Source organism: Mesoplodon bidens, assembly GCF_964165515.1.
Source record: "Mesoplodon bidens genome assembly, chromosome: 3".
In the NCBI taxonomy this organism is placed as follows: Eukaryota; Metazoa; Chordata; class Mammalia; order Artiodactyla; family Ziphiidae; genus Mesoplodon; species Mesoplodon bidens.
Window position 1 is genome coordinate 94541616 of NC_138178.1, and position 144179 is coordinate 94685794.

General features: G+C 39.7%; 4 protein-coding genes across 9 annotated transcripts in view; 1 reads left to right on the forward strand and 3 right to left on the reverse strand.

The window, feature by feature from the left end:
• RAD51 (RAD51 recombinase) overlaps positions 1-18566 on the reverse strand; it is a 37186-nt gene extending 18620 nt beyond the window's left edge. The window contains exons 1-4 of one of the 2 annotated variants that reach the window (XM_081229045.1): positions 18416-18566; positions 14350-14452; positions 9749-9886; positions 1598-1715 (exon numbers count right to left, since the gene is read on the reverse strand). In XM_081229045.1, coding sequence (XP_081085171.1) covers positions 1598-1715; positions 9749-9886; positions 14350-14436 — 343 coding nt within the window. In that variant the 5' untranslated portion in view covers positions 14437-14452; positions 18416-18566. Of the gene's footprint in view, positions 1-1597; positions 1716-9748; positions 9887-14349; positions 14453-18314 lie in introns of both variants that reach the window. The other variant, XM_081229044.1, reaches the window with a different exon arrangement.
• A 27862-nt stretch (positions 18567-46428) lies between these two features.
• On the reverse strand, positions 46429-113357 carry KNL1 (kinetochore scaffold 1). 4 transcript variants are annotated; one of them, XM_081228593.1, is made up of 26 exons: positions 113248-113357; positions 106318-106371; positions 105157-105196; positions 103109-103174; positions 97961-98022; positions 89881-89933; positions 89604-89637; positions 87555-87592; positions 81431-81483; positions 75509-80599; positions 72313-72451; positions 71851-71918; positions 71352-71450; positions 63823-63938; positions 61594-61684; positions 60888-61004; positions 59719-59806; positions 55532-55609; positions 55328-55367; positions 54251-54352; positions 53692-53792; positions 50874-50942; positions 50092-50201; positions 49771-49889; positions 48931-49053; positions 46429-48221 (listed from the first exon to the last, which is right to left on the reverse strand). In XM_081228593.1, the coding sequence occupies exons 2-26, from the start codon at positions 106350-106352 to the stop codon at positions 48122-48124; spliced, it is 7032 nt and encodes a 2343-aa protein (XP_081084719.1). In that variant the 5' UTR covers positions 106353-106371; positions 113248-113357; the 3' UTR covers positions 46429-48121. The 4 variants fall into 4 exon arrangements, with proteins under 4 accessions (XP_081084719.1, XP_081084718.1, XP_081084720.1 ...); XM_081228592.1 differs by having other exon boundaries at positions 113125-113357; XM_081228594.1 differs by lacking the exons at positions 97961-98022; positions 106318-106371; positions 113248-113357 and having other exon boundaries at positions 105157-105197.
• A 12642-nt stretch (positions 113358-125999) lies between these two features.
• On the reverse strand, positions 126000-129830 carry RPUSD2 (RNA pseudouridine synthase domain containing 2). The gene is made up of 3 exons (XM_081227800.1): positions 129203-129830; positions 127634-127930; positions 126000-126942 (listed from the first exon to the last, which is right to left on the reverse strand). The coding sequence occupies exons 1-3, from the start codon at positions 129827-129829 to the stop codon at positions 126208-126210; spliced, it is 1659 nt and encodes a 552-aa protein (XP_081083926.1). The 5' UTR covers position 129830; the 3' UTR covers positions 126000-126207.
• Positions 129831-133432: 3602 nt separating this feature from the next.
• Positions 133433-142175, forward strand: CCDC32 (coiled-coil domain containing 32). Of its 2 annotated transcripts, none has more exons than XM_081226853.1 (4): positions 133433-133537; positions 135354-135612; positions 138312-138468; positions 141522-142175. In XM_081226853.1, exons 2-4 carry the CDS (start codon positions 135366-135368, stop codon positions 141658-141660), a joined length of 543 nt encoding a protein of 180 aa, XP_081082979.1. In that variant the 5' UTR covers positions 133433-133537; positions 135354-135365; the 3' UTR covers positions 141661-142175. The 2 variants fall into 2 exon arrangements, with proteins under 2 accessions (XP_081082979.1, XP_081082980.1); XM_081226854.1 differs by having other exon boundaries at positions 133448-133537; positions 135359-135612.
• The last annotated feature ends 2004 nt before the right edge of the window (positions 142176-144179 follow it).

The window sequence follows — 144179 nt, forward strand, 5'->3', positions numbered from 1 at the left end:
CAGTGGTTGGGAGTCCGCCTGCCGATGCAGGGGACACGGGTTCGTGCCCCGGTCCGGGAAGATCCCACATGCTGCGGAGCAGCTGGGCCCGTGAGCCTGCGCGTCTAGAGCCTGTGTTCCACAACGGGAGAGGCCACAACAGTGAGAGGCCCGCGTACCGCAAAAAAAAAAAAGAAAGAAAGAAAATAATTCTAGATTCATAAAAAATTTCAAAGAAATGTACAGAGAGGGCCCGTGAATTCTTCACCCAGCCTCCCCTAGTGTTAACGTTTTACATAACTATAATACAGTATCAATATCAGAAAACTGACATGGATAGAATCCACAGAGCTTATTCAGATTTCTCCAGGTATATATGCACTCATTTGTGTGTGTGTAGTTCTATGCAATTTTATCACATCTGTAGCTTCATTTCACTATCACCACAAATCAATATACAGAACTATGCCATCACAAGTCAATAAGCAATCATTAAAAAAAATAAATTATAAATAATATCTAATGTTTACGAATGTCTCTTGTGTATCTGGCATTGTGCTATGTATTTATATATATATATCAATTCATTTAATTGCAATAACTTATAAGGTAGGAAGTCTTTTTTTTTTTTTTAAATAAATTTATTTATTTATGGCTGTATGGGTCTTCGTTGCTGCGCGTGGGCTTTCTCTAGTTGTGGCGAGCGGGGGCTACTCTTTGTTGTGGTGCATGGGCTTTTCATTGCAGTAGCTTCTCTTGTTGTGGAACACGGGATCTAGGCGTGCGGGCTCAGTAGTTGTGGCTCATGGGCTCTAGAGCGCAGGCTCAGTAGTTGTGGCCCATGGGCTTAGTTGCTCCGCGGCATGTGGGATCTTCCTGGACCAGGGTTTGAACCCATGTCTGCTACATTGGCAGGCGGATTCTTAACCACTGCGCCACCAGGGAAGTCCCGGTAGGGAGTCTTTTTGTCCTCATTATGAAGATAAGAAAACCGAGGCATAGAACACAATAAGTAGTTTGCACCATGTAATACAGCCAGTAAATGCTGAGAGGGGGAACAGGAGAGAAAGCAAACGCTCAAATTTGAGTGTGATTCCTGAACCCATGCTATTTTGTGCTCTAAGAAAAAGGAAACTTCAATGATCGAATATCTGGGGAAGCAACAAGGACCAAATCTAACTCTGCAAAAATTTAGGACAGCAGTGCTTTCAAAAGTTCAAAAACTTTACAGCTTTCCATAAAGTCCTGAAGATTAGTGTGCACTACAATGTATTGATACTACAATGTAGTATTCAAGCATGGAGTGTTTTAACCAGTCATCAGATTTTCTACCTTGTGGTAGATAAAAGTTTATAATTATTTCTTTAGGCAGAGGGAGCTTACTCTCAGAATGCAATATTAAATAGAGATTAAATTATTTAACTGGCAGATAATTTTAGTATTTTTTAAGTCAAGTACCACCCTCCAGCAGTCTTCCTTCTTCAATGTGAATACTTCTCTTTCTTTCTTAATTCTATCTAACACATAAACCCAACCCAAATATTTTATTTAGTTATATTCTATAACCTGCATGCTTTGCTAACCACAGTTCACAGCACAGGATAAGGGATTACTATACCTTGAAGTAGTTTGTCAAGCTCTTTGGAGCCAGTAGTAATCTGTATGATCTCAGACCGCCTTTGGTGGAACTCAGTTGCAGTGGTGAAACCCATTGGAACTAATTTAGCTGCCTCAGTCTGGGGAAAAATAAATGCCAAATCAATGAAATATGCTTAGTAAAAACCAGGCATACGGTGGGAAGAGATAACATCTAACAAAATTTCCAGAATGATCTCTCTTTAAAAAGTTATCAGGCTTCTCTGGTGGTGCAGTGGTTAAGGATCCGCCTGCCAATGCAGGGGACACGGGTTCAAGTGCTGGTCTGGGAAGATCCCACATGCTGTGGAGCAACTAAGCCCGTGCGCCACAACTACTGAGTCTGTGCTCTAGAGCCTGCGAGCCACAACTACTGAGCCCACGAGCCACAAATGCCGAAGCCCGGGCGACTAGAGCCCATGCTCCACAACAAGAGGAACCACTGCAATGAAGAGTAGCCCCCACTCGCCACAACTACAGGAAGGCTGCGCAAAGCAATGAAGACCCAATGCAGCCAAAAATAAATAAATAAATAAATTTATAAAAAATAATAATAAAAAATAAAAATAAATGCATTCACAAATACATGGAAATTAAACATTAAATTCCTAAATAACCAATGAATCACAGAAATCACAAGGGAATTTAGTAAATTCATTGAGATGAATGAAAATGAAAACAAAACATACCAAAACTTATGGGATGCAGCAAAAGCAGTGCTTAAAGGGAGATTTATAGCTGTAAATGCCTATATTAGAGAGCTCTTAAATCAATAACCTAACCTTCCCACCTTAAGTTACTGAAGAAAGAGCAAACTAAACATAAAGCAAGAAGGAAGAAGATAAAATTTGAGTAGAAACTAGTAAAATAGAGAATAGAAATACAATAGAGAAAAATCATCGAAACCTGAAGTCGGTTCCTTGAAAAAATAAGCAAAATTGATTAAAAAAAACTCAAATCACTAAAATCAGAAATGAAAGAGGGGACATTACTATCAACATTACAAAAATAAATATATGCCAACAGATTAGATAACTTATAAGAAAAACAGAAACCCCTAGAAAGACACAAACTATCAAAACTCACTGAAGTAGAAAAAGGATCCAAGTCCAGGCCCCAGATGATTAGCTGAGCTTGAATCTAAATTCAGTAAAATAAACTGAGTTGAAGGAAGGAAGGAAGGGAGGGAGGGAGGGAGGAGAAAATCTGGATAGATCTATATATAGCAAGTAGAGATTAAACTTGTAATTTAAAAACTTTCCACAAAGGGAGAAAACCAATAAATAGCTGAATCGTGGGTTTGCATTATTCTCTAAACTTCTCTATATGCTTAATACTTCACTTGAAAACTCCTTACAATGTTTATATTATAGTTATTGCAGAACCAAATGGTGTGCTAGAAGTACAATTCTTTCACTAAGGTTCCAATGTTAACAACTGATGTCTCTCAAAGGTTTCTGTCAAATTCAAATGAATTCTTTTTTATATGCCGCTAGTTTCAAAATCATGCTCCATTTTACCTTGATTTTATATCTGAGGCATGTCTTTCTCTAGTATTCTCTGACTTTACCATTTCTCAAATTTTCCAACCTCTCAATCTTACTATGTATTCTGCTAATCCTTTTTCCCCCTGAAGATATCCTTTCCTTCTGCAAATGGGGCTTATCTGCTCTCTAGGCTATCTACTGTCCTGGGCTTTCCTTCACTGACGAGTCTCTCCAACCTAGATCCTATGTTTCCTGCCCTCATTTTAGTAAAGTATATCCTCAAGTAACTTCCTAAGAAAGAATAGGATGAGAGAAAAATGTTCTGAATTCTTGTATTTCTGAAAATGTTGTATTCTGCCCTAACACTGGGTGAATAATATTGCTACAAATAGAATTCTAGGTTTAAAATTATTTACCCTCAGAATTTTGAAGGCACTGCTCTACTAGCTTCTACCATCCAGATTTCTAATAAGAAATGTGCTATCTTTTTGATTTTTGTTCCTTTAGAGGTCACTTACATTTTTCTCTCTGAAATCTTTCAGAATCTTCTCCTTATAACTGGTACACTGAAAATTTCACACTGAGTAGTCTAGGTGTGCATCTTTGACACTCTGTGGGGCCTTAGACTTCTGCTTCCCTTTAGCTCTGGGAAATTTTGTATTATTTCTTTGAGAATTTTCTTTCCTTCTTTTTTCCTATAACTTTTACTAATCTTCAGGACGAATGAAAATTAGAAAATAAAAATTCTAAAGAGAGGGGAGAAGAACTATAAACCAATATTTAACTCTAGTTAATATATGCTAAAATATTTAGGGGGAACTGTACTGACATCTACAACTGTCTTCGAAAAGCATAAAAAAAAATCCCAGATGGATTGATGGCTGGATAGAGAGATAAACAGATGATAAAGCAAGTATATTAAATGTTAATAGCAGTGTCTAGGTGGTGGATAAATAAGTGTTCACTGTAACATTCTTTCAAATTTGTAGTAAGTTCAAAAATTTTAATAAAAAATGTGAAGGAGGGCTTCCCTGGTGGCGCAGTGGTTGGGAGTCCGCCTGCCGACGTGGAGAACGTGGGTTCGTGCCCCGGTCCGGGAGGATCCCACATGCCACGGAGCAGCTGGGCCCTTGAGCCATGGCCGCTGAGCCTGCGCGTCCGGAGCCTGTGCTCCGCAACGGGAGAGGGCACGGAAGTGAGAGGCCCGCGTACCGCAAAAAAAAAAAAAAAAAAAAAAAAAAAATGTGAAGGAAAAAAAACCAAACTCATAGGAGATGTTTTCCCTTCTTGTCATTTTAACCTCGACATTTTCTAGTCTATGAGCTCTTAAGGGAACAGATTATAACCAAAGTGAAATTTGAAGTAAAAACCATGCCAACTGCCTAATCTGGCAGAACTTGACTTCTATTCTTTTGTTTATATGATAAGCTTGCTTTCATCTGTCTTAAATCTGTAGGAGTTTTCAATGTCTGATAAGGAGTTTTTTATGTCTGACAAGGCATAAGCAGAGGTCAGGATTTGTTCAGTCACAAAAACTGATGCCCAGAAATCAACAACATACAGACTTTAGGGACACCTACTGGCTTAATATCACAATCTTTCAAAGAGGTATTAGGTATTCAGAATTCTTACTTATTCAATTCAGTCACCACTTCAACAAATTTATTTATTTGAGCAATCCAATAAATGACAACTTCATACTTCATGGATGGCAACATCTTTAAGGGTTTAAATTAAGAATTACTTATAATTTTTGAGCCCACTGAATTAATACTATAAAATAACAGTGCTTAAAAATTCAAAGCTCTTAGTATAATACACAGTAAAACAGAATTTACTGGGTTGTATATAAATTATTGTATGAGATATTAAATAAATCTTAGATATTGTCCATCTGACTAGGTTATGTGGCAGAACTACATGCACTGAAGCTGTAGGATGCATTTTTTGAAGATTCTTTAGCGTCTGAAGATTATTTTTCATAGAAAATTTCTGTATAACAGTAGTCAACACAAACTATAAATATATAATTTTATAAATTAAATACTTGCTTTACACTACAGAAAACTCCAAGAGTAAAGATAATCAAACTCTGTAACATACAAGCGTACTTCATTTTATTGCCCTTCATTTTACTGTGCTTCACAGATACTGCGTTTTACAAATTGGAGGCTGTGGCAACCCTGTGTTGAGCAAGTCTATATGCACCATTTTTCCAAAAGCATTTGCTCTCTTCATGTCTCTGTGTCACATTTTGGTAATTCTCACAGTATTTCAAACTTTTTCATTATTATTACATTTGTAATGGTGATCTGTGGTCAGTGGTCTTTGATGTTACTATAATTGTTTTGGGGTGCCAAAAAACATGCCTATATAAGACTGTGAACTTAATTGATAAATGTTTTGTGTGTTCTGACTGCTCCACCCACTGGCAATTCCCCCATCTCTCCCTCTCCTCAGGCCTCCCTATTCCTTGAGACACAACAATATTGAAATTAGGCCAATTAATAACCCAACAGTGGCCTCTAAGTGAGGAAAGGAGTGAAGTTGCACATCTCTCACTTTAAATAAAAAACTAGAAATGATTAAGCTTGGTGAGGAAGGCATGTCGAAAGCTGAAATAGGCCGAAAGCAAGGCATCTTGTGCCAAACCGTTAGCCAAGTTGTGAATGCAAAGGAAGTTCTTGCAGGAAATTAAAAGTGCTACTCCAGTGAACACATGAATGGTAAGAAAGAGAAACAGCGTTACTGCTGACATGGAAAAAATTTTAGTAGTTTGGGTAGAAGATCAAAGCAGCCACAACATTCCCTTTAGCCGAAGCCTAATCCAGAGCAAGGCCCTGCTCTCTTCAATTCAGTGAAGGCTGAGGGAGGTGAAGAAGCCGCAGAAGAGAAGTGTGAAGCTAGCAGAGGTTGGTTCATGAGGTTTAAGGAAAGAAGCCATCTCCGTAACATTCAAGAGCAAGGTGAAGCAGCAAGTGCTGATGTAGAAGCTGCAGCAAGTTATTCACAAGATCTAGCTAAGATAATGAATGAATCTGGCTATGCTCAACAACAGACTTTCAATGTAGACGAAATGGTCTTATATTGGAAGAAGCCACTGAGGACTTTCATAGCTACAGAAGAGAAGTCAATGCCTGGCTTCAAAGTTTCAATGGACCAGTTGACTCTCTTTTTAGGGGCTAATGCCACTGGTGACTTTAAGTTGAAGTCAATGTTCATTTACCATCCTGAAAATCCTAGGGCCCTTAAGAATTATGCTAAATCTATTCTGCTTGTGCTCTATAAATGCAATGACAAAGTCTGGATGATGGCACATCGGTTTACAACATGGTTTACTGAATATCTTAAACCCACTTTGAGACCTACTGCTTAGAAAAAAGATTCCTTTCAAATTTTATTGCTCACTGACAATGTACCACGTCACCCAAGAGCTCTGATGGAGATGTACAATGAGATTTAATGTTGTTTTCATGCCTGTTAACACAACATCCATTCTGCACCCTGTGGATCAAGGAGTAATTTCACCTTTCAAGTCTTACTATTTAAGAAATACACCTTGTAAGGCTATAGTAGCCATAGACAGTGATTCCTCTGATGGATCTGGGCAAAGTCAGCTGAAAACCTTTTGAAAAGGATTCACTATTCTAGATGCCATTAAGAACATTCGTTTTAAAAAAAAGTATATATATAAACAACAACAACATTCGTGGTTCATGGGAAAAGATCAAAATATCATTAAACAGGAGTCTTGAAGAAGTTGATTCTCACCCTCATGGTGTCTCTAACAGGTTCAAGACCTCAACAGAGGAAGTAAATACAGATGTGGTGGAAATAACAAAAGTGAGACAGGCTGGGACCTGGGACCCTTTGCTGCAGTGCTGCAATGCTTGCACCTGGACACACCTCTCCTTGAGCAACAAAATACAAAGAAACTGTATGGGACAAAAAATAACTGTCTGAATGCGCAATTAGGGCAAATTCTGGACAAAACATACAAAGAGACCAAAAAACCCAACTGTCACTTTTGAAGAGCCTGGAGCAAAAGGAGGGTACTGCTATGCCCCCTACACAAAACACGGACTAAGGGATGGGCAAACCACCTAAGCTACCCCTCCAGCCCGACGCCTGGACACACCCCTACCCTTGCCCCACGTAAAGAACAAGCTCACCCCCACTCAGGGAGCGAGCAAGCAAAGGAACCTGTTGTTTGTTCTCGCTCCCCCCTGCTGCAGCAGGGGCCCCAATAAAGCCTTGCCTGAATTTCTTGTCTGACCTCTGATCAATTTCCATTGACTAAGAAGGCCAAGAACCCTGGTTGGTAACAGAAGAATGAGAAGTAGAGCCTGAAGGTGTGGCTGAAATGCTGCAATGTCATGATAAAACTTTCATGCATGAGGAGTTTCTTCTTATGGATAAGCAAAGAGAGGTTTCTTAAGATAGAATCTACTCCTGGTAAAGATGTTGTGAAGACACTGGTGAAATGACAACAAAAGATTTAGAACATGACATAAACTTGGTTGATAAAGCAGTGCCAGGGTCTGAGAGGATTGATACCAATTTTGGAAAAATTTCTATGTGGGTAAATTGCTATCAAATAGCGCTGCATATTACAGAGAAATCATTCATGAAAGGAAGAGTCAATCTACGTGGCAAACTTCACTGCTGTCTTATTTTAAGAAATTGCTGCAGCGCCCCCAGCCTTCAGCAACCACCACCCGGATCAGTCAGCAGCCATTGACATGGAGGCAAGACCCTCACCAGCAGAAAGACTACAAATCACTGAAGGCTCAGATGATGGTTAGCATTTTCTAGTAATGAAGTATTTTTAAATTAAGGTATGTACAGTGTTTTTGTAGACACAATACTATTGTATACTTAATAGACTACAGAACAGTATAAACACAACTTATATGCACTGGGAAACAACAAAATTCATGGCGCTTTACTGTAATATTTGCTTTATTATGGTGGTCTGGAACCTAACCTGCTATTATCTCCAAGGTATAGCCTGTAAATACCAAAGGATAAGTGCATAAAATAAAATGTAATCACAGGGTGTGAGTGCTAAAGGAATATATGAAGCAAGAAAAATGAATAGTAGCTGTAAGACTTTGGAGGGAAATGAGAAAGGATCACAGTATATCAGGATGAAAATAATTGGATTCTAGTCTTAGTTCTGTGATTAACTGCATGACTTTGGATAAATAATTGAATCACTGTGCCTAAGTTTCCTTATCTGTAAGACATAGATAATACTGGTCCTATCTTTCCCAGTGTCATTATGAAGGCTAAGTGAGAATACTGTATATATGAAAGGGATGGGATTTCAAAGTTAAAGTGCTATAAGGGAACTCTACTCAATATTCTATAATAACCTATATGGAAAAAGAATATGAAAAAGAGTGTATATATGTATATGTATATGAATCACTTAGCTGTACACCTGAAACACAACATTGTAAATCAACTATACGCCAATATAAAATAAAAATTCAATTAAAAAAATGTTTAAAAAAAGTTAAAGTGCTATATAATATAAAGGGTTATTAAGTTACTACCTCATTTAGGTTAAGCCAGTGAAATCACTTTTATGTCATTTATTTAGGTTAAAAAAACAAGCGCATGATTCATAATCACATTTTTTCTTATTATTGAAGAATCTTGCTTATGACTAGTTGACTAACAGATTATACACCCTGAGAGTCTAATTAACATGACTTTAATATTCAAGCAATAAAAACAGCTTTTCTATTTAAATTAATATGTTTATCATAGAAACTTCAGAAAATTGAGGCAAAAATAAAAATTGCTCACATTCTCACCATCCAGAAACAATGTTAATATTTTAGTGTATCTATCCCCAGTGTATGTGCTATACATATATAAGAACACACATTTTTAACAACAAAAACATATATGCACACAAACATGTTTTGTTAACCTGCTTTCTTTCTTTTTTTTTTTTTAAATTTTTATTTATTTATTTATTTATGGCTGTGTTGGCTCTTCGTTTCTGTGCGAGGGCTTTCTCTAGTTGCGGCAAGTGGGGGCCACTCCTCATCGCGGTGCAGGGGCCTCTCACTATCGCGGCCTCTCGTTGCGGAGCACAGGCTCCAGACGCACAGGCTCAGTATTTGTGGCTCACGGGGCTAGTTGCTCCGCGGCATGTGGGATCTTCCCAGACCAGGGCGCGAACCCCTGTCCCCTGCATTGGCAGGCAGATTCTCAACCACTGCGCCACCAGGGAAGCCCCAACCTGCTTTCTTATATCAGTAATATTTTCCTATGTCAATGGATATTCTTCGAAATTATTTTTTGTGGCTGCATACTAATGAGTATATTTCTAAGGCATGAAATCATAATATCCAGAACGACAAGGTACATACCACTCACTGCTGATGGGAGTGCAAGCTGGTAGTCAACTTAGCAATATTTATGTCATAACCCATAATACTGCAATTCCCTAAGAAAAATCCCAATTTATGCAAGGAGGCACATACAGAGATAATCAACTGGTAATGCAGTCACTTCTGGAAAGGGGAAGAGGGTGACACAGGAGGGGTGGAAGGAGGAAGACCGCAGCCTTTCACTATACACCCTTTCGTACCACTACTGCCTCCCTCGATCACACAAACAGTACTTACCAGAATTTTATCAGCTTTGGCTTCACTAATCCCCTTAATATTTATTAGCTCCTTCTTTGGTGCATAGGCAACAGCCTCCACAGTATGGAATCCAGCTTCTTCCAGTTTCTTCACGTCATTGGCATGTATGCCACATTGCTGCAAGTGAAGAACACCATGGATAAATTTAAGTTTCGGTTCCCTCAGCTGTCTAATGTGGTTATTTGTCCTACCTACTTCACAGAGCTCTTTTTAACTGTGATATTATATGCAAAAGCTTTGAAAAGTATGACCTATAATGTGAGGCATTTAATAACAAATTATCAACCTATTCATTATCAAAACCAGTGGGGTTTTTTTGGAATTTTTGAATTTTATTTATTTTTTATACAGCAGGTTCTTATTAGTTATCTACTTTATACATATTAGTGTATATATGCCAATCCCAATCTCCCAATTCATCCCACCACCACCACCACCACCACCACTTTCCCCCCTTGGTGTCCATGTTTGTTCTCTACACCTGTATGACAGTCTCTAGGATCCATCCATGTCTCTACAAATGACCCAATTTCGTTCCTTTTTATGGCTGAGTAATATTCCATTGTATATACGCACCACATCTTCTTTTTAAATTAAAAAAATCTTTTAATTTTTTTTTAAAGGTGTCACATTTTATTTATTTATTTATTATCTTTGGCTGTGTTGGGTCTTCGTTTCTGTGTGAGGGCTTTCTCTAGTTGTGGCGAGTGGGGTCCACTCTTCATCGCAGTGCGCAGGCCTCTCACTGTTGTGGCCTCTCCTGTTGCGGAGCACAGGCTCCAGACGCGCAGGCTCAGTAGTTGTGGCTCACGGGTCCAGTTGCTCCGTGGCACGTGGGATCTTCCCAGACCAGGGCTCAAACCCACGTCCCCTGCATTAGCAGGCAGACGCTCAACCACTGCGCCACCAGTGAAGCCCCAAAATTCTTTTAATTTTACCTTTGGCTGCATTGGGTCTTCATTGCTGTGTGTGGGCTTTTCTCTGGTTGCGGCGAGCGGGGGCTACTCTTCGTTGTGGTGTGCAGGCTCCTCATTGCAGTGGCTTCTCGTTGTGGAGCACGGGCTCTAGGCACGCAGGCTTTAGTAGTTGTGGCTCGTGGGCTCTAGAGCGCAGGCTCAGTAGTTGTGGCGCGTGGGCTCAGCTGCTCCATGACAGTGTGGGATCTTCCTGGACCAGGGCTTGAATCTGTGTCCCCTGCATTGGCAGGCGGATTCCTAACCACTGTACCACGAGGGAAGCTCCCACATCTTTATCCATTCATCTGTCAATGAGCATTTAGGGTGCTTCCATGACCTGGCTATTGTAAATAGTGCTGCAATGAACTTTGGGGTGCATGTGTCTTTTTGAATTATGGTTTTCTCTGGGTATATGCCCAGTAGTGGGATTGCTGGGTCATATGGTAATCCTATTCTTACTTTTTTAAGGAACCTCCATACTGTTCTCCATAGTGGCTGTATCAATTTACATTCCCAACAACAGTGTAAGAGGGTTCCCTTTTCTCCACACCCTCTCCAGCATTTCTTTTTTTTTTTTGCGGTACGCGGGCCTCTCACTGTTGTGGTCTCTCCCCTTGCGGAGCACAGGCTCCGGACGCGCAGGCTCAGCGGCCATGGCTCACGGGCCCAGCCGCTCCGCAGCACGTGGGATCCTCCCGGACCGGGGCACGAACCCGTGTCCCCTGCATCGGCAGGCGGACTCTCAACCACTGCGCCACCAGGGAAGCCCCAGCATTTCTTTGTAGATTTTCTGATGATGCCTATTCTAACCAGTGTGAGGTGATGCCTCATTGTAGTTTTGGTTTGCATTTTTCTAATAATTAGTGATGTTGAGCAGCTTTTCATGTGCTTCTTGGCCATCTGCATGTCTTCTTTGGAGAAATGTCTATTTAGGTCTTCTGCCCATTTTGGGGTTGGGTTGTTTGTTTGTTTTTAATATTGAGCTGCATGAGCTGTTTATATATTTTGGAGATTAATCCTTTGTCTGTTGATTCATTTGCAAACATTTTCTCCCATTTTGAGGGTTGTCTTTTCGTCTTCTTTGTAGCTTCCTTTGCTTTGCAAAAGCTTTTAAGTCTCATTAGGTCCCATTTGTTTATTTTTGTTTTTATTTCCATTACTCTAGGAGGTGGATCAAAAAAGATCTTAATGTGATTTATGTCAAAGAGTGTTCTTCCTATGTTTTCCTCTGAGTTTTTTTATAGTGTCCGGTCTTATATTTAGGTCTCTAATCCATTTTGAATTTATTTTTGTGTATGGTGTTAGGGAGTGTTCTAATTTCATTCTTTTACATGTAGCTGTCCAGTTTTCCCAGCACCACTTACTGAAAAGACTGTCTTTCCTCCACTGTATATCCTTGCCTCCTTTGTCATAGATTAGTTGACCATAGGTGTGGGGGTTTATCTCTGGGCTTTCTAGCCTGTTCCATTGATCTATATTTCTGTTTTTGTGCCAGTACCATATTGTCTTGATTACTGTAGCTTTGTAGTATAGTCTGAAGTCAGGGAGTCTGATTCTTCCAGCTCTGTTTTTTTCCCTCAAGATTGTTTTGGCTATTCGGGGTCTTTTGTGTCTCCATACAAATTTTAAGATTTTTTGTTCTAGTTCTGTAAAAAATGCCATTGGTAATTTGATAGGAAATGCATTGAATCTGTAGATTACTTTGGGTAGTATAGTCATTTTCATAATATTGATTCTTCCAATCCAAGAACATGGTATGTCTCTCAATCTGTTTGTGTCATCTTTGATTTCTTTCATCAGTGTCTTATAGTTTTCTGAGTAGAGGTCTTTTAGCTCCTTAGGTAGGTTTATTCCTAGGTATTCTATTCTTTATGTTGCAATGGTGAATGGGACTGTTTCCTTAATTTCTCTTTTTGATCTTTCATTGTTAGTGTAGAGGAATGCAAGAGATTTCTGTGCATAACTTTTGTATCCTGCAACTTTACCAAATTCATTGATTAGCTCTAGTAGTTTTCTGGTGGCATCTTTAGGATTCTCTATGTATAGTATCATGTCACCTGCAAACAGTGACAGTTTTACTTCTTTTTTTCCAATTTGTATTCCTTTTATTTCTTTTTCTTCTCTGACTGCCGTGGCTAGGACTTCCAAAACTATGTTGAATAATAGTGGCAAGAGTGGACATCCTTGTCTTGTTCCTGATCTTAGAGGAAATGCTTTCAGTTTTTCACCATTGAGAATGATGTTTGCTGTGGGTTTGTCGTATATGGCCTTTATTATGTTGAGGTAGGTTCCCTCTATGCCCACTTTCTGGAGAGCAAAACCAGTAGTTTTAAACTAGCACTATGTATATTAAAATAGACTCTTGTCAGAATTGGATTAAACCTGTAACTCTAGACCTTTGATGACTAGGATTCTAAATGAACTTTGAGACCCTGGGCCCTAAAAGCCCACTTTAAACATTTTCCAATGTTTTCCACATCAAGCACACATAAAAAAATATGTTTTACACTAAGCTGGGGTAAACAGCTAAGACTGCCCCAGAGCTCAGGGAAGCATATCTTAGCATAACCTTTTTGTAGCACAATGACTGGAAAGCTCTGTTTTAACAACTGATATTAAAGATAGAGAAAACTACTTTTGGTCAGGGATTTATATACCACTTCTCAAAAACAAACCACCCAAAGGCACTTCTTTCTCCCTATACACAAAGTCAGCTTTAATTTTATTAGCCACCAAAACCATGACTTCTAGGACAGCATGAATTATTAGGGGGATGTGTATGTATCTAGGAGTCAGGGAAGGTTTGGGAGAGGGGAGAGAATAGTATCTGGCCGTAGAAACCGGTCTGTTATTAATATTTAAGCAAAAAGCAATACACATGTGTGGGTATAAGGATGTTCACTGAAACCAAAAGTTATGACTCTGAATTTTCCAATGTTTATCACAAACCCGTTTAAATTAAGTAACTTCCAGATAGTGGAAGCTTAGGGGGCAATGGGAAGAATATGCATAAAGAGACAGAAGAATGAAGGCTTTCTCAGCATTTTCTCCTGCTTCTTTCAGCCCAAGTCAACTGCACACACTCTGGGGCCTCTGAACAATGCACAGAAATAGTGCAAGGCCCCAGCTCTGGTGCTTGATGTTCTTGTGCAGTGTCTTGAACTCTCACAACGTAACCCCAAGCCCTTCTCTCTGCCTATGACAGCTGTCTTCCTAGTAACTTCAGCATAGATCGAGGTCAGTGGAGACATTGTTCCTCTCCCCTTCCTGCATAGGTGGCCCAGGCCATTGTAATTCCCTGGACAGTAATTTCATACCTAGTACAAACAGCAGAGACTCTACCATGGGATCATAGGGCTTCTTAGTTTCTGACATCCAGCACTAAGAAAGAAAAGTGATAATGTAGTAGAAGAATTCTTGACAAAAAAAGAGATCTGGCCAGATGTGTTTAGCAACTGTCTTAAGCCTTTCCACAGAATCCTTGACAACTCTCCTGAAAACTCTAATTTGGATTTTGACCTTAGGTAGTAAACCAATGGTTTATGTAAAGGTTGTGATTTCTCCCAATAGGTAGAACAATCTTGTCCAGCATTATAATTCTAAAATTAGCAACCAAGCACATACCTCTAATCGAGAAATAGGTTGTGGGCCAAAGCTCTCTTCTTCCACTGAAGTATCTGCATTTGCTTCAAGCTGTAGCTGCATAGCCATTACTTAGTGTTCAATACTGAAAAGTACAGATGGCCATCAGGAAGAACACTAGAGAAAGTACAGAGCTGCAAACATAGTTTTACAATAAATCTCTTTAAGAATTACTTGCTAGGCTTTTGGCTTAATCACTGACATACCCATGGCAGGAAAAAGAAAAAAAATCTCTCACCAGCCTTCCCTTCCACCTGGATAGCTGTATCAGAAAGACTTTAGGAGGAGCCAGCACTATCTTGCTTCTTAAAGTAGAACAGCTTGGACTCCCCTGGTGGTGCAGTGGTTAAGAATCCGCCTGCCAATGCAGAGGACACGGGTTCCATCCCTGGTCCGGGAACATCCCACACGCCGTGGAGCAACTAAGCCTGTCACCACAACTGCTGTAGCCCGGGTGCCCTAGAGCCCATGCGCCGCAACTACTGAAGGCCACGCACCTAGAGCCTGTGCTCCGCAACAAGAGAAGCCTGCGCTCCACACAAGAGAAGCCCGCGTGCAGCAACGAAGACCCAACGCAGCCAAAAAAAAAAAAAAAAAAAAAGACGAACAGCTTAACTAGATCAACTATATCCCTCTGTTCCCCTGCTTCATATTCCTTAAGGATAGGGGCCAAGTCTCATTTATCTGTATACACCTCATGATACATTATAAATCTTAGGTACATCTTAGGTGTTTGGTAAATATTTGGCAAGTGAATGCAGACTTTCTAGAACTCTACTTTAAAAAAAAAAAAAAAATCAAAGGTTAAACTGTTTCAGTTCCATTGTTCCCTTCCAGAAAGCAGGGTTTTGGGGTGGTGGGACAGGAGTGAAACGAAGGTACAGAATAATTGCCATAAGCCTCCATTCCTGATAGAGAAACAATGGACTGCGATGAGAGAAGTATCCCCACCTTAGGCAAGGACGGCTTGTAGTCACACCGTTTGCTTCTAATAGAAGTGTATGAAATTTAAAGATCACCATTTTTTTGGCGGGGGCACTGTGCGGCATGTGGGATCTTAGTTCCCCAACGAGGGATCAACCCCGCACTCCCTGCATTAAAAGCGCGGAGTCTTAACCACTGGACCACCAGGGAAGTACCATAAAGATCACCATTTTAATCAATTCCAGACCTCACTGAATGCACAAATGAATAAATAACATGGAATTACCTTGCTCAGTTTGAAATCTTCCATATAAATATAAGGCCTATACCAAAAGTCAGATTATTTTGATAGAGTTAAGACTGCTCAGGTTGAAAAGAATGAAGAACAGAAAGATTTCTATTATGAGGTACTAGTAAAAGCAAACAAGTCTTGATGGCCACAAGAATAAATGTACTTAAATCACACCAAAACAATCTGGACAATTTAACAAGCAAGATAAATTTAACTCAAAAGACATCAGATAAGGGCTTCCCTGGTGGCACAGTGGTTAAGAATCTGCCTGCCAATGCAGGGGACACGGGTTCGAGTCCTGGTCTGGGAAGATCCCACATGCCACAGAGCAACGAAGCACGTGTGCCACAACTACTGAGCCTGCATGCCACAACTACTGAAGCCTGCACACCTAGAGCCCGTGCTCTGCAACAAGAAGCCACCACAGTGAGAAGCCCACGCACTACAATGAAGAGTAGCCCCCGCTCGCCACAACTAGAGAAAGGCTGTGCGCGGCAACAAAGACCCAATGCAGCCAAAAATAAATAAATAAAATTAACAACAACAAAAAAGAAATCTTCATTCTTAGAGACTTGACAGAAGATAACCATTTGTTCTTGACTGGTTCAGGTGTAGCTCTTAGATGGCATGTTTAGCATAATGTGAGTTTATAATTCCAAATATCAGAATCACCTGAATGCAGCTTTAAGTGTCTTCCTTCATAATTCATGAAAAAGATGGCTTGAACTGTATTCATATAGCAATAACCAAAAAGCAAAAGACTGAAAAACTAGACTGTATTTAAATTTAGAACTTCTATTCATCAAAAGACACCACTGTGAGAATGAAGTCAAATGATAGTGAGGGGAAAAAATATTAACCACAAATATAACTGGTAACCAGAATATATAAAGAATTCCTTCAAATCAGCAAGACAGACAGACAACCCAATAGAAAAACAGGCAAGAGATTTGAACAAGCACTGCACAACAGAAGATACCCAAATGGCTAATAAACATATCAACAGACGCTCAACTTCATTAATGATCAGGAAAATTAAAATTAAAACCACAAGGTAGGGCTTCCCTGGTGGCGCAGTGGTTGAGAGTCTGCTTGCCAGTACAGGGGACACGGGTTCGAGCCCTGGTCTGGGAAGATCCCGCATGCCTTGGAGCAACTAGGCCCGTGAGCCACAACTACTGATCCTGCGCGTCTGGAGCTTGTGCTCCGCAACAAGAGAGGCCGCGATAGTGAGAGGCCCGCGCATTGCGATGAAGAGTGGCCCCCGCTTGCTGCAACTAGAGAAAGCCCTCGTGCAGAAACGCAGACCCAACACAGCCAAAAATTAAAAAAAAAAAAAAAAACCCACCACAAGGTAATAGCTAAAATTTAAAAGACTGACCATACTAAGTATTAGCAAACGTGTGGAACAACTAAACACTCGTTCACTGCTGGTTTGAGTGTAAATTGGACTTTAGAAAACTGGTATTAAATATGGAAAGTGAAGATAGGCAAATGCTATGACCCAGGAATTTCACTACTCTGTATTATTAACCCACTGAAAAGCATACACGTGTGCACCAAAATGTATGCAGGAATATTCTTTCTCAGCAGCCTTTCTCATACAAGTTAAAACTAGAAACAATTCCGATATCCGCCACAGGTATAATGAATAAGGAATACAACATAGGAAGAAAGAACTGCTAAATGCAAAGACATTTACAAACCTGCAGACAAAATGCTGAGCAAAGGCAGACACAAAAATATATAGTCTTCTTTTATACAAAATTCAACAACAGGCAAAATTAGACAATGGTGTTAGTAAGTCAACACTGTGGTTACCTCTGGGGAAAAGGGAGAGTATTAGAGAAGGGGGCACAAGGGAGGCTTCTTGGGTGCTGACAGCATTCTATTTCCTGACCTGAGTGGTGATTACACAGATATATTCATTTTGTAATGATTCATGGAGCTGTAAACACTTTTGATCTGTGCATTTTTCTATTTGTATATTACACTTCACTTCAGAAGTTTAAGAAAAAACAACAAATCTCACTAGAGATCATTCCCTAGGCATCACCTGAACGGTCTTCCGCATTAAAAAACGCAAATACCTTACTGGCAACTGGAGGTGGGTACTTTGTAAGCCAAACTTTGTGTAATGGAAAGGGCACTGACCAGAAATCCGGAAACCCTGGCTCTGGCTTAAGGGCTGTGACTTCTTTTTTTTTTTTTTTTGCGGTACGCGGGCCTCTCACTGTTCTGGCCTCTCTCGTTGCGGCGCACAGGCTCCGGACGCGCAGGCCCAGCGGCCATGGCTCACGGGCCCAGCCGCTCCGCGGCATGCGGGACCCTCCCGGACCGGGGCACGAACCCGCGTCCCCTACATCGGCAGGCGGACTCCCAACCACTGCACCACCAGGGAAGCCCAAGAGCTGTGACTTTTAAGTCACTACACCTCTCTGGATCTTGGGCTTCCTCGCCCACGCCCATAAAGTGGATGTTGCAAGTGAAGGCCAGTAAGGTTCCTCCCAGCTCTAGAATGCGCTTCTATTTTCGCCACAATGAGCTCCAAGGGTCGGACGAGCCCGGGCACAACCCTGCTCCGCCCCGCCCCGCCCCGCCATATCCGAGTTTCTCAATTGGCAGGGAGGGGCCCCTAAGCCCGATGAGGGAGCTGGGGCCCAAGTCTGGGTCTGGGTACGGGTCCGGCTTAACGCGGTAGGAAGAGGCCGGGTCTGCGCCTCACACTCACCTCCGCCTGCTGCGTAACTCGCCCGGGCGGGCTGCGCGCTCCGACTACAGTCCGCCGGACCCGCGCACGCCCGACCCCGGACTGACTGCAGACCCCCTCACCTGCGCCCCACTTCTCTACGCCCTTACTCCGGCCTTCTGCACGAAACCCAGGCGAGTTTCAGCTCCTAACTGCGCTCCTGGGGCGCGTCTCAGCTCTCTTCAGGCCTCGGTCTCAGGCGGCAGCACCCACTCCGTCTACCGCCTTCGGAAATCCCGCCAAATCCTATTGGGCAGGGTCACGCCTGCGTCAACGTAACGTCTCCCCGCCCTTCTCGGGTCCGCCTCCCCGCCACTTCGGCTACTCGTGAGACCGAGTTAGGCCGAAAGAACTTGACTTCGCAGGATGTTTTGGGTTCCCCTCTTGTTTTTCTCCCTTAGGACTAATTCAAAATTTGGAAGTTGCGTCCTTCTTCCCTTTACCAGATCGGGGACTACAACTCCCAAGAGGTAGTGGGCCGGCCCGAGACTACATCTCCCAGTATGCACCGCGGTAGGGCGACGCAGCTTTAGCTCCTCACCACCTGTAGAGAATAGGTAGGCTTTTCGGAACCCTTGATCTGTTTCTTAAGCATCTAAACTGCGGTATTTGGCCCTTCAGGTTGCTTTGAACTCCAACTCAGTCAAATTCTGGAGCCAGGGGCTTTCTAGGCCCTTGTAGGTGGTGGAGCTGAGGATGCTCGAGTAGATGGATGAGGCTGGAACATAGAGCTGATGGAGGAGAGGAAGAAAGGACTGAAATATTAGTAAAGCTGTGGTACTTTACTGGAGATTTGCGGGACTCCAGAGGAAGGAGACATTGATTTTGAGAATGTAAATCTTATCGTGGTTAAAAGTTGATTACGGGTTTAAAGGTTGGGTAGGGTTTCCTGGGCGAAGAAGAGGAGATGGAAAACATTATAAGTGGATAGAGCAGCTTGGGTATGGAAATTAACAGTGTGGTCAAGGAATACTGTTGTCTGATGAGGCAGGAGAAGTGTAGTAACAGGTGCTGAGACTTAAATTACGTTTATTTCAGCCTATGAAGAGGCTTAAGATCATTATAGAGCTTTGGCCTTTATTCTTTAGGTAATAGGGAAATCACTGAAAGTTTTTAACCTGATGAGTCATGTGCTTAGACCTGTTTTTTGTTCCCTTTATATTTGTGGGGTGCCTTAAAATTCGTGAAGTTTTTATTTAATCCTCACACTGTTACCTTGTGGCATTGAAGGATAGATTTCAGGAGAGTGAGAGTAAAGACTACAAAAACTGTTAGGAAGCTCTTGCAATATTTCAGGCAAGAAAGGAAGGCCTGAGCTAGAGTAGTGAGAGAGAGAACAGATTCAGGAAGCATTCTGACGGTAGAATCAACCTTAGTGGTTATAGATGATACCTGGGGATAATAGTGAACTGCTTTCCATACCAGAGATACGCACCTTCACCTCCTATTCTTCACATACCTTCCTCCTGAGAGCATCTGCAAACCCACAGCCCCTCTTGGCTGAGTGAAGATACGTGACTTTGACCTTTCATTAAAATGGAATTCCTTTGGCTGTGTGGATGTCAAACCAGAGAAACCCCATCTTCAGAAAGATTAAGTTTAGAGACTAAGAAAGTGGGAGAGAGTCATACAGAAAAAAACAGTTTTGAATTCTGACTGCTTTCCAGATCTTTCCAGTTTCTCAGGGGCCCAGCAGCACTTAATGCTCTTGAGGTCCGTGAGATACCCCTATGTTCCAATGATCTCCCATTTTTTTCTGCTTAAACAAATATGTCTTTTCCTCCAAGACAACCCACGAAGAAGTCGGAAATGAGACAGAATAGATTTCTTGTTTTGTTTTGGTTTTTGTGGTACGCAGGCCTCTCACTGTTGTGGCCTCTCCCGTTGCGGAGCACAGGCTCCGGACATGCAGGCTCAGCGGCCATAGCTCACGGGCCCAGCCACTCCGCGGCATGTGGGATCTTCCCGGACCGGGGCACGAACCCGTGTCCCCTGCATCGGCAGGCAAAATAGATTTCTTGAAAACAGTTAAATTAACAATCCATGAGAATATTTATAAATGTGTAATTGAAAAGTTTTGAATATATCCTAAGTTACAATGTAAGTGACCTATCTGACATCTCAAGGAGGCAACTTCTAATAAGACCAAAACTTAATCAGCAGAAATTTGATAATTTGTCTCAAGAAAAAGTGATCTCATCAGTATAGTCACCCTGGAGTATAGAAAGGGAAATCCAGAAAGAGAAACCCCATGTCACATCCAAATGATCTATTTGAGTAGTGCAAGGATGATTCAATATTAGGAAGTCAGTTATAATTGGCTGTATGAATAGGTCAAGGAGAAAAACCAAATGGTTAGTTTCATCATATTGGAAAAGCATCTGTCAGGGAGAAAGAAATTTTCCTCTACCCTCCTAAGTTCTTCTGGCTGATCTAAGAATTAAATTGATGTAAGACAAGAAAATCAAACAAAATTTTAATAACATGTATACCTGGGAGTGACCCAGGAAACCTGAGTTATTCCTCAAAACAGCAGAAATCCTCACCTTAAATACTGTCTTTAGTAAGGACAAAAGAGGATGTTGGGGGTAGTGGCTTAGGACTTCAAAAGAGAGGAAGGCAATTCACAAGCAGATGGAAAAGCAAACGTTTGGCAAATAAATGTTTGTTTGGCCATGCAGAGACAATGGAACACAGAGTGGACTTGTTTTAGGCAATTAGGGGGAAGGTCAAAGTTATTTCCTGACCTTGATTGGGCCTTGATTGTTTTCAACTCGAAATAACCCACAAACCAAAGACATTTTGGTGTGCCAAGTTTTGCTCCCCTACATATCCAATAAAATTCAACATAAATTCCTGATTAAGGGGAAAAAACGGTAAAAAGGAATTAGATATTTGCTTAACATGATCAGTAATATATAGATACAGATATCCCACAAGCTGCCATCATCTCTTTGCTAATGAAATGTTAGAAACACTTTCATTAAAATCAAGAACAAAATTATCTATTGCCACTATTATTTACTATTGTGCAAAAAGTGCTACTAAGTGCAATAACAAAAGAATGAAATAATAAAAGATAAATAATAAAAGATGCAAATCTTGGAAAAGATTTACAGATATGATTATATGCCTGGATAGTTTAAAGGACAATAAGAGAGTACATTAGTGTAGCTAATTACGAAATATAAAAAGATCAGAGCTTTATTAATTGCTAACAATAACTAGATAATGTAATAGAAAAAAAGATCCCATTCAAAGTAGCAACAAAACCCATAAATGTCTAGGAATAAACTTTAAGAAATGTTCAGGACCTGCATGGAGAGATTTCTAAAACTATGTTCACAGAAGAGCTCAATGTTATAAAGTTGAAAATTCTCCCAAATCAGTGAATTCCTAATAGAAATCCCAATGGGATTTGTGGCAATCACTGTGGGTTGCCTACCCAACAGACACTGCCCTTCTTTATGGCTAAGAGAAACTAGTATGTGGAAGGATGCTCTCTAGTAAGATTTTTGGATGACTTTGTCTTCATCTGCATTTTTTTGCGTATGGTTTGAACTTTTTGTACAAATTTGTTTTGACTTTATGATGATAGTTTTAAATTGTAACAAAAATATAAAATATCTCAGAATAAACTTAATGATAAAAGTATACATGAAAGGAAACTTTAAGATATTAAAGAAAGGCCTTCCTTGGTGGCACAGTGGTTAAGAATCTGCCTACCAATACAGGGGACACAGGTTTGAGCCCTGGCCCAGGAAGATCCCACATGATGCGGAGCAACTAAGCCCGTGCGCCACAACTACTGAGCCTGTGCTCTAGAGCTCGTGTGCCACATCTACTGAGCCCACGTGCCACAACTACTGAAGCCTGCGCACCTAGAGCCTGTGCTCCGCAACAAGAGAAGCCGCTGCAATGAGAAGGCTGCGCACCACAACGAAGAGTAGCCCCTGCTCACCTCAACCAGAGAAAGCCTGTGCACAGCAACAAAGACCCAACGCAGCCAATAATAAAAAAAAATTTTTTAATAAATTTAAAAAAAAGATATTAAAGAAGGACACAAAACAGAAAAGCATACTATCTACTTGTAATGGAAGACAACATCTTTCTTTTTTAATTAATTAATTAATTAATTAATTAATTAATTATTTGGCTGCACTGGGTCTTCATTGCTGTGCACGGGCTTTCTCTAGTTGTGGCGAGTGGGGGCTACTCTTGGTTGCAGTGCACAGGCTTCTCATTGCAGTGGCTTCTCGTTGCGGAGCACAGGCTCTAGGCACGCAGGCTTCAGTAGTTGTGGCACGCGGGCTCAGTAGTTGTGGCTCGTGGACTCTAGAGCACAGGCTCAGTAGTTGTGGTGCACAGGCTTAGTTGTTCCACTGAATGTGGGATCTTCCCGGAGCAGGGCTTGAACTTGTGTCCTCTGCATAGGCAGGGGGATTCTTAACCACTGAACACCAGGGAAGTCCAAGACTCAACATCTTAAAGATAGCAGTCCTCCATTAGTTGATCTTTAAATTTAATACAACATGATCTCAGTAAAAATACCAAAAAGGTTTTTATTTTGGAACTGAACAAGCTAGTTCTCACGTTTATATGGTAAAATAAAAAGCAAGAAGAGCCATGAAAATCCTGAAATAAAAGGACCTGAACTGACCAGCTATTAAAACAAATTATAAAACTACAATAATTAAAATGTACTTGTGCTAAAAAGATAGGTCAATGGCACAGACTAGTTATCCCAGTGTCATAGTTTCCTATCACTGCTAGTAACAAATTACCACAAATTTAGTGGCTTTAAACAACAAAGATGTATTATCTTACAATTCTGGAAGTCAGAAATCCTAAATTCTGAGTTTCACTGGGCTAAAATCAAGGTGTTGGCAGAATTGTGTTCCTTCTGGAGGTCCTAGGAGAGAGTCTATTTCCTTGCTTTTTCCAGTTTTTAGAGGCATCTGCATTCTTTGCCTTAAGGCCCCTTCCTCCATCTTCAAAGCCAACAATCACTTTGACCTTGGCTTCCCTCATCACATCTCCTTCTCTGACTCTGACATCCTGACTCCCTCTTATAAGGATCCTGTGATTACACTGGTCCACCCAGCTAATCCAGGATACTCTCCCCATGTCAAGATCCTTCAAAACATCTGCAAAGTCCCTACTGCCATGTAAGGTAACATCCACAGGTTTCAGGAATTAGGATGTGGATATCTTGGGACTTCCCTGGCGGTCCAGTTGTTACGATTCCATGCTCCCAATGCAGTGGGCCCGGGTTCAATCCCTGGACAGGGAACTAGATCCCGCATGCCACAACTAAAAGATCCCGCATGCCACAACGAAGACCCAGTGCAGCCAAATAAATAAATAATTTTTTAAAAAAAAAGGATATGGACATCTTTGGGGGGCTATTGTTCTGCCTACCACAATCAGTTATATATACGAATATACAGAGAAATTTAGTATATGATAAAAGAGGAATTTTGAATCAGAGGGAAAAAATATAGAGGGTTTATTAAATGGTGTTGGGGTAAACACATAGCCATCTGAAAAAATTAATTTTGATCCTTATCTCATACTTTATGTTAGGATAAATTTCTAAATGGATCAAAGATATAAAGTGTCAAACCATAAAAGTTCTAAGAGAAACCATGGGCCTTAGAAAAGCTATAAAGGAAAATATTGAAACATTTGACTATTGTCAATGGAAAATTAATCAATATTCAGTCTAAGAAAGAAACAGAAAACTTTATTTGAGCTAAGCTGAAGATTATAACCCAGGAGACAGTCTTTCAGAAGCTCTGAGGACTGTTCCTAAGAAGTAAAGGGGGAGGCCAGTATGTATGTGATTTTAACAAAGGGGTATGTGCAAGCAAGCACACATCTTGGTAGAAGGTTACTGCTATTTGAAAGGAATGGATATCTTAGTTAATGGTGTTAGTGCTTTTCTAAGTATGGGAAGATGCAAGAAACTGGGTTCATAAAATTTTCTCCTGAAAATATCTATCTGAGGGCCAGTTCTGCCAGTTTTCCCAGAGCAGGAAATGCCTCGTCCTGCTCTTCGCCCTGAATTCCTTTCTCGGGTGTACTGTAGGTCAGTGACTGCACTGCTAACGACTGGAATCTTATAGAACTGGATGGTGGCCAACATTCTTTTTTTTAAAAAAAATATTTATTTATTTATTTATTTTTTGGCTGCATCAGTTCTTAGTTGTGGCACACAAGATCTTTCATTGTGGAGCGTGGGCTCTTTATTGAGGTGCACAGGCTTCTCTCTAGTTGTGGCCTGTGGGCTCCAGAGAGCATGTGGGCTCTGTAGTTGCAGCACTTGGGCTCTCTAGTTGTGGTGCGCAGGCTTAGTTGCCCTGCGGCATGTGGGAGCTTAGTTCCCCGACCAGGGCTCCAACCAGTATACCCTGCATTGCAAGACAGATTCTTAACCATTGGACCACCAGGGAAGACCCTGGCCACCATTCTTTATCTTACAAAACCCTCCCTTTTTGTCTTACTTTCGACCAAGGATGGGAGGCATTTCATGACCAATTTGTCCCACAGCGCTAGGAATACTCATTCTCAGGTCAGGCGAGGATTTCATTGATAGGCCACTCATTGTGCTATTACTGGACTCAGCCGTATTAACAGTAGCCCAAAGCCTCTGGACTGCCTGTCTTACTAGTCTGTTATGGTCCAGGAAATGGCTTCTTCCCATATCTAGAGTTAACACTATTACAATCATTGCTCTTATAGACCTATATATTTGGTTAATCGTTTCAAGTTCCCTAGTCATTATTATTTTACTGAAGGCTTAGTCACACATTTGGTAGTGCAAAAAACAATAATCTTGTAAAATAGGCAGAATACAAGTAATATAGCTAGTAACATTAATAAAGTAAGTAAATATTTAAGCTAAGAATTTCCATTAGTATCTCCCAGTGTCTTCCCAGGTCATCTGACCCAGTCTGTTATGGACCAATCTCTATTCATTAAGCTCACCAAAGACATCTACACATACAATGTGGGTAGTGGTTCATCATGATCCCTTACAGGATTGAGAAAGGAATGATTTCTTCTAAGGATTATATGGCTGGTGCCAGAAAAAGAAAAATTGATCTTTATGGTTAAGCAGGTATTTCTGTTGTTGGGGAGGTCTGGTTAATACATAATACAGATGCACAATGCACACTGGAGGGGAAGGAGGAGGCCCGAAAGGGCAGAGAAAAATTTTATGTTTAAATTTTTGTCTTGCCTTAAAATATGAATTTTATTTCATTACTATATATCTTTAAATTTCTAAATGGCAAAACCCATCATAAATAAAGTCATATAAACCAATAAACTGGGGGGAAATTTGGCAACCTATATCACAAAGAGTTCTTTTATATTTGAAGACATTCTACAAGTCAATGAGAAAGATAACTCAGAAAAGTGGGCAAAGATTATCAACAGTACCCAGAAAAGGACATAAAAATTTCTCTAAAGCATATATAAAGAAGCTCAACCTCATACATAACGAGAGAAATATAAATTAAAACCATACTGAGATACCACTAAAAAGTTTGGAATGTACTGTATTAGCAAGTTTGTGTCACTCATTGCTAGTAGGATTGATTTGACTATTTTAAAAGGCAATTTGGTGACATCTATTAAGTTTACAAATGCAACTAGACTTTGACCCAACAGCTCCATTTCTAGGAAAATATCCTGCAGATAAACTTACACATATGCAAAGTTTCAGCATAGTTTGCAGTAGCAAAAGGTGATAAACAACCTACTTGTTTATCAATAGAGATATCGTACATCCATCCAGTGGATTATGATTTTAATAAAAAGGAAAAATATGGGTTGGAAGCTCTTTATGTATTGATCTGAACCTATCAAGATATGTTGTGAAGTGAAAAAGGCCAAGTGAAAGACAGTGTGTATTGCTGTGCTATTTGTGTAAAAAGAAGGAGAGAAGAAATATATATTTACACACTCATTCCTACTTGCATACATGTTTGCTTTTGTATTCAAGATAGCTTTGATGGGCTTCCCTGGTGGTGCAGTGGTTGAGAGTCCTGCCGATGCAGGGGAAGTGGGTTCGTGCCCCGGTCCGGGAGGATCCCACATGCCGAGGAGTGGCTGGGCCCGTGAGCCGTGGCCGCTGAGCCTGCGCATCTGGAGCCTGTGCTCCGCAGTGGGAGGGGCCACAACAGTGAGAGGCCAGCGTACCGCAAAAAAAAAAAAAAAAAGATAGCTTTGAAATGATGGACAAGAATCTGGTAACATTAGTTGTCTCCAAGAAGGGAAACTGGGTGTCTGGGGGCAGACTAAAAGAGACATGTTTACTTTCCTTTCAGTACTTTTTGAATTTTGGGCCATATGAATGTATTACCCACTCAAAAACTAAAAATAATACAGATTTAAGTCTGATTTTTAAAAATGAACACAATACAATTTTTCATTTGGGAAAAATTTTAAAGGATGGGGAAACATCACCAGCAAGAATTTGGCACAGTCTGGGGAGGAAAGAAACAAAATTTGGCATCAGAAACAGTTGCAGGAAGATATACTTCCTTATGGGACAAAAGCGATTCATCAGGCTTCCCTAAAGCCTGGATGAAACCTCTCTCAGGACTATACTACCGCTAGTTACTTGGCCACCAAGCAAACCTCTTTTCGTTTGCAATTTTTCATTTTGAAAAAATTAAAGCCTGGGAAGGGACTTCCCTGGTGGTCCAGTGTTTAAGACTCCGAGCTCCCAAAGCAGGGGGCATGGGTTCAATCACTGGTGGAGAACTAGGATCCTGCATGCAGCACAGTGTGGCCAAAAAATAAATAAATAAATGAAAAACACAGTGGCTATGTAAATCAACCATACTTCAAAAAAGAAATAAAAATAAAAATAAATTAAAGCCCGGGTATTCCCTGGCGGTCCAGTGGTTAAGACTCCTGCAGTTCCACTACAGGGGCAGGCTTGGATCCCCGGTTGGGGAATTAAGATCTCCCTTGCCGCTTGGCGGCCAAAAAAAAAAAAAGCCTACAGAAATGTTGAAAGAACGGTACATTTAAACACCTATGCACATGTTGCTGTATTTGTTTTCTGTTTTCTCTCACATGCATATATACACATACCCACATATATATATATTTTTAAAAAATTTGGCCGCACCGCACGGCATGCGGGATCTTACTTCGAAGACCAGGGATGGAACCTGCGCCCCCTACAGTGGAAGCGGGGAGTATTAACCGCTTGACTGCCAGGGAAGTCGCGCCCACATATATACTTTTAAAAAGCCATTTGAAAGTAAGTTGCAGACATGTATTTCCTAATAAGGACATTCTCCTACATAATACTATTATCACAGTCAAGATTTCACATTAATAAAAGAATATTATCTAATATATAGTTAATAATCAAATTTCCAAGTGTCCCCAAAATATCCTTTATGAATTTTTTTTTTTAATACAGAATTCAATCAGGGATCAGGCTTGTCTTTCCAAAGGCTCTTTAGTCTCCTATGTTCTAGGAGAATTCCCTTGCCTTTTTGTTTTGTTTTGATTTCATGACATTTAAAAAAATTAATAAACAGAAAACTCAGTTAAGTAGAGTCAGGAGACCAGAAGGGGGAGCTCTCAAACCTTGCATTGATAGCAGAGCCCAGCAAAAAGCGGAAGACTCCTCTTCTTTCCTGGCAAGGACTCAGCCAACAAAAAGCCATGAACTCCTTGTTTACTGCAGCCCTCGCAGCTTCCTTTTCCTCGCTATAAATGTGTTCTCCTTCCCTTATAGTGTGGGGACTTGCATGTGGCCCACCATGGTTGCAAATCTTGAACTGCAATTCTCTGCTGATCCAGAATAAACCCATTTTTGCTGGAAAAATATCTGGCAATGTGTTTTAGGTCAACAACACTGACACTTTTAAAGAGTTAAAGCTGGTTGTCCAGAGAATCCGGATTTGGTTATTTACTTCCTCATGATTAGATTCAGGTTAAGCATTTTTTAAAAATCAGAATACTATGTACGTGATGTGTATCAAGCAATCTCATTTGTTCCTTACTAATTCAATTTCCTAGTACTCTGACAAAATGGAAAGAGTCCTTGGGCAGCAGACATGCGTTGTAAATAAAAAACACCTCTACAAGTATATTTCCCCAAGATTCAGCTGAATACAGTTTTGCTATGATTCCTTAAGATTCAATCAGATGTAAATTTCAATCAATGTCACTGCCAGTAAACTCACAGGCATCCAGTTTTCCCATGAAAACAGCCCAGCTGAACCTTGGTTAACACACCTATGAATTTAAAATGTATGTATCCGTTTATATGAGGTACTATTGTTACCAGACCAAACTAGGGTCCACTTGCCTACTGTGCAGCAAAGTCAATTTACTGACACTGGGGTGTGGTGAAGGAAGGAACAGTGTTTATCGCAAGGCACCAAGGAAGGAGAACGGGTAACTCATGCTCAAAAGACCCAAACAGGGAAGTGTGGGTTTTTTTGTTTTTTGGTTTTTTTGGCATGTGGGATCTTAGTTCCCCAACTAGGGATCGAACTCACACCCCCTGCACTGGAAGGGCAGAGTCTTAACCACTGGACCACCAGGGAAGTCCCTCAGGAAAGTGCTTCTAAAGGCAACACTTGGGGTAAGGGTTGCAGCATGCATGATCAGGTCATAGACTTTCTTCTGACTGGTTGGTGGTAAGGTAACAAGGTGGTGTTTCAGAAATCTCAATCATCAACCTGGTTCTAATCAGTCTGGGGTCTATACACTTGTGTTCAGCACATAGTCACCATTTTCCACCTGGGCAGGGAGCCTTAGTTTCTGCATAACAACTCAAATATATTCAACATATTGTTATCCCTTGAGGAGGAACTAGGACTCTGTTTTATCACTGAACTATTGTTTCTCGAATGCTTTTCCTGTGCTTCTGCATTCCCCTAATTAGTAACTGCTTGAGTCTACTGTTTGGGATTCAGAGAAGGCCTAATCTTTTTCTACAAATAAGAAATGGGGGACTCCAGGGGCTTTTGTACCTAGGAGGGCCTCACAGGGTCCTGCTCAGTATTTTTTGTTTTGTTTTTTGTTTTTTGTTTTTGAGAGTTCTGAGTTTAAGTTTTATTCAGGGTGTTATTGTGGACTATAGCTTGAGAGACAGCCACTCAGTACCTCTGAGTAAACTGCCCAGAAGAGGTAGGGGAGAAGCCTATATATATATATGGATTTTTTTTCACACACACACACCGTATTTTATTTTTACAAGAGATAAATAGACTGACACCAAGCATTGTAAATGGATGACCACAACAAAAGCAACAATGATTGCAATTACCAAACATGAAACACACTCATACTATGTCATAACCTGCTCAGCTTTAATCCCCCCATTTCTTTGATACTCCTCAATCCTGAGGGTAACAGGGGCATGACAAAAAAGGGAATAGTTTTGGATAGAGAGGTTAATCATAAACTTAGCAGTGGAACTCAGTTTTAGGGGGACTCAGTTTCAACCTCCACTCCTGTTTTAACTTTCCCCAAATCTTTGAGGGAATGGGGCAATAACCACTCTGGATACTTCCTACTAAAATGGGGTGCAGTCCTGCCTCAGCTGGGGAATGGACACCAAGATGGAAATATTTCCAAGTTTCAGGTCTTGGAACCTAGTCTTGCATGGTGAAGATATTAGTTCCTTGGTCCACCATTTTAGTGTAATTGTCCCAGTTAGAAGTAGGAGGAGGAGTGACAACCTGAACTTTAATAAACCTTGAAAAGTAGATCTCATTCTCTGAGGAATTCAGGAGAATAAGCCTGAAAACCAGTCTGTACCTGTCACTTCTGGGCAGACTTGTTGTAGGCAGGTAACCAGTTGCCTAATGTTATTTAAGGAGGTTTTAACTTCTGATGTGTTATTAACATACACATAACAGGAGCTATTGGCCACTACACATATGTCTCCTTTTTCTGTTAAAATCTAATCTAAAGCAATTTTATTGTCCAGTACTACTCTGGCTAAAGAATCTAGTGTCTTCTGCTGGGAGGCTATGGCTTGAACTGTCTCATTTGTTACTATTTCCAAAATAAGAAAAAATTTAATAGTTACAAGAGGAGACCACAAGGATGGTCTCCAGCTGGCAACTGCCAGCAGACACTGCCTTGAGAACCAGTGAGTGTCCTTGACACAGTTCAGAAAATATAGCAATACAGGAATGTGTCTAAAAATCACATCCAAAAAACAAAAACAAACAAACAAAAATGAATAAAAATGGGTGACTTCCCTGATGGTCCAGTGGTTAAGACTCCCACTGCAGGGGGCACAGGTTCAATCCCTGGTTGGGGGACTAAGATCCCACATGCCATGTGGCAAGGCAAAAAATAAAGAATAAAAATCACATTCACAATGGCCATCCAGCTCCACCTTGGATGCCTGAACTACAGCCACTCCATTTGGATTTTCAAATGATTCCCCTCCTTAGTGGTCAAAGCAGTTATACGATACATGTTTGATAGGTCACAAAGCAGGCGGTTCTGGTCAACATAAAGTTCAGGTTAATTATGTATTAACCAGAATGACTTACCCATACTTCAGTGTGAAGATTTCTTCTATCATTTCCCATTTTGTTTGCAAATCTTTGTCTAGATCAAAATATTTGTCCTTCAGTGCCAGTGAGGTTGCTGCCTCACCCTGGTCCATCATGTTACTCAGTGCTAGGTCTCCTTTTTTTTTTTTTTTTTTTTTTTGCGGTACGCGGGCCTCTCACTGCTGTGGCCTCTCCCGTTGCAGAGCACAGGCTCCGGACGCGCAGGCTCAGCAGCCATGGCTCACGGGCTCAGCCGCTCCGTGGCATGTGGGATCTTCCCGGACCGGGGCACGAACCCGCGTCCCCTGCATCGGCAGGTGGACTCTCAACCACTGCGCCACCAGGGAAGCCCCTAGGTCTCCTTTTTGTTTATACAGATATTTGCTAGTTATCCACTTTTGGGGAAAACTAATCAGACCACAGAGAACAAGCTCAGAGGTATGCTAATGGGAAAACTTTTTATAGGCTATACATTTATAAATTATACCAAATTGTTACACAAACATTGTACATGTGGGGTTTTTTTTGTTTTTTTTTGTGGTACGCGGGCCTCTCACTGTTGTGGCCTCTCCCACTGCGGAGCACAGGCTCCGGATGCGCAGGCTCAGCGGCCATGGCTCACGGGCCCAGCCGCTCCGCGGCATGTGGGATCTTCCCGGACCGGGGCACGAACCCATGTCCCCTGCATCAGCAGGCGGACTCTCAACCACTGTGCCACCAGGGAAGCCCTGTACATGTGCTTTTAACAGTAGACTTAAAGCAAGCAATGATACATGTCATGAGTAGTTAGGCTCTGTGACAACTTCACTAGAGAATTTTCTTTCCATTCTATACATTGGGGCCACCAGTATGGTTAGAAATAAAAGAATAACTTTCAATATTAATAGGCAGTTACAAACATTTGTTAAAGAGTTCGATTAAATTAGTAGGATGGGTCTTACAGGCCTAGTCCAGATTCTTGGGTCAGCTGCCTACCATTGTTGCTGTCTTCTTGTCATCCTGGTGTGGATGTTGTTTGGAGTCAGCAGTTCTTTCTATAGACCAGTCCAGTGCAGAGGCCTTTCTTAAGTGGGAAATATGAACTCAAGAGTCAGTTCCCTTCAGTTTCACTGCACATGAGCTAGTTAAGGGTACATGGTCAGGGTCCTTTTATCTAGATTGGAGACAGATGCCTAATCTCCTGGTTGCAGGTCATAGGGCATCTGATCTTCATCTAAAGATAGATTGCTGTGATAAGCTTTAGAAACAAACTTAGAGTGTACTTTTAATAATTTAATTAAACTTTACAGTTGGGAACCCTCCTACATTCAGTGGGAATGTAAGTTGGTACAGCCACTATGGAAAACAGTATAGCCAAATTAAGACTAATTTGTTTGCTACATAAGTCTAATTTCAATAAACTTGGCCTGATTATTTACATAAGTTTAACTGATCATAAAGGGTCTTTCAATTAGCTGTGCTGGAACTTTTCATAAGGAATCTCAGACTGAATCTTTAAAAGGCCTCTCAAGGCCAGAAAAGCCACGTCAAGAGCTTGCCACAGATTCTGCCTATGATATCTACAGATTTGGATGAATTCCGCTCTTCTTGAAGTCACAAAATACCTTGAGATTTCTGCACCTGTTGGGAAGCGACCTTCCTTGTTCACCTGACAGGCTGCTGGGAACCTAAGAGTTTCCAGTTTCTGGAGGGATTAGGTAGAAAGAAAAGTGTTTCAATTCTGCTTACATAGGTATAATTTACCAAGTTGCTGTCAATCACAATTAGCTTAAGTGGAAATGTTTCCTTATATCTGGAAAACACAGATTAAAAGCCAGTAATATTTCAGACAAAAAACATAAATATTACAACCATATTCACCAGTTCACTCAGTCCTATGTAACTCATCCTTGATTGCCTCAGGCTTAAGGGGATACTGCTTTCCTCGAGGATATTGATCAGAATTCCTTAAGGTGATCCTAATCAGCTGTATGTTTTTAGCTCTTCCGACTCAACCCTGAGCCCATAGATCTGGGTTCACCTTCTCTAAGATATGGGCAGGTACGTTCTCAGACTTTCTTATATCCTCTCCCAGGGCTAGTAAAAGCTGTTTTTCCCCACTGAGAGATATGCCTTTCCATTAGGTCAACACTTACAGAGGCTTTTAACTTTGAGAGCAGGTCCCATCCCTCTGTTGGGGACACTCTGGGACATATAGGAAGGAGTCCAGTAGTGTGGAGGGTCCTATTTTGCATGTTAATTGTTCTAAAAATAACCTCCTAGTAAAGTTGCCTAATACCTCTTTAATAGTACACTCCTGTTTGGACAGTCTACCTCTCAGGGTGGTCCAGACTGAGTAAGTGACTCCAGTATCTATTAAAAATTCTACTTTCTCCCCCTCTAGTTCTAAGACAACTTGGTGCTCCTTTGGGGAGGTTGGGATTATATATTATCAGGTTTATAAGGCCCTGTCAGTCCTCCTCTACTTGGGGTATCATGAGCTTTGGGATTTCTGTGGCCCTCCTGCTCTGAGGATGGTCAGGACATTCCCTTTTCAAATGCCCTTCCTTCTTATAGAAAGCACATTGATTGGGCCCCAACTTCACTGGTGGCCCCACTTTGGTCCCTCGGTAGGGGCCAGGGTTACTCACCCACATTGGTCCATCCGATGCCTGTGGCTTACCTGAGGTGAACTGGAGGGCAACAGCCAGGAGGGTGCCTTGCCTTTTCAGCTTCTTGTCCCCCTTTTCTTCGTCAGCCATATCTCGGTTGTTGAACACCCCAAAAGCAATATCTACCAGCGGGAGTTTGGGGTGTTTGGGCCCATTGCTACTTTCTGTAGCTTCCTTCGTATGTTGGGGGCACTCTGAGATATAATATGTATTGACCACTGGGTTACTCTCAGGGGCGTCTAGATCAAGAGTTGTATACTGTTGGAGACATTTTCTAGTCCTCTCTAGGAATGCTGATGGGTTTTCAGCCTCTTGCTGAATATTTGACTTTTCCCCAATTAATGGGTCTCCGGCAAGAAGCCTTTATCCCCTTAAGTGGGAGACTTCAGTAATTCTCAAGCCAGGCCCTATTCACTGAAACACAGGATCCCATGTAGGGTCAATGGAAGGGACTGCTTCCGCTGCTGGTCTCCAGATCTGGTGGTTGGCTGAGTTAAGTGCTGCTTATCTGACTCTTCCCCAGCCTTCGACAGGACACTGGTCTTCCTCAGCTGTAAGGAGGTTGAGAGGGACTGAAGATCTGCCCAATTAGAGTTATGAGTCGTAAATATTCCACTCAAATCTATGAATCTCTCTGGATCCTCTCTCAGGCTTCTAGTATGTTCTTTCCAATTATAGAGGTCTGAGGTAGAGAAGGGGACATAGATGGTTGTAAGCCCCCCTCACCATTAAGGACCTGCCTGAGGTGGCAAACAGAAACCTCAGGTTGATAATTAGCCCCACTTCAGGTGTTTCCCCCTGAAACAGAGGGCCCAGGAGGAAGGGGCAGGCAAAAATCTTGAGAGGGAACGGTCAGGTCCTTCTTCACTTCTGCAGGAGGTGGTGCTGACAGGGAAGGCAGAACAGGGTCAGGGGTTGGTACCTGGTAAGAGGTACCCGGTAGGGAATTCTGTGGCAGTCCAGTGGTTAGGACTTGGCACTTCCACTGCAGGGGGCATGGGTTTGATCCCTGGTCAGGGAAATAGGATCCCACAAGCCGCATGGTGGCGTGGCCAAAAGAAAAAAAAAAAGAGGTGCCGGGTAAGGGGGTGTACAAGAGGTTGGGCCCTTCCCATGGGAAGTCCTGGATCTACAGGGCCCTCTGATATATAGGCCCTCTATGATTGGCAGAATCGGTTTCCCGGGCCATAAAGCACTGTATATGTGGCACCTCGACCCATTTTTCTAACCTTCTGCAGTGAAGAACTAACTATGGGATGATATTGTGATTTGGAGATCCATTCTCTGGTCATTTGTCTTGGCTTCCTAATGAGCATTGGGGCCAGACAACATTACAGAAGATCACTATCTGTTTCTTTGTCATGGGTTGTTACCCAAAAGATTTACAATTACTTATAATACATCTCAACAGACTACAATCGGGAACAGAAATGTTTCCCATTCTGATGTACCACAGGGAAGCAGCCATTCTCAGGGGCTGACTGATAAATTTACAGACATCAGAGTCTGTTCCTCCTGAGTCTGAAAATAGTTTCCCACCTCTCATCCTCCTGATTGAAAAACCTGGGACTTCCCTGGTGGCACAGTGGTTAAGAATCCGCCTGCCAAGGCAGGGGACACGGGTTCGATCCCTGGTCTGGGAAGATCCCACATGCCACAGAGCAACTAAGCCTGTGAGCCACAACTATTGAGCCTGTGCTCTAGAGCCTACGAGCCACAACTACTGAGCCCACATGCCACAACTACTGAAGCCCATGCACCTAGAGCCCATGCTCCACAACAAGAGAAGCCACCGCAATGAGAAGCCCGGGCACCGCAACGAAGAGTAGCCCCTGCTCACCGCAACTAAAGAAAGCCCGCACGCATCAACTAGAGAAAGACCCAACGCAACCAAAAAAAAAAAGAAAAGAAAAGAAAAAAAAAAAAACCTGATGTGGGGGACTTCCCTGGTGGTGCAGTGGTTAAGAATCTGCCTGCCAATGCGGGGGACACGGGTTCGAGCCCTAGTCCAGGAGGATCCCACATGCCGCGAAGCAACTAAGCCCGTGCACCACAACTACTGAGCCTGTGCTCTAGAGCCCGCGAGCCACAACTACTGAGCCCGTGTGCCACAGCTACTGAAGACTGCGTGCCCTAGAGCCCGTGCTCCGCAACAAGAGAAGCCACCGCAATGAGAAGCCCGCACACCGCAACGAAGAGTAGCCCCCGCTCCCTGCAACTAGAGAAAGTCCACGCGCAGCAACGAAGACACAACGCAGCCAAAAATAAATAAATTAAAAAAAAAAAAAACCTGATGTGGTTGAGTATCTGGCCTAACTGACCTCAAGTGGGAGCTCCTAAGTCGTGCCAAGTTTTCTGTTGATCCCCAAAAAACTGCGACGACAAGTTGCCCAGTCTCCAGTGTCCCAGAAACTTGATAGGGATCCTATCCAGGTCTGCATTCCCTGAACCCAGAGGTCGCTTGTTTCTTATTAAAAAATGAACTTAACCTCCCCAAGTCACAGAAAACATGGCTTCTAAACCCAGAGGTCTCTAGTCTCCCACAGGAGGAATGCAACACCCCAGAGCAGTAGGAATGAAGTTCTCACTCACAGAGGTTTCTGGTTCCTTACCAGGAAGAACACAACCTCCCAGAGTTACAGAAACCCAAGGTTTAATTTGTCCCACCTGAAACCCCAATTGCACGTTCCTGAAATTCTGCTTTAATCAAAAGTGAAATTATCCCACCACTTGCACTTAATTATAGCACCGGTTCTGAATTCTACTCACCCTCTGAAGTCTGCTGGCACTGAACAAAGTTGTTCAGGTGGGCAATCCACCCACAGATATCAGCCTGTGAGCAGTCTCTGAGCTGGTAGATACCAAGCAGACCTCTGACCGACCAAGAGACCCCAGACGGCCTGATCAGTAGCGGAGGTGAGTAAGCCCTGGAGGAGTTGCCCCCACCAACTGCTTCACCCCAGTGTGGCCGGCCAACCTAGTCCCTGATCAGGACCCACCAGCGTCGCCAGGAATTGTTACCAGACTCAATGGGTCTGTGGCTTGGGGGTGCATAGCCAATGAACACGCCAAGTACTTTTGATCAAATCAGAGGTGTTTTTTTACTTGTGACAAGTAAGGAGACAGGGAGATAGCTCTCAAAACACTGTCTCCCAGCACAGCAAGATCAGGGAAGTGTTAAGCTAAGGGTGCATGCATATTCATGAAAGGCTGAGTGTGATCTTCCACGTAGAGGTGGAGTTCTAGTTGAGCAGCACAACATGTTCAAACATACTTGCATGTTAAAAAATGGTAGCAATCCCTGCCCTTGGGGTGGACATTTTAGTCTTAAAATGAGGCAAAGTTTACTCTAGGTTAACAAAATCCAGGCACCTAGTTGAGTGAAGTCAAGAGGGTCAGCAAAGGTCAGCGTAGTCAATCCTTAAGCTCCAGTTAGTTTAGTGGTTAAGTGTTCAAGGGGGTTTAGATTCTGCAAAAACAGCTCAAGGATGTGCTTATGGCTGGTCTTTACCTTTTTTTTTTTTTTTGTGGTACGTGGGCCTCTCACTGTTGTGGCCTCTCCCATTGCGGAGCACAGGCTCTGGATGCGCAGGCCCAGCGGCCATGGCTCACGGGCCCAGCCGCTCCACGGCATGTGGGATCTTCCCGGACCGGGGCACAAACCCGTGTCCCCTGCATCGGCAGGCGGACTCTCAACCACTGCTCCAGCAGGGAAGCCCTGGTATTTACCTTTGATATGGAACTGGGAGATTTTGTGACTGATTTATTGTGTCTGCTATGATTACTTCTCTTGCCCAATAATAATTTCTGCATTCTTTGATTTTTTAAAAATAAATTTATTTATTTTATTTTATTATTTATTTTTGGCCCCATTGGGTCTTTGTTGCCGTGCACGGGCTTTCTCTAATTGCGGCGAGCCGGGGCTACTCCTCATTGTGGTGCGCAGGCTTCTCATTGCGGTGGCTTCTCTTGTTGTGGATCATGGGCTCTAGGTGTATGGGCTTCAGTAGTTGTGGCATGTGGGCTCAGTAGTTGTGGCTTGTGGGCTCTGGAGCACAGGCTCAGTAGTTGTGGCGCACAGGTTTAGTTGTTCCGTGGCATGTGGGATCTTCCGGGACCAGGGCTCAAACCTGTGTCCCCTGCAGGTTTCTTAACCACTGCACCACCATGGAAGCCCTCTTTGATCTTTTAAAATCATTAATTAGTGAGACCTGTTCTTTGTTCCACATGAACACCTAGGAGGCCATAGTTCTCCTTCCTCCCAATCATCAGTAAAGAGAACACAAAGAGGTTTCTGAAATTCACACTCTGGTTCTTAACTTAAGCTTGTCCAGCACATGTTACAATTTCTGTTATTGCCTGGTATGGTATTCTACTTCTGCAAGGTATGACATACTCTGGTTTAACCCCAACCCTTCCTTATTACTGTCTTGCTAACAAACCTAGCAGGGTAGAGAAAAAAATTTTCCTCCTCAGCAGTTTACACTGAAGTATATGGATACATAAACTTAACATTTTGTTGATAACCATTAAGATCTTCTGGGATGGTGTATATTACACTGGATAATAGCTACTATGAAAAAAATCTCTTGTGAATTTGGTTAGTGTGAGTCTAAATATCTTGCTGAGTTCCAGTAAAGGTAATTCGTGTACTTGCAAATCTGAGCATCAGACTGGATTGTGATGTTCTTTCCAAGGAAATGATACCGTGATGATTAAAATTTTCTACCTCATTACTTTTTTGCCCTTGTTAAATATTTCTAGTGAATTTTATTTTTTGTTTTTTTGGTGGCTGCACCATGGCATGTGGGATCTCAGTTCCCTGACGAGGGATCCAACTCATGCCCCCTGCACTGGAAGTGCAGAGTCTTAACCACTGGACCGCCAGGGAATTCCCTCTAGTGAAATATTTTAAAAGGGTTGGAATATATATATATATATATATATATATATATATATGCCACTTGGGATTTATACCATTTTCAGTCTAAACATCTTGATTTTCTTCAGCTGTGAGTGTAATTACTCTCAGCTATATAGGTCCTACCTGGGCTCAGTCTGATGTGTTATTCATTGTTCATTTTCATAAACTTTGAAACTGAAGATATGAACATTTTAAGAGCAAATATATCAGTATTGCAAGTCAATCTCTTGCCCCTCAGGTATTCTTCATTTGTGGAAACACTCCCCTTCAAAATTTCATCTGTTTTCCAAGTCCAATCGGTAACCTTGGGACTGAGTTCTGTTATGAAGTACAATAATGATCTCTTTTTCTTATGGACCACAAAAGAAAGAAGACAAATATATGGTATATATTAATATGATATAAACATAATATATATCTGAAACATCATGTAGAAGAGCTAAGTGATAACAAAAATATTACTTAGAAATAAGTATATACGGACTTCCCTGGCGGTCCAGTGGCTAAGACTCCGTGCTCCCAATGCAGGGGGCCTGGATTTGATCCCTGGTCAGGGAACTAGATCCCACATGCCACAACTAAGAGTTCGCATGCCGCAATTAAAAGATCCGGCATGCCACAACAAAGATCCCGCAAGCAGCAACGAAGATCCTGTGCGCTGCAACTAAGACCCAGTACAGCCAAACAAACAAACAAACAAATAAATAAATAAATAAAGGAAATATGTAGCCTTAAGTACATAGTAGAAAAGAAGACTAAAAATTGAGCTAGATATCTACCATCGCAAGAAGTTGGAAAGAGAACAGCAAAATAAACCTAAAAATAGTAGGACAGACAAAATAAAGATATAATCAAGGATTAGTAAACTGGAAAACTGCAAAGCCAAAATTTGATGTTTTATTTTAAAATGCTAATAATCTCCTGGCTAAACTGATCCAAGGAAAAAAAAGAATAAGTTCAAATAGCCAAAGTCAGGATCAATAAAAGGAACATATCCTCACATTGTAGAAAAAATAATAAGCATATATAATAGTATTATGAACTATTTTATGCCAATACATTTTAAAACCTAGATTAAATGGATGAATTCCTAGAATTCACCACACTAACGGATAGAAGTGTAAATCACACGATCATCATGATAAATAAAATAAACTGTGATAAAACTTTAGTATCCACTCATGTTAAATTTCTTAGAAACTAAGAGTAAAAGGGAATTTTTCTTAACTGGATAAAGGGTATATCAACAGCAACAGTGACATCACAAAACCTTCAGTAAACATCACACTTAATCGTGAAACTTTAAAGCTTTACTTTGAGATAACAAGACAAAGTTGCCTGCCTATCACCATCTCTAATAAACACTGTACTGGAGGTTTAATCATGCATTAAGGCACAAAAAAGAAAGAAAAAGGATAATTATTGTAAAGGCAGAAATAAAACTCAGTTTCACAGATGATATGATTATGTATATAAAAACTAAGAAGAAATTTCATAAACTTAGAATTATTAAGAGTTTTAGAAAGGTGCCTTTACAAAAATCAACATACAAAAATTGTATTTTATATAATAGCAAAAATAATGACATTTGAAAAAGATATCTTTTATAATAATATCAAAAAGTAACAAGAAACAAAATATATACACAATCTCTATTGGGAAACGTATAAAACTTTATCAGAAGGCTTTGACTTGAAGACTACATAAATGAAGAGACATTTATGGATTGGAGACTCAAAATTGTAAATATGCCAATTTCTCTCAAATTGGTCTATTGATTCAATGTTATCAATAAAAATCCCAACAAGTCTCCCTTTCCCCTGTGCATCTTTACAATCTGATTCTAAATTTTATGTGGAAATGCAAAAGGCTAAGACTAGCCAAGGTGATACTGAAGAAAAATAAAATGACAGGACTTTCCTCTCCAGATATTAAAATTTATCTTGAAGCTATAGTAATTAAGACAGTGTTTTATCGGCTTGGCTATAAACAAATAGGTCAGTGGAACAAAATAAAGAACCCATACATATATGGATTCTTCATTTATGACAGAGGTATCACATGTCATTTCTCAGTAGGGAAAGAATGGTCTTTTCAATAAATGATGCTCAGACGATTGGGTATGCACTTATGGAAAAAAAAACAAATTTCTACCTCACATCATATGTAGAACCAGCTTCAGGTTTATTAAAGATCTGACTGTGAATAGAAAAATTATGAGTTTTAGAAGATAAAATAAAGGACTATCTTCATGACTGGGTTTGGGAAAGATTGATATACTTGTGAAAACAATTTGGCTTTATCTAGTAAAGCTTAAGATTCACATATCTTTTGACTTAGAAACTTCTCTCTTTAGAATGTGCCCTACACTCTAGGGCCTAGAGAAACATTTGCATCAGAAACAACTAGAATGTCTATCACTGAATTGTACACTTATGGTTAAAATCATCAATAATATGTATTTTACCACAATAAAAACTATTGCACACCAAAAAAGTTAATTGAAAAAAGTAATTCAATAGAAGGATAGGCTTTTTAAAAAATATTTATTTATTTTTGGCTGCTTTGGTTCTTCGCTGCAGTGCGCAGCTTTCTCTAGTTGTGGCGAGTGGGGTCTACTTTCGTTGTGGTGCACAGGCTTCTCATTGCAGTGGCTTCTCTTGTTGCGGAGCACGGGCTCTAGGGTGCCCGGGCTTCAGTAGTTGTGGCACGCGGGCTCTAGAGCGCAGGCTCAGTAGTTGTGGTGCACGGGCTTAGTTGCTCCGTGGCATGTGGGATCTTCCTGGACCAGGGCTCAAACCCGTGTCCCCTGCATTGGCAGGCGTATTCTTAACCACTGCGCCACCAGGGAAGCCTGAAAAATAGGCTTTTAAAAAATGTGCTGAAGCAATTCTACGGGCATAGGAAAAAAATGAACCTCAATCTAAACCTTTTACAAAAATTAATTCAAAATGGATAAAAGATTTAAATGTAAAGCATAAAGCTATAAAACTTTTAGAAGTACATGGAGGAGAAAAATCTTCAGGCACTAGGACTAAGTGAATAGTTCTTAGATATGCCACCAAAAACAGAATCCATAAAAGAAAAATCGTTAGTTGGATTTCACCAAAATTTTAAGTTTGTTCTGCAAAAGACCCTGTTAAGAGGATGAAAAGACAAGCTCTAGACTGGGAAAAAAACATTTGCAACCCCCATATCTGACAAGGGAGTTGTATCTATAATACATAAAGAATTTTCAAAACTCAGCAGTAAAAAAAAAAAAAACAAATAAAAAAACAATCCAATTTGTTTAGACTGTCAGAAAACGGGCAGAAGACATGAACAGACATTTAATCAAAGAAGACATACAGATGTCAAATAAACACACAAAAAGATGTTAGCCATTAGGGAAATGCAAATTTAAACCACAATCATATTATTATACCTCTGTTGGAATGGCGAATGTAAAAATTGTGCTAATAATACTAAATGCTGATGAAGATATAGAGAAACTGGATCTCTCATGCATTGTTGGTGGGAATGTAAAATGGTGTACCCACTCTGAAAAATAGTATGGTACTTTCTTATAAAACTAAATATACACTTGTCTTATGACCCAGCAAACTCTTGGGCATTTATCCCAAGGCAATAAAAATGTATGATAATACAAAATATGTTCATGAATATTCATAGCAGCTTCATTTATTATAGCCAAAAACTGGAAACAGCCCAGTATTTTTCAATGGGGGAATGATTAAAAAAACTGTGATATATCCTTACAGTGGGAATAACCCTCTACAATAGCAAGGAACAGACTATTTATACACATGGCAACTTGGGTGGATCTCACGGGCATTATGCTGAGTGAAAAAAAGCCAGTATCAAAAAGTCACATACCTTATAATTCCATTTATATAACATTCTAAAATTGATAAAATTGTAGAGATGGAAAACAGGTTAGTGGTTGCCAGAGATAATGATGCAGGTGTGGCTATGACTATAAAGTGGAAGCAAAAGGGAGTCATAACTCTGTGGTGATGAATCAGTTCTGTATCCTGATTGTGGTGGTTGTTACACAAATCTATACATGGAACAAAATTGCATAAAACTATACACACACACACAAATGAGTTGCATATAAAAACTAGTGGAACTGAATAAGGTCTGTATTTACCTCATATAAGTGGAATCATACAATATTTATCCTTTTGTGTCTAGCTTATTTCACTAAGCATAATATTTTCAAGGTCCATTCTTATTGTATCAAAATTTTATTCCTTTTTATGGCTGAATAATATTCCATTGTATGTATATACCACATTTTGTTTACCCATTCATCTGTTGATATACACTTGAATTGTTTCCACCTTTTGGCTAATGCGAATTATGCTGCTATGAACATTAATGTACAAATATCTTTCTGAGTTCCTACTTTCGGTTCCTTCGGATATACACCTAGGATTGGAATTGCTCAGTTATTTGGTAGTTCTATGTTTAAACTTTTCAGAAACTGATAAATTGTTTTCCATAGTGGCTGCATCATTTTACATTCATAGTGGCTGCATTATTTTACAGCAGTCACAATGTTCCAAATTCTCCACATCCTATCCAACACTTATTTTCAATTTTTAAAAACTTATATAACCCATCCTAGAAGTTTAAGGTGGTATCTCAATGTGGTTTGAATTTTCATTTCCCTAATGACTAATGATGTCAAGCATCTTTTTCATGTACTTTTTGGCCATTTGTAGATCTTTAGAGAAATGTCTATTCAAGTCCTTTGTCCATTTAAAAAATAGAGTTATCTATTTATTGTTAGGTTGTAAGAATTCTTTACATATTGTGGATACTTGATCCTTCTCAGATATATGATTCGTAATTATCTTTTCTCATTCTTTAGATTGTCTTTTCACCTTCCAACATTATGCTAAAGAAACCAGTCATAAAATATCACATATTGGGCTTTCCTGGTGGCGCAGTGGTTGAGAGTCTGCCTGCCGATGCAGGGGACACGGGTTCGAGCCCCGGCCCGGGAAGATCCCACATGCCGCGGAGCGGCTGGGCTCATGAGCCATGGCTGCTGAGCCTGCGTGTCCGGAGCCTGTGCTCCGCAACGGGAGAGGCCACAACAGTGAGAGGCCCGCGTACCGCAAAAAATAAATAAATAAATAAATAAAAATCACATATTATATGCTTCCATTAATATGAAAGGTCTAGAATAGGCAAAGTCATAGTAATAAAAAGTAGATTATATGGTGCTTTACAATGACCTAGAGGGGTGGGATAGGGAAGATGAAAGGGAGGTTTAAGAGGGAGGGGATATGAAAACATGTGTATGCATATGGCTGATTCACTTTGTTGTACAACAGAAACTAACAAAGTATTGTGAAGCAATTATACTCCAATAAAGAGCTATTTTTTTAAAAAAGTAGATTACTAGTTGCTTTAGGGGTAAGGTGGGTCGGGGTGATGTGAAAACAGGGGGCAATACCTAAAGGCTATGGGTTTTGCTTTTTGTTTTGCACGCAGGAACTCAGCATTTATACATGTGGGGCTGAAGGGGTTCACTCACTCCAGTGGTGGCCAAAGTGTGGGGCCCTGCACAGGTAGTGCCAATTCATGGCGTCCTCAGCCCTGGCTCTGTGCGACTGGAAGAACACTGCCTCCTTGTGGCCGCACTTTTGGCAGCGGTAGTGCTCGGTTCCCGGCAGTTATTTTGCTTACGTAGATGATGCCCCGTTTTTCTTCTTCGGCTGGTAATCACAATTCTAGCATGCGCAGAGAAGAATGCGGTTCTCTTTGTCCCCCTTGGGTAAAACATGTTACACTCCTGGCAGAATATAATAACCATGAAGCCTGGTTCCTAGGTCCTGTCTGTTTCCATAGCAACACCTATGGATTTTAAAAAAAATTGTGGTAAAATACACAAAAATTGACATCTTAACCAATTTTAAGTGTACATTTCAGTAGTGTTAAGTACATCCACATTGTTGTGCAATCTCTAGAACTATTTTTCATCCTACAAAAGTGAAACTCTATACATATTAAACAAGAATTCCTCATTCCCCGCCCCCTTCCACTGTGTCTATGAATTTGACCACACTCAGCATCTCATGTAAGTGGAATCATGCAGTATTATCTTTTTGTGACTGGCTCATTTCACTTTGCATACTATCCTCAGGATTCATATATGTTGTAGCATGTGTCAGAATTTTTTTTTCCTTCTTAAGGCTAAATAACATTCCATTTTATGTATATAACATTTAATTTATCCATTCATCAAATGATAGACACTGAAATCGCCTATCAGTGAATATGCTGTGAACGTGAGTGTACAAATATCTGTTATAGTTCCTGCTTTCACATCTTTTGGGTATATACCCAGAAGTAGAATTGCTACATCGCATGGTTAATTCTTTTAATTTTTGAGTAACTACCGTGCTGTTTTCCATAGCAGCTGCATCATTTTACATTCCCATCACTTCAACAGTGCACAAGGGTTCCGACTTTTCTGCATCCTTGCCAACACTTGTTATCTTGTCTTTTTCCCTTTTTGGGGCCGCACTGCGTGGGCGTGCAGCATCTTAGTTCCCCGACCAGGGATCGAACTGGTGCCCCTTGCAGTGGGGACTCAGAGTCTTAACCCCTGGACCACCAGGGAAGTCCCCATCTTCGTTTTGATTACAGTCATTGTAGTAGGTATGAGTGGTATCTCATTTTGGTTTCAATTTGCATTTCTCTAATACAAATAATGCGCATCTTTTCATGTGCTTGTTGGCCATTTGTGTATCATCTTTGGAGAAATGTCTATTCAAGTCCTTTGCCTATTTTTAAATTGGGTGATACGGGTTTTTTTGTTTCTGTTATTGAAGTTCTTTGAGTATTCTGGATATTAAGCCCTTATCAGATACATTATTTGCAACTATTTTCTCCCATTCTATACATTACCTTTCCACTCTGTCGATTATGTCCCTTGATGCACAAGTTTTAAATTTTGATAGTTCTATTTATCTATTTTTTTTGTTGCCTGCGCTTTTGGTGTCGTATCTAAGAAATCATTTCCAAATCCAATGTTTTGAAGCTTTTCCCCTGTTTTCTTCCAAGTTTTAGTTTTAGCTCTTACATTTATATCTTTGATCCACTATGAGTTAATTTTTGCATATGGTGTAAGAGTCCAACTTCATTCTTTTGTATGTATATATCCAATTTTCCCAGTACCATTTGTTGAAAAGTGGGGGGGGGGGGTTGAGGTGATGAAAATGTTCTAAAATTGTGATGGTTGCACATATCTGTGAATATACTAAAAACCATTCATTTGGGCACTTTAAATGATGAGTCAGGGACTTCACCAGTGGCGCAGTGGTTAAGAGTCCGCCTGCCAATACAGGGGACATGGGTTCGAGCCCTGGTCCAGGAAGATCCCACATGCTGTAGAGCAACTAAGCCTGTGCACCACAACTACTGAGCCTGCGCTCCAGAACCTGCGTGCCACAACTACTGAAGCCTGAGTGCCTAGAGCCTGTGCTCCGCAACAAGGTAAGTCACAGCAACAAGAAGCCTGCACACTGCAACGAAGAGTAGCTCCTGCTCGCCGCCACTAGAGAAAGCCCACACACAGCAACGAAGACTCAACGTAGCCAAAAATAAAAATAAATTAATTTAAAAAAATGATGAATCATATGTAAATTATATTTCAAAAAAGTTGTTTTGAAAAAAGGAAAGCAAAAAAACTCCAACAACCCAGATTGCTGGTCCCCTCCCTCAGCGTTTCTAATTCAGCAGCTTTGGGGTGAGGCTGCTGCTGCTGATCTAGGGACAATGCTTTGAGAACCACTCCGTTAACTCATAAGAAGTGATAGTTTCCTAAGGAACTTCAAAATAGCTTTCTTTTACTGTCCGTTAGAGACATAAGTATAACTATGGTTTGTACCTGGTTCTTTCATTAAGGTCCTGACATACTTTTATCTGAGTTTTCAAATAGGTGGGTGTTCCTAAATGGAGCTTTCTTTGGCATGTCATCAAAGATGTATTGGATACATGGTTAAAAAAAAAAAAAACTTCATAAAGAGACACTGCTTTTAAAATATTTCATATAATAAGCTTACTTTAATAGCACAAAAACTAATCTGCTTCCAATCAGTAGAGGAAAAACTTCCAAAGAATTTTATAAAAATAACCAATACTTTGAACAAATACAAAAGCAAAAAACTAGGTAAATATTACAATTATGTACTCCAAGCCCAAGAAAGCAGAGACCATCATTACAAGCCAAATCATTCTGGGAACTGGTCATTCCAGGTTACCAAAATGCACAAAACAAAACTTCTATTTTTTAGCTTTACAGAAAAGAAATAACTCCAGTAAGAAAATTAAGTTTCATGAGAAATAGACCATATTGGTGACTTTAAAAGTTTTTCAAGGAGTTCACAGAAATAGGGAACATCTACATCTTGATTTCTATGGCAAATGAGTTTTATGTTGACTTTTGAAGCTTAAAAGACCAGTTGCTCTTTTGACAAAGTAGCTCCGAAGTAAAAGCCAATCAAAAGAGCAGATAACATCTGTGGGACCCATAGGTCTTTAACCCCATCCTAAAGTATAAAGCAAAATATTAAGACAAACTAGTTTAAAAATGCAAATATATTTTAGTTTAGGCTTCAATATAAGAGAAACAAAAATTATCATGATTAGGATTTGACTAAAGATTGGGTGAAGTTTTTTCATATTTGTCTATCTTACAGATAATACTGATCATTCAATGTCAATGACGTGCTTATTTTTGTGTATGAGAAACGTATGGCTTCAGAATCCAATACTTACATTAAGTTCATTACTATTGCCAAAACTTGACAAACCTGTATTTTGTGTGTGATATTGTTTGAAGCTGGTTATTAAATAAAAGGAGACTGAGAATCTTGCTGTAAAGCATCCTTCAGAAAGATAGAAACTGCCCAGGCAGAAGGGTGTCTATACATCTTTTTGTATTTCTATATACATCTCCTTACTACCTCACAAACACAAGAACAATATTAATGTATTTACATATATGTATTGGACGAAAGATGAATTAACCTTCCCTACAAAATTATATTTATTAGGAAAATACTAATAGACACTATTTAAAAGAAGGCAACGTCTTCGAGAAAAGATGGCAACCATTCCAATAGCTGAGTGCTATTGCTTTCTCTTAATAACATCTCTGGAATGGAGCAAAAGGAGGATGAGTGGTTGGTAGATAGACATGACTACCCCAGAAATACCTGGTAGGCAGAAGCCAGCAACTAAAAATCACAGCCCTATATATGGAAAATGGCTAATGTTTTTGTCGGTGGTGACACCTCTTCTTATACTTAAAAGTTACTCCTTAGGGCTTGTACTAAAGCGGAGAGCACAACTTTAGTTAGGAGAAATTTTCCCTAAGTGTTCTACTACTTAAACCTTTGGTAGAAAGGTGAGTAAGTTGACAGCAGGCTATTTGAGGCCTTTCATTATTCCTGACTGTAGAAATTTAAAAACCATACAAATTAACTATAACATCATCCGAAGAAATTTTAGGCTTCTATGACCTAAAGATGAAGATTAAACAGCAATGGAGACTCTGACATAATATTGTTATTTAGTGTACTGTGCTTGATTTGTTACAACTGTAGTCCATGGGTCTACTGGTAGAAATGGCAGTCAGTCCTGAAGCAGATCTTGGTAAATTTGCTTGACTACATTCTTTAGGTAGTTGTCTTCCAGTGGCACTTTAGATAGGATGGCAGCAATTTCATTTTGGCTGGAAAGAACAAAAGGTTACTTAATTTTTCTGGAAACTTGTCTTAATTTCAGTGGAATTCATATTTTTGAGTACTGTTTCTGAGCCTTCTAGGAAGCACAAATAGTTATTTCTGGAAATAACTAGATTGTCCAGTTTAAACTGAGATTCCAAAAATAAGGCCTAAGGACCAATTCTGTATATAATTGTGAGGTATCTTGCCTTAGCTGCTTTCTCTGGCTATAAGTATCTGTTGGTGTTTGCTGATGGATTTGAGGTGGGCATATTCTAAACTCCTGTCACTTTATAATCTGTCAGCAGTGTGTCCAAAAAGTCACAAAATATACAGTAGAAATGAAATATTTTTAGGTCTGTTTCCACAGACTAATTGAGAAAAGCCACTATGACTGCACCATAAAAGTTGTTCAAATATGATCTGGGCTAAGCTTATGCAGGATTTTTATCCTTCTTGATTCCTGTTTAGGTAGGGGTGTTCAAAAAGTGGAGCAAGTATAAAAAAATAGACCAGCTGTCTCCAGCATCCACTGGAGATAGCAATGAAGGTCGCTGACTTTAAAAGAACAAATTCTTCAAAATGAAGTCAGATAGAGGTGACATTTGGCTTTCACTATGGTCTATCCATTTTCTGACCACTTTGAGAGATCTTTCAAAAGATATAACAAAGGTAAAAAAGTAGTTGGGGGCCCTTTCCTGCTGGCCTTTTACTCACCCAATGTTTCCAAGGTGATTTTGAATAGAGAAAGGTAATGGGACAGATGGGTAATGGGCTGAGAGAGACAAAGTTATCTCAAACTTTGCAAATGCTGCTGAGCTGCAGAATAAAAGCCTCAATCTGTAAAAGACAAGATCCTCAATTAAAAATACAAAACAAAAATAGAGTGAAACACAAATACATTTTCCTTTTATACTGGCATGAGAAACTTTGGTATACATCATTTCTTGTCCTTATCAAACAAACAGAGTAAAACAACTGCAACAATGTATGATTATGGCTGTATTTTCATTAGTCATGAAACTCAATAAAATAAATTGTCTTAATAAGTTTTCAACTAATTACTTACTGTTGTAGATTGAGTTGTGTCCCCTAAAAATTCATGTGTTGAAGCCCTAATCCCCAGTATATCAGAATATGAACTAATTTGTAAATAGTCATTGCAGATTTAATTAATTAAGATGAGGTCCTCCTGGAGTAGGGTGGGGACCCTTAATCCAAAATGACTGGTGTCCTAATCAAGAGGGGACATTTGGACACAGACATACACACAGGAAAAATGTCATGTGAAAATGAAAGGAGCTATTGGGATTACATATTTACAACCAAGGAATGCCAAAAGACTGCCAACAAATCACCAGAAGTTAGGAGGGAAGCATGGAAAAGATTCTCTTTCACAGCCATCAGAAGGAACTGACCCTGCTGACACCTCAATCTTAGACTTTCAGCCTCCAGAGCTGTGAGACAATAAATTTCTGTTGTTTAAGCTGTGAGACAATAAATTTCTGTTGTTTGTAGTACTTTGTTATGGCAGCCCTAGGGAACTAACACACTTACTCAGTATTATTCACAGCTATGTTCATTACGTTATAATTTGGTCCCCATCGCTTTAAAAACTCAATCTCCTCTCCAAGAAGTTTGCAATGGCTCACTACCAGTGAGATTTCTTGAAGCATCTGGGAAAAATAGGAAAAAAAAAAAAATTTAGAGTATGAAAACATTTCAGTGTTTAGTGGCTCTTTTATAAAGAACCCCCCAAAGTTAAACAATTTAATATATTTATCATTTTAGGATACACTATTACATATATAAAATTTCAGTTCTGCTGTTTGGGACAGTTAACATAATTTTCCTTTAAATACTTCAATGGGAATTTACCTTGGGTACCTGATGCTGTGTTGTACATTTCTTCTTCCAGGACTGCTGTTGCTCAATGTACTGGAAAATAAGGTTATGAACTAAAAGGGAGGAAGGAGGAGCTTTATCCTCTGAGGAAGGGGAAAAAAAAATCAAAAGCAGGGTATTACTTATTATTCATATGTTTTATATATATATATATAAATACAAGCTAGAAATATTAACTAGAAATACCTTTAAACTACTAGGTGTCTAAGTATCTTCTCCATTTTATTTTCAAACACATAAATCAACATATATAGTGAACATAAGACATTCTGATATAAACTCAAGACTTTATCACACATAGAATAGAACTTAGTTAAAAGTATAGGCTTAAATGTAACATAACCCTGAGTTTACATTCTGGCTTTCCTTACTAGCTGAGTGATCCTAAACACAATACTTACTTCTTTTGAGCTGTAGTTCCGTAACTGTAAAATGGGGAGTAGTGTTGATGTAAGTAGTACACATGCCTGATACAGAGTAAGTACTCATAATGGTAATTTGTAAATTATGGAAATAGCTATTATTAACCATTGTTCAAGATCTAGTAATAACTTTTTAAAAAAATTTCTTTTAAAACCCACCCAATATTTGGAACAATACCCAAGCAGTTTTAGGTCTAATACACATTTCTAAGAACAAAATATTATTATTGTTGTTGTTTATATTTAATTTAGTATGTAAAAGAGTTCTCAAGGAGCAATATACACTTGTAAATTTCCAACAAAGTCTTGTTGGTTTAAATGTTTTGAACTTACCATCTAACAGAGATTGAAAATTCAGTTCAACAATCTTCCTACAAGCCTTGTCCAGGAAATGGAGACCAACTAGGAAAAACCAACAGAAGGATAATATTTCTTTTTATTATCTGATTCAAAGCCACATATAACTCAGTACTTTAGAATCCTCCTCTTTCTGGGTAGCAAGGTTTTTTTCATAGGCAGCTGAAGGTTTATCCTTGAATCATATTATTCTCTGTGTATGCAAAGTTTCCCCTGAGAATGCTGAACTATATTAACTGGGCAGGCCTTTAAATGACATTTAAGGTGTGGAACATTTTTGTAATTTATCAGGGCCTCCTCCTTTGATCCCTAACTTCTGTGTGAATATAATATTATTTTCAGGAACCATATAAAGAAAATGACTATGACCTCCCCAGACCTACTATCTTTGTACTAATACAGTGAAAATCATGTATGCTTTCAGCATTATAGTAATGAATTTTAGGTAGCCAGGAGAGCTGATTGCTCTTCCAGACACCAGAGTTATCTCCTGTATCTCAAATTCTGATTCTTTTCACTTTGTTGATTATTTTCTATGTATTAGGCACCGTGGATATGATAGTGAGACAAACAGACGTGATCAATCTATGCTCTAAAGAAGCTTACAACTCAGGGGGACACACAGATAATTGTACTAATAAACATACCAAGAACTACAAACTATAATAAGCTCAATTAAGAAAACTGCAGGAAGCAATGAGAACACATACCAGGAGGGCAAGTAGTGGAGGGAATGAGTAAAGGAGAGTCAGGGAAAACTTTCCTGAGAAAGTGATAATTTAGCTGAGCTCTTAAGGACTATTAGTAGACATTTATTTAGTGATGAGGAGGTGCTATGGCCTGAAATTCATAGGCTGAAATCCTAATGCCCAGTGTGATAGTATTAGGAGATGGGACCTTTGGGAGTTGCTTAGATCATGAGGGTGGAGCCCTCAGGAATGGGATTAGTGCTCTTACAACAGAGACCCTGGAGAGCTAACTAGGCCTTCAGTCATGTGAGGATACAATGAAAAGTCTGCAACCTGGAAGAGGGCCCTTGCCTGACTCTGCTGGCATCCTTATCTTGGACTTCCAGCCTCCAGAACTGGACTTCCAGCCTCCAGTAGTTGTTTATAAGCTACTCAGTTTATGGTATTTTTAAAATGGCAGCCCAGAAGGACTAAGACAGGGGAAAGAGCGTCTAGGCATAAGAAACATCAGTATGAATGTCCTGAGGTAGGATGGAATATGACTGAGCATGAAAGACCATGATCTTTTAAGGAAATGAAAGAAATCCATTGTGGCTGACGTGCAGAGAACGGTGTAAAATGAGGCAGGAAAAGGAGGAAAAATTCAATTCATGCAGGGCCTGACAGGCTATATTAGTATTTTGATCATTAGTCTAAGAGTAGGAGGTGCATGATAAACTTTTAAACAATCACTATTGCTACAGGAAGGAGAAAGAATTGGAGAGGAAAAGGAAAAGATCCAGAAAGACCAGCTATAGTGTTATTGTAGTCATTTAGATTAGAAATGACTATTGATAGAAGAGACACAAAAAAGTAGATGAATATTAAATTAAAATCAATAAGTCTTATTCATGACTTAGATATGCCTGGTGAAGAAGAAAGAGGTATAGGGACTTCTCTGGTGGTGCAGTGGTTAAGAATCTGCCTGCCAATGCAGGGGACAAGGGTTCGAGCCCTGGTCTGGGAAGATCCCGGAGCATGCCGCAGAGCAACTAAGCCCATGCGCCACAACTACTGAGCCTGCGCTCTAGAGCCCGCAAGCCACAGCTACTGAGCCTGCGTGCCACAACTACTAAAGCCCACGCGCCTAGAGCCCGTGCTCCGCAACAAGAGAAGCCACCGCATGCGATAAGAAGCCCGTGCACCACAACGAAGAGTAGCTCCCACTCTCTGCAACTGGAGAAAGCCCGTGTGCAGCAATGAAGACCCAACGCAGCCAAAAATAAATAAATAAAAATAAAGAAAGAGGTATAGAGTGATTCCTGTTTTAATTTTGAACCTGAACAGAAGTTGATGGTATTCACTTAGAAAAAGAACTTTTTTGGGGGGGGCCGCACCATGTGGCTTGCGGGATCTTAGTTCTTCAACCTGGGATTGAACCCGGGGCCATAGTAGTGAAAGCTCCGAGTCCTAACCACTGGACTGCCAGGGAATTCCCAGGAACTTTTAAGGAGAATTGGGCTTGGAGGCTGGGAGATTATAAAGATCCTAAGTTTCAATTTGGCCATGATCACCCAGGGTTGGCCATGCTGAAGCTATCTGTTTCAAGAGAAAAGACCTAAAGATACTGACAGGAGATGTTAACAAAATAGCTAGGACTCTGTCAAATTACCATATAGTGATGTCTACCTACTTTGATGAACCTACCAATACACACAGAATTTCCAATTAGCTTTTTAGGTTAACTTATATACAAAAAAACAACTAGTCAAGAATCATCAGCCATTAGAGTAAATTCTCTATCACAAAAGACAGATGGAAAAAAGGAAGTCAGAGTAAACAGATGTGAATATCATGTTGATCCATTATTTTGGATAGGCAAAATTTCTATCTAATGTAATTCGACAAAGGGCAACTTTCACTAGCTGAATTTTTATTTTATTTTTTATTTAATAAAATAAAATTCTATTATCACTAATTAAAGTAATTGCCTCTTTTAATTAAGATTTTCAGCAGTGCTTTTATTATGTCAATAGTTATTACTGTATTAAAATAGAGATATGAATCTTTAGTAAGTTTAGCCGTACATTTATGTGCAGGGGAATTATCTTATTCTTGTTACTCACCTACTGGCTCTCCAAAGGTGATGGTGAGTTCTACTGTGTCATAAAGAAAGGTGAATATAGCTTGATCATCACTCCACTCAATGACATCCCATTCAGACAAGCTGAAGAGAGAATAAACAAGACAAATAAAACACTTTCTGAGATAAAAGAAGAGAGTTAACTTCTTATACCACCTGAATAGTAAGTACCATCAGCAGCTGCTGGAGTTTTCTAGTGGCTTGGGAGACAATCATTATTTTAATTCCAATATTGTGAATATACAAACTTATGCTTTTGAAAGAAGTAAGAATGGACTCAATCTTGAGTTGTATATCAGAGAAAAGCCAAGTCTAGGCAATATAAAATATTAAATATTTTAAAATTATAATTCCATAGCTCTTCCACCTTGTATACTTTCAGCTTAGTGTTGAGTATATAACTCTTTTTTTTGAGAATGCATTGTATTATAGGTTAAAAACAGTGATACACATTACAAACACATGTCAACTGCACTAGTGGATTTAGACAACCATGAAGGTACAGGATAAAACACAAATTAATGCCACCTACTTTTCCTTACCTCAAATGATCCAGTAGCTCTTCAGTTCTATTTGTTTGTTTTAGCACAAAGTCTATTTGAGCAAGGGTCTGCTTTTTCTGTACCTCCAGCTCTAAGAGATTTCTGCAAATCAAACCAGGTATTTAGAGAAAGATAAGGCCACTGCTAGAGAATTCAGACTTCATTAAAAGTTTATGACAAAAAGTCATGTGCTAAATGGCTCCCCAGTGAGGTGTATGACATCTATTTTGCATTTCTTAGTTGTTGTTTTTTTTTTAATAAGCATTAAACTAGAAGTTTGGGTCTAATTAGGAAAGGCCTAAATCAATGGCTCTCAAATTGGGATCCATGAAGATATTCTTAGGGGTTCCCATGTTCTTTAAGATTATTATTAAAATTTACATTTTCATTTTGATGTTAAAAATGTAAGCATAATGTAGACCGTAAGAATGCCCACCTTAAAATGGGGCATTCTTATGACATAATTTCAGTGCCTGCGTTTGGTTTTGTTTAATTTATTAGAGCTAAATAGAACTTATAATTTGTCATTTTGCTAGCATCAATTTTTTAGCCAAATATTGATATTACCACCTGTCAAATTTACATTTTCAATTGGAATTTTTTTGGTTTTGCCATGACTTGTATTTGATTTCTTTTAGTCTTATAGTTAAATAAGATCCAGAGTATAAGAAAAACATGGGCTTCCCTGGTGGTGCAGTGGTTGAGAGTCCACCTGCCAATGCAGGGGACACGGGTTCATGCCCCGGTCCAGGAGGATCCCACATGCCGCGGAGTGGCTAGGTCCGTGGGCCATGGCTGCTGAGCCTGCGCGTCCGGAGGCTAGATTTTCTTTAATAGGATCCTAATATTTTACAAGCTTGAGAACTACTGCCTTGGATTAATGCTCTGTAAACAATAAATGCTTAGAAAATACTATTGACTAAGATGGCCTCCAAGGTCAAGTTCAAAGTACAGCAGAAGCTCTGACTCAGCCTTAGTCAATACTCATGCCCTCAATCTTGTCAGTTTCTGGAGGTAGGAAGTCACTTAGCCATGTGAAGTTTAGCATGTTTTCTAACACTCAAACAGAAGACTAACCTTTGAAGCTTTTCTTCTTCAGTTTTCAGCTGTTCCAGTTCTTTGAAAAGAAAAACAAATCTATCAGAATGTATACATTAAAATATTGGTACAAAAATCATCTGTTTTATTGAAAAGTCCATCTCACTAATCTTACTAAATAAATAAATAAACTCAGAACAGGGGATTTTTCCCCCCATTTATCTCCTTAATTAATTCAGTTACCTTTCTCTGCAGACTTCATTTCAGAATCCCACTCTTCCACAGGATTGTCTTTCTGTTCATCCTCCAAATTCTTAGTTTCTAAAGTAGACCACATGCATTAGAATAACTCAGTCAAAAATAAACAACCTGGGCTTCCCTGGTGGCGCAGTGGTTGAGAGTCCGCCTGCCGATGCAGGGGACATGGGTTCGTGCCCCGGTCCGGGAAGATCCCACATGCCGCGGAGCGGCTGGGCCCGTGAGCCATGGCCGCTGAGCCTGCGCGTCCGGAGCCTGTGCTCCACAACGGGAGAGGCCACAACAGTGAGAGGCCCGCGTACCGCAAGAAAAAAAAAAAAAAAAAAAAAAAAACAACCTGGGCTTCCCTGGTGGCGCAGTGGTTGAGAGTCCGCCTGCCGATGCAGGGGACATGGGTTCGTGCCCCGGTCCGGGAAGATCCCACATGCCGCGGAGCGGCTGGGCCCGTGAGCCATGGCCGCTGGGCCTGCGTGTCCGGAGCCTGTGCTCCGCAGTGGGAGAGGCCACAACAGTGAGAGGCCCCGCGTACCGCAAAAAAAAAAAAAAAAAAAAAAAAAAAAAAAAAAAACAACCAGAAATGAAAAGAATAGATGGTCCCCAAATGAAGTGTTAAGAATATTTCACATTCATCTTTCCCCACCATTCCTTGCCAAAAAAGCACTGAGCTATAATAATAATTTCATACAAAGACTTGCTTCTGGTGGCAGACAAGTGAACTTTGAGCCATATGGCAATGATCTCCAATAGCAGCTTCTTAGGGGACACTCTGAGATGGAAACTGTTTATATATAATTTGCATATATTAAAGTTATTGTTAGGAAACCCCATGGACTAATCAGGAACAGATACACATACACAAATTTACATTTTAAAATTTAATTTGTTTCTGAAACCTTGGAAACATCCTTAAAAGCCTTCTCTCTCCCCACATCCAAACCCAAGTTTAGATTTTTACCTCAAAAATATTTTCTGAATCCACTTTTATCCTTTGCCACCACCAGGTTCCCTTAATATAAGCTATTGTCCTTTCTTAACCATATCAGTCCAATAACTACTTAACTTCTTATAATTAATTACTCTTGATCTATTCAAATCCCGTATCTACACTGCAGCCAGTGCTTAACACCCTTCAAATGGCTATTCACTGTTCTTAGAAAAACTCAAAACTCCTTAAGAGGCCCTCCTTGGCCTGGCCCCTAAAACTGACATCTCCAGCTTCATCTCAGACTGTGTTCCCTTTTGCTCTTTCTATTCTAGCCACATTGGACTTATTTCAGACCCTTGTACTTGGTATATTCTTTCCCATAGAAGGGCTTCTACCTGTGCTATTCATATTGAATAGTCGGCTCTCCCCTCCCTTCTCACTTTAACTCCTGCTTATTCTTCAGATCTTGACTTAAATGCCACTTCCTCAGAGGGAAGCCTCTCCTGACCTGACTAGGTCAGATTTCTGTTTCAGGGACTTATAGCACCATGGAACCACTCTTCCATAGCAGTTACCATAAAACTATTTAATTCTTATAACTTTTTCTCAGTATTGTAATAGCAACTTGTCAAATCCAAGCATATTTGAATGTGATCTCCCATGATTTGCAATTGAAATAGTATTGTGGTTCTGTATATTATGTTAAAAAATTAAAGCACGGAAACCTTTCTTTGTATATAAATGTTTGAATTAAAAGAAAGTAATGGGGGACTTCCCCAGTGGTCCAGTGGTTAAGAATCTGCCTTCCAATGCAGAGGACATGGGTTTGATCCCTGGTCAGGGAACCAAGATCCCACATGCCACAGGGCAACTAAGCCCGCACGCCACAACTAGAGAGAAGCTCACACGTCACAACGAAAGACCCTGCATGCTGCAATGAAGATCCTGTGTGCCGCAACTAAGACCCGACACAGCCAAATAAATAAATAAATATTAAAAAAAGAGAAAGTAACGGAAGTATTGATAAACGAAAAAAAAAAAAAAAAAAGCTCCACGAGGGCATAAAGTTTTGTTTTTAATCATCATAGTATTCTTAGCACCGAGCACTATACAAGGCACATAACAGGTACTCAGTAATTTGCTCAAGGAATAATGAAGAAAGAAATAGGGAGCCATTCAGTGGTACCTAGAAAGAGTGTGGTTGTTGGTATTTTTAAAGATAAGAGAGAGGTGAATATATCCAGTGGAGGAGGCAGAGAGGTTGAATATACAATAGATAAGGGAAAATCAGTGCTATAAGATTCCTGAGAAGACAAGAGGGGCTACAATTCAAAGTTTAGGTGGAAACACTGATCTTAGGGAAAAGGAAGGATGAAAGAATTGATATAGATATATAAAAGTTTGGTTTGTTTGGTAGCAGAAAGTTTAGAAGTTCTGGCCCTAATGGCTTCTATTTTTTTTTCATGAAGTAAAAAAGCAAGATAATGAACAAAGGGGTGGTACAGTTTAAGACTAGGAAATTCATATACTTATCAATTCAATGCAGAAAACATGTACTAGGCACTTATTCTGTGCAAAGCATAGTGCTAAGAACTTTGAAGGATATTAAGAAAAATAAAAGCTGATCTTTGCCCCTATGGAGCTTCCAATTTACTTAGGAAAATAAACTATACAAAAGTAACCATAATTACAAGTAGATATGATAGGTAATATAAGAGGTACTAACAAAGTAGCCATGGTAGCTCAAGGAAGACAGAGAACATGTCCTTTGGTAAAAATAGAGGGAGAATGCATTAGGCAAAGACAAAGTGGCAGGACTGCACAGAAATGACAAAATTTGGTTGGAATTTAGGATGTGTAAGGGAATAATAGTAAAACCATATAAGAAAGGAATATCTGAAAATGATTGTAGAGATTGTTAAATGTCAAGCTCAGGAGTTTGGACTTTATTTTGTAATAAATGGAAAGGCAGAAAAGTTTTCAGAGAAGTAACATAATGAAAACTGTCTTTCATAATCATTAATCTGTCAGCAATGTGCAGGTTGGACAGGAAAGAGATAGAATGAAATTAAGAGTGTAATAGAATGAAATTAAGAGTGTAGAAAGATTAGTTAGAAGACTTGAAATAGCACATGTCAGAATTAATGACAGCCTTAATGTGAATGGGAAAGAACACAGGGGATACTGAAGAAGCAGATATGACAGGACTTGATAAGAGAGACTAAAAGACAATAAAATTTTGAGCCTTTTACAATTTATGAGAATGGTGATGCCATTAAGAGATGAGAAAGAGAACTTGTTTATAGAGATAACAAGTTTTCAGATTTTATCTTGGAAAGGGAAGACAATAAATTCCATTTTTTCACATAATGTTTAAGGTGCTTAAGGACACTTTTGCCAAGAGGTTCAGCAAGAAGCTGGAAACATTAAGTCTGGAACTCAAGAGCAAGAGGCTAAAGATGCCCTCACCCAAAATGATTATAAGCCACTTAAAGGCAAAAATCTGTGTATATCTTTTTTCTGATGCTAAGCACAGTATCTGGCACGTAGCAGGTGCTCAACAAATGCTTGATGAATTTCACTGAATTTGGGAATTATTCATATAACATAATTGTTAAGGCAGATGAAAGCATTAGCGGAAAGAATACAGAAATGAGATGATAAAATCTAAATGCTTACACAAGGGGTTAGAGAAGGGACAACAGAGGAGCTAAAAGGAACAGCTAGGAGAAAAGAATAGGGTCAGGGTAGTGCAGTATCATAGAGTTCAGGGAGAAGAAAGTTTCAGGAAGAAAAGAATCAGGAAGAAAAGAATAATCAGCAGTGTCAAATGATGAAAGACAACTAGATGGCTAAGGACTGAGAGCTACCAAGTTTGATGATTATGGGAAATTTTGTGATCTTTGAGAAAGTAGTTTCAAGATAATACTAACAAGTTGGGATCATGAGAGATCCAACTGAAAGGATAGATAATTTTCAAACAGAGGTAAGTTCATTTATTAAAACAACAACACCACCACAATATCACGGTCTAGGTTATGAAGAGCTTCCCAAAGAGACTTATTATCTTGGGCATTTCTTGTTGATTGTGTTATGAATGACAGTAAAGGAGCTTTAATTTGCTCTAATTTAATGGCTCAAGCTGCTAATACAAGGCTTCAGCATAGTGCTACCAGCAGTATGTACTGTAGGGAAGCATTTAGATACAATTAAATTTTCTTTTGGAAAAGTATTCAAGATACTTTACCTATTTCCACCTCAGTGAGACAGTTATCAATCTTCTGAAGTATGTTGTCCATCTCATCTATCCTTGTCTGAAGCTTCTCCCTCTCCTTCTAAACACACAATATCATAGACTGTCAAGTTAAAACTCCAAACAAAACATTATAACATTATAAATGGTTCAAACTGCTGTGTCTAATTCATGAATAGGCAAATCTTAAAACAAAGATCAAAACTTCAAGTCTGGTCTTAAAAAAATTTTTTAAAGCATACATAACAGATTAATATAAGTTCATATTTTGTACTTTATTTTAGCATTTCCATGTAATATAAGATGTTAATATATATTACTTAAAAGGAGTTCATGAAAAACGTTCTACGGTCAAATAAATTTGGGAAACACTGGTCAAATAGAATTATAACATTTTTTTCTTTTTAGACTAAAAAAAAAATATATATATATATATATATATATTTCTGACCTTAGACTTTAATATGCTAGTTATTATATTTCTCCAAAAGAGGGACACTGCATGTAACATTTCCCAGACTTATTTGTCAATGGAAAGTTTTTTTTTTTTTTTTTCTTTTTGCAGTATGCGGGCCTCTCACTGTTGTGGCCTCTCCCGTTGCAGAGCACAGGCTCCGGATGCGCAGGCCCAGCGGCCATGGCTCACGGGCCCAGCCGCTCCGCGGCATATGGGATCCTCCCAGACCGGGGCACGAACCCGTATCCCCTGCATCGGCAGGCGGACTCTCAACCACTGCGCCACCAGGGAGGCCCGAAAGTTTTTTTTTATGCAAGACCTTTCTTAAAGGATGATCATTTTGGGAAATGCTACTTTAAACACATGCACACACAAACACAGCTGAGTACGGACTATGAGGAAGATAATACTACAGCACAGTCCTTAGCAATGGAAGATCAGAATCCTGTACTGTTTTATTTCAGTATGTATAATGAATAACAAATTTGAGATGACACATAGGCACATATTAGTAAATATATTCTAGAATTACTCAAGATGCCAGGATTTACTACTTTCAATAAATTGAACCCCACCTCTTATGAACAATTTTAAGTTTTTGCCCAGCTCTCATTCACATGTCTCCTAAGGAACATGCTTCATATTCCATAACCACTATAAAGTAATTTTAATAGATCTTTCTAAGCTCTTAACTGTCTCAAATTACCTGAGCCGACTGTACCAGCTTGCTGTACAGGGACACTTTTCCTTGGTGAGTGAAGACTTTAGTCATCTTGGTAAAACGCGATTTTATTTTGTTCAGGTAAATTCCAAAGGCCTTCAGCTGTAAGGGAAAGTCAAAGATTACACTGCACTCAAACAAATGAGTTAGAGAAGGCAAATAGTCTGGGAAGGCTGGTTCAGCTGCTACCTGCTAAGCTTTGCCCATCCTAGACTCTGATTCCTAAGGCTTCTTCTCATTTGCAAATTTAATACCATTTAATAGTTTAAGTCCAGAACCAAAGATTTCAATTTTGATTCCTACTTTTAATTCACTTATATTACAAATTAGAAAATGACTGGCTCTTAGTTAATAAAATTCTTTAATTAGGGCAAATATAAAATGAGTTGCTTATTATTTAATCAATTAAAGTAAATCTCTTCCCCATCTTAATCTAAGTGAAAAGCAAACAAGGAGGGAACTCTAAATAAATATCAAATATATTTCATATATTAAATTGATCACTTAAGGTTTGAAAAGATTATATATTAATAATCATTCATGTATAATAAAATCTTGTTTACATATTATATCTGAGAAGTAAATTTTAAAGAACTCATCACTAATTATCAAGTAACAGTTACTGATTTCACAATAAACATTTTCCAAAATGTCTATACTGATTCCCATTCAGAAAATGAGACAAAAGTACCTCCTCATCAGAGTAGTGTCTCACTTTTTCCCATAGGTTCCTATTTACATCAGTGAACAATTTATCTTGGTTCAGTGCAGAAAGCTTTAATCTAAAATATAGAAAAGTTAATTAGCACGGAGTTCAGAAGTCAGCTAGAATGAATCAGCTCAGATCTACAGGCATACTTAATTTTTCCTAGTTTTTTTCTACATAAAGAGGGAAATTCACTCAGGAACAGCGGCCAGCCTGATTATTTCAACACTTGGAGAACAGTTCAAGAATTTATGATTCAAAAAAACTTCCCTCCCAAATAAATAGAATTCTCATCTCAATGCATCAACTTGCTCCAAAATGAAAATACGTTGCTTATAGAGAGAATCCTTAAGGCTTGTGAATGCATTATTGTTGTGAAGTTGTAGCTATTATTTTTTTTGTAATAAATTTATTTATTTTTGGCTGTGTTGGGTCTTTGTTACTGTGCACGGGCTTTCTCTAGTTGCGGTGAGCGGGGGCTACTCTTCATTGCGGTGCGCAGGCTTCTTATTGTCGTGGCTTCTCTTGTGGCGGAGCACGGGCTCTAGGCACGCAGGCTTCAGTAGTTGTGGCACGTGGGCTTCCATAGTTGTGCCACACAGGCTTAGTTGCTCTGCAACATGTGGGATCTTCCCGGGCCTGGGCTCGAACCCGTGTCCTTTGCATTGGCAGGCAGATTCTTAACCACTGCGCCACCAGGGAAGCCCCGTAGCTATTATTTTAAGTAAAGGTTTCCAATTCAGTTTGGTCTTATCTCACCTTTAATAGAATACCATTAATAAAAGCAGCAAAGTTATATATTAGTTTCTTGTTAATAAGTACAGGAAATACATTTTTATCAGAGTTAGAAGATAATATATACAGGCACATAGGTGCAAAATCAAACAGTAGAGCACATTTAAACAGACTTTTCATTGTATACAAGATCTACCTATTTCATTCAAAACAAAACATTCTCAGACAATTCCTGAGACACCCAACTCTTTTAAACAACATGAAAATAAGAAACTTGTTCAGTGATGAACCCCAGGACTTAGTACAGTGCCTGGCACATAGTAGGTGCTCAACACACATATTTCTTGAATGAACAAGCCAAAAATCAGGCAAATCTGCAGTACTATAACTTTTTTTTTTTTTTGCGGTACACGGGCCTCTCACTGCTGTGGCCTCTCCTGTTGCAGAGCACAGGCTCCGGACGCGCAGGCTCAGCGGCCATGGCTCACGGGCCCGGCCGCTCCGTGGCACGTGGGATCTTCCCGGACCGGGGCACGAACCCACGTCCCCTGCATCGGCAGGCGGACTCTCAACCACTGCGCCACCAGGGAAGCCCTGCAGTACTATAATTTAACAGCATCCTAAACTCCTAGTTTTAAAACTACATAATTCCCTTTAATTATTTTTACTTATTGAGGTAACTGGTTTATAACATTATATAAATTTTATGTGTAAATTATATTTTGACATCTATGTACACTACAGTGTGCTCACCACCAAAAGTTTTAAAACTACACGATTCTTAAAAGATTATTTCATTTCTTTTCTATTTGTTAGATTGGTTCAAATTTAGTTTGACAGTTCTAAATAAGTATGATATAAACATTGTCTTGAGTTGCAAGTCTTGATTTACCTGTGAAAATCTAGATATACCTAATTTGTAAATTAGTCTGCAGCATCTACTTATACCAAACCACTGACTATAGTCTGAGTAAAACCTTGTTCTTTTATAAATGCAAATCAAGGGCAAATGTGATAGAATTATAAACCCAAAGTCAATCTTGATTTTAGGCACTATATATAAATCTCTTAAGGGTATTATCTTCTTTTAAAGATGTTCTTTTGCAATTTATGATATCATAATCTAATAATGATTGCTTATTAAGGACCTACTCTTTGCTAAGAATGGCATGCAACCTTTTTATATACACTATTTCTACTGCTCATTTCTACCTACTAAGTAGGTATTATTATCCTCAATTGATGGATGTGGAAATGAAGGTTAAATGACTTACCTAAGGTTACACAGCTACTGTTGTAGCCAGGATTGAACTTCCATCTGTCTGACTACAAAGCTGAAACTCTTTCCCATATACCATATCACACTGCCAATTAATGCTATCAACTTTTCCAATGCCGGTGTTATTCTAATCAAAACCTTGCCACACAGATTATTTACCCATCCAACAAAACACACACAAAAAATGAAAACTTTCATACTCTTCAATCTTCTGGCGAAGAGCTTCACAATCTTCTTTATAAATCTGTATCTTGGGTCGGTAAACATATTGACTTAACATCAGGTCTTCTGGAGTAGGTGATGTGTTTATAGTAAACTGGAAAAAAAAAAAATCAGTCCCTCAAAACTGGTATTTTGAGAACCAAACCATGTTCAAGAACTGTTTCAAGTCTCAGAGTGCCTATTTTAAAATGTTCTACAAAGAAAAATTTGAAAACTCTGTTAAATTCATATACCTAGTAAGCTACTAGTTGGAATCTGAAATAAAGTCTCTGATCTCAAAGTCAATTTCTAACAGATGTTTAGAGAAACTGTGGATGTTCCACTCATAGGGTTGAAAGTTATTTGAAAATGATTATGCATTATTTGTCAATTATACCTCAGTAAAATTGAGGAGAAAGGAAAATGGCTATACATTGTTTTAAAAACTATCAATACCTGAAAATTCAAACTTACCAAAAACCTCTCCCTTAAAAGAAAGAAAAAAGATGCCAGTTTCCAAGATTATGCTTTTCTATTTTTATTCTCTAGCCCTGCTCCTTACTTGTATCCCAGGTTGAACTCAAACTTTTCTGATATACATAAAATAAAGCAGTAAAAATTTAGTTATTTTTAAAATGTCTTAAGTGTCTTTTGGACATTTTTTAAATGTCTTACAGCTCTAATCCAATGACTTTCCGATGTCCATAATGCAGTATTGGAAAAACCAAGTCGGCTCATTACATATAAAAACCAAACCAAACAAAATGCCACAACTGTACATTATTTATAGGCAGTGTGGCACGGAATAAGTCATTTTATCACTCTAAGCTTTGGTCTCCTCATCTATAAAATGGGCACAATATTGACCAACCTCTTAAGACTAAAGTAAAAGTCTTTAAAAAAGGTACCAAAGCAGGACTTCCCTGGTGGTCCAGTGGTTAAGAATCCACTTCCCAATGCAGGGGACGTGGGTTCGAGCCCTGGTCCGGGAATATCCCACGTGCCATGGAGCAACTAAGCCCATGTGCCACAACTACTGAGCCTGTGCTCTAGAGCCCTCGAGCCACAACTACCGAGCTCACATGCCACAACTACTGAAGCCCGTGCGCCTAGAGCCCGTGCTCCACAACAAGCCACCGCAATGAGAAGCCCGTGCACTGCAACGAAGAGTAGCCCCTGCTTGCCGCAACTAGAGAAAGCCCGCATGCAGCAACGAAGACCCAACGCATCCAAAACTAAAAATAAATAAATATTTAAAAAAAAAATGGTACCAAAGCTCAGGGCCTGCTGAAGTAATCTAACAAATGTTAGTTTCCTCTCATTCTCCCCTTTCAGTTGACAAATTAAAAGGAAATAACAAATGAGATTTTAATCTCACTTCTCTATCTGTAACAAGCTTTCTAACAGATGTGCTCAGAAAGTGTAAAAATGTGCTAAAAGCAATTATAACTGATGTTGAGTCTCTTTCTTAAAAAATATTTTTAAGGCTAAATTTATAAAGAAAAATCAAAGCTCTACACTCCTCAAAGAAATCAGGCCTCCTTGGGAAAATGGCTGACTGCCTTTCATATAGGAGCCAAATACCTGATAAAGGAATATTTCTTTTTATAGAAGTATTTAGACAATAAATGAAAAAAAAAGAAGAAAATTAGGATATCACTACTTTAAAATTCCTAATGAATTACTAGATCTAGATAATGATCTAGTAATAATGGTTGATCATTAAATAATGGTTGATCATCACATCATCACCAGATACTATCTCCTGATGAAAGTACAACTATAAAGTAAACTTGAAAAAAAAAAAACCCTTCATCTGATAAGGCCTCTGCCAATTTACAGAAAATACAAAGGACAGAGGAACACGTTAAAATGAAAGTTTGGGTATACACAATGGGCAAAATCCATACTTAGCAGAGTATGGAAAAATGTGGCTTCCTCATAAAAAGGGGGGCGGTTAGGGGAGAGAGGAGGAAAGAGGGAGAGAGAGAGAGAGAAGGGGGGGAAGGGAGGGTTATGGAAGGGGACCTTATACTTTAAAAGATAATTGAGAGAGAGATATCAAGTGTTTATAATATTTGGACCTCACCTGGGTTGCAACTTAACAAATTGGAAAATAATGCAGACAATCAGGGAAATATAAATACTGACTTAATAATTAATCATTTTAAGATATGATTATGGTATTTGGATATTTTAAAAATAAGAGTCCCCATCTTTTTAGGGATACATACTGAAATACAGATAAATTGATGATGCCTGGGATTTGCTTCAAAATAACAGGGGTGGGGAGGTAGGAAAATGTAGAGAATAAAGAGTTGATAATTTTTGAAGTTTGGTGATGGATACATGGGGAGTTCATTAAACTATTATCTATTTTTGTATATGTTTGAAAATTCCTATAATAGTAAAGTTTTTTTTAAAAAAAGAGTAGGTTTCCCCTTGAAGCTTCATAACCACAAAGTGAAACATGGGACCACATTCTCAGAGATTTACCAGGAATGCCAAGTGCCAACGGATATTAGGCTCACACACTATGGGTACATACTGGATGCAACCGCCCATGCTGTATGCAATACATGGGTAATTTGCTGTACCTTGAGTCCAGGACTATATGCACAGGTCACCCTCCTCACTTGACTTATCTATTTGGATTAAGTGCCCAATTTATGCACAATCAGCTCTTGGGTATTTCAGGCCTGGCAGGGGTACTTGCAGTAGTTCCTCAACTGCACTGAAAGGGTGTAAGTTATAGTGTTTTGGCCTGAGCCACTCCTTGGGCATGCAGGAGGTCTTGGGGCACTACCATAGCACCTTTTTTTTCTTTCAGTTTTATTGAGATATAATTGACATATAGCACTGAATAAGTTTAAGGTTTACAGCTAGTGATTTGACTTACATATATCATGAAATGATTATCACAAGTTTAATAAACATCCATCGTCTCATACAGATACAGAATTAAAGAAATAGAAAAAAAATTTCCTTGTGATGAGAACTCAGGATTTGCTCTCTTAACAACTTTCATAGATAACATACAGCAGTGTTAATTATATTTATCATGTTGTACCTTGCATCCCTAGCACTTATTTATCTTATAATTGGAAGTTTGTACCTTTTGACTGCCTTGATCCTATTTTCCCACCTCTTACTGCCCGCCTCTGGTAACCACAAATCTGATCTCATTTTTAATAAGTTTGTTTGTTTGTTTTTTGTGGTACGCGGGCCTCTCACTGCTGTGGCCTCTCCCGTTGTGGAGCACAGGCCCTGGATGCGCAGACTCAGCAGCCATGGCTCACGGGCCCAGCCGCTCCGCGGCATGTGGGATCCTCCCGGACCGGGGCACGAACCCGTGCCCCCTGCATCGGCAGGCGGACTCTCAACCACTGCGCCACCAGGGAAGCCCTGTTTGTTTGTTTTTGAAATATAACTGACCTACAACACTATGTTATTAGTTCTTGTTACACAATAGAGTGATTTTTCTACATAGTACCTTTTGCCGGTGCTGCCAGCTGAGCTCCTACAAGTGCACACACACATATGGATGCTGTACATCTGTCTATGAGGGCTGCCACACATTTCCCCACCTGCCTCAAAAATGCTCTCCCCAGTTCTACCCTAAAGGAGACTCATAGTCATCTAAGTCCTGGAACAGATGCCCATAGCTGTGAACCTCATTTTCCACAGCCCATACATACTCCATTTCTTTGGCCTTCCTCTACTTTGGGATTTTTAAATTTCTTTCCTGATATAGGCTGAACTCTCTTACCATCTTTTTTAAAAATTTATTTTATTGAAGTATAGTTGATTTCTCTTACTATCTTGATGGGTTTGTTCCCAGATTTATTTCCCTAACACTGCCCCTCCTGACCTCTGTAAGGCCTGAGAGGAAAGGGGAGCATCCATACCCTCAAAGATTAGCTTCCTACATATCCTCTCCCTCTTCCACCCTGCCAGCATCCTCTCTGTTCCTACCCTTCCCCTCTGCTTTCTCTGGTCCCCTGGTACTCATTCTGCTTTTCCTAAGACTCTGGCTGCATACCTAGGCACCTTTCTACTCCCCATCTTCAGCTGAGGCAAGGAGATTCTACTAGGAAGGGGCACTATGGTGATAAGAATAATGAGGTTGGCAACCCAAAAGATGCATGAGTATCTTCCCAGTTTCCATCTTTGATTTACTTTTCACGTTAGATATACAATCCTCCTATAATCGATTTCTTTCTAAACAGCTTTATTGAGATTTAATTTGCACACCATATAATTCACCCATTTAAGTATACAATTAAATGATTTTTAAAATATATTCACAGGGTTGTACAACATCAAGCCCCAGCTAATTTTACAGCATTTTCATTCCCCTAAAAGAAACCCTGTACCCATTAGCTGTCATTCCCCATTCTCCTCCACCCCATCCCAGCTTCAAGTAACTCATAATCAGTTCACTTTTTGGCTATTATGAATAATGCTCATGTACAAGTTTTCGTGTAGATGTATGTATTCAATTCTCTTAGGTAAATACCTGGAAGTGGAATTGCTGGATCATATAATAGTTCTATGTTTAACTTTTTGAGGAAATACCCAACTGTTTTCCAAAGTGGCTACACCATTTTACATGCCTATCAGCAATGTACGAAAATTCCAATTTTTCCACATCCTTGCCAATACTTATTATTTTGTCTTTTTGACTACAGCCACCCTAGTGGGTGTGAAGTAGTAACTGATTTTAATTTGTATTTCCTTAATCACAATCTTGTTTATTGGCCATTTGCATAGCTTCTTTGGAGAAGTGTCTATTCTGATCCTTTGGTTTTTTTTTTTTTTTTTTTTCTGGCCACACCACGGGGCATGTGGGATCTTAGTTCCCCAGCCAGGGATCAGATATGCCCCCTGCATTGGAAGTGCGAAGTCCTGACCACTGGAATGCCAGGGAAGTCCCAGACGATTTTTTAATTGGGTTGTCTTTTTGAGTTTCAAGAGTTCTTTATATACTCTGGATACAAGTCTCTTATAAGATGTATGATTTGCAAATGTTTTCTCCCATTCTGTGGGTTGTCTTTTCCCTTTCTTTTATTATTATTATTTTTTTTTTTGCGGTACGCGGGCCTCTTACTGTTGTGGCCTCTCCTGTTGTGGAGCACAGGCTCCGGACGTGCAGGCTCAGTGGCCATGGCTCATGGACCCAGCCGCTCCGCGGCATGTGGGATCTTCCCAGACCGGGGCACGAACCCGTGTCCCCTGCATTGGCAGGCGGACTCTCAACCACTGCGCCACCAGGGAAGCCCTCCCTTTCTTAATGGTATGATTTGTAGCACACAAGTTTTACATTTTGATGAGCTCCAAATTTTAATTTTGCCACTTGTACTTTTGGTGTTGTATAGAACTGATTTTTATGTATAGGGTGAAGTATGAATCAAGGTTCATTTTTTTCCTATGGATATCCAACTGATGCAACACCATTTATAGAAAAGGCCACTGTTCTGCAGGGGCATCTTTGTCATAAGCCAAATATTCATATATGTGTGGATCTATTCTTTAAAAGTTAGAACTCATCTGGTCCTAGTGACAATTTTAATGGTAAATTTTTTAAAAATTTCAATGGTAGTTAATTAGAATTTTCCAGTTCCTGGGTTAATTTTGGTAATTTATGTTTTTCTGAAAAACCATCTAGGTCTTAAAATTTGTCGTCCCAGTTGGTGGATTAAAAAAAATTCTTTTAATCTCTCCTTTAATCTGTGGACATGTCTTCTTTCTCAATATATATTTTAGCTTTCTCCTTTTTCTTAATTAGGCTCTTTAAGAGTTTTCTTCATATGTATGTATGTATGTTTTATTTATTTATTTGTTTGTTTGTTTGTTTGCATTATGCAGGCAGCTCACTGTTGTGGCATCTCCCGTTGCGGAGCACAGGCTCCAGACGCGCAGGCTCAGCGGCCATGGCTCACGGGCCCAGCCACTCCACGGCATGTGGGATCTTCCCGGACCAGGGCACGAACCCGTGTCCCCTGCATCGGCAGGCGGACTCTCAACCATTGCGCCACCAGGGAAGCCCAAGAGTTTTCTTATTTTTTTGTCTTTTCAAAGTACCAGTTTTTAGATCTGTTATCTTTTCTACTTATTTTTGGTTTCTATTTCAATAACTTTACTATTTACCTGCATTAAATCTGTCTTCCTGCCTTTTTATGGCTGTTATTTTTTTATTTTTATTTATTTATTTATTTTTTTTGCGGTATGCGGGCCTCTCACTGCTGTGGCCTCTCCCGCTGCGGAGCACAGGCTCCGGATGCGCAGGCCCAGCGGCCATGGCTCACGGGCCCAGCCGCTCCGCGGCATATGGGATCCTCCCAGACCGGGGCACGAACCCGCATCCCCTGCATCGGCAGGCGGACTCTCAACCACTGCGCCACCAGGGAGGCCCATGGCTGTTATTTTATTGTTCATTTTCCAATTTCTTAAAGTGAGCGTTAAAAAAATCCTTTATTTTTACAGTCTTTTCTACAACAATGATATCTCAGGCTTTTAATTCCCTGGTAAGTATAATTTCTGCTGTATATCCCATATATTTGGCATTAAATGTTCTCCTTACTTTGCTTTCTAAATAGTTTTGATTTCTTCTTTGATATGAGTTATCTAGAAATGTGTTTCTTAATTTCCAAGAAGCTATTTGTCCTTTTATTAGTTCTAATTTTATTGGATTAAGATCAAATGATGTCCACGAAATCTCCATTTTTTTTTTTCCATTTTCTTTGTGGCCAAGGGCATACTTAATTTTTGTAAATGTCTGACAGACTTAAGTGAAAAAAATATTATGTAAGTTTGTATGTAAGTGATATGTTTGTCTATTAATCTTTTAAACTCATTTTGTTGACTGTATTATTTAAGTATTCTATGACCTTATATATTTTTGATTTTGATAAGTGTTCATTAAAAACTTCTGCTGGGGACTTCCCTGGTGGTGCAGTGGTTAAGAATCCGCCTGCCAATGCAGGGACACGGTTTCAATCCCTGGTCTCTGAAGATCCCACATACCGGAGAGCAACTAAGCCTGTGCGCCACAACTACTGAAGCCTGCGCACCTAGAGCCTGTGCTCCACAAGAGAAGCCACCACAATGAGAAGCCCACACACTGCAACGAAGAGTAACCCCCACTTGCCGCAACTAGAGAAGGCCTGCGCGTAGCAATGAAGACCCAATGCAGACAAAAAAACCAAAAAAACCCCCCCAAAAAACAAACTTCTGCTGTACTTTGGTTTTTTAAAAACCATATGTTCAGGAAAAAGTATAAAAAACAAAATAGATGGCAAGAAATGAAAAAAAAATTTCACATTTTCAGAATTCATGATTATTTTTTAAAAAATCAATTTTTATGCTAACCCCAAATGTACCTTCTACAGGAAAACCTTCTATAGGAAAATTTGCTTCCTTAGATTCTTTTTTTGTTTTTTAATAAATGCTTGCTTTGATGTAGTTTAGTAAACAAGTACAATATATTTTAACTGAGATAACTATTTTACCAAGAAACTGAACTTACTTTGGTTGGGAGATTGCTCTGTCGAGGTTTTTGTATCAGAATGTGGACCTGAAGAAGTATAAAGAACTCCTTTATTGTTATTCTCCCATCTTTGAGTTTCTGAGGAAAAAAAAAAAGTTTGCATGACCATTCAAGGTGAGTCATTTTGACTATAACCACCACCTTTGTTTCTAAATGGCTTAAAGTACTCTGCATATATTTGTGGAAACACTATCCAGATATTTGTAGGCTATACATGAGCAGATTTTATCTAATATTATTTCTTGTTTATTCAGTAACAGTAAACTTGGGAAAAAAACCAACAAAACGTAGGTCTTCCAATTGTGATTCTACTCCACATAATTAATTGCCATGTTGGATCCTTAAGGAAAAAAAAAAAAGAAAAAAGAAAACTAGTCTCCTGTATATTTGAAACATTTCATAATTTTAAAAAAATTAAACAAGAGAAAACAAAATAAGGAAATTAGTTGCATTAGAAATGAGAACTACTTTAACATACCTCCTTCAAGCTCTCTTCACAAACGGTATCTCTGAGGAACTGTGATTCTATTTGACTACTGGGGTGTGCTACAAGTAAAGCAAATTCAAGTGATGAATAAGTCAAAATTAAATTGTAAACTTAATTTTAGTTATTGTTCAGGTTTATGTGTGGTTCATGCTCTTGAAGCTATCCGCTAGGATTTTTCTGGGAAGACACTCATTTGTAGGGCAAAGTGTATTAGTTTTAAGGCTCCATATATGTTTCTCTACTAATTATAAGCCTCTTAAGAAAATCACTTTCGTAATATATACTTCTCAATTTATTAAAATAACTAAGAATTAAAAATAAACTAAGTATGACTTTACTTATCAACTACCAAAAAGCTTATACAACTTTCAAATATCTCCTGAACTGAAATACATTTATTATTAGTCAAGTAAGCAGATGACTTCTATTATTTAGCCTTCATGAAGGTCTTACTGCTGAAGTCCAGAGAGGTCCCATCAGCCTTGACTGAATCCAGAGAACTGCTGCAACTAGATGGGGTCCTGCTCAGGCTTTTTATCAACACACTGTTAGCATTTTTATCTATAGCTCCTTCAGCACGGTGATCAAAAGTCTGAAATGATCAATAAAGAAACATCATAAGAATAATGTTATGACAGTGTATACTTATAATGACTAAATGTTCAATGTTAAGAGAAATACTTCTAACATAAAATTTATCTATAATCATATTAAATACCTTAGTAAAGAATTAGAATAAGGCTTTTAGAGTTCAAAGTAATTTTACTTAAAAATATATAGAAATAACTTTGTGCATTATACTATATAAGCAAATGTTTCCCAGAGGTATCTAGGTTACAGCCATATCCTATGAGCTACCAAATGTTGACCTATCCAATTTTTCAACTACTAGTCACCACGGTCAGGGCTACCACACTGCAGAAAACCAGAAGAGAATACTGGCTGTACACAATGGCTCTGTCTAGAGTACAGAGAAGGCATTTATTTCCAGGCTTTAGTACTTCCTTCCCCAGGTGACCAAGACTCCTTTGGCTGAAGTCAAATAAGTCAAATGGTCCTGCTTTTACCATTTTAACTATTTGACTTTACAGCCTTAAATGCCATTTTCATCTACCTACTTGCTTATGTTTTTTTAAAAAATAAATTTATTTATTTTATTTATTGACTTTTGGCTGAGTTGGGTCTTCATTGCTGTGCGCGGGCTTTCTCTAGTTGCGGTGAGTGGGGGCTACTCTTCGTTGTGGTGTGCAGGCTTCTCACTGCAGTGGCTTCTCTTGTTGCGGAGCATGGGCTCTAGGCATGCAGCCTTCAGTAGTTGCAGCATGCAGGCTCACTAGTTGTGGCACATGGGCTTAGCTGCTCCGTGGCATGTGGGATCTTCCCAGACAAGGGATTGAACCCGCATCCCCTGCATTGGCAGGAGGATTCTCAACCACTGCACCACCAGGGAAGCCGTGCTTATGTTTTTAAGGGCAATATATTCCTTGTCTAAGTGCTAGGATGTGACCTCTATGAGTACAGATTTTTGTCCGTAAATTCCCACTGAAGCATTCCCAGGACTTAAACAGTACCTAGGACATAGCAGATACCCAATAAATATTTATTAAACAAAATAATACTAATTTTCATAGAATCTATTCAGTTATACATTTTATATTACTGTTACAACTTTCTCAAAGCTTCATAGATGAACAATTTCCTCAGGACCTCACCTTAAAGAACCACTGAAATCATCTTCTAAGCTTACTTACATATTTCTTAACAGAGATTAAACTTTGTTTCTATGAACTTATGATACTTTCTTTTTTTTAAAAATAAATTTATTTGTTTTTTTATTTTTGGCTGTGTTGGTTCTTTGCTGTGCACAGGCTTTCTCTAGTTGCGGCGAGCTGGGGCTACTCTTCATTGTGGTGCGCGGGCCTCTCATTGTCGTGGCTTCTCTTGTTGCGGAGCATGGGCTCTAGGCACGCGGGCTTCAGTAGCTGTGGCACACGGGCTCTAGAGTGCAGGCTCAGTAGTTGTGGCACACGGGCTTAGCTGCTCTGTGGCATGTGGGATCTTCCTGGGCCAGGGATTGAACCTGTGTCTCCTGCATTGGCAGGCGGATTCTTAACCACTGCACCACCAGGGAAGCCGCCTATGAACCTATGAACCTATGAACCTATGATACTTCCTAATCTTTATTTCTCCACCTGTAAAACTCAGTTTCAGTGACAAGTTATCCAAATCAGTGTTCCCTCAACTTTTAAAATCTATGCCTTTTTTTTAAGGTTTTTAAAATAACACTTATTTCTTAAAAGTTAACACGTGCAAAATAGGAGACCAAAAAACACAAGAAGAAAAAACAAAGTCATCCACAATCACAAGCAGTTTACCGTTTGATGTGTCGTCCTAGGTCTTGTTTGTGTACCTACAAAACTTAGCATCCATTTTTATGTAATTAAGATCATACAGTTACATATCATGCTTTTTCACACATCATGAATATTTACCATTTCAAAGTCCCAAAGCTATGAGTATTCTGATAACCAAGAATACATTAAACCAATTCAATCTGGAAGGAAAAAATGTAATCCTGCCCTTCTTGGCAACAAAAATTTCATAAAAGACAAAAATGGCAACAGGCCTCTAGATAAAGATATTGGCAGAGTTATGATTAAAATACTACATTCCCTTAATGTTCAATTAAAAATGAGATATAATGCAACAGAGTATGTAAAGTATAATGCTTCTAAGAGGATTTATTGTCTGATCTAAACTATTAAAGTATTAGCAAGGAGGTATGTTTCCATTGAATTACTTAACGTATTCCTATAGTATAGCCAAGAGATACACACACACATCAATGGTTATCATCAACATTTAAATATGAACACATCCACATTTAGCCCTATCTTTATACTTCCTTCTGCCCCTCTGCTGCCAACCTAATGAACAAGTCCTGACTTACATTTCTCAGCTGAGGGTTTAACAATTCTATGTCCAAGATGTTGCTTTTTTATCAATTATAACAAAGATATTTACAAATTGGTTAATTCACTAGCTCTACTTTTTATCATACATTGTCACTTCAGGACATCTAAAATGCCTGGATGTTGCAAAATAAAGAACCTTCTATGACTTTTTAAATAAACACAAAATCTCACTTACTTCACTTTGAGATACTGGGCTTGATCTAGGCATTCTCCCATCCTTGAAAGAAATGGACTTTCAGCTTCTATATATCCTCATTAGCCAAGAAAATTCAGTCCAGCTTTTCTTTAAGCAGTTTGCATAATAAAAAAGCTTTTTACCCTCCAAATATTTTCACACTGAAGATGACTTGTCAAACTACGTATACCCTGGCTAGAGATTCCAATATGCAAAGCCAAAATGACAAATCACTAGAAGTGACAGAATATTTAGAATTAATTACACAATTTTGATATTAATTTTTGTACTACTTTCTATTTCATTTTTTGTGACCATTTGTCACTTCAAATTGTGTTTAAGTCTAACTGCTAGTCAATTAATTTCTTAAGATTCTACATGGGAATATTTCTCCAGGCCTATAATTGGAAATAATCAATTCCTGGTTACCCGAGACTAAAATTAAAATTCAAGAATACTCATAAAAAATCAACATTTCTTAATTCAAGACAGAGCTCACCTCCTGATCTTGTGCGGTATCACTAAACCTAATTTCACTTTTTCTGATTTTTTTCTCATCCTGAATATCATCTTCTTCTTCTTGTACCCAGGTTCTTTTTTGGCTATTGCAGGTTTCTTCCAGTTTATTTTCAGATGGTGAAATCTCTTTTTGGTATGTCTCAGTCAAAGCCTTTTCCTCAGTATCTATGCTAATAGAGTCTGAGGAATTAATCTCACCCGGATATATAGGAAGATTTTCCTCATTTATATATTGAGATGGACTTAAGTTCAGTTTAGTTGCAACAAATCCAGTGTCTGAATGTTTACTGGAGACTGGCTGAGTTTCTAAGTTATTTAAATCAGTTGTGTCTCCTGGAATCGGCTTCAGTTCATCAATACCAGTGACACTACAATTTCCCTTGTTTGGCAATCTGGGCAAAAATATTCCCAAAGAACATCTCCTCACTTTATCTTTTATAGTCGTCATTAATGGTACAGAGATGGTTTCCGCTCCATTATGAGAAATTTTATTTTCTTCATCCCTATCCTCTTTAACACTGCTGGACACTATGTTAACATTATGTATTTCTGTAGCTTGCACTATACTCATATTACTGTGTGCCTTATTTACTAATTCAAGTAATTGTTCTGGAGAAGGTGGTATATGAACTGGTTGGAAATCTAAAAATTCTTCAGTTTTTTCATTCAAATTATTCAGATGTGGTTTGATACTACTAAAAGTTGCATTAGATGCAATTACAGGATCTGATGCCTCTCTAGGATCGATATGAGTTTGAATAACTTGCTTAGTCAAGTCTGAGGTACTGTGGAAATCTATAGCTGTATTACATTTAGCTGTTTGAATATTATTCTTTAGTTCTTTTTTACAGGCCATAGTAAACTGTTTCTCATTATTGAGCATTGTGGAATCGTTTTCACATATGGGTTCAGAGGAATTTCCTCTAACGATATTTAAATTCTTATTTCCCGCTTTAGACAATATTGTTTCATATTTACTGACAATACTCTGTCCTTGTTGAGGTAATGGATGTTGCTGGGCTGACAGATGATGCTGAGGAGCAATACAAACATCATCAACAAAGGTCTTCTTTAAACTATGATCTGCATTATCAACAAAGGCCTCCATTTGATCCTTTGGAAGCTTACAAGATACTCGCTTTGAGTTAAGTTTAGTCATCTCCCCCAAATCTTCACCATATACTAAAGTTTCATTAGCTAATAGATTTGGGGGCTCCTTAATCAGATCTTGATCTTTGAGTACTGTTAGGACACAATCTAACTGTCCTTGGGTACTGGTTTGAACAACTTTTTCCTTCTCTAACAAAGAACAAGGAGCAGAAAGAGGCAGTCCCTCAGATTTCAAATAATATTCACTAGCTAAATTGTTTGCATAAGGAAGATCATTTTGAACTGGGCAATGACTGGCTTTTACATCATCTTTATCACATAAGGGCATGCCATTCTCCTCCAAATTATCAAAAAAGGAAACATTAGGTAAACAGGAATAATCATCACTGGATCCACAAAGAGCAGCTGCAGAACTGCCTGTAAAACCCACATTTCTTCTATCTGTACTATTTAAGTGACAGCTTTCAGTTTTGGCTTTTTCCAGTACATAGGCCTGGACTACAACTTTCATGACCTCTTCATCCACGGCAGTGCTATGGAACTTGATTTCTGTCTCATCTTGACCCCCAGACAATGTATTAGTAGGAACAAAGGGTATGACATGATGCTTTTGCTCAGTGTGAAGAACAATTTTGTTTTCTACAGCCAGTGCTTGTTCTTTAGTGATTTCTTGAACAGAGCTATGATCCCTAGGAAAAGAAACACCCAAGGTTTTTCCTTTTGCTATTCCAAATTTAGGGTACTCTTGAAGTATTTTCTCCATGGCTTGACAATCAATGAAAACAGTGTGGGACTTAGTAACTTCCAGATCACTGTGCTTATCTACAAACATAACAGTTTTGTCCATAGGCCCAGTGGTTCTTTTATCTGGTGAGAGAGGTTTACATTCTAAGGCAGTTGTATGACTTCTGGTAATCTCCATATCATCCTGCCCACATGTATAGAAAACAGTATTAGAAGTTCCTTCCAAAGGCACCCAATGGGAGTCCTCTCTATCTTCCAGGACACCTTTGTTATTTATTTTCACTGTATGACTCTGGATGACATCCATACCATTTCTGTCATTCTTTGAAAATGCAATGGTCTTGTCATTTTTGAGTCTAAGGCTCTTCCTTCTCTGACTTTTGCCTGATAGAGATTCATTCAGAAATCCAGGCTTTTGTACATCTTTGTCATTTTTCCAAATGGTTGATTTAGACACTTCCATGTTATCATCAGCTATAAATGCTTCAGCTTTCTCTAAAGGATCTCTATTAGACCATTCCCCCGGTAATGTTAGCTGGCTGACTTTTGCTACTGAAAGATTACTTGCACCATTGTCCGGAAAGAAAACACCCTCCTTAGCAGGATTAGGTGTCACTTTTGATTTTTCTAGGCTTTTTCTTTTGGATAGTTCAAAGTTAGGGCTGTCTGGAAGCACAGTTTTTTCCTTTGCTTGGTAGTCAATGAAAACAGTATGGGACTTTGTCATCTCTAGTTCATCGTGATTATCTATAAACATTAGAGTTTTGTCCACAGGCCTAGCAGTTATTTTATCTGGTGAGATAGTTTTACATTCTATAGCAGTTGTGTGACTCCTGGTGACCTCCATGTCATCCTGCCCACATGTATACAAAACAGTTTTAGAAGTTCCTGCCAAAGGCACCAAATGGGAATCATGTTCATCTAGTAAAGGTCTATGATTTATTTCCACTGTGTAACTCTTGGTGATATCCATATCATTCTCATCTCCCTCTGAAAATACAACAGTCTTATCAATTTTTAGTCTGCCAAGACTTTTCCTTTCACAAATTTTGACATCTTGCTTTTCATTCAGAATTCCAGTTTTGTCCTTCAACACACCCATAATATCATTAGAAATAAATACTCCAGTTTTTTCTATCGGACTTTCATTACATTTTTCAACTTTTACAGCTTTCTGTCTGTTTACTGTTGTTAGCTGGTTGTTAGTGTTTTCTAAATTAGTCTTACCTAGTTCTAGTACTTCAGAAGGACCAAATCCAATGACAACAGTGTGACTCTTGTTTAGGTCCATATTTTGCTTCTTCTCTGAACAAATAATTATCTTGTCATGAAAACAGTCAGGCGTGGGACTGCCTAAACTTTTCCTTAGTGGCTCAGGCAGTTTAGAATTCTGGTCTGGTACAGATTTCACTGTTTGACTGTTAACAGCAGTATTATGATTTCTCATGGCAGACTGTCCTTCTGATGAAAACAATGGCTTTGTAGTAGGAAACAAAGATTGCTCACAAGAAACTGTATTTCTATTATTTCTCAGTGGTACTTGTTTATCAAGATCTCCACCAGAGTATACTATATTATGGCTTGTTGCTATGTTCTGGTTAATATCAGGTGACTGAGGAGAATCTTTATCAAGATAGGGTGAAATATTCAAAACTTGATCTTTTCCTTTGTCCCATGTGTCAGTTGGGATGTTTTTAGATATTATGTTTGGTTGTCGGGGTGGTTCAATATGACCTTTGGTCATTTCTTCCCATTCATCTGAAGGGCTTATGCTGTGAGAGTGAGATTTACTGGTATTCTCAGATGCCAGACTGTAAGATACAAGAGGAAACTGACTTCCTACATTAGCTATGTGACTTTTAGTCAAATCCATATTTTCATCTGTGAAGATTTCAGTTCTTTTGTCGGTCAATGAAATAAATAAAGGATTTTCCAGGCTCTGCTGTAATCTTTCCTTAGATACATGAGGAACTGAGCTATAATTTATATTCATTTCCCCATCCTCTGACACGATTATGTGATTTTGGATCATCATTTCTTTTTCAGATACTGGTGCAGCTGCTATCTGTACATTTGTCTGAACTTGTTTAAAAATTTGATTATCTATTGCAACTGTGTGACTCTTGGTAATGTCCATGCTTTCTTCTCCCAAATAAATCGTATTCTCTCTGAGAAGAGAGATGGCGTCTGGATTGGGATACATTTTAGAATAACTCCTGTCATGCTTTAGCAAATTCTTCTCCTCTCTCATACTTGAGAAACACTTGGTCAGTTCCATGGCATCATTACAACTAGAATAGAAAAATGTCTTATAATCTCGAATAGCTGGACTGGAACGTTTAGATTCTGGGATCATGGCCAATGTTCTGACGTCCTGGTTGGAAGTCTGTGTGACTGTCTGAATTTCTGTCCCTGTAATATGACTGCTGGTAATATGTATGTCACCTTCAGGATTTAAGGAAGGGTCTTGAAAAGCATCGTTCGGTTTATCCTTAAAGACTGTCTTCTGTCCTAGTGCTTTAGCTCCACAACCTGTTGAAACATCCATCATGACATCCTGAGTTTGATTTTCTATTTCAGACAGATTATCTGCTGAAGGTAACTTCTGTATAGTGTGGTTAATTGTCAGGTCCATAAAGTCATTGCCATAAATTGTATTATCATCACCTTTAAATTCCCTTAAGCTGGGCTCACTGGATGTGGGAACCAAAGTCTGAATATTGGCTGTATGACATTGGGTAAAATTCATCCCATCGTCTTGTTCTCTAAAGAGTCTAGTCATATTACTGCTATTTTCATCTACACTAAGAGATACATGCATTTGATGCATAGAAGAGGCCCTATTTGATTCTTTGTAATGAATAGGCATCTCAGAATTTTCTTTATCAGGTCCTGTAAAAGGAGAAGCATTCGATTTTCCTGTTTTCAATCTCTTTACGAAATCATTGAAATTTATTTTCTTTTCTGAAGAAGTGTTTTGATCCCCAGAAAAATTTAATTCTTTCTTCATTCTTGCATCCTCAATGTGGAGCTTTAAGTTAGCCAGAAATGATGTGGTATCTATCTTGGTGGATTTTTCACTTTTGGTACAATCTAAAAGGCCTTTGGTAATCATCACAGTATGACTTGCTGTCAGGTCCATCTGGTTTTCATCTGAAAAGATGACTGTCTGGTCATTTGCATGTTTCCTTTCACGGTTGTATTCTGTAATTGAAATCTACAAAGAAAGCAAAATATAAGAGACCAAATCAAATGCAAACTTCTAAAAAGGTATTTTATAACATGTACTATATAGAAAGAGTATTATATAAACAATCCTAGATGATGGTTGCATGTTACATTGGTTTGTTTGAATCAATGGTGTGGTGTGCAGCACGTAATTTGTTATTTAAATTTTTTTCTGAAGTCTGTGAATACTTTTAGTGTTTCTGAACAAATTAAAAGTTAAGGTTAATTACTCACCCACTAGACTGACTAAAAAATGAAAAGACTGACAATACCAAATGTAACTATAATGTAAATTCGAATTGTTATATTAGATAGGTCATTCTCATTCTAAGTAAAAAAGACTTGGAAGGAATAAGTGCATGATGGCTAATTTATAGTACACTCTATACTCTTGGGTGGTTGAGTTGTCCTTGAATGCAGTGGTTTTACTTGTAAGGACATGGTCTAACTCTTTACTGCTCAAAGTATGGTCTGTGGACCAGTGCATTAGTATCACCTAGGAGACTGTTAGAAGTATAGAATTTCAGGACCTACCACAGATCTGCTGGATAAGAATCTATATTTTAATAAAATCCTGAGATGATTCATATGCCCATTAAAGTTGAGAAGTCCTTATATAATTAACATATTTCCCTATTTAAACTGGCAGTGATTTAACTATACTTAGTTAACTGGAAAGGTACATAGTTTTTCCAGTCTATGTTGGTCCATTTTGGTAAGTAATCCCTAAATCACGTCACTAACATGAAATTTTTTGTGTTTTAAAAGTTTTAACTATCAAAGAAGATTAAAATATGAAGGCACTTGCATGAACTCATACCTCTCTCTGGGGCATCTGGGTCTGAATGGGAGCACAAAGCAATGTATTCATCCCTATTAAGTAAAAAGAAAAACTATAGTCAATGACAAAAATATATATGACCAAGAGCCTGACTTCCCTTTTCTTAGGAATTTCATCAGCTACAAGTATTTACTAAAGTTTCTTCAGTTACTAAGTCCTTCCTAAATTTCACTGAGACTTTTAAATTTTCCCATTTTAGAGACAGAGAGTTCAGTGATTACTGCATTCTCTGTGTGATTAAAATATTTTTCGAATGTGGTAGAGGTTTTTGAAAGGTGGGATTCTAAAAGTGGTAAGTGTGGACTACTTTTTTTCCTCCTTCACTTCTCCATTTTTATTTCCTGGATAGTAGAAGTTACATAGTAAAGAGTACCAACTGATAAGACCAAAATGTTAATAGAATAGATGAACTTATTTGCAAAGCAGACAGACATAGACATAGAGAACAAATGTATGGATACCAAGGGGGGAAGGAAGGGTGGGATGGATTCGGAGATGGGGATTGACATACAAACACTACTATGTATAAAACAGATAACTAATGAGAATAGACTGTATAGCACAGGGAACTCTACTCAATGCTCTGTGGTGACTTAAATGGGAAGGAAATCCAAGGAAGAGGGGATATATACATACGTGTGGCTGATTCACTTTGCTGTACAGCAGAAACTAAGACAACATTGTAAAACAACTATACTCCAATAAAAAAAAAAAGACCAAGATGTCAGGGTAAGATTCTGAAGCATCTTTTATTCTATGTTAAGGAATCTAAATGTTTCCAGGATGAGACGTGCATTTTATAAAAATAATTCAAGGGAAGGAGAAGAAAGATTCAAGAGAAGATAAACCAATGAGGAAGCTACTCTAAAAGTTCAGATACAACATGTTGAGAGTTTGTGTTAGGGCAAGAGACAATAAGAATGGAAATAAGGGATTAGACTCAAGACATTCTAGAACTAGAGATTGGTTCAAGATGGTGGAGTAGAAGAATGTGCACTCACTCCCTCTTGCAAGCACCAGAATCACAACTAACTGCTGAACAATCATTGACAGGAAGACAGTGGAATTCACCAAAAAAGATACCCCACATCCAAAGACAAAGGAGAAGCCATAATGTGATAGTAGGAGGGCTGCAATCACAATAAAATCAAACCCCATAACTTCTGGGTGGGTGACACACAAACTGGAGAACACTTAAACCACAGAAGTTCACCCACTGGAGTGAAGGTTCTGAGCCCCAGGTCAAGCTTCCCAACCTGGGGCTCTGGCAAACGGGAAGAGGAATTCCTAGAGAATCAGACTTTGAAGGCTAGCGGGATTTGATTGCAGGACTTTGACAGGACTGGGGGAAACAGAGACTCCACTCTTGGAGGGCACACACAAAGTAGTATAGCATCGGGACCCAGGGGAAGGAGCAGTGACCCTACAGGAGACTGAACCAGACCTACCTGCTAGTGTCGGAGGGTCTCCTGCAGAGGCAGGGGGTGGCTGTGGCTTACCATGAGGACAAGGACACTGGCAGCAGAAGTTCTGGGAAGTACTCCTTGGCATGATGCCTCCCAGAGTCCACCATTAGCTCCACCAAAGAGCCGGGTAGGCTCCAGTGTTGGGTTGCTTCAGGCCAAACAACTAACAGGGAGGGAACCCAGCCCCATCCATCAGCAGACAAGCAGATTAAAGTTTTACTGGGCTCTGCCCACCAGAGCAACACCCAGCTCTACCCACCACCAGTCCCTCCCATCAGGAAACTTCCACAAGCCTTTTAGATAGCCTCATCCACCAGAGGGCAGACAGCAGAAGCAAGAAGAACTACAATCCTGCAGCCTGTGGAACCCAAACCACATTTACAGAAAGACAGACAAGATGAAAAGGCAGAGGGCTATGTACCAGATGAAAGAGCACGATAAAACCCCAGAAAAACAACTAAATGAAGTGGAGATAGGCAACCTTCCAGAAAAAGAATTCAGAATAGTGATAGTGAAGATGATCCAGGACCTCGGGAAAAGAATGAAGGCAAAGATCGAGAAGATGCAAGAAATGTTTAACAAAGATTTAGAAGAATTAAAGAACAAACAGAGATGAACAATACAATAACTGAAATGAAAAATACACTAGAAGGAATCAATAGCAGAATAACTGAGGCAGAAGAACAGATAAGTGACCTGGAAGACAGAATGGTGGAATTCACTGCTGCGGAACAGACTAAAGAAAAAAGAATGAAAAGAAATGAAGACAGCCGAAGAGACCACTGGGACAACATTAAACGCAACAACATTCACATTATAGGGGTCCCAGAAGGAAAAGAAGGAGAGAAAGGACCCGAGAAAATATTTGAAGAGATTATAGTCGAAAACTTCCCTAACATGGGAAAGGAAAGAGCCACCCAAGACCAGGAAGCGCAGCAAGTCCCATCTAGGATAAACCTAAGGAGAAACATGCTGAGACACATAGTAACCAAATTGGCAAAAATTAAAGACAAAGAAAAATTATTGAAAGCAGCAAGGGAAAAACAACAAATAACATACAAGGGAACTCCCATAAGGTTAACAGCTGATTTCTCAGAAGAAACTCTACAGGCCAGAAGGGAGTGGCATGGTATATTTAAAGTGATGAAAGGGAAGAACCTACAACCAAGATTACTCTACCCGGCAAGGATCTCATTCAGATTCGATGGAGAAATCAAAAGTTTTACAGACAAGCAAAAGCTAAGAGAATTCAGCACCACCAAACCAGCACTACAGCAAATGCTAAAGGAACTTCTCTAAGTGGGAAACACAAGAGAAGAAAAGGACCTGCAAAAACAAACCCATAACAATTAAGAAAATGGTAACAGGAACATACACATTGATAATTACCTTAAACGTGAATGGATTAAATGCTCCAACCAAAAACCACAGGCTTGCTGAATGGATACGAAAACAACACCCATATATATGCTGTCTACAAGAGACCCACTTCAGACCTAGGGACACATACAGACTGCAAGTGAGGGGATGGAAAAAGATATTCCATGCAAATGGAAATCAAAAGAAAGCTGGAGTAGCAATACTCATAGCAGATAAAATAGACTTTAAAATAAAGAATGTTATAAGAGACAAGGAAGGACACTACATAATGATCAAGGGATCAATCCAAGAAAAAGATATAACAAGTATAAATATATATGCACCCAACATAGGAGCACCTCAATACATAAGGCAACTGCTAACAGCTATAAATGAGGAAATCAACGGTAACACAATAATAGTGGGGGACTTTAACACCTCACTTACACCAATGGACAGATCATCCAAAATGAAAATTAATAAGGAAACACAAGCTTTAAATGACACAACAGACCAGATAGATTTAATTGATATTTTTAGGACATTCCATCCAAAAACAGCAGATTACAGTTTCTTCTCACGTGCACATGGAACATTCTCCAGGATAGATCACATCTTGGGTCACAAATCAAGCCTCGGTAAATTTAAGAAAATTGAAATCCTATCAAGCATCTTTTCTGACCACAACGCTATGAGATTAGAAATTGATTACAGGGGAAAAAAACGTAAAAAACATAAACACACGAAGGCTAAACAATATGTTACTAAATAACCAAGAGATCACTGAAGAAATCAAAGAGGAAATCAAAAAATACCTAGAGACAAATGACAATGAAAACATGATGATCCAAAACCTATGGGATGCAGCAAAAGCTGTTCTAAGAGGGAAGTTTATAGCAATACAAGCCCACCTCAAGTAGATATGGTACATATATACAATGGAATATTACTCAGCCATAAAAAGGAATGAAATTGGGTCATTTGTAGAGACGTGGATGGATCTAGAGACTGTCATACAGAGTGAAATAAGTCAGAAAGAGAAAAACAAATATCGTATATTAACGCATCTATGTGGAACCTATAAAAATGGTACAGATGAACCGGTTTGCAGGGCAGAAATAGAGACACAGATGTAGAGAACAAACGTATGGACACCAAGGAGGGAAAGTGGTGGTGGTGGGGGTGGTGGTGTGATAAATTGGGAGATTGGGATTGACATATATACACTAATATGTATAAAATGGATGACTAATAAGAACCTGCTGTATAAAAAAATAAATAGAAAGAATAGAAGTTGCAAAAAAAAAAAAGAAAAAAAAGATATTCTAGAACTGAAATATAAAGGTTCAGGTAACAAACTGGATGTTGGAAATAAGGAAGGGACTGAAGATGCTATAATGAAACAGGAAATACATTTTAAAATTCTTAAGCTTAAAGGTAAATATTTAGAATATTTCAGAGAGTTTATGGTAACCTCGACTGAATATGATGAAGTAATTATGGGCTTTTTATTAAAGGCTTATTTACATATCCAGCTTCCATTCTTGTCATTTACTTAACAAATATTGTTTCAGAACCTATTATGTGCCCCAGAACTCAACCATATACTAAAGCACAAAGAATAAGACAAAATTTCTGGACTCAAGAGTTCCTAGTTTAATAAAAGAGCCAAAAGTAAATACCTAAAATACAGCATGATAAATTCTACAATAGGGACTTTCCTGGTGGCACAGTGGTTAAGAATCCGCCTGCCAATGCAGGGGACAGGGGTTTGAGCCCTGGTCCGGGAAGATCCCACAGGCCCTGGAGCAACTAAGCCCATGCGCCACAACTACTGAGCCTGCACTCTAGAGCCTGTGAGTCACAACTACTGAGCCCACGCGCCCTAGAGCCCGTGCTCCACAACAAGAGAAGCCACCGCAATAAGAAGCCTGTGCACCACAACGAAGAGTAGCCCCCACTCGCGGCAACTAGAGAAAGCCTGTGCGCAGCAACAAAGGCCCAACACAGCCAAATATAAAAATAAATAAATAAATTTATATTTAAAAAAATCTACAATAGACTAAGAAATAAAAGGGGTGTTGTAAGAGCACAAAACAGAGTGACTAACTCCTTGGTTTTGTCAGCGAAGGCTCGATTTAAGCCAGTGTTACTTAACGTATGTTGCCAGATGGTGAACTGGTTATTATTAATTAATTCATTCATTTTGAGATAAGGAGCTGGCAGCTGATGTAAAATTCCTTTCATCAGTAGAGCTTTGCTAAGACAAACATGCCGCTAACTAAACAGTAGCTTACTGCCATAGTTGGTTTACATTCTATTGCAAGTTCCTTTTCTGTCAAGGACTATAACAGTTTGTGGACTGGCTACTTTGAAAGCACTAAAGTTAAGCTAAGAGAAAAGCTAAGTTAAGTGAAAGATGAGAAGACTGTTAGACAAACTGTATTAGGAAGATCACTTTAGGCAGAGGAAATAGCATTTACAAATGGATACAGGCAGGAAAAAAGTCCACATGGGAAAATGCAAGTAGTTATTCATGGGCTAGAGCACAGGATGCCTATAAAGGGCTGGAGATAAAGTTGGAGAAAAAAACAAGCCAAATTATAAAAGGTTTTCCAAGTTTATGCTAAAGAGTGTGGGTTTTATCCTGTAAGGAAAATAGTGTCACTGAACAATTGTAACCTGGGAGATAATATGATAAGATTTAGAAATATGTAGAATGGACTAGAAGGATAAGAAACTAAATACAATAGCTCAAGAAAGAACAGTGAGGACTTGAATTCAAATACGGGCAGAAGGAACAGAGAATAACTAACAGATGGGCCAGATATTTTGGAGACAGAATTGAAAGAGAATAGGGCCTGGGGAATTCCCTGGTGGTCCAGTGGTTAGGACGCCTCGCTACCACTGCAGGGGGCCCAGGTTTGATCCCTGGTCTGGGAACTAGGATCCCGCAAGCCGCAGAGCCAGAAAAAAAGAAAAAAAAAATCAAAGAGAATAGGGCCAAATGGATATGGGGAAAGGAGGAAAAGGTAAAACATGACTCAATTCCTGACTTGAGTGAATGACAGTGAGTGGGAGTTCAAGACAGAGAACAAGAGGAACAGCAGGTTTGAGAGAAATATTAGTAAGTTTGTGAAATTTTAAACTAAAGATTTTGTGTAAAGATGAACACTTCCTCTACATTTTTTGTTCATGGTTCTCTTACATATTACTGTTCAAGGAATCTAGATAAAGAGAAAAACGTATGATAAGAAAAGTACTCTGATCATACTCACCAGTTATCTCACAGTAGTTATCTTCTGGATTCTTATTCCTAAAAATTATAAAGTAATTTAAAAATCTATACTCTGGACAATTACCAAGAATCACAACAGTTGAAAGAGTAGGGTAGGCAATAGGTTTTCGCATGGTGACTTGGCAGAAAACTCCAAAGACATCTTTAAAAAAAGACTCATCTAATACTGGCAGAAAAAATTACAAGGCAATTAAAGGACCTTACCATTAAATTTTTTCAGATATCTAAATTTCAAGAACACTATAAAAATATGCTTAATACATGCTGCTTGTTTTTTCTTTTTAATGTTTTATTAAAAATAATTTTTTTTTTTTGGCTGTGTCACGAGGCTTGCGGGATCTTAATTCCCTGACCAGGGATCGAACCCGGGTCCCCTGCAGTGGAAGCACGGAGTCCTAACCGCTGGACAGCCAGGGAATTCCCTATTTTTTTTTTTTTTTAAGAATGACCTGTAGGGGCTTCCCTGGTGGTGCAGTGGTTAAGAATCCACCTGCCCAATGCAGGGGACACGCGTTTGAGCCCTGGTCCAGGAAGATCCCACATTCCTCACAGCAGCTAAGCCTGTGAGCCACAACTGCTGAGCCTGTGCTCTAGAGCCTGGGAGCCACAACTACTGAGCCCACATGCCACAACTACTGAAGCCCGCACGCCTAGAGCCAGTGCTCTGCAACAAGAGAAGCCACTGCAGTGAGAAGCGCGCACTGCAATGAAGAGTAGCCCCCACTCCCCACAAATAGAGAAAGCCTGAGCGCAGCAACGGAGACCCAACGCAGCCAAAATTAAAATAAATTTAAAAAAAACAACAACGAAAAAACGAATGACCTGTAAAGCAACTCATTTTCTAGAAATGTAGCTTTAAAAAAAAAAAAAGGTAAGTCAAAGGAAACAACCCAGGGAATTTCCTGGCAGTCCAGCAGTTAGGACTCTGCGCTTCCACTGCAGGGGACCCGGGTTCAATCCCTGACTGGGGAACTAAGATCCCAGGGCGTGGCGTGGCCAAAAAAAAGTTAACCCAAATGTCCATCAATGGGGAGCTGACTAAATGTTGGTGCAGACATACAACAGATTATAATAGACTGAGGTAGATGTACATGTAACAACATGGAAAGTGCCAAAGACACTGAGTGATCCCATTTTTGTCTTGTTTAAAAAAAAAAAAAGATAAAGATAAACCATGCACTTGGATATACATATAAAACTTCTGCAAGGACATCCAAAATTATCAACAGTGGTTATCTGTAAGGAGCCTAAGTAATATGGCCTAGAGATTTTTCTGTGTCAATATATAAAGATAATCTTTTTTTTTCCAGCTCAACACTACTCAATTACATGAAAAAATTGTAATTTATTTAACCAGTCCCTTACTGATGGACCTTTAGGATCTTTTACATTTTTTACTATTAAAATAAATGTTACAGTGAATAACTTTATATCATCATTTCACACATTTACAAGTGTATTGGTAAGATAAATTCCCAGACATGAAATCTCGGAGCCAAAGAGCATGTGCATTTAAAATTCTGAATGATATTGCCAATTGCCTTCTACAATATATACCCACTAGCAATGAGACTTTTTACCTATATTCTTAACTGATTAGATGAAAAATTATGTCTCAATATAGTCTAAGTTTGTATTTCTCTTATGATTAAGATAAGCATGTTTTCATTTGTTCAAGCCTACTGCTATTTAATTTTTGTATTAATGTTATAATAAGAAAAACTAGTTTAATGAAAAAAATCTGAGGACTTGGTATTTATTGTTTTGTACTAGCTCATGTATTTGAGGATTTATATATGAAAGTAGAATGTTTCATCCCTCTTAATAGGATAAGGTGTACAATGCACATACTTATCAACTATAGCAGTATATTAAATTATGCAAAGAATTTGTTTTCTGAATTAATCCTAAGTATTACACAAAAGGGAATGGAAATAAAAAACAAAAAGAATTTTAACTTTAAAAATAGTTCATTTAATAGGAATAAACACGTTTTAAAGTATAATTTACATCACATTTTTTTACTTACTGCATAAATAGGACATTTCCTCCTGCTTCAGTTTCTATAGAGAAAAGATTAAAGTTTTTCAATAATACACTGATTAAGCATTAGAAAAATTGCATAAGGACATTAACAACAATAAAAAAAAATACTAATGATGTACCTTACGTTCTGCCTCCCATGGCTCAAGTTACACTTTTTAAGCAATAAGATGGATACTAAGTTATACCAATTATCTGGTTAGATAACCACAGCATAATTATATAGACAACAGATTTAGCAGGGATTGCAGTAACAAATTTACCTGAAATTTCTGACTTTTTCACTATTTTCATATGAGGGTCTGTCTGGAATACTCTAGAAAACAAAATAAAGATTACTGAAAATCTGCAAGGTTTTTTTGTTTTTTTTTTTAATCGTGTGGCTTGCAGGATCTCAGTTCCCTGACCGGGGATTGAACTCAGGCCATGGCAGTAAAAGCCCAGAATCCTAACCAGCAGGACACCAGGGAACTCCCGAAAATCTGGAAGTTTTAATTAGAACACTAAGATATTAATTTATAGTCTGTTTTGAGATAGGTAAAATAAAGCTTTCTGATTGATTTTATAGTAAAACCAAGTAAGAATAGCACACAACAAAATCCATAGGCCAATCTCACATATGAATATTAGTGCAGAAATCCAAAAATATAAGCAAACTGCATCTAGCAATGTTTTTGTTTTTGTTTGGCTGCACCGCACACATATGAGGCTCTGTCTGGAATACCCTAGGAAACAAAATAAAGATCACTGAAAATCTGCAAGGTTGTTTTTTTTTTTTTTTTTTAAATAGTGTGGCTTGCAGGATCTCAGTTCCCTGACCAAGGATAGAACCTGTGCCCCCTCCAGTGGAAGCACAGAGTCCTAACCACTGGACTGTCACGGAATTCCCTAGCAATGTTTTATTGGGTAGGCCAAAAAGTGCCTTTGGTTTTTTAAGTAAAAATAAAAGGTACATTTTTCATTTTCACCAAGGACTTTATTGAACAACGTATTCAGCCTTTTTTGTTCCACTACCTTCTGCCATTTTTCAGGCAACTTCATAATTCCATCTTCCCAAAAGATGGATCTTTTTGAGCAAAGTACTATTCCAGGTTCCTTTTACAGTCTTCCAGGGGATTGAAATTTTTTCCATTAAGAGAATGTTGTAAAGACCAAAATGAATGGAAATCCAAAGGTGCCATGTCTGGTGAATACAGCGGATGAATCACAACTTCCCATACAAGTTTTAACAGTTTTTGCCCAATCATGAAAGAAACATGCAGTCCTGTGTTATCCTGATGGAAGATTATGTGTTTTCTGTTGACTAATTCTGGACTCTTTTCATCGAGTGCTGCTTTCAATTGGTCTAATTGGGAGCAGTACTTGTTGGAATGAATCATTTGGTTTTCTGGAAGAAGCTCATAATAGAGGACTCCCTTCCAATTCCACCATATACAGAACATCAACATCTTTGGTGTGGTTGGTGGTGGTTCATTTCACTTGCCCAAGATCTCTTCCATGCCACATTATTGTACAGTATCCACTTTTCATTGCCCATCACAATTTGTTTTAAAAATGGAACATTTTCATTATGTTTCAGTAGAGAATCGCATGCAGAAATATGGTCAAGAAGGGTTTTTTTGCTTAACTTATGTGGAGCCCAAACATCAAAGCTATTCACATAACCAAGCTAGTGCAAATGATTCTCAACGCTTGATTTGGATATTTTGAGTATGTCGGCTATCTCCCACATGGTATAACGCTGACTGCTCTCAATTATTGTTTCAGTTTGATTGCTATCAACTTCAACTGGTCTACCTGACCATGGAGCATCGTCCAGTGAGAAATCTCTAGCACGAAACTTTGCAAACCACTTAATTAATTTATTTATTTATTTTGCGGTGCATGGGCCTCTCACTGTTGTGGCCTCTCCCGTTGCGGAGCACAGGCTCCAGACGCGCAGGCTCAGTGGCCGTGGCTCACGGGCCTAGCCGCTCCGTGGCATGTGGGATCTTCCCGGACCGGGGCACGAACCCGTGTCCCCTGCATCGGCAGGCGGACTCTCAACCACTGCGCCACCAGGGAAGCCCTAGTTATTTTAATAGATGGTCAAAAGCATTTATAAAATCCAATATCCATTCTTGTTTAAATACAAAACAAAAATCTGCAACAATAAAGTTAAATTTAACCAACAATAATACAGGGAGAATAGGTGTACTGATTTTAACAAATGTAAATTGGCTGAGCTACCCTATTAAAAAATGGCTACTCACTAAATTTTTTAAAATTTTAAACTCAATCTACAACCTGTAAATTACAAATTAAAAATTTTCACAGCTAACAATTATCTGTGGACAAACAACAGAAAAAATAATTATGAAGTCATCCAACACCTTAAGTTTCATAGCAAAAAAGTATTAGAACTAAACAATGTTGCTATCATACAGTAGGAGGAAAGTTATCAATGAAAACTAACGATGAATAAGCCAAATTACATGTAAAAAAAAGAAGTCAGAGGAAAAAAATGAAAGAAATACAAAGAAGAAAATGCAGAAATATATTTAGATGCCTTAAGATCCAAATTTTAGAACACTACATATTAGGTAGACAAAGAGTAAGTTGTAAATGTATATAATTAATAAAACATATTTAGCAAACATATGGAGACACCTAACTGAAAGGGCAAAATAATTCTTTCCTCCATATTTATCTTTCTGTATATTTATCTTAATTATGGTTGTTCCTTGCTCTCTCATTTTTTTTTTCAACCTATATAGTGTCTGTGATACAAGGAAAGCTTTCAAAGGTACAATCTGTTGCAAAAATTATTTATGAACCAAGAAAGACACATGCTTTAATAACACAAAATTTAAAGGTTTTAACCACACAAAAACTTTAAAATATTTTCTTCAATATCGTCTGGGTAGACAAGGAAATAAAAAATGAAACATTTCAAAATGAGAAGGAAAAAAAGCATAAGTGAACAAAATATAGAAAAAATAGTAATGAAAAATAAAGTCCAAATTAAAATAACTAAGATAACAATAAAATCAGCTAAAATTAAGTGTTAAAATCTAATCTTTACAGTGCCTTAGGAAAAAAAAGGTACATTACTAGAGGTACTAAAACCAATAACAAAAATGTTATAATGACTATGTAACCATTTCTTCTTTTAAGTCTGGCAATTCTACTTTGGGGACTATAATCCCAAGGAAGTAACTCAAAAGAAAAAAGGTAATTTACACAAAAATATCTAACACAGCACAAGGAACAATCAAATGCGTAACAGAAAATTTAAAAGTTATTTTTACATTAACATTAATATTCCTAAAGAAAACATGTAAGGAAATTTTCTGGTAGTCCAGTGGTTAGGACTCAGCGCTTTCACCGAGTAGCCTGGGTTCAATCCCTGGTCAGGGAGCTAAGATCCACAAGCCAAGTGGCACAGCCAAAAAAAAAAAAAACACCCAAAAAAATAGCATGTGAAGGAAAAGTCAGTCTGAAACAAAGGGGAGAAAATGAGTTATTAAATCAAACCTTGGCCACACCTATTCAAGGAGTATACTGGGAGTATACAGACAGAATCATTCAAGGCTTGCAATAGGTGTGTATGTACCTACTGTGGACAAGGATTCACTAGCCTGGTGCCATTAAACATTCTGAACCATTCAAATAACTAATAGTTCCGATTCCATGATCAGCAAGCCATATTTACATTATAATTTACTTTCTTAGGTAGAATGCCTATAAGGAATGTATTGATCTACTCAAATAAGGGTTCTGATTCATTTGATTTGGTTCTCATGATATATTTAGTAGTAGCATTCTTATTTATACACAAACCTCTAGTGAATCTGTTTAGTAGAAGTCCATCTCTAAGAGATAGGCCCATTTTTGGTACAGAAAAAAACAATACGGAGACTGCAAAGCCAAGGGCAAGATCTAGGAAGACAGTAGCAACGTCACCAAGGAATATACCACCTAGGGAAGTCTATGGCAGGCAATAGCTAGTCTTCCCTGATAATACCAAATCTTACTATGTCTTTCCCACCCCCCACTCCCAGAATACATATGAAATACTGACAACTCATGTTTATCCAGGAAGACATTAATTGATTTATGGATAAAAGATGGATAGAAAAGAAGTATAAAACAATTAAAATTACTATCAATCGACAACAATGAATATATATTTCAGAAGGTACCTACTGTTTGGAACTACTCAGTAACAGAAAGATGTTACATAGTCTGCCGCTAAGTGGGAACCCCCTTCTTCACCCCTTACCAACATCTACTTACTACTCCTCTAAGGAAAAGAAGAAAACATGTTCCCAATAGCCCCACAACTGAAATCCTGGGCAACTATAAACTTATCCTAATGCAAAATCATGTTTTATATGGCAAATACAGAATTGAATTTCTTTAATCTGTCTGATCCTAAAGGTTTGTTAAGATAAAGAATTCAGAGGAGAGAGAGGAACAAATGAGGAATGTGAAACAATGCAGATCAAAGCCTAGGACTTTCCTAGGAAGACTTCTGGACAAGAAACAATCAAGCCTCATCCTAAAATGTTTAAATTCAAGGTTAAATTGATCTAGGAGCTCACCTCACAATAGGCCAAGTTAAAGAAGTCTGAATTATACAGAAAATAAAATTTGAAGAAGGTGATATTAAGTAGACAAGCTATCTTTATGATAACTAAAAGGAGAGCCTGTTTACAAAAAGACAGGTACCCTGGAACACCATTACATCCCCTCTCCCTCCACAGAAATGTCTTGAAAATAGGTGGTTCAGGAAAACCCAACCCATTCAATGATGAGTAAAAAGTATACAATCCATAAGGACACCGTAAGATTAAAAGAAAGCAAAGTATAACATAACTTATTAACATAAGAAAAACACTCAGAAAAATGTTGTCCCAGAGAAAATGAAAATTGTATGCATACAGTTTGCTATGGACTTAAAAAACATAACAAAGCAATCATCTCTATCAAAGACAGAAATGAAAGCAGAAATACAAGAACTCAAGGAAAAGATGGTAAGAAAACAGGAAATGACACACAAATAGATGAAACTCATGAAAGAAGCAGAAGAAAAAATATAATCATCACAGAATGAAGGCAAAACTGGAAGAGACATAAGGGTAAGTAAGTATCTTGGAAAATATGGTAAAGGACATAGAAAAAAATTTTAACTGAACAAAGTAAAAGAAAATAAAAGGACTTAAGAGAGAATATAATACAGAAGAAAAGCAAAGAATTTAAACATAATTTGTGTTTCTAAATTATTGAGTCCCTATCGAAATTTAAATAATGAAATAGAAAATGATATTTAAAGGTTAATTCAAGATTCAAGACCCAAAACAGTCAAAATAAAGATGTATTTAAGTCAATAAACTTCAAAGATAAAGGAAAAAAAAATCTGTTAGGTAGCCTGTCAAAAAGATCTAGTTGTTGGGCTTCCCTGGTGGCGCAGTGGTTGAGAGTCCGCCTGCCGATGCAGGGGACACAGGTTCGTGCCCCGGTCTGGGAAGATCCCACATGCCGTGGAGCGGCTGGGCCCGTGAGCCATGGCTGCTGAGCCTGCACGTCTGGAGCCTGTGCTCCGCAATGGGAGAGGCCACAACAGTGAGAGGCCCGCATACCGCAAAAAAAAAAAAAAAAAAAAAAAAAAAAAAAAAGATCTAGTTGTTTATGAGGGGGAAAAATCATGCTCTCCTCTGACTTGTTCATAGAAACATTCAATGTCAGAAGATAACAGAATCAAATTAACAAGTTACTTAAAGAAAATGTGGGGTGGTGGTGGGATGAATTGCGAGACTGGGATTGACATACAAACACTAATATGTATAAAATAGATAACTAATAAGAACCTGCTGTATAAAAAACAAAGAAAACAAAAAAAAACCCTCAGTGACTTTGGTGTTTGATAAAAAACAAAAACAAAACAAAACATATTCAAAGTCAAAAAAAGAAAATGTGAACTGAAGATTTTATATCCAGCTAAATCTTCAAATATAAAGGCTATGACTAACAGTCTGAGCACCCAAGAACTCAGGGAGTATTGCTTCAATGAGCCCTTCTTGGGAAAACATAAGAGAAAAAACTTTGGCCAACCAAGAGATAATTAGGGCAACTACAGTAATAGAACTGATGTGAACATTTAACTATATAGAGTACAACTAAGACACAATGTGACAGATGACCTAATGTCAAATACCCAGAGAGAGAGATAGAGAGATAAGAGAGTGAGAGAAAGGGAGAAAGAGATATAATACAACTTAAAAAAAAGGTGGTGGGGGAAAAACTTCCCTGGTAGTCCAGTGGTGAAGACTCCATGCTCCCAATGCAGGGGGACCACGTTGGATTCCTGGTCAAGGAACTAAGATCCCACATACTGCAACTAAGCCCGCATGCCCCAACGAGAGCCACACGTCGCAACTACTGAGCCCACGCGCTCTAGAGCCCGCACACCGCAACAAGAGAAGCCCACGTGTTGCAACGAAGACCCAGTGTGGCCAAAATAAATAATAAATAAATAAATAAAAATTTTTAAAAAGATGGGTAGGGAATGAGGGGGAGAAAATGAGAGGAAGAAGTAGGCCAATAACCTCATCCATTATAAATGCCAAAGGATATCATATAATACAATGAAGTTTTAATTGAAGTTTAAGCATATTTAATAGTATAAAAGTATATTATTAAGTAAAATTGGGTTGGGAGAGAGGAAATAGACTAACTTTACCATTGCTCATACATGGTCAAACATTACACAAAGATATACCACAAAAATGAAAACAAAAATATAACAAAGACAGAAATTTTAACATCAGTCTAGGTAGAATTTAGGTCAAAAAGCAATAAACAAAGCAAAGATGAATATTTCATAATGCTAGAAAGTGCAATCCCGAATGAAGATATAACAGTGGTGACTATGTACCAATAAACATAGAATAAACATTCATAAAGAAGAACTACTGGAAAGAGTAGGATGCACTGTCAGTTAGAGACTAATTTACCTCTCTCATAATTCATGCAGATTAAAGTGACTAAAATTATATAAAATTACAGAAGACCCAAATAACATGTATAAAATGGATATATTTGATATATATCAAATTCTACACCTTAAAATACAAAATGTATCTTCTGTTCAAGTGGATGGATCATTCACAGAAACTGATCATATACAAGACCACACAGAAAATTTCAATAAAAATCAAAATAATACAAATTAGCATTCTCTCACTACAATATAACTGAAAATTAATGACCACAAGATGTCTTTACCACCTAGATATGAATGTTAAAATTCTCAATTAAACAACTCTTCAATCAATGAGGAAATACAAATATACTGCTCAGCATCAAGAAAATAATCAGGGCTTCCCTGGTGGCCCAGTGGTTGAGAGTCCGCCTGCCAATGCAGGGGACATGGGTTCGTGCCCCGGTCCGGGAAGATCCCACATGCCGCAAAGCAGCTAGGCCCGTGAGCCACGGCCGCTGAGCCTGCGCGTCCAAGAGCCTGTGCTCTGCAACGGGAGAGGCCACAACAATGAGAGGCCCATGTACCTCAAAAAAAAAAAAAAAAAAAAAAAGAAAATCATAAAAACATTACATATAAGAATTACATTAAGTTAATAACTTAGGGAGAAGTGATGTCTTTATGATGTTAAATCTTTTTATTCAGGAAATTGTCTTCATTTGCACAATTCTTTTTTTTTTTTCTTTTTTTGGCCATGCCGCAGGGCATCTGGGATCTTAGTTCCCTGACCAGGGATCAAACTTGTGTCCCCTGCAGTGGAAGTGCAGAGTCCTCTAACCACTGGACCACCAGGGAAATCCCTGTACAATTTATATTCTTTTATTATTAAATTTACAGCAACTAAATATAATATAATGGAAAAAAGGACATTTACATTCTATCTGGTTATTATTTTTATATAGGAAATATATTAATTTCTAAATATTAATTTTGTATCCTGCTACTTACTGTTTATAGAGGTATTTCAATTGATATTCTTGGATTTTCCTAATATTCAATTATTTAATCTGCTAGGTGACAGATTTATCCCCATCTTTCCAACTTTTGTAACTCCATTTTCTTTCTCTAGTTTTTCTTTGTTGGTTAGCACCTCCAATACAATGTTAAATAGCAGCCGTAAGACAGTTGTTTTGTTCTGGACTGTAGAGGGGATGCTTTCAATGTTTCTCTTTTAAGCATAACAGCCTTTTAAATAACAATTTTCTAAAGCTTCTCTAATTGAAACACAAATTAACCGAATCAGTTAGTACCAACATATTTGGTGTGACACACAAAAAGTATTACCTGTAACGTTTTAATTATTTTTATTTTCAACTTACTTTATAGTATCTGCAAAGCTGACTCGACGAGAGTTTTTCTTATTTCTCAAAGCATTGGATTCCTAAGGGCAGAGAATATATGGTATGATTTTTTTTTTAATATGGTATGATTTTTAATGAAACCACTGTGAATTAGGTCTCCAAGATTATGATAGTCAGAGACCAGTTCTTATTCTGAATTAATGTGATATCATTAATTTTGATAATTAATCTGATTCTCCAAAAAATTCCAATATAGAAGCACTTAACATGAATATGATTTTCATTGTGAAAAATAAGCACAGTGACACAAACAACATATTTTTTTTTTTTTTTTTTTTTTTTTAGTTGTACTAACCTTTGTTTCACTGGTGAATATTGGGGTACATATAGAAACAAGTTAAGGGATGGTACAACCATGAATCATACTGACACAAAAAGCACTACGCAGCTTCAGAACTCGGGGAATAGTGGAGAGTCTAAACAAATGCTGACGGCAAGATTTGTAGGTGTTGTAGACAGGTGCAGTGCTTTGAAGTTCCTAAATAGCTTCAACATAATTGGCTGGGAGCATGCCCGTCCTACCAGTCCTCTGCACGGTGCCATACATCCAACCTTCATCAACAGTTTGAACGTTTACAATGGCATCTCCATCTTTGAAGGACACCTCATCTGCATCTGCAGCCATATAGTCATACATGGCACGGAAGATTTTTCCAGCAGTAGATGGATGAGATGGGATGGAGGATACCGATGTCTGCTGGGTAGCAACTGAAGATGATCGTTGCTGTGGGAGCTCTGTGGTTTTTGCATGTTTGTAAGCTGGTGAGGTTGCAGAGAAGAAGACGCCTCCATCGCTGTAGGTGGAGAGGTGGGCACCTTCTGAACGCTCGGACTTCTCCTCGCCGCCGCTGACGCTCAGCGCACTGGCAGATCGAGAGTGCTCCCGGCTCCGCCGCTGAGCTTGTGCATTAATCATGTGTAAGCTTCGGGACTGAATGTTGTCTTCTGCTGGATCATAGTCAAAAACTGAGCCAGGATTTGTACGCCAGACACGTAAACCTGTAATAGTTTCCTGATCCTGGTCATTCCGTTTTTGTTCCATTTCTACCACTTTTCTCTGAATACCTTGGTAGTTAATGTCACTGAAGTCCTGTGTGTTCTTCTTTACTCGTTCAGTGATGGGGTCTGTCACCACTGGTGTGAAGCAACCCTTGTGTTTCTCGAAGTCTTCATGATACTTCACCGTTGAGATGTGGCGTTGGGTCTCCCTCACCACAAACAACATATTTAAGGAAGGTGATTACTATCCCTTACCTTTTCTCTCTCCTTTAAATGAATGGTTATTTTGCAATTAAGTAGAAGAAAGACTGGGAACAAAACAAGTGATATGTTGCCTATTATGGTAACCTTACTATACTATTTTTAAGATTAAAAATTTTTTTTTAATTGCAGTAAAATACAATTCACATAAAATTTACCATCTTAACCACTTTTAAGAATTTTAATTTGGGGGGTGGTGGTGTGATGAATTGGGAGATTAGGATTGACATATATACATTAATATGTATAAAATGGATAACTAATAAGAACCTGCTGTACAAAAAAATAAAATTAAAAAATTAAAAAAAATTTTTTTTAAATTTTATTGTGGTAAGAACACTTAATCTACCCTCTTAACAGATTTTTAAGTGTACGATACAATACTGTTAACTATAGCGACAATGTTGTACAGCGGATCTCTAGAATTCATTCATTTTGCATAACTGAAACTTTATACCTGTTGATTAGCAACTCCCCATTTCCCCCTCCTCTCTGTCCCTGGCAACCACTGTTCTCTTCTCTGCTTCCATGAGTTTGACTATTTTAGACACCTCATATAAGTGGAATCATGTAGTATTTTTCCTTCTGTGACTATTTTACTTAGCATAACACACTGAAGCATCTTAACTTTTTAAAAATTAATTTATTTATTTCATTGTGGTGCACGGGCTTCTCATTGCGGTGGCTTCTCTTGTTGCAGAACATGGGCTCTAGACGTGCGGGCTTCAGTAGCTGTGGCTCACGGGCTTAGCTGCTCTGCGGCATGTGGGATCTTCCCGGACCAGCGCTCGAACTGGTGCCCCCTGCATTGGCAGGCGGATTCCCAACCACTGTGCCACCAGCGAAGTCCTTAACTGTTTTTAAGTGTACACTTCAGTAGTGTTAAGTACCTCTATATGGTCGTGCAACCAATCTCCAGAAATCTTTTCATCTTGCAAAACTGAAATTGTATATCCATTAAACAACTCCTCCTTTTCCCCGCCAACCTCCCCACAACCACAATTTTACATTCTGTCTCTATGAATATGACCATTGTAGGTACTTCATAAGTGTAATTTATAAAGTATTTGTCTTTTTGTGACTGGTTTATTTCACTTAACATAATGTCCTCAAGGTTCATCCACGTTGTAGTAGGTATCAGAATTTCCTTCTTTTTTTTTTTAACATCTTTATTGGAGTATAATTGCTTTACAATGGTGTGTTAGTTTCTGCTTTATAACAAAGTGAATCAGCTATACATATACATCTATCCCCATATCTCCTCCCTCTTGCATCTTCCTTCTTTTTTTAAGGCTGAATAATATTCCATAGACACCACATTTTGTTTATCCATTCATCTATCAATGGACTCTGGGTTGCTTCCACCTTTTGGCTACTGTGAATATCACTGCTATGAACAGTGGTATACATATCTTCAAGACCCTGCTTTCAATTCTTTTGGGTATACACCCAGAAGTGGAATTGCTGGATCATATGGTAATTCTATTTTAATTTTTGGAGGAACCACTGTTTTTTACAGCAGCTGCACCATTTACATTCCCACCAACAGTGCACAAGGGTTCCAATTACTCCACATCCTACCCAACACTTGCTATTTTCTGTTTATTTTTTTTTAATAGTAGTCATCCTAATGGGTATGAGTTGATATCTTACTGTGGTTTTGATTTGCATTTCCCTAATGATTAGTGATGCTGAGCATCTTTTCATTATAATATACTACTTTTATTTTCCCTCATCTTCCTTAACAATGGCAAACATTTTTACTCACGTAGATACCGAACACAAAAACCAAAAGACAAAAACAAATGAAATACATAGAGAATTTTAACTGTGCTAATTCTGGATAACTGAGGACAAGTTTTGTTATAACAAAGAATCATCCTCTCTGTTAAGATCTTTGGCAGACACTACAGGCAGCTTTGAGCTTAATAATGACAATATTATGGACATAGTAAATACTACTATATTTCTTACTAAAAAACCCTGAAATTTGTGTGGTATATTGGAAAGAGCACTGAGTTAGAAATTAGGAGATTAGAGCTCCAATTTGAAGTTTGCCACTAACTGTGTGCGCTTAGACAAAACATTTAACCTCTCTGGACCTCATATTTCTCATCTATATAATGAAGGAACTAGATTCAAGATTAGTATTGAGGTCCTGTTGGTTTTAAAGCTCTATGAGTCTATGAATCTGTCATTTACTCATTCAAACATTCATTAAATTAAAAAAAAACCACACATACCAAATCCCGTGCTGAGTGATGGAAAAAGACTGGTAAAGGAAACAATACAGTCCTTACTCTAATGCAGATTAATGGTGAAACAGATTAAAACAAAAAATCCACACAAATATAAAATTCAAATGTGAATAAAAACTGTATATAAAAAATAATTTAGCCTGATAATCATGGAAGATTTCTTTGAGGAAGTACATTTAAGTTGAGGCCTGAAGGATTAGTTAGTAGTCAGATGAAGAGTTGGGCAGAGGGAAAACATTCTAGGCAGAGCATGTGCAAAGGCCCTGAGGCAGGGAAAGGCTTGATGTATTTGAGATATAGAAAGATAAGAGAGGCAGAAGTAGTGTTAGCACTCAGAATTATATGGTCTCCAAAACTATACGCATTTCATCAATCAACAAAATGTACTGAAAGTGAACTATATACCAGGCATAATATAGTAAAAAACACATAACGAAGTCCCGACCTCAGAGAGTTCTCAATTTAGAATGGACATTAGTAAACAATTACAATAGAAGATGTTAAGGGATGATTTTCTGAGAGAAATGATACCAAAATTGAGTCTTGAAAACAAATAGGAATTACCAGAGAAACGACTACAGCTTCCCTGGTGGCGCAGTGGTTAAGAATCCACCTGCCAATGCAGAGGACACAGGTTCGAGCCCTGGTCTGGGAATATTCCACATGCCAAGGAGCAACTAAGCCCATGAGCCACAACTACTGAAGCCCATGTGCCTAGAACCCATGCTCCACAACAAAAGAAGCCACTGAAATGAGAAGTCTGCACACCACAATGAAAAGTAGCCCCCGCTCGGGCTTCCCTGGTGGCGCAGTGGTTGAGAGTCTGCCTGCCGATGCAGGGGACGCGGGTTCGTGCCCCGGTCCGGGAGGATCCCATGTGCCGCGGAGCGGCTGGGCCCGTGAGCCATGGCCGCTGAGCCTGTGCTCCACAACGGGAGAGGCCGCAACAGTGAGAGGCCCGCGTACCGAAGAAAAAAAAAAAAAAAAAAAAAAAAAAGTAGCCCCCGCTCGCCACAACTAGAGAAAGCCCGTGTGCAGCAACGAAGACCCAACGCAGCCAAAATTAGTAAATTAATTAATTAATTTTAAAAATAGAGGACTACAAATATATGATAAACCAAGTATGATAAAATATTAATTATAGAATCTAGGTAATGACTATATGAACATTCAACCTAAAATTCTTCCTACGTTTCGGTGTGTTTGAAAAAAAATTTTTAATAAAATATTGGCAGATAAACAAAGAATGAGGGACTAGCCATCTAGACAGAGGTAACATCACATGTAAATACCTGCAGGCTTGACAGTTCATGTCTTTTTGGGGAATGGTAAACAGTTCTGAATGGTGAGATACATGTATGAGAGTGGCAAGAAAGAAGTCTGGAAAAGCAAATAGGGGATAAAAATCAAGAGTGCCAGCTTGCTCAAGTGTTTGGATTTTAACCTTAAGGCCATGGGATGCTTACTTGTACATATTCAATTGAGAATTATTTATGACATTCTCCCTTCATATAGCTAATAAAGTTTCTAACTATTAAAAATATCACTGAAAATAGTCATCTATAAAGCATTTGTACCAGAGACTTACCTGAACAGTTTCATTCCCATTCCCACCTCTGAGGTCCTGAAGAGGACTCCTTGGGGGTTTCAAAATCTAGAACAGAATTATTCAAGAAAATCTGCATTTCAAAATCGAGAACAGAATTATTCAAGAAAATCTGCAATGTCTATTAATAATCACTTCATTTCAAGTTATACCATGAGCAGAAAGGTAGAGATGCTAAAATTCCTGTAAAAACCTCTAAAACTCCTAATTCATATTGCTCAGTGGTATACTTTGTGGCTGCTTTAAATATTCGGCATCTATTCCCTTCTCCTTGCCCACATTCCCCAATTATTTTGCCTACTCTCATCCCATGTGGTCTTGGTAAAGCTCTACTCCAACTCTAGGGTTCAACAGGTAGCCCTGGCTGAGAACAATCCACACATGATATTCTTTTGTCAACAGTGACTGGTTTGGTAATGAGGACTTGACCCATATCAAGATATGGTCAAGATAATCAAGCCAACATGATTCAATCCTGAGTATTCTGTTTCCTTTTTTTTTTTTTTTATCCTGAGGAAATAGACACGATTTTTCATGTAGGACTTAAACCTGGAAGTTGGGAGAGCTAGATGTACTGTAGTAATCACAGAGGGAGAGCTGTTCTGATAATGCAGATTACCCAGAGAAAGTGATCAGAGTATAAAAAATGAAATCCTAGTACTGGTGATCATGTCCAGTACTTTCACCATAAGCATATTTGCCACAGACATCTTTGCTGCAAACATTTTTGCTGCATAACTAACTGGCCGTAAGGCAATTTTGCTGTAAAAGATAAAAGAGGGACATTAAAGAGGACATAATGAAACATGAAGAATGAATAAGAAAGTTAAAGACTTTATTGCAACATATGAAATACTTGAATACTTTGAAAATGTGTGTAGATTCATGGCAATACTGAACAAATAACTGATTTTATTTTGTGGGTTGTACCTAAGCACTTGCCTTCTGTCTTTTGCTCAGAGTATTTTATACATTTTTTTGTTTATTGATTCGTTCTCTTCATTTGGCATCGCGTTTTTTCTTTTTCATTAAAATTTCTTTCTTCATTAAGACAAGTTATCAGTTTCCAAATACTAGGATACATATTTGTAACTGAGCTTTGTATTGCATTATAAAACCCTTCCACACTGTTGTTTGTTCTTGGCATAATGTCATATGTCTGTTGACAGATGTTCCAAAATTCTGTGGGAGAAATGGGTTCAACTCTGCCTTGGAGACCTTGGCGTATCTCAGATTTATGTAATATAAAAATGAGAGTACTGCATCAATGAAGAAATGAAACCAAACTATCAATTAGTTATTTAACCTTTACAGCTAAATTGCACTGCTGCCAATTAGTTATGTGGCAAAAGTGTTTGTGGCAAAGGTGCTTACAGTGAAAGTACCCTACAACATCTGGTGCTACTGTTGGAACACCTGATTGGTTAAACTGTGCCTAACATCATCCCTATCTTTGGATTTTTTCAATTTCATAACCCAATAAATTTTGTGCTTAAATCGGTTTGAGTTGGATTATTGTGTGTCTTGCTACAGCTTTGTACACATTTAAATATATTTTTTAAACAGACTTATTAAAGTATAATTTACATAGCATAGAATGTATTAAATTACCATAAAACCCATAAAATAGGAATTTTAGTATATTTACAGAATTGTGTAATCAGGTTAAATTTTTTTTTTTTTTTTTTTTTTTTTTTTGCGGTACGTGGGCCTCTCATTGTTGTGGCCTCTCCTGTTGTGGAGCACAGGCTCCCGACGCGCAGGCTCAGCAGCCATGGCTTACGGGCCCAGCCGCTCCGCGGCATGTGGGATCTTCCCGGACCGGGGCACGAACCCGTGTCCCCTGCATCAGCGGGCGGACTCTCAACCACTGCGCCACCAGGGAAGCCCAGGTTAAATATTTGAGTCTTTATCCAGAGAGCAATAGAAGCCAGCGGGGTTGGGATGGTGATGTCATTCAAAATTACTGTGGTATGTAGTCATCATTCAATAAAAGGTAACAATTATTAGCTCAAATAGGTATTTCTTACTGAGGAATGTCGTCTTCTAACAGGTCTCTCTACATTGTCACTGAAAGAGGAAAAAAAAATTTACATACACAGTGGTACAAGACTGAATTTCTAAAACCCATCATTACAACATCCCTTACATGCTTTTAAATTGGTCATCACTTAACACTTGGCATCACTTTCACTTAATAAAATTTATATTACAAGACTTAAATTCAGTATTTAGAAAGTCAGTGTTTTAAAATACATATGGTATACCATAAGACTATCTCTTGAAAAACAATCAGTAAAATATAATTTACCATATTGATTTATATAAGCATAATTATAAGATAAATGGACCAAAAGAAAAAAAGAAAAAAAGAAAGAAAGGGAATTCTCTGGCAGTCCAGTGGTTAGGACTCAGTGATTTCACTGCCATAGCCGTGGTTCAATCCCTGGTCAGGGAACTAAGATCCTGCAAGCTGCAGTGCAGCCCCCCCCCCCCCAAAAAAAAGAGATAAATGGACAATAAATCAAGAGACTCTAGTTCTGGTTTCACTACAGTGTGATTTTTAGACCAGGTTTTGAATATTCAACTGGCTATGGCAGCCAAACAAACAACTTAGCAGATGCAAGAAAAATAGGTGGTATTGAGACTATAAAGGGGAATTCCTTCCTGCCTGGTTTGATCATCACAGCTATTATGTACTCTGCTCAGGTTAGTTGTTGCCAAGCAAGAATATGAGCCCAGTGTTGCACCACTTGATTTTTCAGGAAAAGCTGAAAATCTAATTGTATGAAATCTTGAAATTTTGGCAACTAATTCAAAAATTAAAAAACATTGTTTATTGTTTAGCCAATTTTTTCTTTGTCATATATATATATATGCCTGTAGGCTGTAAACTGCCACTAGTTTGTGATGCCAACTTTAGACAAATCATTTCATTTCTTTGGGCCTCAATTTTCTCATCCTTAAATTGAAGAGATAGGAATTGGTCTCTAAAGTCCCTCTCAGTTTTGACTTTAGATAAGTTTATATAAAGATATGGCAGGGAGTGCTGTGACTCTGTAACATTTAACTCTTTTCCCTGGAACAGACTGGGAAAACATTTCAAAAGTTATAAACATGTCTTACTAATTGGAAAAGTATCTTTCCCTGATAAAGAGTTTAACGTTTTTAGCTGCATTTCCCAAACTTACTTTTCTTCATTAGCCTCTGAAGACATCCCATCCATTTTCGAAGAAAAACTGTTTCTGTAACAAATACACAATATGAGAAAAGGTGAGAAAAAAGGAAGAGAAGTTGTAATCTGTGAAGAGATTAAGAGCAGAGCAGAGTTGTAATTTCAGGATTACTTTCTGTGGGAGGGCCCCCCCCGCAAAAAAAGGGAAAACTTCACTATGGGGCTATGAAATACGAGAAATTTTGAGGATTTTAAACTACTCTCTTATAATTACCAATCCTGGAAAATTCTCATACTCAAGAGGAAATCAGTGACTAACTCTGATTGGAATGATATGGACTTCAACGGTTCAAATAAAAATTTGTCCTAGTTTATATGAGTTTATGGATTATATAATAATTCAATCTCAAAATATAGTCAATCAGCTATCAAAATACTGATATTTGCATAAAGTAGATTTGCATAAATGCATATTTATCTTATGAAAATTTAACTTTAAGTACTCCAGCAAAAAAAAATTTAAGACATAAAAATAACATTTTAGGGGCTTCCCTGGTGGTCCAGTGGGTAAGACTCTGCACTCCCAATGCAGGGGGCCCAGGTTCGATCTCTGGTTGGGGAACTAGATGCCTCATCCTTCTGCAACTAAGTCTGCATGCTGCAACAAAGACCTGGGGCAGCCTAAATAAATAAATAAATAAATAAATAAATAAATAAATAAATGGGGGAAAAACCATTTTAAACAGTGTAGTTGATTATGTTTACAATCTCACTCAATGAGTATTTGTCTTGGAAAGAGTGTGCAATAAGAAGCATAACCTGAAGTTTCTTTAACTGGTCTTATCTCCTACCTATCCATACCTATATTTCCACTTTATGCATTTTAACCTTAAACTTTATCCCTGGGTAAGAAAAAATTCCATTGCAGATTTCAAAAAACAGAATAGCTAGAGATTCTGACTCAACAATATTAGCATTTCTACTACAATACTAAATTAATACCACATACATATGGATTTCCCTGGTGGCGCCTGCCAAGGCAGGAGACGTGGGTTTGAGCCCTGGTCCGGGAAGATCCCACATGCCACGGAGCAACTAAGCCTGCGCCACAACTACTGAGCCTGCACTCTAGAGCCCGCGAGCCACAACTACTGAGCCCACGTGCCACAACTACTGGAGCCCACGCGCCTAGAGCCTGTGCTCCGCAACAAGAGAAGCCACTGCAATGTGAAGCCAGCGCACCGCAACAAAGACCCAAGGCAGCCAAAAATAAATAAATAGACAGACAGATAGATAAAAAGACTAGAATACTTACTTAGAAAAAAAAATACCCATATACAAACTGTCAGAATCAATGTTCTTACACTTCTAGCAATAAGTAAAAAACCAAAACAACAAAAAAAAGGTACTTAAAAGATATCTTATTTTACATGCTTTCATCATATATAACAAAAGTCAAATTAAAGAACAGTACTTCATAATGAACTTGAACCTGAAGTAAAAGTCTGCTTATTTTTCAGTATTGATTTATTTAATTAGCAGTTAAAATAGATATAAGGTGATGGGTATCTTCTAGGATTTGATCTCTGACCCTCTCCTTTTGTCCTCCATCACTTTCTCAGTCTGCTTATCCATTCTTCTGGTTTCACTTACCTCCTGTTCACAGATAACACCTATATCTACTTAAAATAATATTTTTAATTTAAAAATATAAGCTATTACATACTATCCTCTTTCCCAAAAGCAACCACCTTCACTACTTTAAGTTAATTATTTTGTATCTAAAGAAAGCTCTCTTGGGACTTCCCTGGTGGCACAGTGGTTAAGAATCTGCCTGCCAATGCAGCAGACACGGGTTCAAGCCCTGGTCCGGGAAGATTCCATATGCTGCGGAGCAACTAAGCCCGTGTGCCACAATTTCTGAGCCTGCACTCTAGAACCCTCAAGCCACAACTACTGAGCCCGAGCACCACAACTACTAAAGCCCGTGCGCCCTAGAGCCTGCATGCTACAACTACTGAAGCCTGCGCACCTAGAGCCCGTGCTCTGCAACAAGAGAAGCCACCGCAATGAGAAGTCCACACACCGCAATGAAGAGTAGCTCCCGTTCGCCACAACTAGAGAAAGCCCATGAGCAGCAATGAAGACCCAACGCAACCAAAAAAAAAAGCTCTCTTACCCACAACCACCTCCATCTCATATACACACACAGACACCCCATACCCAGAAAAATACAGTACAACAAAGAAAGATTACATGCTAATTTCACTACAATAAATATAAAAATCCTAAAAAGAACAGCAAAAATAGAGCCAGCAATTTGTGAAAAGGTTGTGAAAAGGACAATATATTATGGTCATGTTGGTTATATTCCAGAAATGCAATACTGGTTTAACATTAGAAAATCAATTTTACAATTTACTATACTAACAGATTAAAAGGGGGAAAATCCTAAGATCATTTCAACAGATAAAAAAAAAGTTTGCTGACTGGGCTTCCCTGGTGGCGCAGTGGTTGAGAGTCCGCCTGACGATGCAGGGGACACGGGTTCATGCCCCGGTCTGGGAGGATCCCACATGCCGCAGAGCGGCTAGGCCCCGTGAGCCATGGTCGCTGAGCCTGCGCATCTGGAGCATCTGGAGCCTGTGCTCCGCAACGGGAGAGGCCACAGCAGTGAGAGGCCCGCGTGCTGCAAAAAAAAAAAAAAAAAAAAAAAAAGAGTGTGCTGACTTTTAACACCCTTTCATGTTAAAAAAAAATTTAGCAAACCAGGAATACAAGGTAAATTCCTTAATCTAACAAACAGTATCTATTTTAAAAACTAACAGCAAACATCAACTTAATGGTGAAACTGAAAACGTTTCCTGAGATCAAACAAGTATGACAGCTATTTCCACTTCTATGCAATCTATCACCAAGTCTTAGTGGTTCTATTTCCAATATATATCACAAATTCATTCACTTCTATCTTCAGTGCCACCACCATAATTCAAGCTGCCATCTCTCAAGTAGAATATTGCAATTTCTACCTCAGTGGTCTCCCTACTTTCACTCTTATCCCCCTAAAATACTTTCTCCACATAGTAGGCAGTTATCTTCTTAAACATAAATCACATTTAAGACATTCCCTTACGTAAAACCCTTTAAAAGCTCCCCACTGTACTGAGAATAAACTCTTTATCAGGACGTACAAAGCTCTACAAGATTTGGGTCCTACTTGACTCTCAGACTTCAGACTTCATCTCATACCACTGTCTTCCTCACTCTCTACGCTAACCACACTGGCATTTTATTGCTGCACACACAAAGCTCTTTCCCGGCATTAAATTTATATTTGCTATTCTCTCTTGGCAAGAAGCCAAGAAAAGTACTCTTTGTAGCACTGTGTATGTCTCCTTTGTGGCATTACCACAACCGTAATTTAAAAGTCCATTATGTAAATTAATTATTCCTTTTATCTTCCCAAACTACCTGATAGAAGAAATTTTCACATACTGAAGTATGGGGAAGCCATTCTGGATTATACATGATTTGGCTTGAACTTTATTCTAATTAAAACAGCCAGTGTTATGGCTTATCAAACATACACTGTACATCTGCTTTAACCATTAAAGAAAAGGGTATATTGTGCAGAAGTAAAGAATGTCTGTTTTGAATATAGGGATAAATGCCTCCTTTTCCGGGACCTCAGTGCTAGTACTCCTTTGATGATAAGGCTCACTACCCAGGCTCCCAGGCCATACTGACTTGCTGTGTATGCATTAATCTTTTTTGGAAACTCTGAAGGAATGTACCCTTGTCATGTTTGATGTTCTTTGTTCTGACAAAATATAAAACTGTGCTGAAAATCATGCTTCTCCAGAACAGTTCCTCAGAGCTATCTGAGAGGTTGTCTCCCAGGGTATAGTCCTCAGTTTGGCTAAAATAAAACTCTCTTCTATTCTTACTATAGATTGATTATTGATTATTTGCATCAACATACCCTTGCCCCAACAGTAAACTCCATGAGAACAGGGCTGGTGTCTCTTATGTTCACTGTTACATTCTGAGAATCTAGCACAGCGCTTTGTAAATAATACGAGCTATAAATATTGCTGAATGACTAATTAAGAAACAATTCTTTAAAGTTGCCTTCATGATCTATGTCTTGCATTTTTTTCTTCCTTTGGAAATATTTTCAAATTCAGTGATATATTAAAAATTCACAGATTAAAAATAGTAAATACGGGCTTCCCTGGTGGCGCAGTGGCTGAGAGTCCGCCTGCCGATGCAGGGGACGCGGGTTCGTGCCCCGGTCCGGGAAGATCCCACATGCCGCGGAGCGGCTGGGCCCGTAAGCCGTGGCCGCTGAGCCTGCGCATCCGGAGCCTGTGCCCCGCAACGGGAGAGGCCACAACAGTGAGAGGCCCGCGTACCGCAAAAAAAAAAAAAAGTAAATACTATCAAATCAGGATCACCTAAACATCTTCATTGTTTGAATCAGTCATTGTGCATCATTCTTGTTTAACCTGCAGACCAGCTGGCAGTTGATTAAGTAATAAGATTCAAAGCTTATTGATGTCCTCTTTTAAAAATATTCTATTCAGTACATATCTGTAAGTTACACCTCCAACAGAAATAGGAGACTCCAGGTTCTCACATTAAGCTTCATGTGTAAAATGCTATTATGGTTGAACTTTTGATCATTGTCACATTAATTGATTATTGATTGGTTCCAAAACTGTGCACTTGGCACACAGGTAGGGGTGCTACAGCTTACTCACAAAGGTGTTCTGGGATATTTTGAACTTTTGAGAGAAACAACAATTCTCAACATCTATCCATCACTGCTAGCTCAAAATAGTACCCATTCACATTACATTAGTTTTGATAACATATTATCGCAAAGCTGGATTTTTGGCAGTTGCTGTGATATATAAAGCAAGTACTTTTGATCAATGTGGTACTGGAAATGAGGGTGGCAGTATCCAATCTGATTCCAAAATCTAAAAGGTGTGCAATATTCAACAGGCACACATATCCAATTAGTAAATAATTGTAAGTATTTATGAATAAAATTAAAATATTATCTTTTACTTCAATTTATGTATATTATTTTTTTCAAATGGCTACTAAGCAGCTAGAATCACTTGACAACAACTTCTAAAATTGTTTGGACCTAAGCACTTAATAAATATTGATAGAACCGTTAGGTATTTCTTTTGTCCTAGGGGCACCATGAGCCAAGAAAATTTGGGAACTACTAGTCTAAATAATCCAGAGGTCCACAAACTACAGCTGCTGGGCCAAATGGGTCTTTAACAGTAGTTTTTTACATTTTAAATCAGTTACAGAGAACAACAACAACAAAAAGCATAGAAAGAAGAAATGTGACAGAGATCATGTAGACCATCGAGCTTGCAGAACCTGAAAATCTGCTATCTAGCTATTTGTCCACTCCTTCATTTACTTCACCACTATCTAGAGTTAATATATTTCATAGTGTCCAATGATATAGATTCTAGATCTGTGCTGTCCAATACAGAACAGGTCTAGAGTCTATATCATTTAAATTTAAATTTAAATTAATTAAAATGAAATAAAATTTACAATATAGTTCTTGTTACAATAGCCACACTGCAGGTGTTCGTCACATGGGACTAATGAGTACCGTGTTAGTGCAGAAATAAAACATTACCATTAACACTGAAAGTTTTATTGGACAGCACTGTCCTACTAACAATATCTAGAGTGTCTTCTACCATCTCTTACTTAGCATCAAACACATCATTAATACTACCACTCCAAATATTTTTACGCAGTTTACATCTATTTGTCATCTTGGAAACATTCCCAAACTTTCAAGAAGAATTATACTGCTTTGAACCCAAACTTTAATTAGCAAAATCTTACATTAACTCCTCATCTCTATAAATCATTCTTCCCTTCAAGTTCCACCTCAAATACCATTTTCTCCAAGAAGCCTCCTTTAGTCTCCATTGCCAAAAAGCATCAAATAAGCTTTTCTGTGCTCCCATATTCCTTTAGAATGTCCTATAATCCTTTACATTGTCCTGCTTTATAGTTATCTGTGTATATTAATTCTTTCCCGTTCTGGACTGTAAACTCTAGATGAGGGACTCAATCAACCGCTCCCAGCCCTAGCACAAGACAACAAAGAACCCAGTACAAATCTGAGGAATTCGACTTATTCAAGCGAAAACTTCAATCTTAATACCTAGCGTAAGTTCTGCTTTGGTCTTCTCTGTCATCCCTCTATAAAGCTATCTTCAAAATTCCAATCGGCAATGTATTTTTTTTTAGAACTTTTTCTTAAACTCTAGTATTGAGATAAACAGCAAGAAAAGACTCCTTAACTCTGGCCTAATAACGGACAGAGGAAGATTTTTTTTTAAACTTATTTGTGGTGTACTAATATTGGCTTTATTTGTTTATGTTATTACATCCGCCGGAAACCCGAAATCTGCTCAGGGCTGCGAGCACTCGATCAGACCTTGTAAATAAACCATCAGCCGAGAGTTTAAGATCACTTACTGCTGTCACTTCATTTATAGCTAAGAAAAGATTGAGTAAGAAGTGCGAACAGCCGCGAGTTCCCCAAGGAAAAGAAACTGCGGTGCGAGGAAGAGTACCGGAACCCTGACAGAAGATGGCGGGGCGGGGCGGAGCGCCGCGGGCCGGGACGCCGCGGGCCAGCGAGCCGGGTCCCCCTCGCCGTGGGGCCCAGGTGTGGACGGAGACTGCTAGGGAGGAGGAAGGCGGCACATGTGCAGGCCGAGGTGAAGAAAAAAGGAGCCCCGCACCCGCGGAGAAGCGTCAGTACCTGAGCCCAGCGAGTTCCGAGGCAGCTTGGCTGTAGGAGCGTCCCCCACCTCCCTCCGCGGGGCCTTCAGACCGCTCAGACAAAACCTAAATGCCCCCGCGCGAAGCCCAGGCCGAAAGTTACCCGCCGCGGCCCAACTGCTTGAGCAATTCTCCTCAGACTTGTTTGGGGTCCGCACGCTTCTCAGAGAGGCACCTCACCGCCACCCCTCGACGTCACCTCACAACACCCAGACGGCCTCAGTGAAGCATTCAAATCTAACCGCCTAGTTGGAGCGCATGCGCAAAGCCGCTCAACGCGTCGGCCCCGCCCCTTAGACTCCAGAGCCTTCCTAAGACTCCTTTAATCAAACTTCCTTTGCAGCCTGTATGCCGATTTTATTTCTTTCAAGGTTATCTCATTTTCTACCGAATTTTCCTTTGTCCCTTCCCATTGCAGATCCCCCACAGTATGGGAGCGGCCATCTTCTTTTGATTTCTTGCTATCAAAAGGATAGGAGCTTTGCTTCCGTACAAAATGGCGGCTTCTATCACGTCGCGTCACATCCCCCTAGTTTTACTCCCTATAGCTAGCAGGAAACAGGAGGTTTCGGGGACGAGGTGGCCGAGTGGTTAAGGCGATGGACTGCTAATCCATTGTGCTCTGCACGCGTGGGTTCGAATCCCATCCTCGTCGAAAATTGTTTTTGCGTCTGATTTGAACAGATAAACGTTAATTTGCTTGCGGAATGGAAACAGTTGAATATTTGTTCCAGGTATGATTTACTAGTCAATTTACTCTAGCACAATCAAGCTACTGTTTGAATCTTTGAAAGACGGGCTCGGGAGTGTTGTGACCTCGCAGATAAAGAAAAAGTTGGGAAAGATGCATTTCCTGGGATTCGGAGTTTAATTAAAAAATGGATTTAATGTCTTTTTAATGAAGTAAACAGTGCATAGAATTCCACGATTATTACTGTTCCCATATGTTCCAATTGTGGTCTAGTCAATATTAATTAACCCAGCTCCTGATTGAGGAACTTCAATTACTGTGGATTCTTACCCAGGGTTTTCACTTCAAAAGCTACCGTGAGACAGTGTTGAGGATTCTCTTCCAGCCCCCAGCAGGCTGCAGGTGTTCAAGAAAAGTATTCAACATTAAAAAGATGTTGACAACACGTGGAAACCTGGTAGTATCTAGAAGCCAGAGACTGAACATCTACCTTCCCAAAGGAGAAGGTCTTAATTCCTCTCTTGGATTTAAGCAAAGAGGGAAAAACAGGGAGTAGAAAAAGAATAGATTCCCCTCTTGAAAGGTCATCGGGCAGATTCATTCAACTCACATTTAACAACCTTCATTTATCCAGTATTTATCTACAGGCAACAATGAATTACAGCACTTTAATTAACCATAACCCTGTGATCACGATAGACATTTTTTTTACTCCATTTTATAAATGAGGACATTGAAAGATAAACTTGCCCAAGGTTATACAGCTTCTGTAATTGCAGAAAAGGCATTGTAACCCAAGTCTGTCGAACTCTGGTGGCTCTTAACATCATCCTATGTGGTGCTGGAAATTAGTAAAAAGTGCTCATCAATCCCTTGCGGTAATGGTTTACACATTCTCTCTGCAGTGTACAGTACCCCAGAACCTGGCACCGGGCAGGTGTCTTCAGCAAAGTTCTCAGCCCTGAGTGTGGAATTCAGGCTCCAGTGGCTCCTCCTTGTCAATCCAAATCCCTTGGGAATGTTGATACCTGCCTGGGCTGAGGACTGAGGGTCACCCCAGCACCTGCCTTCAGCCTTGCTCTGTAATCCATTCACCACTCTGCTGCTAGGAGGTGTTTCTACCCGGATGCTACACACTCCCAAGGGGTCCATGGATAGAATTCAATTGGTTACTTCATTGGGGAAAAAACTGCAGCTTTATTTCCATTCATCTCTAATTGAAAGCACTTCCTTCAATAAAGATAAATAGCAAACTACAGTAATATTAACCTTACCCGTGATTTTTGTCACCAATAGAAATAACAGATATTGTTATATCACATTACTGTTATTGCTTTATGCTCATTACTACTACTTCAAGATAATGGTAGTTGTTGGACCTGCCATTAGATCTTGTAAATTTATGCATTCATAAGAAAGTACATGCATTATACTATTAGATCACAGATTTTTTTTAATTTTAAAATTTATTTTATTAAAGTGTAGTTGATTTACAATCAACTATATATATATATATATATATATTGTGTTAATTTCTGCTGTAAAGTAATTCAGTTATACGTATATATACATTCTTTTTCATATTCTTTTCCATCATGGTTTATCAGCGGATATTGAATACAGTTCCCTGTGCTATACAGTAGGACCTTGTTGTTTATCCATTCTATATATAATAGTTTGCATCTGCTAATCCCAACCTCCCAATCCATCCCTCCCCACCCCTCTTCCCCCTTAGCAACCGCAACTCTATTCTCTATGTCTGTGAGTCTGTTTCTGTTTCGTAGATAAGTTCATTCATGTCATAGATTCCACATATATGTTAGATTAGATTCCACATGTAAGTGATATCATATGGTATTTGTCTTTCTGTTTCTGCTTCACTTGGTATTATATCACAGATTTCTGAACTATTTTGATAACTGTATTCCAACTTAACTGGTTGACTGTATATTACAACAAACTTAATGTTATGCATTTAAAAACAATATTCTGAGAAGGGACCCATAGGCTTCACCAGACTACCAAAGATCTATGTCACAAAAAAGGTTAAGAGCCCCTGAGAGATTTTTCTGAAGTGCCCTCAAGACATTGATCTTAACCTTCCTCTGAACTAGGCCTTGCTCTCTCTGGACAAAGCTCATGCTTACAGTAAGTCTTGCTATGACAGTCCCAGTTTTTTGCACTTCTTTGATCTCTTGATGTATAAGAACTGTGCTTATTTTACCTGTTTCTGAGAGAATCAAATGGATTCAGGCTAACACAGAAGGGTAAAGTAAGTCTCTTTAAAACCCAGAGAAAAGATTGTAAAACTCCTCTTGAATCCTGTCTGGAGTCACAGCTGGGGAAAAAAAAAAAAAAAGGATTAACAACATGCCAGATTATTTAAAAGCCTGAGGGCAGGGGTGTGGATTAGTAGTAATGGAGAAAAATTTATCAATGTAATGAAGGCAGGCAGTAAAGCGTTAGAGGCGCCATCTACTGGAGAAGCTGCAACTGAAGACTTGGACAAGATAGTTCTGCCTGAATGGCCCATACGTTTGGAAATATCCCCATTACTCCCCCAAGTTTGTCAACAAACCACAGCTCAAGGAAACCATTCTCCATCAACACCAGGGTTCTTCACAAGTCCTATCCTGAACTATTGCAGGACCTCTCACCTCTGGAAGACCAGGAGAGAAAGAACCATTGCGCAGCCAGATGCATTACCAAGATATTCCAGCTCTCCTGTTACTTCAGTGCCAGGGAATGGACCTTCATTCTCTGAGTCCAGCTTCAAGAAGACCCATTCTCTCTGGAGCATGAGGTGCTCTGGGAAGAACTGTCCAGTGTTTAGTTGGTGATGGTCTGCTGCCTGAGCAGATCCTTATGTGTCAGCAGCCCTCATGGACAAAGCTCTGAAGGAAGAAGTGAAATACAGGAATTTTTTGGGGGGGGTGTGCCTCCAGTTTGTTTCTTAACTCTTACAAGAGAAACTCAGACCCAGGGCTGCAAGACTTAACAAAGATTGGTTTTGAGAGGCAGGCAATATCAGAAGTGAATTCATTCTGTTTCTTACCATTAGGAAGTATGGTCCCACTGAGAATCATCTCTGGGAAGACAGTTGTGACAAGACCTGGAGAAGTTCAAGAATGAATCCAAGCATTCTCCTCTGAGTCTGCAACATCAACTCAAAACTTTTTTTTTCCTCAAATTATTCCCTCAGCTGCATGCTATCATATGAAAATGTCCACCTTGCCATAACAACTTCTGGGAATGCCTACTAAGCTGAAAACTAAACAATATTTTCATATTGAAGATCGATAGAGCAAAAATTGAAATCTAGTTTATAGTAAACTTGTTCAGGAAGACAAAGTGAATAAATGCCAATAGACTAGGGGAAAGGGGGAATAACACTTGCTTATATCCCATGCTTTGTATCTTCTGCAAAGATAGCTATGGATAGATAGCAAGCAAGAACCAGTTACACCTTTCCTTCTCATCATAGTGAGGATGAGCAATGCCCCAGATTTCAAATTTCAAATATTCATTTGAAATCTCCAGAATGAAGTAAAACTGGGTCAAACCCAACTTCAGTAGGTGAAATTAATGGATGAAGGACCTGAGGACATGACTGATGATTCCATGGAGTTAGAAGCAATAATTCCTTTTCTGATTTTGGTACTATGGAGTAGTAAGTTTTTCATATTTCTCTTTGGGCTAAATAAAAGGTCATTGACTCTAAGCACTTTTTTCTCCTCTGGCTTTCTCAAAGATTCTGACTTTCTTAAGTACTTTTATCTGAATCTTTTGATTTACATTTATCAATTCTAGATCAGATGCCTTCAGTAAATGCTTAGAAATGTTACAAAGGACACATGAAGGCTATATTTGTTCTGAACTATGACAGCATACTGAGTGATAACAAGAGACCAGAAACAATTCCAAGTCATCTCAATGATCAACTTTCTGTTGATAGCTAATACAGATACAGATTTTAAATTCTGATTTTTAAATACTTGAATAATATAGAAACTTGACACCTAAAATAAAATTTTGCTTTCAGAAAACTGAAATAGCTCCTTGACACTAGTTTCTATGTACTCACTAAAAGGATCACTTAAAATCAACTCTCCTTTCAATGACTGTCAGTAATCATTTTTTGGTATAACCCAGCAAGTAACAGAGGCAACCTTTATTTTAGCCCATGATGTAGGACTTAATTTTTTTTTCTTTTGGCTTAAACAACAGAAATTATCTCATAGCTCTGAGGACTGGAAGTCTAAGATCAAGGTGACAATAGGGTTGGTTCCATCCGAGGGCTGTGAGAGTGAATCTGTTCCACATCTCTTTTCTAGCTTCTGGTGATTTTCTGGCAATCTTTAACATTCCTTTGCTTGTAAAATTCTTAATCCTTATAATTTTGCCTCAATTCTGATTCTGGACAATTTAGCATTTAGGATGAAATATAAAGCTATTCTTACTCCATTTCAAATGTTGGAAAATTTACAAGAAAAAAGAACCAGAAAAATTGTATCATTTATTGTTTACTTGAATTAATGAATATTTTCAAGAATTTTGCGTCTAGATGCCACATTAATAAAGTGTTAGGAAATGCAATGCACAGGGCTCTCTTTGTGTCTGAAAGTATGCCAAATCTAGAATATCAAAACTCTAAACTGCTTTTAGATCTCTCAGCTCTGTTATGATAAAGAAGCATTATTTGAATCTGCTAAGGCATATTAAAGGGGTCAGTCACTTTTGCAAATTATTATGTATTGCTCATCATTACTGTCTCCAAAATTCCAGACATATGGTGCTCTTTTTCCATCCCTGGTGAAAGCGACCCATGGCCAAGGCACTTGGGAGTGGTACCCACCAGCTGCATGGAGGTCAAATAGACCTTGGGAGTTGTGCAGTGGGTGACCAGGAGAGTCACTATTTCAGAGATAACCAAAGGTTAAAAAAAGAGAGAGAGAGAGATCTTTTAACACTTAAAAAAATTTTTTTTTACCTTGAAAGATATTATACATACAATGATATAATAGATACATGTAATATATTGTGTATGTATAGTTTAAAAGCATAAAACCAGTACAATGTATATACAACCCAGCTAAAGAAATGGAATATTACTAGGACCTTTGAAGCTTCCTGTGTGCCCCTCCCTGCTCGCATCCTCCCACCAAAGAGAAAACTACTTCACTGAATTTTGTGTTATTCATCCTTTTACTTTTCTTTACCAAATATACATATATACATATACATACATACATATATATAACATTTTAGGAATACATATATATATTTGTCTTGTCTGTTTTTGAATTTTATACAAATGGAATCATTCATCTGTGACTTCTTTCACTCAACACTGTTTTATCCATATAATTCATTCATTTTTACTGCTGCTTATTATACAATTGTCTGAATATATAATTATCTATCCATTGTCTTATGGACAGATAATTCAGTTGTCTCTGGTTTTTTGCTATTATAAGAATGCTGCTATATATATATATATATATATATATATATATATATATATATATATAGCCCTCATTTATATATATAAAACCCTCATTTTAAACCTGAGGAAAGTGAACCACAGAGAAACTGGTAACCTGCTCAAAGCCATGGTAAGTGGAAGGGCCAGGATTTGAACAGGCAGCCTGGCCCCAGAGCTTGTGCTCCTGTTCATGTGTTAGGCTGCTCAGCAGTGAGCTGCAAAGGATATTATTTTTAAAGTAAGTGATGGGGAAGGGGGGAGGGTACTTCTGACCTTTAAAGTCCCATTCATAGAATATCATATCTGACTGTGAAACTGCATACAGTATATCACAACCAAGTCATTCTTTGCTTTGCTAACAGAAAGAATTTCTGGCAAAGGAAGGAAGGAAGGAAGAGAGGGAGGGAGGAAGTGAAAAAGATGAAGAAGGAAAGAAGGAAGGAAGGGAAGGGGAGGAAAGAAAGGGGAAAGAATTTCAACAAAAACACAGGTAAGAAGAGCAACAAAAAATCTGCTGACCTGGGCCTTCCCTGGTGGCGCAGTGGTTAAGAATCCTCCCGCCAAAGCAGGGGACGCGGGTTCAAGCCCTGGCTCGGGAAGATCTCACATACCGCTGAGCAGCTAAGCCGGTGCGCCACAACTACTGAGCCTGCGTGCCTAGAGCCCGTGCTCCACAACAAGATGAAGCCACCGCACTGAGAAGCCCGCGCACTACAACGAAGAGTAGCCGCAACTAGAGAAAGCCCACGCACAGCAATGAAGACCCAAGGCAGTGAAAAATAAATAAAATGTATTAAAAAAAAGAAAAGAAAAGAATGCTGCTGTGGATGTTCTTATACATGCCTTCTGGGGTACATATACAAGTGTTTCCTCTAGGTATATAGTTACAAGTGGAATCACTGGTCAACTTTAGTAGGCAATTCTTAACTGTTTTGATGTGGTTAATGGCTGATAAAAATGTTGCAGTTTTGAAAACATGGACAAGCTTCAAATGAAAGGAAAAGGAGGGTACACAGAGGGTTTGCAGGGGGGGAAAACAATAGTCATAATCATAGACAATATTGTTTGCCATGTGCAAAGCAGTGTTCTAAGCAGAATGAGTGCCTTGGTGATGATACCTCTGACTGCAATAAACTTATCCATCCCAAACCTGGTCATATTCATTAAGCTGCTCTGCTTCCATTTTCAATAATTCAATAATTTGTTTTCAGTAATTCTGTGCTGTAGAAAATCCTCAGCCCCAAGGACCAGTGATCCAAATCCTAAAGAGGCTTTGAAGTGAGCCCATTTTCTCTAACTAAGCTTTTGGGAGCAAGACTAACCCAAGCAAACCTAGATCATCCATTGAGAGATACAGACCTTCTGGGAAACCCATGATTACAACACACAGCTGGAACTAAAGCCAAACTTGAAAATGCAGTTGCCTAACCAGCCGTTTCAGTCACTACATTCAGCTGCCTTTGCCTCTACCTCTCACGCTACTTACTGATGGGAATGTAAATTGGTTTAATCTTTTTGGAGGGTAGTATGGTATTACCTATCAATCAGTATTTAAAGCTATTGACTCCACAATTATACTAAAAATTTGTTCTACAGAAGCACCGTGTACAAGTGTGAAAGGATATAAGGATGTTCACTATAGTTTGTAATAATGAAAAACTGCAAATACCTAAAATTTCAACAATAGGGGATGGATTAAAGTATGGTATAGTCACACAGTGGAACACAAGGCAGCTATTATTTTTTTAAAGTCCTGGAGAAAAGCAAGTTGCAGAAAAAATTTGTAAGGCATGATCCCATTTTTATTTAAAAATACAGATAGATTTATGTATCTATGAAGAGAAAACAGTCCATAAAAAGACCATTTAATTATTAATAGTAGTTACCTCCAGAGTAGGGGTAAGGAGAGGGGGGCTATAATAAAAATTAAATTTTTAAAAAGGGTATAATGGGCTTCCCTGGTGGTGCGGTGGTTAAGAATCCACCTGCCAATGCAGGGGACATGGGTTCGAGCCCTGGTCCGGGAAGATCCCACATGCCATGGAGCAACTAAGCCCATGCACCACAACTACTGGCCCTGTGCTCTAGAGCCCACAAGCCACAACTACTGAGACCACGTGCTACAACTACTGAAGCCCGCATGCCTAGAGCCCATGCTCCACAACAAGAGAAGCCACTGCCATGAGAAGCCCGCGCACCGCAACGAGAGTAGTCCCTGCTCGCCACAGCTAAAGAAAGCCCGTGCGCAGCAATGAAGACCCAATGCAGCCAAAAACAAATAAATTAAAAATAAATAAATAAATAGGGTAACATTTTACAAGGGGAAAAAAACACATTCAAGTCCAGCCAACTGTTAACTAGAGGAAAGATCAACTGGATTCAACCTGAGCTCCTTAAGGGCAATAACTTTTTCACAGATTCTGTATAACTGTTCTAGCACCTAGCACAGTAACTGACTGACACAGAGACCAATTACTTGACTAGCATGTGGAAGGTGGAAGTACACATGCATGTGCACGTACACACACACGCGCGCACACAAAACCCCTGTTTCTTAAGTGTCTGCAGACTAGTGGAGTCATGGTAGTCAGGGATTTTTGTTTTCAATAGAGACTGAAGTAATGCTGCTCAACAGAACTTCGTGTGATGATAGAAGTGCTCTCCACATGTGCTGTGCAATAGACCAAGTGACTTGGACATTGGAAATGTGGCTAGTGCAAGTGAATAATTGCATATTAAATTTTATTTAATTTTAATTAATCTAAATTTAAATCACCACACATGGCTAGTATTAAACAATGCATATTTGAAGGATTTGTTGAAATACATAGACTCCTCGGAAAAAAATATACATACAGAAAATTTTGCATACAATTTCAAGAGATCCAGGGACCCTATTAAGCCCATCCATGTGTCCTTACTTCAAGAACCTCTGAAGCTGACTAAAAGAATGTGAATAAGACAAACAGGACTAGAGAGAGAAAGAAAATGGTCAAAGGTTAATGTTCCCCTTCAGAACCCTGGAAGACAACAGACTAGGTATGGAGCTAGCCTCTGCCCCCTTCCTCCTCCCATCACACAGAACATTGACCTCCCTGCATGTTAACTGTTTACTGGTCTTCCCCACATCATGTTGTACACTGCAGACTATGTACTCTGTAAGAGCAGGGACCACATCTATCTTATTCACCATTATATAAACAGAGTCTGGTATAAAATTAGTACACAGTTGGTACTCAAATGTCTGCTGAATGAATGAGTTTTGCTAGGCATCTGATTTTTGCCAGTCCTAGGAAACCAGAGCTCCTGAGTTAAGGAGGGTCTCAGTGATACGAGGAATTGGTTGGCTCGTAAGAGATTAAAGAGAGAGAGTTTTCACAAAGCTGGGCAGATACTCAGATCCATGTGAATCTTGTCTTACCCAGGCTGTTTCTATGCTTTGTAGTTCAGAGCACCCTGTTGAAATACAAGCCATGCAAAGACTTCCATAGTCAGTGACAGTGAATCATACGTTGAGACCAGAGGGCCCAAAGTCCCCAAAACATTTCTCCTTGGGTGCCGCCTCCATCTTCTCTAGCTCTGGAATACGCCTGCCTTTCCTCACATTTCCCCTCTACCTGGAATCCTTCTCATGTCTCTACTGGGCAAATCCTAACTCATTGTTAAACGCCTCTTCCTCTGGGAAACCTGTGCTGGCACTTCCAGACTGAATTATGCCGTATGTCCACTGTTCCCTTTGTATTTTGCACACTTAAACGTATGTGCTCTATCAGGGCAGGGCCTAGTCATTCATTTCTGTATCCCAGCCCTAAATAATGTCTGGCATATAGTAGGTGGTTAACAACCAGTATGAACCACTAGAAGCATATAAACTAAATGTGTTTCTCCACCCACACTACTGTTCAGTATGTGCCATCCTAATGAGTGTGAGGTGATATCTTTGATAGTTTTGATTTGCATTGCCCTGATGTTGAGCATCTTTTCATACGCTGTTGGCCATTTGTATGGCCTATTTAGAGTATGGGTTTCCTTTTGGGTGATGAAAATGGCTACTATCAAAAAACCAAAGTAACAAGTATTGGAGAGGATGTAGAGAATTGGAACCCTTGTACATTGATAGAATTGTAGAATGGTGCAACCACTATGGAGGGCCCTCGAAAAATTAAAAGCAGAAATACCATATGATCTAGCTGAAGGAAACCAAAATGTCACCCCAAAATATGTCCCTTCCTCACTCCCACTGCAGGAGACACGGGTTGGTTCCCCAGTCGGGGAACTAAGATCCTGCATGCCGTGCCACACAGCCAAAAAAAGGTTTATGTTAATGCAGTGACTTTTGGAAAACCCTTAAGGATGGGAGCTGGTTGCCAGAGGAACCAACCCTGGAACTTCCAGCACCACCACCAAACTCCAACCTCTGAAAGAGAGGGGCTAGAGATTGACTTAATAATAATGACCAATGGCCAATGATATAACCAGTCATGCCTTGGTAATGAAACCTCCCTAAAAATCTCTAATGACTAGGTTCAGAGAGCTTCCGAGTTGGTGAGCAAGAAGGCATCCACATGCTGGAGAGTGGCACACCTCTCTATGGGGTCAGAAGCTCCTGTGCTCAGAACCCTTCCAGACCTCGCCCTGTGTCTCTCTTCATCTTGCTTGTTTTTCCTGTCCTTTAAAATCCCTTGTAATAAACCAGTAATCGAGTAAGGAAACTGCTTTCCTGAATTCTGTGAGCCATTCTAATAAATGGTTGAACCTGAGGATGCGGTTGTGGGAACCTTTGAGTCACAGCTGGTCAGAAGCACAGGTAACAATCTGGACTTGCCATTGGCATTTGAAGTTGGGGCAAGTCTTGTGGGACCAAGTCCTTAACTTGTGGCATCTGACCCTATCTCCAGGTAGATGGTGTCAGAGATGAGTTACAGTGTAGGACCACCCAGCTTGTGTCAGAGAATTGCTTAATGTGGGGAAACCACCACATATTTGAAGTACAGAGTATTCTGTGAGTAAAGGAAAATGAGTTTTTCTTTCCTGGTACCTAAAATAGTTAAACACATAGAAGCAGAGAGTAGAATGATGATGCCAGGGATTGGGGGCAGGGGTACATGGGGAACTGCTATTCAACAAGTATAAAGTTTCAGTTACACAAGATTCTTAAATTCCAGAGATGCTGGACCACACCGTGCCTACAGTTAACAATATCATATTGTACACGTTGAAATTTGTTAGGGGTAGATCTCATGTTAAGTGTTCTTACCATAATAAATAATAAACATATAAAAGTTTTGTGAATCACGGGACACTGCCAATAAAGTGAAAAGACAACCTACGAAATGGGAGAAAATATTTGCAAATCATGTATCTTTTAAGGGTCTTGTATCCAGAATATATAAAAACTCTTGGGCTTCCGTGGTGGCGCAGTGGTTGAGAGTCCGCCTGCCGATGCAGGGGACATGGGTTCGTGCCCCGGTCTGGGAAGATCCCACATGCCGCGGAGCGACTGGGCCCGTGAGCCATGGCCACTGAGCCTGCGCGTCCGGAGCCTGTGCTCCGCAATGGGAGAGGCCACTACAGTGAGAGGCCCGCGTACCGCAAAAAAACAAAAAACAAAAAACAAAAAAACTCTTATAACTCAAAAACAAGCCAATCTGAATTAAAAATGGGCAAAAGATTTGAATAGACATTTCTGCAAAGAAGATACACAAATGTCCAACAAGCACATGAAAAGATGTTTAACATTATTAGTTACAAGAGAAATGCAAATCAAAACCACAATGAGATACTACTTCAATCCCACTAGGATGACTACAATCAAAACAATGGAAAATAACAAGTGTTGGTGAGAATGGAGAGAAACTGGAACACTTGTGCATTGCCCGTGGGAATGTAAAATGGTTCAGCTGCTGTGGAAAAGTTTGGTGATTTCCCCCCAAATTAAACACAGAATTACCATATGACCCAGAAATTCCACTCCTTGGTATATACTTGAAAGAACAGAAAACATGTATTCAAACAAAAATTTGTATACAAATGTTCATAGCAGCACTATTCACACTATTCGCCAAAAGGTGGAAACAACCCAATGTCCATCAACCGATGAATGGATATACAAAATGTGGTATAACCATGCTATGGAATATTATTCAGCCATAGACAGGAATGAAGTACTGATGCATGCTATAAATTGGATGAACTCAGGGAACTTCCCTGGCGGTCCAATGGTTGACTCCGCGCTTCAAATGCCAGGGGCGCGGGTTTGATCCCTGGTCAGGAAACTAGGATCCCACATGTCACACGGCGTGGCCAAAAAAACAAAACTGGATGAACCCTGAAAACACTATGCTAAACAAAAGATGACAGACACAAAAGGTCACATATTATGTGATTCCATTTGTAAAAAATGTCCAGAATAGTCAAATCCATAGAGACAGAAGGCTGACTAATGGAATCAGGGGCTAGGAGGAAGAGGAAATGGGGATTACTTATTTAAAGAGTATGGGTTTCCTTTTGGGTGATGAAAATGTTTTGGAACTAATTAAGAGCTGATGGCTGCACATCATTGTGAATGTATGAAACACCACTAAACTGTGTATCTTAGAATATGGTAATTGTGTTACGTGAACTTTACCTCAATTAAAAAACCAAAAAGACAAGTAGTAAGAAAACCAGACACACAAGGTATTAGAAAAAGATATCTATTTACAAACCAAAAAGTCCCCAAACTCTAGCTGGAGGGAGAAGGAAGGAGGTAGCAAGTATGACCAGGTCCTTTAAGAGCCCAACCTCACCCCTGAGAAAGTCTGAGTACCACCCCATGTGGTCAACTCCTACTTCATGGCCCACCCCTGTTCCAGTCTGAGAAGTAATCCCTCCATTGGCCACAGCCCTCAGTCCTCTTGCCAGTCATCCTGTGCCCAGGCAGGCATTGGTGAAAAGTACTCGAAGCCTGGCCCTTTATAGCGCAGGGCATGCAGGAACATCACAAGATCCTGGGGCAAGGGGTCCTGTCGCACTAGCCGGCACTCTGCACAGAGTGGGTCTGTCTCTTGATCCACGACATCGATTTCCGTTGCCTTCCCTGATGCCAAGGGCACTGTGGCCAGATCCTGAGGGCCTGCCTCAACGGCTCCATCCATCTTCTGGGCAGATGCAGCCAACTCTCCTAGGCAGTTTTTGCCCAGCTCTGAGGAAGGGGCTGTGGAGTCTGGGAGTCCTGGAGACAGGTCACCCTCACAGACATCGAGCACATCCAGACTCTGTTTGGCCTGGTGCTCTGCCACGAGGTCCCGTAGTAGCTCCTCATCTGTCTTTGGAATGTGGCCGCCTCGGCCTCGGGAGGGGCCCCAGGCGACTGAGTTGTAGATGGGGTCATTGAGGATGGGGTGACCCAGGAACTGGAGGTGGACTCGGATCTGGTGGGTGCGGCCTGTGAGTGGCCGGCACCGTACCACACTGGAGTGGCCATTGTAGCTCAGTCTCTGGAACACTGTCTCACAGGGCTTGCCCCGAGCATCTACACGGCATACCCCTACCTTGTAGGACACCACCAAGATGGGTTCCTTGCAGGTTACTTCCTCGGCAGGGAACTCCCCCTCCACCCGGCACATGTACTCCTTCTCCAGCTACACAGGAGGGAAGAGGGAGAAAGTCAGCACAAAGCCTAAACGCATGAAGCCCAAACCCTCTGCAGTGATGACAATGGACCTGTGTCAGACAGAAGAGGATTCAAACCCCAGCTCCACCATTTGCCAGTTGCGCAATCCTAGGCACATTACTTACTTAGTCTCTTTAAATCCCATTAACTTGTCTGGAAAATGTTTGATTAGAAAAGCATTTACCCCAACAGGGCTGTTATATGGATTCAGTCAGCTGGGCTCTAACGTACTTGGTACTGGAGCTTGGTATACAGTAAACAATAAATATATTACAATCAGATCCAGAATTACAAGTCTCAAGACCACTATCACCACCATTTAACTCTTCTACCCAAGCACCTTCCAACGCCATCCAGAATTCTTCCCACCAAGCAGATTCTCCCCACAGTCTTAAAAACCTTGCTCAGCCTGTCAGCACTTTAAATCTTCAAAACAGCATATTACTGAGAGGCAGTATATGTCATCTCTAAAGATCTTTTGAAACATGAGAGATAATAACCTGTCTCTGGCACTTTCGGTGTTGACCTTCCTGAAGATAGGAGGCATGACCAGATAAACATGAAGCCTCACTTCAGATCTAGAACTCAGTGACACCCTTTCAACAAAGAGCAGTCATGAGGTCAGAAGGTGGCCTGCAGGAGGCAAAAGCTTGGCTCACCTGCCGGTCCCGAACCTGTTCATGAATTCTCTCCGAGACGGCTGCTGTCTTGGCAAACATAAGGACCCCAGAGGTAAGGCGGTCAAGCCGATGCAATGGGTGTAGCTCCTTGAGTTGGTGCTCCTTGCCCAGGATGAAGATGACCGTGTTGTGTCGGAAGCGGCCACAGGGGTGGACAGGAATGGAAGAAGGCTTGTCTACAACCACCACATCTTCATTCTCTGCTAGCAGGCGGACGGGTTCTGCTGTAACTGGTGGCTCATGCCTGTGCACTGTGTTCCGTAAGAAGTCATTGTCCTGCCGATGACATAGGCAACCAGTCAGCCCAGGGTCCAGCCACCTATAATCAGTCAGCAGCACACACAGTTTCCTTCCCTCTTCCTTACTGATATGGAAGAATGGTCACAGTACATACTTAAGCAAAAAAAGCAGTGTGCATATTGTAGTCTCACTTTACAAAAACACAGACATACAGGTAGATAGCAGACATTGAAAAACTCAAAGAAGGATATACACAAAATGTTAATGGTGATATCCCTGGGTGGTAAGAGTATGGATTTTTGTTGTTGTTATTCTGCTTATTCGTATTTTCTCTACCACAAAGTTATATTCAAAAAGTAAATTTTTCTAAAACAAAGGGAAAAAACCTCCATAAATCATCACTTACTGTGACTTTGAACAAACACCAAGCTCTAAGTCCAGAGATTTGGGCTCTACACCTGGATTTGCTACAGGCATACTGTATGCTCTTAGGAAAGTCATTTAACTTCTCCAGGCCTCAGTTTCTTCATCTGTAAAATGTGAGGGTCACTCCAGACCTGTGCTTCTCAAAATTGGGATGGGAGAGGGGATTCAAATCACTCACTCTCCAAATGCCTTGCATCCCCTCACAACTATGGTGAGGCAGTGTTAATAACAAGGGTGTCTGGTACCTCAGCTGTGATGGAATTTTCAAGAAGAGTCAAAGCACTGGGCTAGATAATTCTAGCCTCAATCTCTGTCATTTCACAATTCTATCTTATCAGGCTCTACGATAAATAATTTAAGCCGAAGTTATAAGGACACAGGCGTTGGAGGTGGCATTGTTACCTTACCTCTGTGAGGTTTACCTTAGTTTTCTCAGCTTCCTCACAGGTAAAATGAGGTGGCAGTATCTACTCCACAAGTTTGTCATTAGAATTAAATGTTAAAGTACCTAATGCTTAACTCTGTGCCCAGCACAGTCAGGAGATATAAATGATAGTCTCGGTTATTACTATTTGTACAGAGATCTACAATGCAAAGTAGAAAGTCATAAGCACCAGTGCCACAAGACAGTGCATTAAAGGAGCTATGAGAATTACAACTTCTGTCCCTTGGAAACACCGAAGACGCCTTGATGGAGGGGATAAGTGGGCTGAGTTCTGAAGCATACAGGCTGTCTACCTGCAGAGATGGGGCGCTAAAAGAGTGTTCCAAGTGAAAATGAGAAAGCTTCAGAATTACCCCGATTTTACTCCAGTACCTATGCCCTAGTAACTGTGAAATAAAACCCTGCCCCCTTTTGGGCAGGCCCCATGAGGACTCCACCTTGAGCACAACGCTGAGGTCCTGTACTGGCTCCTCGTTGAGGTGCAGGCGCCCCGCCCTGACCGCGGCCTCGTAGTAGGCAAGAGGCTGGGCTCGGAACTCGGTGCTGAAGACGTGCAGCAAGCTGTGGCCCACCCAGCGGCCTTTGCAGTAAGTTCGGAAGTCAAAGTAATAGGGCCGCACTTTGCGCAGGCCGCCCTCAAAGTAGTAGCTGGTCTCGGCAAAGTGTTCATCGCCGAAGCTAACGCCTGCCCGCCGCTTCTTCGGGGGCGGCACGACGCGCTCCCCGGTTGCGCCCCGCCGCTTCTTCCGCTTGCCGGGGCCCGGGGCTGCAGTCGCGGCCTGCTCCCCGCTCCCTGCGGCCTGCGTCGCGTCCCCCGGGGCCGGCTCCACTCCTGGGCCCGCTGGCTCCGGGCGCCCTGGGGGCTGCTCACCCCTCGCGTCGCCACCCGCATCTCCATTTTGCTGAGCCGGAGCCCCCAGCCCGCTCGCTGTCTCGGCCCCGGTCGAGAGTGTTTCCGCCATGGGGCCCCTACGGCCACCCCAAGTCCTGTCAGAGGTGAGGCGCCGGAGGTCGAAGAACACTTGCCCAGAAACCTGGAGCCACATGCGGCCGCCCAGCCACATGACCACCAAGCCGCGGCGGCCAGGTCGCGCTCTGATGACGTCACTAGACACCAACCAATCAGTGAGGCCTAGTGCCGAGGCGGGACTGCGTTAAGAATAGGAGTGGAGTGAGCAGAATGAGTTGAGTTGAGCGGCTGTGAGAATGATTCATTAAGTGTAGATTCCATGTAGATATGCTCGACGTCCCTTGAGTCTGGAAAGACTCTTGAAAGTTATTTCAAAACAAAACAAAACAAAATGAGGATTGCTAAACTCTGAATATCCAAGAAGCAGTGTTGTATACTTTAAAGGGTATTATATTTTGTGACTTATATAACTCAATAAAGCTGTTATATATGTAATTAAGCACACACATCTCAGAAGCAATGTTTTTACACTTGTCCTTCTTCCTAACAGCATGAGAAGGACTAGAGATCTCCCATTTGCCTCCCGTATGCTCGTGTCCTGAGATTAAAACTCCAAGTGGATCAGAAGATGTACTTGTCAGAGTTCTTAAATGCAAAATATTGAAACCAACTTATGTTAACTTCATAAGAGATGGAATTATTGAAAGGATATTACTGCCTCATAGGATTCACAAGAGAGCCAGAGAACAGGCTCAGAAACATCCAAATCAAGAGAAGCCAAGGCCTCTGAGAACCAGCCACATGACAAAAGGGTGAATTGTATGGAATGTGAATTATATTTCAAGAACGTTGTTATTTTTTTTTAAATACTCAAAATGTGGTCCGTGGATTAGCAACATGGGCAACATCTGCTAGAACCGCAGAATCTTCTTCCTCCTTCCCTCTAGATCAGCTGAGTGAGAATCTGCATTTTAACAAGATCCTCAGATGATCTGTCTGCATATTAAAGTTTGAAAAGGACTTTTTTTTTTTGAAAAGGACTTTTATAGACCACGCAAAGTAGATTTTTGTCGTACCCTTTGGACATCCAGCATCTTCTCAACACTCTTCTTTGTGTGGGGAATTTCCCACATTAAGTACTGCCTCCAAGAGGTGGAATCCAGAAACTGGCCTTCCCAGCCTCCCTTGCAACTTGGGCATCCATCACCTGGGCTCCTTTGATCAGGCAGAACCTTTGGTTCAGAGGCATATAGCAGAGGAAGCAGGCACAGTGTGGAATACATGTCTGACAAGATAGCATTGGAGGTATCTGATTTGGGGGACTAAGAGTGGGGGAAGTTCTTGTGTCCAGTGCCCAGCTGCAGTGTCTATGTTCAATGGCATTGGGGTGCTCCCTGAGAAGTCCCTCAGTGAGGTTTAGACACTGAGGTTTACTCAGTGGGTGTAGACCCCAAGTCTGACTCTTTGGTCCATCTTGAGATTCTGTGAACTATTTAATATCCTTTAATCCTGTGGTGTACAATAGAATAGCCATTAGCCACCTGTGGCTATTTAAATTAAAATTAATTAAAATGAAAAAAAATTTTTAATTCAGTTCTTCAGTTACAGAAACTGCATCTCAAGTGCTCGATAATCACATGAAGCTAGTGGATACCTTATTGGACAGCTCAAATACAGAACATTTCTATCATCACAGAAATTTTATTGTACAGAGCAGCTTTAATTAATTCCTTTTACTGCTTAAACTGGCTAGAATGAGCTCTATAGTTTGAACTAAGAACTCCACCTAACTTACTGTGATAAGGATTTAAGTCTTTAAGAGCAATGGGAAACTGTCAAAGAGTTTCTGGGGTGTGTGTGTGTGTGTGTGTGTGTGTGTGTGTGTGACATGATCTAATCTCCATTTCGAAAGATTACCCTGGTTGCAACTTGGAGAAGGGTCTGAAGAGTGAATCACAAGGTCTAGCTCCAATTCAGTGTGGTCTTTGACCATGAGGGTTCTAATTTAAACATTCAGACACCAAACAAATTTTGAACATTTGCTAAGCATCACTTGGCTCTAGAGATACAGAGGTAAGAAAGACATGGTTCCTGACCTCAGTGAAGGCCTAGGCTGGTTGAGGAAACAAATATAAAACATATTTGTGCTAATCACATTGTGGTTAAAGCAGAGACTAAGATAGAGGGATGCTGACTGCCCTCATGTGGCTTCCCAGTGTGAACAGTCCTTGGGGAGGGGGAGATCACCAGGGCTTATGGTTTCAGCTTTGCAAGTCCAGGATCTGGTTTGCATTTATTCAGTACACACACTAATTAAACTCAGAGGACACAGATGAATCGCTAAGGGTGACCATTTGTTAATTTACAACTGTAACTTTAAGTTAAAAGGTGTATTCAATTTTATACCAGCCACTGTTTGTGCCTACTGTTAAAGGCACCCTCATCCTGGTATCAAGATATGTAAGATGCCAAATATGAAATCAAGAGTTTTTTTTGGTGAGCAGGAAATTAGAGAAAACATCATAAGTGAGTTGAAAGGCCATGGAGCAGCTCAATGAAGCACCCATAAATCTATGACAGTGATCCTTTCTATGAATCAGATGCTACCAGATTCGTGTCACCAGGTCGGGTGGCAGTTGGAGGGCTCTGTGGATTCGCCCATTCTCATATATTCCCTGTGAATCAGCACTGCCAAAATCTTGCCTATTATTTGCTCCTTTGTTTTCTAAACTTCTTGCTTTCCACTTCCTTCTGTTTGCATATTCTAGGAATGGTTATAAATGTAACAGAGTACCTTGTAGTTCCTTTTCACATGGTGGTAGTTATTACCACCATAGCCACATTGATTGGCTTTGGACACATCTGGAGATTATACCCTCAGCCAAGCTACTTCTACAGATGGTTGGCTGATGTCTTTCTTCACATGTGTCTTTTGGGAGAGAGTAACCTGCCCTGGAAATTGGAGATCAGGTTGGGAGGGTTGCATCTCAGCGAACGGATAACCCCTGAAGGATATCAAAGGTCATCTCCTTTAAAAAAAAAAAAAGCGTTTCTGACACACATTTCCCATGACCACTCTCTCCTTTATGTACTCTGGCCACACTTCCGTCATATCCTCTATAACTCTTTGATGTTATTTGTAAACTTGTCTGTCTCCATGGCGCTTCCTCCTAAGCTTTAAGGCTGGGACCCATACCAAGTCTTACCTGTCTTGAATTCCCGCTTAACACAATACCTCGAACACAGCATGAGCTTGATGTCTATTGACTAAATGAATGTGGGAAAGCTACATAACTTGGTGAACAGGACCTGGATCTCCTGTGAGAGTAAGGCAAGTAATCGCTTCCATCCCCCATTCGAGGAGCAAAAGTCCTCTAACTTGCTTATCGAAGGGCTGAAATTTTCGGGGACAAACACCAGCCCAGAGAACTGCCGAGGAGGTTAACTTGCTCAGGGAACCAAGAAAAGTCAAGGCCTTGGAAACTGGGCTTCCCTATCTGAGCAGGAAACACGTGGAAAGCGCCGTCCGCGCGCCTGTAACGGCTGTAACGGCTGTAACGGCTGTAACGCACTGATATAAGCCGAATCTACCTGGCCCTTGGGAAATCTGGGGCCCAGGGCGTGTTCTCCATCGTTTCCAGGCAACAACAGTCCCGCCCATCGTTTCCTAGCACTCTGCTTCTCGCTTCCTTACCCAGCTGAGCTCCACTCGACCAATTGACGCACAGAACATCGCCAGTTTGGGCGGTGGTTGGAGGACTCCAGGGATCTGTCACCTGGAGACTCCGCCTCCCTATTTCTCCCCGGCTGCCAGCGACTGAACTGAGCTGAGCGTTTGCGGGCTGCTGGGCAGGAGGTTGCGGTAGGTGGAGAGGCGCGTGGGTGCCCAGCGTTTTGTATCCCCGGCTCCGGCCGCATTCCCAGATACCACAGAGGTGCCTCGGGGCCTGAGTCGTCCCGCCTAGCAAGTCCTTGAGGCCGGAGTGACTGAGGCCCGGGATCTGGACACCAGGGTTTTCCGCGCTGGTCTGGACTTCCTGCGGGGGACCGGGGGACCAGGGGACCAGGGCTCTGATGCTAGCAAAGTTTTGGTGTGGGTGGGTTCAAACGACTTCGGGATGGGGTGGAGCCTCATTGTGACCCTTGGCATCAGTTCATACAGGGACTCCGTCAAGTATCTGGCCCTTTTACTTCCGGGCCATTGCGCTGGCTGGGCGCTCTCTCCTGGAATTATTCAGACCTTTTCCCAGGCAGCCTTCCTAATCTCAAAGGTCCCTCCTGTAAGAAGGTGTCAATTCATCCTATTAGACTAGATAGTTAGGAAAGCCCCCAGGCTTTGTGGGTAGCCCTTCCCACTTAGCTCTGCTCAGGCTACTTTCAGTATAGAGTCCCAAACAGGCAGAGTGATACTGGGTAAAAACATGGCTTTTGGAGCGGCACAGGTCTGGTTTCCAATCAGGGATTCACTCTGTATCAGTAATGTGCCTTTGACAATTACCCTTATGATCCTCAGTTTTTTCATCTGTAATATGATGACAATGTCTATCTTTCCATTTTTCTATTAAAATAAGAACATGACCCGTATAGCCCAGCGTCACCATGTAATGAGCACATGAGTCTTGCATATGACAGTACTCTCTGACAGTTTTCACCAAGCAGCATTTTTATTATCCTGGTGTACTGTATATGGAACTGTGCAGGGCCTTTAGTCTGTATCCTATTGAAAACAGAATTTAATTGGCTGAGGACAGGGTGGTTGCATTTTGGAGATCTTTGGAGAAAAGTGCAGAATGGTTGTCCTCACTGGAAATGTCCTAGAAATTCCTCTGTGTGTGTGTGCGTATATGTGTTAAAACATCCATAACATAAATTTTACCATTTTAACCATTTTTAGATGTACTGTTAAGTGGCATTCACATTATTGTACAACCATCACGACCATCTATTTCTAGAACTTCCCAAACTGAAACTCTGTACCCATTAAACAGTAACTCCCATTACCATCCCTGCCTCCAACCACCATTCTATTTTCTGTCTCTATGAGTTTGACTGCATAGACCTCATATAAGTGGAATCATTCAATATTTGTCCTTTTGTGTCTGGCTTATAGAAATTCCATTTTAAGGGACTTCCCTGGTGGCGCAGAGGTTAAGAATCTGCCTGCCAATGCAGGGGACACAGGTTCGAGCCCAGGTCCGGGAAGATCCCACATGCTGTGGAGCAACTAAGCCTGTTCTCCATAACTACTGAGCCTGTGCTCTAGAGCCCACTAGCCACAACTACTGAGCCCACGTGTCACAACTACTGAAGCCCACGCGCCCAGAGCCCGTGCTCTGCAACAAGAGAAGCCACCGCAATGAGAAGCCCGTGCACTGCAATGAAGCATAGCCCCCACTTGCCGCAACTAGAGAAAGCCCATGTGCAGCAACAAAGACCCAACACAGCCAAAAATTAATTAATTAATTAAAAAAGAAATTCCATTTTAAAAGACAAACTTCATTATGAAAACAACCTGAGTGCAGAGCCAGAAGAGGAACCTAATTACCCTTTTGTCATCTTTTTCTCTGTAACATAGGAATGTAATAGGAGACATTTTAAATTTTAAGAAAAACTTCATAAAATGCTATTACCTTTCTTCCTAAGTCAGTCCTTATTCACTTGAGCTTCTGTTTTTTCAGCTCAGATTCCAAATGAAAATGTTTGGGAACATTGACTCTACAACTACAAGATCTGGCCCGGATCTTTGGGCCGAAATCTGTTCCTGTCTGCCACATCCTGACCAAGAGGATAGTGCCAGCAATGCTTTCTCAGACTCCTTTATGGATTCTTACCCTGCAGGCACAAGCCAGAGGGAGGCCGCCCCAGACTTTGCTGTACAGCCAGCTGTAAAGCCTTGGGCTCCCCTGCAGGATTCAGAAGTGTATTTAGCATCTCTAGGTAAGTTAGATGGCTTTTTTTTTTTCAATCAGAAACTGGTGGTTTTAAGGAAGCATGTTGAAGTTCTGTTACATCAAACCTGGTTTTCTATTCTCAGTTTGTTTTTTTGTTTGTTTTTTGGCCTTACCACATGTATCTGTCAGATGTAATTCTAGGGGGTGTTTCAGGTTGGTTGTTGGGAAGGAGCCCCCTTTTCCTTGTACATCCCTTAACAGTCTTTGTCATCTCCGGCCTCTGACTGTTTCATCTAAATTCTGCTTTATTTATTGGCATTCTGTAGGACACTCTTGTTCACTCTTGGTGGCCCATGTATTCAGATAACCCCAAAGTGTCATACCTTATGCGTCCTGAAAGAAGAAGGTCATGGTCCCAGGGCTACATGTGGATTTATGACGCTACAGTTTGAGAAACTGTTACATTTAATAGACTGGTGGTTGGGATGGGAGTATATTGACATAAAATTCATTCTGCCTCTTGTTAGCCATTTTCATTTTTAAATATTTCCTGAACACATCTTCACTGCCCTGTCCTGTGGCCTTAAGTATTTAGAGAGACTCCTAACACAGGAAAGAGATTCAGATCATCCCGTGCTAGGGGAAAGACAAATATCAGTCTTGGGCAGTGATCGCCAATCTTCAGAATTGTGTTAACCTTTATTATTAGACATCCATGAGACACATCAATGTGTCACAAAACCAAACCTGAGAATAATTATTTGAGGAAGGAAAGGCAATTCAGGAAGAAGAAGCATTTGAGGAAGGACAGAAAGAAGAGTCAGAATAGAGTTTACATGATTGCTAAGAAATTTCTTGGAAAAATAGAAGGAATTTGGTTAATGATGTACTGGAAGAAAAAAAATATGAGAAAAACACAGGTGGAATGATGGCTAATGAGAAAGATGAGGGTGTAAAATGAAATTTATTGGGAAGCCACCAGAGATAGTATAGTAATACTTGCAGCAATGGCCGAGGAGGTTACCAATTCTGTTGTAACAGTCAGAATATCTGTTTAATGATGATAAGGAGAAGAAGCCACAGTCTGAGGAAGCTGAAGAACCAGATCCTTCGGCTTGTTGGTGCTCTGTGCCCAGGGCATATAAGAAACTTTCATGGATTCAGTGATGTTTTTGATTGGTGAAGACTGGTTCAGAAAGTTAAAACTCCACGGATCTTTTCTAAAATCAGTTAAGATGATGATTAAAATGTCCTCCCCTGAAGAAAATAAGAGGGATTCCTGTTGCCTATGGCAGGGTCTGGAAGATAATGGCAAGCAGGTTTGTAGGATGCAAGGCACATATTTCTGCCTGATCACATCTGATCAGGGACTCAGCACCCTCAGAAGGGGGAAGACCTTTTCCAGCCCAAAAGACTACCTCCCACCTTGACAATCAAGGCCTGACAACATAAAGATTGCTTTTATTGCCAAATAAACTTATATCAGAGAATCCACTAAGAGTAACAATTAAAAACTTTTAGCCAGTTCAACCTTAGATATACATAATCCTTTACCCATCCTCCAGGAGAAAAAAACTCCTCAAATATTTAACATTTATCAACTGTAGTTTTTTTTTTTTTTACATGGGTGTGAGGTTTTGGTGGTAACTTGTAGCAACAAAAGATGTTTGTTTTGATCAGTGGGTTCCAGCTGATGCGGCTTGTTTAGAGATGAAAACAAGATTGCAAATCATACAGTTTCTATTGGTGGGCTTGATGTCCACCCCTCCCCTCCAAAAAGTCATCATTTACCTATTTATTATAGTTGGAGGCAAGACTAAATTAAGGCAGAAGGCAAATGGTGGTACCCTTACTTGTAGTCTTTTAAAGGGGCTATCTGTTCATCAATTATACTTAAAATGCAAAGAAGAGTAACTAAACATGTATCACCAGGAAGTCATAATGGACCACTCTCACAGGGATTACAAGATGTTTGTTTTTGTTAGGCTCCAACATCCAGGCCACAAGCAGAACAACCTTCAAAAAAAATGTTGGGAGATTCCTTTTCTTTAATCAGGAACTTAATCACACATAGAGATCTTAAAGGTCTCTTATTATTGAGTTCTCATCAAGTCAATTTTTGTGTCTAATGAACCATCGAATCTCTCTTCATTTTATCTAATTCTTTCTCATGAGGTTTGGAAACCACTTTATGACACTGTAACAAAAAAAACCATTTACTCCTCCAAGAGACTATTTTCGGGAGTTGAAAGAAGAAAATAGTATACACATGTCAAGCCAGGGAAAACAAGCATTTCTTACAGAGATGCCTGCTGGGCTTCTGTGATTTCAAAGAAACCATGCCATCAATTTATTTATGAGAACCTATAAACCCCTTTTCTGGGGTTAAACAATTAAACAGTTATTTGATACAATGCAGAGAGAAGGCATTGGGATGGAAAAAGAGAAATGTACGTTTGTCCTCCTTAAAAAAATGAGCTCTTTTTCAGGGAGTGTGCTTGTACTCATCAGTGAGAGAATTTTTAAGTTGACATTTTACAGTTTTGTTTTGTTTTGTTTTGTTTGGCCGCACTGTGTGGCATGCAGAATCCTGGTTCCCCAACCAGGGATTGAACCCATGCCCCCTGCAGTGGAAGCACAGAGTCTCAACCACTGGACCTCCAGGGAACTCCGGCATTTTGCATTTTAGATTAGTTTTGTTTCATACTCACTTTCCTTGTTAAGTTCAACTTCCTCTCTCTTTAGAGAAGAAACTGAGAAGAATCAAAGGTTTACATCAGGAAGTGACTTCCAAGGACATGCTTCGAACCCTGGCCCAAGCAAAGAAGGAATGCTGGGATCGGTTCCTCCAGGAGAAGTTAGCATCAGAATTCTTTGTGGATGGACTTGATTCTGATGAGAGGTAATTGATTCTCGGTCCAGCTCCAGGTGACGGTCTGTTTCACTGAAAGCATTTCTCTTCCTCTAAAGAAGTCAGGGAGAGTGACATCTGAGTCCAGATATAAGTTGATATCAACATCAGCTTTTCTGAGCTAAAATCATCCTTTGTAAGGTTGCTTTATTTGCTTAGTCCAGTGGCAGATTTTTGGGAATGAGTATTTTTGCCAAAAAGCAAATTCCCCACCTACATCTTTTCTTTTTTTTTTTGGCTGCATTGGGTCTTCGTTGCTGCGTGCGGGCTTTCTCTAGTTGTGGCGAGCAGGGGCTACTCTTTGTTGCCGTGCACGGACTTCTCATTGCGGTGGCTCCTCTTGTTGCGGAGCATGGGCTCTAGGCATGCAGACTTCGGTAGTTGTGGCACACGGGCTCAGTAGTTGTGGCTCGCATGCTCCAGAGCGCAGGCTCAGTAGTTATGGCTCATGGGCTTAGTTGCTCCGCGGCATGTGGGATCTTCCCAGACCAGGGCTCGAACCCGTGTCCCCTACGTTGGCAGGTGGATTCTTAACCACTGTGCCACCAGGGAAGCGCCCCCACCTACATCTTGATCACAGGTTGAACAGAGTTGAGAATAAACTATTGTCTTCATTTTTAAGTACACACTGTGCTTGAGAAAGTAGTAATCAATCAATAACTGGAACCAAGTCTTCTTACCTATGAATCTCCACTGGCTTACAGAGTTTCTGTCATATTTCTGTCAAATTTGAGTAGACACTCAAATTTGTGTAGACCAAATGAATGAATTTCTTAAGCGTCTACTATGAAGGCACTGTGCTTGATGTCATAGGCATGGAGGGGAGATGTAAAGACGTTTTAGAGCCTTTTTTTGGTCCTCAGAACTAGGTGGGGAGAGCCGACAAATATATATGTAGACATACCTAACAAAGCGAGGCAGCATAAGAAAAGAGCCAGGTGAGTGGAAGTGACAACGTGCTTTAGGAGTTGAAAGACCGTTGAGCTCCCTCTGGGGTCTGGTTTTGCACCAAAGGAGAACAGTATCTGCAGATGGGCTGGATGCAGAAAGGAGGAGAGGGCATTCTGCCACAAAGAGCAGGATGGTGCTTGACACCGGGGATAGGAGCTCTGCCACTTCCTGGTTGTATGTTTCTGGGTGAGTAACCTGTGTGTGCCTCAGCTTCCTGCTCTGTAAAGCAGGAGTAGTACCTCTTACCTTATAGGGTTGTTATGAGCATTAAATGAGTTACTATGTATAAAGCACTTAGAACAGTGCCTGGCACAGGGTCAGTACTGTGTGTTAGCTATTCTTAATATTATTCTTCCTAACAGAATTTTAAAATTCAGTAAGAAATTATTCAAAATGAAAATCAGTGAGGGAAATAAAGACCTGAATTTTAACACAAGGTCTTAGGAGAATATGACTTAACCTAAGTTTACATCATAGCGTTAACACTGATTTTGAGAGTCCCATGGTATCAGATGAAGATACTGCTGCTGAAATCATGGACAGTATGTGAATAGAACTTCATGGTTACATTTTATTTTTTAATTTGCAAAGTATTTTCACTTACATTATCTCAAATATTGCATCAGTGTGCCCCCAGATCCTTCAGAAATCAGTGTGGCATCTAAGGTCAGGTCAACGTCCCTCTGAGAGTTCAGAAAATAATAGACATTTTACTCTTTTCTTTTCCCAATTGAGCCTTAAACGGCCCCAAATACAAAAGATGAAGATGCACAGATTTCTGAGCCTCTATTCTCTCCTCTTGAATATTTCCTTCCTCTCCAGTTCTGAGAAGAAAAGACAACTTTCTCCTGCATAATTCTCAAATAGGAATTCTTCTTCTCAGAAATCAGATCAGCACCAAGACTCAAGTTCATGTTTCTGTGTATTTATTAATACCTAAAATAACGTGGTTTTCCCTTCCTTATAGAAATAATTGAAACAATTTTATGAAAAGTATGGTAGATGAAGATTAAATACCCACATAGCACCTTAGTCCCCTGAGCTATGGGCACCTGTTGAGCTGTGGGCACCTGTTGCCCTGCGCCTACATCTGTGGGAATGCTTCTTTCTGTCAGTGTTCAGAACAAGCGCCAGGAAACAGTAGATGTGCATTTGCTTTCAAACTTCAAAGTATATGTTTTAAACACAGGCCATTTTGTAGTGGAATTGTGTGGTTCTTCATGTATGTGAAGGCCAGATGTGACCCTCCTCATGGCATGCTTTTGGCAAGGGAGCAATGGGCTGGGAAATCCTACTGTCCACAACATGATTCCCTCATTTTAGGTGTCTAAAATCTGCTGGTTATGGCCTTATTTCTTGGCTTATGATTTTTTGCTATTGAAGAGCACAGAATGAGGTTTATATTATTCCTAGTCATTTGCAGTTTACCGTGAATGTCTAATAGCTTTAGAGTGGAGGATCCTGGGTACTCAAGGAAGGTGGGAGGGGGACATTCCCCCTCCCCACAGATCCAAACAAAAAAGAGCCCCCTGGCATAGTGGCCATTCCTTTGTAGGGGACATTGCTACTCAGATGTTTCCATCTGGGCATCTTGCTGTAGAAAGAACAAACAAAAACACACGAAAAATCGTGCTTAGTACAACTAAGTGCTATAAGTATAATTGAGCCTCAGACTACCTCAGGTATAAGAGATTTCAAGATGCTCAGGTTTCTGCCTCACTAATAATTTGGTATTTATTTGAATGTTTCCTCCCCTTGACAATTTCTCTTCTCTCCAATTTTGAGGAAAAAAAGACGGGACTTAGGCATAGGCTCTTTAGCTGCTCTCATCAAGCCTTCAGAGACTCTGCATTTGAAGACGGCCTGGTGCTGCTTGTCGCGCAAGTGCCCACTAGGGGGTAAATTATGCCACGGGCTGCCAGGATGCACAGCTGTCAGAGGAGTATCTGTGCTCCCCATGTTAGCAGTGAAAAACAATTATAGGAAGAAATTGGTGGTGGGCGGGAAGGCAGTCTTTGAGTAACTGAGATAATCATTAAGTAATTAATCAGTGAGGTCTGATGCAGCCACCCTTTTCTCCTGCTCTTTCCTAGCACCTTGGAACATTTCAAGAGGTGGCTCCAGCCAGATAAAGTAGCCATCAGTTCGGAGGAGGTCCAGTATCTGATTCCTCCAGAGTCGCAGGTTGAGAAGCCAGCACCCGGGGACGAGCCAGCAGCAGTGGAACAATAAATTACACACACACAGGCCCAGCAGCTGTCTTGGGTCCGGAGGGAGCAGCAGAGAGCTTGGCAGCGGCAGCAGCAAGGAGAAATCTAGGGAGGGAAAAAGCCCAGCCTTCCACTCCACCAAGCAAGCAGCTGCGGGCCCCTGAGGACTTGCTGGGGGCTGGCACGTGTGACTGTCTTGGGTAAAGTGACTGACCCAGTGTGTGCTGCATCAAAATACCGCCTTCCTCTCTGTCTGACAGCTTGTCCGAGCTCTGTTGCTGCAGGTGAGAAGTCTGCTAAGAACCTAGTGAAGGACCAAGTGTGAAAGTATTTGGAGAAACTGATACCCTTGTGTATAATGTATAAGTTAAGTGAGCCATATTTTTTCTCGCCTCTTCTGGATGTTCCCGCCTGTGTTCTAAGCGTTCCCTTGGTAAATTGTCAGGGAAGAGAGTGAAGTCTGCTTCCTTGAATCCAAGACCCATCTGAGGCTTCTCTAACAAGTCCATAATAAATGTAGGGACTTTAGGAAAAAGATGCTGGGCTTTTCCTTCGTCTGATTTGTTTCTTGTGGGGAAAATGAACGAAGGAAGTGTGAAAATATAGGTGTTTCTGTGTATACATGTATCTTTTTAATTTCATGCATGGTTTCTCCCCTGACTTCCTCTGGCACTTAAAAAGAGCCAGGTTCCAAATTAGATTTGTGTTTATGGTATTGGTATTTGAAACCACTCCTGAATAATTCCACACCTGCTCCTTGTGGCAGCTTTCCTGGCTAAGCCTATGCTTCCTACCTTGTTTATGGTGTTCTTGTTCAGTTGGTGTTGTCCACATAAAATTTTTCTCATCAGACTAGCTGTGTGTGGTGCTATTAACCTGATTCCTCCCAGAGAGGCACTCTCAGGCAGTGAGGAGGTAAAGACAAATGCACGTCAACGCAGGAGAGCTGGTAACCTTTGCCAGATTCCTGTTTTTAACATGTGCCCTCTGACAAGCCAAACCTCGGTGCCCTGAGGGTAGGATTCTGAGGTCATGGCTCCAGTGGAGCGTCTTTCTGGGTAATGGGTTCCAAATCCCTAATGGTGAGCAGGTGGCCATAAAAACCTTCAGAGAACATTTGCTCATTTCTAAATCAAGTAGATTGAGAAATTTTGCCTTGTCCAAAAGGATGGGAACCAACCAGGTGATTCTATATACTTGCTTAATTATATAAATATTTTTGTCCTAATTTCCAGATGGGTTTTCCTTTCTGTTTTGCCATTGACTACTGGTGTTAGCTTTATTCTTACTGCTTTTTATTAGTAGGATGCCTTTGACAGAGAGAGTGACCCTCTGTTCCCCAGACACTGACAGTCATCCAGACCTGGACTAAGCTTGCAAGGGATTCTGCCTGGGGTTCAGGTGCCAAACCTCACTCTTCCTACAGAGCCATCTGATGGCTTTCAGATGGATGGATAGGTTTACAAAGGAAAAAAAAACAAAAAACAAAAACAAAACAAAACACCTAAGATTTTCCTTCTCCCTGCATGATAAACAAAATTATTCTTCCTCAGTAACAACAATTTAAGAAAAAAAGCAGTAAGGTCTGAAAATACTCTCCAAAAGAGCAGCTGATCATTGATGGTTAGAGAATGTTTCTGTACCAGAAAACAGCGTTTCTGTTATTCAGGCAGGATTCCAACTTTGCCTTTTCCCTACCTCCCATTTTCGACCTAAGAAACAGAAATCTTAATATGAAAAGGTGGGGAGTTGATTCAGAGGAACTGAAAAGGAATTGTAGGACTGAAAGATGTTTAGCCCAGAGTGAAAACCCGGGGTGGGGTGGGGCGGGGCGGGGGGGAAGGCCCCAGATCTCCGCTGCCTTCTCACTTCACTCCTCTACAGAGACAGGCTTCCACAGAAGGGAGTCTAATGGGATGTAACTATGGTTTCTTAATTGGTTTACAGGTGACAGCTTAAATGATGGCTCTAAGAAAAGGTGAAACTCTATTTACCAAAAACAAATTTGATATTAGTTCCCAAAGCTAACTTTTTCATATAAATTTAACTTAGGCGATTGATGTAGTACTAAATTTGAAACCAAGAGTCTTGGGTGCTATCTTTATCCGTACTGTGGCTTACTGTGGGATCATAAATAAGTCAAATGACCTCTTTGTATTCCAGTTCCCTTTCAGAAATTGGACTAACCATAGGAAAAATTGTATTGGCCAAAAATGCTGATCTGTTTCCTTTGATCCTGGAAACTCCCAAGGAGCTCCAGTTAAGACTTCCTCAAATCAGTAAAATTTATGAGTTGAGAGAGCCTTTCTTTTTTTTTTTTTTACATCTTTATTGGAGTGTAATTGCTTTACAATAGTGTGTTAGTTTCTGCTTTATAACAAAGTGAATCAGTTATACATATACATATGTTCCCATATCTCTTCCCTCTTGCGTCTCCCTCCCTCCCACCGAGAGAGCCTTTCTTATCACCCCTAACTTTCTTCCTTCCTCATGTCCTTAATGAAACAGACAGAAAGAGCACATGGAGCAATATTTACTGCT

Excerpts from the sequence above, each read along its gene's own strand:
- KNL1 (XM_081228593.1), bottom strand. The coding sequence starts at position 106,352 with ATGGATGGGATGTCTTCAGAGGCTAATGAAGAAAA. Across the intron at positions 54,353-55,327 it reads GAAGAAGAAAAGCTTCAAAG|AAATCTCTTAGAGCTGGAGG; the intron begins GTTAGTCTTCTG and ends TTTGATTTGCAG. Across the intron at positions 53,793-54,250 it reads GAGCTACTGGATCATTTGAG|CTTGTCTGAATGGGATGTCA; the intron begins GTAAGGAAAAGT and ends TTCTCTCTTCAG.
- RPUSD2 (XM_081227800.1), bottom strand. The coding sequence starts at position 129,829 with ATGTGGCTGGGCGGCCGCATGTGGCTCCAGGTTTCTGGGCAAGTGTTC. Across the intron at positions 127,931-129,202 it reads ACCTCAGCGTTGTGCTCAAG|GACAATGACTTCTTACGGAA; the intron begins GTGGAGTCCTCA and ends TGTCATCGGCAG. Across the intron at positions 126,943-127,633 it reads AACAGGTTCGGGACCGGCAG|CTGGAGAAGGAGTACATGTG; the intron begins GTGAGCCAAGCT and ends CCTCCTGTGTAG.
- CCDC32 (XM_081226853.1), top strand. The coding sequence starts at position 135,366 with ATGAAAATGTTTGGGAACATTGACTCTACAACTACAAGATCTGGCCCG. Across the intron at positions 135,613-138,311 it reads AGTGTATTTAGCATCTCTAG|AGAAGAAACTGAGAAGAATC; the intron begins GTAAGTTAGATG and ends CTCTCTCTTTAG. Across the intron at positions 138,469-141,521 it reads GGACTTGATTCTGATGAGAG|CACCTTGGAACATTTCAAGA; the intron begins GTAATTGATTCT and ends GCTCTTTCCTAG.